This window comes from Delphinus delphis, chromosome 1 (genome assembly GCF_949987515.2).
Source record: "Delphinus delphis chromosome 1, mDelDel1.2, whole genome shotgun sequence".
Lineage (NCBI taxonomy): Eukaryota > Metazoa > Chordata > Mammalia > Artiodactyla > Delphinidae > Delphinus > Delphinus delphis.
The window spans coordinates 101,616,095-101,754,893 of NC_082683.1; the positions used below are offsets into that span (position 1 = coordinate 101,616,095).

The 138,799-nt window shown below is 41.1% G+C and overlaps 1 protein-coding gene, 1 long non-coding RNA gene and 1 pseudogene across 3 annotated transcripts; 1 reads left to right on the forward strand and 2 right to left on the reverse strand.

Moving 5' to 3' along the window:
• Positions 1-24,536: 24,536 nt before the first annotated feature.
• On the reverse strand, positions 24,537-33,265 carry LOC132435635 (uncharacterized). Its single transcript, XR_009521592.1, has 5 exons — positions 32,978-33,265; positions 31,000-31,077; positions 29,986-30,087; positions 29,350-29,413; positions 24,537-24,711 (listed from the first exon to the last, which is right to left on the reverse strand). It is a non-coding gene; the product is annotated as an uncharacterized lncRNA (long non-coding RNA).
• On the forward strand, positions 33,257-113,018 carry SLC22A15 (solute carrier family 22 member 15). 2 transcript variants are annotated; one of them, XR_009521591.1, is made up of 12 exons: positions 33,257-33,593; positions 46,114-46,326; positions 72,920-73,052; positions 73,690-73,854; positions 79,863-79,992; positions 85,196-85,411; positions 90,133-90,273; positions 93,065-93,150; positions 107,106-107,226; positions 109,076-109,152; positions 111,245-111,433; positions 111,748-113,018. XR_009521591.1 is itself a non-coding variant. In XM_060027731.1 (12 exons), the coding sequence occupies exons 1-12, from the start codon at positions 33,507-33,509 to the stop codon at positions 111,835-111,837; spliced, it is 1,644 nt and encodes a 547-aa protein (XP_059883714.1). In that variant the 5' UTR covers positions 33,257-33,506; the 3' UTR covers positions 111,838-113,018. The 2 variants fall into 2 exon arrangements, 1 of the variants encoding a protein (XP_059883714.1); XM_060027731.1 differs by having other exon boundaries at positions 109,076-109,148.
• LOC132425497 (KH domain-containing, RNA-binding, signal transduction-associated protein 3 pseudogene) lies at positions 34,426-37,261 on the reverse strand (annotated as a pseudogene).
• Positions 113,019-138,799: the final 25,781 nt, after the last annotated feature.

Sequence of the window (138,799 nt, forward strand, 5' to 3'; positions counted from 1 at the left end):
AATGAATAAGGAGATTATGGATGACAAATTTGTCTAGCCTGGTAATTTTTAGCTGATAGCTATAGGAAGTTGGAGGACAGGGGGAAGAGGTTCAAATTTTGAGAAGAAACAGATTGTGAGCTAATTGAAAGTGTATCCCTTCAAAGCTTCCTTTGAATTTCCAGAGGTTTATAATGGGAGAGAAGACCTTTTTGAAGGGCAACTGTGTGTTTCAATTGATGGAATTGGTGATTGATTCGGTGATGTGCATCCAGCCTATTCTCTCCTTTACAGAATTTCCCTTCTGACATTCTTCCTGGAAGTAGGGAACCTAAAGTAATGTATGAATTTGTTTTGTATTGTTTTGTGTTGATGGCTGAATGGCAGAATAATGGAGTTAGCTGACAATGAAAATGGTTTACACGACTGAGCCCAAGCCCATACACTTTTTTACAAACGGAATGAAAACAAATCTAAAAATTAAAGCGACCACAGGAATACCTTGAAATCCATCCCCATACTTCCAATCATCCCTGATAAATCAAGGTCCAACCCCATCTTCAATATTTGCAAGAAAAGAGAACCGTAGGTGTATGCTAAAGGCCATAGAAGGGACTTTAAAAAACGCAATAACCTCTTTCGGGTTTTAACAATGCCGGTCACCTACATAAACACGTTCTGTGATGTAGCTTTCTAGGTCATGTATCTTTAAATAACCGTGACTTATATTATTCTCTTGTTCCAACTGTTTTTCTAGTATCTCTCTTGCTGAAATGGTGTCAATTAGAGCCTGGAAAGGGTTGATACAGAACTCTTTCTCAGTGCTTGCCAACATGGGATTTGGTTTTAAACATGGCTGATTTTCATCCAAAAAAAAAACCCCCCCTTTCTGCCCTGGAGTTAGAAGAGATTATTCTCAGACAGGCATTTAGCTGATTTTTAATGTCAAAGAAACTTAATTTGCAAACTCGTTAGAAACTCTTTAGTAAAAGCCGCCTAGTAAAACGAATGATTAATATTGGTAAACTCCTCATTTGCATATTAATTAGTCTCCATACTCAACTAATTAAAACTGCACTGCCTGTTTGAGCACATCTAGACTGCTAGTCTTGTTTCTATGTACAAGCATGTATTTTAATGAAAATAAGGGTTAGTGATTATGTCTGTATTTTCCTAATGTACTAGTTTTTCCATCTGTGACACTTAGGACTCCTTGAGAGGTAATAGAACCATCTCTAAGAAGCCATTTCATTGGCCCAAAGATCACTTTTGTCCTAGGATTTGTGTGCTCCTTCAGGTTTTGATGGGAAGAAAATGGTTGGATTATTCATGACTGGTAGTAGTTGAAAATAAGTAAGAAAGGCATCAAATTGTATCTCAGTATTTGTTTTCCTCAAGTCTTGGTCTTGTATCCTGAAGTCTTGGTAAATGTATTTCTCCAGTACAGTATTTTTTGATATTTACTTAACTACTCTAATAATTTATTCTACTTTTTAACTTTGAATAAAGAATTATTGGGTGTGAAAGTAGGCTAATCTGTTTTAGGAAATTATGCTTTCAGAAAGCCTAGTTATTTGGACACAAGACCCTTGCTCTCATTGGTGAAAATGTATTTCCACTGTAGGCAAAACAAAACCAACTAGACAAACAAAAATACCTATAAAAATAAACAACCTTTGAGTACAGTGCCCTCAAATGAGATTCATGAGAAGTTATATTAGTCCCAATAATCAAGTGACATTGGCCAAATTGCTGAACTTTTCTCTCATCTGCAAGAACTAAAACTAAATATGCAATGAGTGTTTGCTTCAGGCATTTTCTTATGACACCCAGTCCCCAAATTGAGTTAGGTGCCGCTGCTAGGTTCTTCCATAGCACTCAGTGTTTACCCTTCTAAAAGACCACATCTTTTAGTACAGTAATCGTATCTTTATTTATTTATACTCTTTACTGGATGATTCTCCACAGCAAGGCCTCTGTCTTTTTCATTATTATATTCCCCCCTACTTATCACAGTGCCTGTGATAATAGTACAAGCTGATTAAATAACTGCCAAATAAATGGATAAACCAATGATAGATGGATACAACAGTAAATACACTGTGTGTTTCAATTATCTATTACTGAATAACAAATAGCCCCCAAACTTAGAAACAAAAACAATAATCATTTCTCATAATTCTGTGAGTTGGCTGGACAATTCTTCTGCTCTTTCACCTGGGCTTGCTCATGGTCCTGCATTAAGTTGGGGGTCTTCAGGAGTTGGACTCAGCTGGGACAGCTGAGGATCTGGAATTCTCTCTATATATGTCTTTCACCCTCAAGTTGGCTACTTGGACCTCCTATTATGGTAGTAGTAGTGTTTTAATGCATCCAGTGTATTATGCCTCCTTTACAGAATTTCCTTTCTGACATTCTTCCTGGAAGTAGGAAACCTAAAGGTATCATATGAATTTGCATTATATTTGTTGCAACCTCCTTCTAATATGACTTCCTATTCTGCAGAAGCTTAAAAAGATAAAAACTATTTATTAGACTCCCTTGCAGCTAAGGTTCATGATGACTTACCTTCAACAAATCAGATGAACACTGTGAGAACTGACTTTGAAACTAAATCAAATGGGAAAATAGGCAGTAGCTGGAAGGGCATCAAAGGATATCAACTTTTGTTGGTGTGGTTAATAGCAGCTATAGCATAGCTCCAGGGCAATAGTCCTGGTTGGAGTCATGTCCTGGATGCGTGGCTTTGATGGTACGATCTCAGAGTCTGCAGTAGGTGTGTCGTCTTCTGGACTCTTAGCATGTAATCTGTAGCAGAGGGAGCAGTGCCCTTGGCAGTGTCCTTTGAAGGTGATGTTTGGGAGCCATTTTTCCTGAAGATCGTATCTAATGCTTACCTATCTAGCCCTTTCAGTACTTTTGTAGGCACCAAATTCCTTTTCTTTTAAAAATAGCCAGCATAGTTTCTGATTTTTGCACTGAACCCTGATGGGTAGATTTCCTTTCTGGATTATTATGGAGTTTCTGTGAGACATTTTATGTAAAAGTGACTGGCACTTAATGAGTACTTCGAAAGAATTAATTTTCCTTCTCTTATAATTTGTATATACAAAGTCACAGATGAAACATCCAGGTGTTCTGAAAGATTCTGATAACTGACTGTCTCTCCCTCTGTCTCTTTCCCTTAGTTTTCAGTTGACCTGACCTGTAAACACAATCTTTAGTCAAAAACTTACACCAATACACAAACATAGAAATATAGAGATGCAAAGTACATCCTTCTCTTGTTCATTCTTTTAACAAAGGCTTATTGACTGTGCATTAAGATTCAGCGCCTGATCCTGAACTTGGCCAAATCATTTAATCTCCCTGAGCCTCGGTTTTCTCATTTAAACAGTGAAAGAGTTGGACTACATCATTTCTAAGTTTTCTTTCTTACTTGCTTCAAAATTGCGTGTTCTTTATATCACTAAACAATTAACTCCCAATTTTGATCTATGAATATACAGTCTCAGTTTGCCTCAGGGTTCCAGGCTTCTCTAGTGGTTTGGAATTGTGTGAGAAGAGTTGACCATGTGTTTTCATGTACTTGTTATTACTCAAATCAGCTAGGAGAACCACCCTTTTATCAATAATAATATATTTTCTTGACCCAATGAATCATATATCTAACACTCCTAAACATAATTCTTCCCTCCCTTTCACATTTAAGAAAGCACTATCACCACCATTGCTAACATTTATTGAACAATTACTATTTATTGTATACTTTGTATTTTCTTATGCACATGACTTAGTGCCCATTTAACATCTGCAGTGCTCTATGTACTTTTTTTTTTTTTTTTTTTTTTGCGGTACACGGGCCTCTCACTGTTGTGGCCTCTCCCGTTGCGGAGCACAGGCTCCGGACGCACAGGCTCAATGGCCATGGCTCACGGGCCCAGCCACTCCGCGGCCTGTGGGATCTTCCCGGACCAGGGCACGAACCCGTGTCCCCTGCATCGGCAGGCGGACTGTCAACCACTGCGCCACCAGGGAAGCCCTCTATGTACTTTTTTGATATGATGAAACCGAGGCTGAGAGAAGTACAGCAAGTTGCCTAAGATCACAGAACTAGTAAGGGGCAGAGCTAGATCTGGACTAGATTTATTTAAACCGAAATCCTCTTTCTTAACCACTACAGTAGACGGCCTCCCAATAATAATAGTGATGATGATGATAATAATAATAATAATTAGTAGTAGTAGTTTTGAAAATACTGTTATTTTAGCTAACCATTACTGAGTACTTACCCTAAATGCCAAATACTCTGTTCTTTTATTCATATTCTGAATTCATTCTTACAATTTACAACCTAAATCCTATTATAACCTCCATTTTATAGATGAAGAAATGGAAGCTTATTGGTTTTAAGCATCTTGACCAAAGTTGTTCAGTTAATCACTGGTGGAGCTGGGCTGTGAGCTTAGGCACTATGGAACCAGAGTGGTCCTGCATGTCATGTGTTACGGTCTCCTGTTTCCTGTAGAGATGGGGTTGACTCTGCCTTAATTTATGGAAGAAGTAAATTGTTTGCATAATTAAAAGTCATGTAAGTAACAAGTACATATGGTGCTTCCCACAACTGATTCTGCCCATCAGTGTGCCCTGACCAGGACTGGGAACCTCTAACAGAGCAAAGAGGGAATGGATCAAGTGGTCTGTGTGTGCAAGAAGAGCTGTGCTGTGAACTCATGTTCCTTCTTCTCAAATGGGTGTGTGAGGACCTTAACAACCCTTTTTATTATCCTCCCAGAGCTACAGCGTTTCTGACCCTGTTTCTATCAAGGTGATGGTGATTATGGGAAACCACTTTATATTTCTGTTTTAAACATCATTTTTAATGTTATGTAGACATGTGTTTAAAATGTATGTTTTTGGGGGGAGAAAGTATGGCCATTTAAAAATCTGAATCAGTCTTACAAGTGACCTAGATGCTGGCTAGAATTAATAAAGAGAAAAAATTGTAAGTCCAAGCAATTAATTATTAAACACCTAACAGCCAAGTATAGTACCTGTGGGCAGAAGGCCCTTTCCTTTGAGGAGGCAAAAACTAATTGCAAACACAGAGCTGCTGAGAAGTCACGCTGGGAAGCATGGGGTGTGCATAGCAGTTGTCATTTTCTGTTGGCTGAGCCACATTAAAAGAAAGGTGGAGATCTAAGAAAAAAAGTATTTAAAACCCCTTGGGAAATTTATTCAATAACTACTCATGAAAAAGAATAGGTGATAATGAGAGCCAGGGAGAAAGGTAGTCAGGGGATGTTTACTCTGGGTTGCAGGGAGCTCTGTGAGTCCCGAGGCTTCCGATCCCTGAAAGAGCACAGATCTAGCCATAGTAGGTGTTCAAAAATTATTAAAATAACTAGAGGAAACTTTATAAATATTATTGAAAAGAGTACCTATGATGGATTGAATGTTTATGCCCCCTCACCATTCATATGTTGAAGTCCTACCCCTCAACGTGTTGGTATTGAGAGATGTGGCCTTTGGGAAGTAATTAGGGTCAGATGACATCATAGGTGTGGAGCCCTGGTCCGATGGGATTAGTGCCCTTATAAGAAGAGACACTGGAGAGCTGGTCTGTCTCTCTCTCCCCAGCAGCATAAAGAAGACGTCATGTGAGGACACAGATAGAAGGGGGTCATCTGCAAGCCAGGAAAAGAGTCCTTCCCAGGAACCAAAAAGGCTGGCACCTTGATTTGGGACTTCTCAGCCTCCAGATCTGTTAGAAATAAATGTCTGTGGTATTTTGTTATGGCAACCTGAACAGACTAAGACAATACCTATACCCAAGCCCTTACATATCTTTAAATCTTGTCCTACTTGGGAACATGTATAATTATACAATAGTATATATGTTATACCTTACATATACATTTATGTGTATACATTGGTCATTTTAATGTTGTGTTTTTTAATAAGTAGTTAACTTTGAATGTGAAATAACTTCCCAATTGAATGAAAATCATACTATTTTCTATGACTCAGAGGTCCATGTCCAAGGAGAAATTGGTATTCAAATCTTAGGGCTATGACCAGGGCCCTACAGTCAATACAGTGGCACGACACCAACACATAGGCAGATACCAAAGAAGAAATTCTGGTTTCTACACTATGGGTAAGGCAGAAACTCACAATTTGCAGTCACTTTCTCTTCTTTTCCCTCCCTTTCTTTCTTCCTTGTATCGGGCCTTTGGGACACATAATAGATAGAAAAGCAAACACAGGCCATGTGGCCTCTAGATGGGGTGTGCAGGATACACTATGGGACTGCCATAATAAGAGCTTTCAGAGGAGGTTCAAATCCCTCAGGGCCTACTTCCTGAGGTTGAGTTTCTGGGGCAGCAGACTGTCAGCAGACGTATTTCTCTGCCTCACAGTCTTCCTCACAGTGAATACAAACCATTCCTGAACATCAGATAGAGAAAGTACTAGCAAATCCCAGTTCCGAGAGCTCTTGCTTCACCTGTGAGAGCAGTCCCTTCCTTGGGTATACGTAGCCAAGAGCTGATAGCTTTTTATACAATTTGACATAAAGGTGAGTGTCTCCTTGGGAGAAAGGTATATTAAAAGAGTAGCTGAATTCTGGAGACTAGGGTTAGATCTAATCTCTATTTCTTATTAACTGTGATCCTTAGTACCTTGCTTACTCCTTCTGAGACCTTCCCCTTCTGTGTAAAATGGGGCTAATAGCTTCTTCCCTACCTGTTTCAGTGAGTTGATCTCAGAAACAAATGAGGCAAATTTGAACATACAATATCCTTTCGTAAAATATGATATTCTACACCAGTGGTGGGGAAACTTTGGTCCACAGGCCAGATCTACCCCTCTGCTTGTTTTGTACTGCCCGCAAGCTAAGAATGGTTTTAACATTTTTAAATGGTTGAGAAGAAGGTTTCGTGACATGAAAATTATATGAGATTCACATTTCAGTGTCCATATGAATGAGTGTACATGATCATTTGTTTATGCATTATCGATGGCTACTGTAACACTTACCATGTCAAATTTGAGTATGACCCACAAAGCCCAAAATATTTACTATCTAGCCCTTTACAGGAAAAGTTTGGCAACACCTGCTCTACACAATTCAAGGGATTATTCTCTTTTTATTAAAGGGACGCACCTTATTTCCATGGTTTTGGCAAACAGCTGGGCCTGCCATTGAGGTTGAGAAGGCTGAGAGCTGCCCCTCCCCTAGCCATAGTGCTGGGAATGCCCAGCAGCTCTGTATCATCAGGGAGAAGTGGTGTAAGATATAGGGCAGGCTGAACAGGCCCTAAAGATATAAAAGTCATAGAAGCAGACCCTTCTCCACGGCTGATCTTCTTCAATCCATTCCTATGATCTTGGATACAGAGGGGGAAAAAAAGCAAGGCTTGCTTAGAGATGGCTCTGCGTGATTCGGTGATACCAGTGGAAGTGGATGGCACCGCATTACAGCCCTGTTCAGGGTGGCCCTGAAGGACAGTCAGGAAAGAAAATGCCTCCAGAAGGCAGAACTTTAAGAGGAACACCAGTGTACTTTTCTCAGGAGAGATGGCCTGAGGTCAGAATCTATTCTGCTTCATAAACAGTAGCCAGTAATTTGGTTGGATGGGTAGGGACCAGAAAGGCACAGATTGGAGAACTGATGGCAAGGTTTGGAGAAGTAGGTGGTGGATCCCTGAGAATGGTCCAGAAATGTGAGACTATCAGTGTCTTAGGTAAATATTTACCCAGAAGTCCCCTCCAAAGAGAAAGATTTTAATCAGGTAAAGGAGATTACCTGCTCTGTGAGCTGTCACCCTCCTCCCAGGGCTTGCTTAACAGGCTCGTGAACAGCAATCACTGGCTGTAATGGTAGAGTTAGAACTTTTGCTAGGCTTAACATTATGGACTTCCCATCTGTCCTGCTGTTGGCTTTTGCCATTTCTGAGTGCCTGACTTGCTCTCAGTGTTAACCAACACAGGTTTCTAACGTGGTACCACCGTCCCCAGGGACCCAGCCAAACCCTGCTGACGCTGGACTCTTGCCTTCAAGTGGGAAGGCAGAAATTTGTCCTCCCTGGAGTAGATCCCTGCCCACCATGCTTCTACCCTCCTTGTTTTCTGTAGAAGGAATGGTGCCCGATACACTGCCATGGCATCCCACATGGCGTTGGTTCCGACCAAGGAACTCACTGTGCTCTGAAAGAAGGAAAGCAATGGGATTCACAGGACTTACTCCTTATCACACAGAAGCAGCTGGCTTTATAGAATAGTAATGACAACTGACATTTACATGCCAGACACTATTCTAAGAACCTCACATATGCCAGCTCATTTAACCCTTATAACAGCCCTCTGATATAAGTATCATTATTATACCAATTTCTAACAAGAGGACACTGCAGCAAGAATGGTAAATAAACTGCCTCTGGTCACTTGGTTAGGAAGGGGGGACTGAGATTTGAATCCAGACAGTCCAGCTGCAGAGGCTATACTTGTAACCACCGACGTGCACTGCCTACGACAGAGGAGTAGAACAGTCCATCAAAGGCTCAGCATGGAGCCTCACTAGAAACAAAAGCAGGTGAGGTTGCAGCATGGTTCTAGGAAGTGAAGTTTATTTTCTGAACCAGAGGCCAACATATGGTGCCATTTCTGCCATAGCAAGAATCTACCTCAGGGAACTATGTTCAGTAGCTTGTGATAACCTAGAATGGAAAAGAATCTGAAAAAGAAGAGATATATATATATATATATAACTGAATCACTTTGCTGTACACCTGAAACATTGTAAATCAATTATACTTCAATTTTTAAATTTTTTTAAATTAAGAAAAGAAAGAATCTACCTATTTGGGAATCAAGAAGGTAGAAGTGGGTGGTATGCCTCACTCCCACTTGGAAAACTGCTTTTGTCCCCCATAACTCAGGGCGCTGCTGACATAGAGGATTTATAATCTAGAGGAGGAACCGTCCAGGGGGAGAAAGCAGTAGTCCAACTGAATTAAAAGCTGAGACTGTCACCTGGCCATTTTAAACTCCTAATGCCAAGGGAATAGGCAAAAGGGGGTGGGGAGGGGCTCTGATGTAGGTCAGGGCTTTTGAGCCCAACTGTTGAAGGGAATATATCAGTTAGGGTGCACTGCCTTTAAATATCTACTATAGCAATACATTTAAGAGTGACCTAAATCATGGGAAGTCTGGAGGAAGGCTGTCTAAGGGTGGATTCAGTGGCTCAACAACATCATGCAAGAACCGGGCTCTTCCAGCCTCTCATCCCTCCATACTCAGCTGCTTGGTAATGTCTCCCCTCATGGTGCCAAGCTGGCTGCCACAGAGCCTGGAGTGAGGGACTAAGTGAGGCAAAGAACCAGGGCTGAGTGGGCAGAGCACAGAGGATTCTTAGGGCAGTAAAAATACTCTGCATGATACTATAATGGGGTCATTTTACATTTGTCCAAACCCATAGAATGTACAGCACAAGAATGACCCCTAAGGTGTAGGCAGTTCCATTGGTGTGATCTTGGTGTGGCTCTCTCATTCTCACCTCCGTTTGTTCCTGGTCATTTTCTGACCCTGATTTTCCAGTGAGTTGATAAGCTTCAGAATATCTCTTCAGTATATCTTTTTTCCACTTATATCTGCAAGAATTGATTTTTGTGGTTTGTAGCTAAGAAGCCTGGCTGATAACTTGGCTGTTTCGTTGGTTCTTTGAAAATGAGGTTTTCTGTCTTCCTGTTGTTGTTCTTTTTGGTGTTCTCAGAGGGTTTCAAAAGATGGCCAGTGAGTAAATATACCATCACTAGAATGTAGCTCATATTTATCAAGTCTCTATGTTATTTTAATACCCCTCCCCCCCACCTCAGTACAATTCAGGCCATACAAGTCCTGAAAGGTGTCCTGGGAAAGGGGATATAGCTGCTCACAAATACCATTTATCGAGAGCTTAATAGGTGCCAGGTGCTACAAAAGTACTTTAGTATGAGTTCAATTCTCACATCTTCCTATGAGGAAGATATTACTGGGTTGTCTATGTTTTGCAGATAAGGAAGCTGGTTTGAAGATTGGTCACACATGGTACAGGTGACAAATAACCCAAGTCTGCTTGACTGGATCGTCCCAGTGTACCAGGTCATTATTTTCATTTATTTATGCTATCAGAAATTAAAGTGACAGATCTGACCCAACCAAATCTCCATAATACAGCTCAGCCATTGTTGAAGTTAATATCAAAAACATCTATCTTGGGCTTTCCTGGTGGCGCAGTGGTTGAGAGTCCGCCTGCCGATGCAGGGGACACGGGTTCGTGCCCCGGTCCGGGAAGATCCCACATGCCACAGAGCGGCTGGGCCTGTGAGCCATGGCAGCTGGGCCTGCGCGTCTGGAGCCTGTGCTCCGCAACGGGAGAGGCCACAGCAGTGAGAGGCCCGTGTACCACACACACAAAAAAAACCATCTATCTTGGAGTCCATCCCAAGGATTTTGTTCTGAAGGACCATAAAGACGTTGATCGCTTTTTAATGTAGAGTAAGGTCAGTGGCACAAAGGCCGAGATGACCTTTAAATTATGTCTCCAGGCAATGTACTCATTTTAACTGACCTTCACCTGCCTTGCACTGGACTCGTTTATGAAGCTTGTCCACCCACATGCCCTCGAAGAGAAAGTCCCACCTCCATCCAGTCCCTGAAGCAGACACTTATTATACTAATTGCCACTGCTGATGAGCCATGGACAACTTGCCCAAGGCCACCGTTTAGAACTAGCCTGTGGCTTCCACAGCCTGTCTTGAAAAGATGGCTCATTCAGATAGCTCTCATGGGAACCAGGAACTGGAAAACTGAGAGACTGAGCAAGTTAGCAATGGAGCTGAAGGGAGAGGGATGCTCTGATGTCAAACTGATTTTAAAAATCACACTAAAGCTAATGTTATGACGAGGTAAAGCCTATCCTCTGTAAAACAAAGGACAAGGAAGTTGGTTGGTGGGGAGAAGTGGACAGAGTATATGGATGGAGAGACACAGAGGTACTCAGAGAGAGAGGAAAATAAAGGGGAGGGGCTGAGGGGAGAGCCCCACGCCTTCCAGGGTTTTCTGAATTTCCCAGGAAACTTTGCTGGATCTCTGTTCCTTACAGTTACCTGATCCTGTTTGAAACTCTCCTTCTCATCAACCTTTAAAAAGGAAACTTGTGAACCAATTGGTCCTTCACCTTTTTAGTTTTATCCCATTCTTCCTCTTGTGACCTAACTAATCCAAATGCTGGAACTAAGAGAAAAGTGAAATGGGAAGCAAGAAGTCAGGATATTCCACAAACATAAGAACCAGACTCTGAATGGTAGAACTTGACTACATTGTGCTGAGACCTGGGCTTTCATCACTTCTCTGCTCCCCTCTGTGGATAAAGGCAGAATTGAGAGTATATTTCATCCTATAAACTGTAAAACCAGAGGCAAAATGAAATTCTTTCTTTCCTCCTTCCATTTCATGACTATGAACCAAACACATCAATCCACTTCCTTACAAAAGATACATTTTTTTCTGATTCAACAACCTGCTCTACTTAAGTCTAAGGTGTTCTAAACACCTGGATCCTTCCTGTAAAATGCCAGGCAGGTGGTTTGAGTGAGAAAAGCCAGAGGGGGCAGTCATTTTGCTATAGGTTACCTAAAAGACTACCACGTTTCTCCTTCACACTAATTTGCTTCAGGCCAGAGCAGTGTCAGTTAACAAAGACTGAGGGCCCCTTCTCCCTTTCTGCGCCCACAGTCATGAGCCCCTGGAACAGCACAGCTGATGGAGGCACTGAGGATAGTTTCACCTTAGGCTGGCTTTCAAAGCTCCTTCAACCATCCACAGAGACGGGTCCCCAGGGCTCCTCCCTGAGTCCTCTTGCCTTCTACATGCTGTTGTTCTACTCTGCTTGGCAAAGCACGGAACGTGAGTTAGCAAAGAAGGACCGTGGTGCAGTGCTTACGCCCCTGGACTCTAGACACAAACTTCTATGGTTCAAGTCTTGCCTGTGCCACTTACAAATAGATAGAACTCTCTGAACCTCAGTCTCCTCATCTGTAAGATGTGGATGGTATTATTAGTTTCAACTGTAGGACTGAGTGAGTTAATATCTACGAAAGGTCCAGGATAGTGCCTAGTACATAATGCACCATGTGTTTGCTAAATCAATAAACAAACGTGCTCCAAGCAAAGGGGACTCCTCCTCCAGACAGAACAGCCGGGCTGGTGGAAACAGAGCTTTGCTTGCAAAGAACTGAATTGCGTTTCAGGTTATAAAGTGATATTTTTCCTTGCAGGAAATTTCCATTTGCTGATTCATCTCTACTAGACCACTGAATATTTTAAAATAAGGGAGTGTTTCAAATTACAGGCAACTTATTTTTAGGAAAAAAAAGGAAATTGAATACAGAAATGTACCATTTATGTAGAGGTTAATTAACTGGCAATTTAGAGCATGGAAATCAGCAACAACAACAAAAAAATAGAGGTAGTCGTGCCAAAAGACCTGGGCTGAATCCCAGCTCTGCAAGCTTTTAATTGTTTGACCCTTGGCAGGGCCCTTCCTCTCCCTGAACTTCAGTGTCTGCATGATGGGGACGTTTTTCCCCAGCTCACAGGGTGGTCATGAGGATGAAGTAAGAAACATAGCACAATGCGGGATATAGTGTGTGGCACTTAATGACTCAACAAATATTTGAACTTGAACCTGAAAATAATTTCTGCAGAGCTCAGACACACAGCCCTTCAGTGTTTGGCTCAGGACCTAATGACCTCTTCTTTAGGCAAAATTCAAGCCGGGTCACCTGATCACCTACAAAGGGGGAAACTCACTGACAAGGGCTAAAAGAGACAGGGCTAAAAGAGATGCTAAATACATAAAGAAAAATAGAACATTTAATAAAAATAAGACAAAATTCCAAAGTTTGGTAGCCTAGGGTCCTTTTGTGTAGATAAAAACAGCTCTCGGACCTGAGTTGCCTCTGAGGGATTCCCTACCTCACAGCCCAGTGTGATGATTAACACTGACATGTCTAAAGCCTCTTGGCAACACACAAAGATACACAAATAGTATCTCTGAAAGTCCTGTTAGGACTGCATGGGCCTGCACCCCAGGGGAAAAGGACTTGGAGGAGGGAATCACCATATTGTCTCAGGTTATTTGAAAATGAACCACAAGACTAGGAAAGAGGCTGCCTGAGTTCCCAGCTCCTCATGACAGGGCTTCAAAGATTCGAAAGGCCTGGGAGGATACGTTTTCACTAACCGTACAGGGGAAGAAGCATTCGGAGCTTAGTTATATACTGGACAGGAAACAGTCTCCCCTTAAAGAGGGACAGAGGGCCCGTGACAGAAAGGGCTGGTTGGGAAGGTGGGAATGGTCCCGCCACAGGGCAGGTCTCCAGTAGAGACACCCAGGACAGAAGGCAGGCAGCCCTTGGTCACAGGTGGCTCAGTGCTTGGCTGCTAGGGCCAGATGTCTGGGTTCCAACCCAGGTCTTCCTCTTATTGTTTGCATGACCTCCTGCTTAATCTGACTTAATCTCTTCGGTGTGAAATAAATACCTGACAGCATTGTTATGAGGGCAATTATGTTAATACACATGGAGCACTTAAAAGACTGCCTGGCACACTGCAATAATTTGACCAATGTTAGCTACTGTATTGTCAAATGCATCTTTCGTATACATTTTACTTTCCTGTACTTCTAATAATGGATGATCGGGTTACCTCAGCTCCACTTACCGAAGACAATGTTGTGATGAACACTTTCAGACTTTCACTCAATATACATTTATTGAGTGCCGAATACATGCCGGGCAACGTTTTCCTTTAGTCTTGTGCAAGAGCTAGTTTCCCAGAGACATACAACCACGATGGGGTTACTTACCTAAATTCACTGAATGCTGGTCACCTGCTCACACATTTACACGTCTGCTGGCAGCACACAAGGGCTCCTGTTTCCCCACACCTTTGCCAACACCCAGTGTCATCAGATTTTTAAAATTTTTGCCAATCTGATTGGCAAAAATAGTATGTAAATTTTCATTTCTGTGGAGAGTGAGACTGAGCATATACTTGTTAGCTGTTCCTATGTCTTTTCTGAGAATTATCTATATATATTTTTTAACTGTTTTTCTATTGGGCATCCTGTCTTTTTGTTGTTGTTGGTTTGAAGTTGTTTCTTATATATTTTAGATATGTAGCACTTGCTAATTTGGGGTATTGGAAATATCTTCTATCAAGTCATCACTTTTTTATTACCTATGTTTAGATTTTCTTTTTTAAAAAATTTATTTATTTTATTTATTTACTTTTGGCTGTGTTGGGTCTTCGTTGCTGCGCGCGGGCTTTCTCTAGTTGCGGCGAGCGGGGGCCCCTCTTTGTTGTGGAGCAGGGGCTGTAGGCACGTGGGCTTCAGTAGTTGCAGCACGTGTGCTCAGTAGTTGTGGCTCACGGGCTCTAGAGCACAGGCTCAGTAGTTGTGGCGCTCAGGCTTAGTTGCTCCGTGGCATGTGGGATCTTCCCGGACCAGGGCTCGAACCCATGTCCCCTGCATTGGCAGGCGGATTCTGAACCACTGCGCCACCAGGGAAGCCCCTAGATTTTCTTTATTGGACAGAAACCCTGTGGTACACTCAGCTCAACTCCTGACTGGACTGACTTAACCCTCTATATCTATGGCCTGTCACAAAAAGTAGTTTACCTATTTCTGGACATAAACACTATTTATCTCAGTCTCAACTTTCTTCCACACACAATGTCCAGCATTCAGTAAAATATTATAGGACATACATCAAACAGAGAAAGACAAATACTGTATGACATCACTGATATGTAAAATCTAACAAATACAACAAACTAGTGAATATTACATAAAAGAAGCAGACTCACAGATATAGAGAACAAACTAGTGGTTACCAGTAGGGAGGGAGGGGCGATATAGGGGTGGGGGAGTGAGACGTACAAACTGTTGGGTGTAAGATAGGCTCAAGGATGTATTGTACAACATGGAGAATATAGCCAATATTTTGTAATAACTGTAAATGGAAAGTAACTTTAAAAAACTGTCTTAAAATTTCTTTTTAATTTAAAAAAAGTCGTAGAACTAAAAAGAAAAAAACTTATAGGACATACAGAAATCAAGGGTAAGGAAAACAGTGCCAAGACATAAAGCAATCAAAGAATCAGATCCAGATATTCAAATTATCAGACAGGGACTTTAAATAACTATGATGCATATGCTGAAGGATCTAATGGAAAAGGAGGACAAGAAGCATGAGGGAATTTCAGCAGAGATGGAGAACATAATGAGTCCAAAAGTTACACATTCTATTTTTATTCTTCCAGTTATTTACCTAAATTATTAAGACGTTTGCTTATGATGATTTTTTTTCTCTCAGTTATTTTGTTTTGTTTCTCTCTTGATTTTATTGTTTGTTTGTACAGTTTGGCCAGTTCATTAAGCTCTCTTTCACGTCTTTGGCATACCTAGAGCTGAGATTGAGGGACAAAACAAAGTTTGCCATCTTGTCAGGAAAAGGAAACTTCCTCCCATGCCTCACCTGGCATCATCAAGCAGTGACTGCTTTAAAGGAAGTGGCCTTCAGTAAAAATATCAAGAAAGCACCACAGGGCTTAGTTAAATGCAGGATCTATATGGGTTTAAGAAAAGGGTTAATTAAGCAAAAGGGTTAATTTGCTTTTTGTTCAAGTAGAGTACCTCATTCTCTGATAATGCCACAAAATAAAATGTTGCCTACACTTAAACAATAATATTTCTAACAGGCAGTCAGATTAGAAAAACAAAACAAGTTCATTGTCTAATAATTATATTATTTGTTCTAAAATTAGGTATTTTTTTCACTCAGTAATATCAAAGTCAGACATTATTTATTATGTCAGTGGTCACATACCCTGAAATACTCAGGTCAGATCAGATTTTTTTTTTTTTTTTGCGGTACGCGGGCCTCTCACGGTTGTGGCTTCTCCCGTTGTGGAGCACCGTCTCTGGACGCGCAGGCTCAGCGACCATGGCTCAAGGGCCCAGCCGCTCCGCGGCATGTGGGATCTTCCCGGACCAGGGCACAAACCCGTGTCCCCTGCATTGGCAGGCGGACTCTCAACCACTGCGCCACCAGGGAAGCCCCCGAGACTCTGAGTTTTTAAAGGACTTTCAGAAATGTTTGAGATCTGAAAAAAAATTGTCTCTCAAATACCAAAAGAAAATTACATGTTTGATATGCTATGGAGTAGGGTAATGGGGTTCCAAAGGAAAAGTATTTAGAACATATGCAAGCCCTAAGCCAGCCTTGAACCTCCTGGGAATGATCTTCCACCTACTTTGTTCTTGGTCTATAGCTTGTTTATTGAGAGCACTGGCTGATAGAGTACAATGGAGAATAACAGAGAATTAGAACATTTAATGCTGAAAGCTACAGTGGAGACCATCTATTCAGGTTTTCAAACTGTGCCTCAGATACAGAAGGAAGGTTGAGGCACTGGAGCCCTGGTCTACCCTGCTCCTGTTTGTACCCCCATCTCCTACAACTCCCTGCCCTGACTGCTATCAGAACAGCTCCACTTGGATCTGTTTAATGTATTGGGATTTGTAAAGTTTTGTTTGGAAAACGAGTTCACTGCTTAGTATTAGAAAACCGCTGATCTATTCTGACTTCATCATTTTACTAATGAGTGCCCTGAGGCACAGCGAATTTAAATAAGTTATCCAAGGTCTCCCAAGTAGCTAAGAAAGCCAGGTGTTCTGAGTCTCAGTTCAAGACTCCTTCCTTAGGCAGAGACTGAGGAATCCCAGATACAAGAAAACAAGTTTATTCCAAAATCTGTCCCTGACCTTGTGTTGAGAAGGTGTTGTTTCTGTCCTGGGAGGCATGTGGGCTTTGCTAGGGCAGCTGTGCATGGTTCCATCACCACCTCCCCATGTGCGCCTTTCCAGCCATGGACTTGGAGGAGATCTTTTTGAAGGGCTCAGAGAGCATCTGTGAAGCTAACCAGGGGAATAAAAATCATTTAATCTCATTTTTAGTACATGGGTTATCCTCCAATTCTCATCCCTTAAGAGAAAGTTCTTGTTTCCCATTGAAGAAAAACAAAGATTTTTAAAATTCCTATAAAAACAAAGATTTACAGCTTACAAGAAAACTAATAAGCAAAAATACAACAAAACCAGAAAGTATATAAAGAAGTAAAAGCGTGCATCTGTGGTGGCGAAGAACCACCATTGACTAAGTTTTGTTAGTCATCCAAACAGCTACACAGTAGCTGCTAGCCACATTGGCTTCTGAGCACTCGAAATGGGGCTGGTCCAAACTGAGATGCGCCGGAGGTGCAAAATATACACCAGAATCAAGATTTAATACGCAAAAAAATTTGAAGGAATGTAAAATCTCTCAATAATTATTTTTTATTGATTCGTGTTGAAATAATATTTTGGATATATTGGGCTAAGTAAAGTGTATCATTAAAATTAATTTCACTTATTCTTTCTGCTGTTTTTAACGTGCCTACTAGAAAAATGTTAATTATGTATTTAAATATAATGCTTGTGTTATATTTCTATTTGGACAGCACTGGGCTGGAAGTAACTAATTCATGTCCATGGCAACTGAGCTGAGAAAGCTGGGGTTCTTTCCAGGAATAGCTTCCTCCCTCCATGGTCCTGGCCTGAAACTAAGGTCTCCATCAAAGAGCAGCTCCAGGCTCTTCACTCAGGCTCTCAAATTATGTGCCTTCAGGGAGTGGTCATTAAAATCATTTGCATCAGAAACCTGACTTAACCTGACCATATGTCATTTAGCAGGTTTTCAGGGTTATGAGATAACAGTCTAAAGGGCAAATTCCATTTAAGTTGATTTTCAAGTACTGCTTCTGTGGTGTCAAAGCAAAAAACTCCCTACAGTGAATTTCTACTTTCTAAGTAGGTGGTATTAGATCTGTTAAAAGCAGAAACATACTAAAACCTATGTTGCTCAGGACTTTGCCTAACAGAAATCTCTGGAAGTTTTATTTTTTGTCATCTCTAAAACAAACCTTTAATCAGATAAATATTTTAGTCTCACGGGAGATGCCTTTCAAAAGAAATGCCTGACATAAAACAAAACTGAAGTGTTTTGTTGGTTTAGGATATACTTTCTGTTTTTTATAAAAGCGAAGTTTTGGTCTGTGAGAAATGAGAGGCACTACATTTAGAGCTGAAGTTTGGTTAACACTGAAAATTGCTAGAGCTCTGAAGAAAAGAACAATTATGAAGAGCGTGTTAGAGTTCTAAAAATAAACCTAACCCCAAACAAACAAATATAGCACTTGCTTATTTTATTTTATTTTATTTTTTTTGCGGTACGCGGGGCTCTCACTGTTGTGGCCTCTCCCGTTGTGGAACACAGGCTCCGGACGCGCAGGCTCAGCGGCCATGGCTTACGGGCCCAGCCGCTCCACGGCATGTGGGATCTTCCCGGACCAGGGCACGAACCCGTGTCCCTTGCACCGGCAGGTGGACTCTCAACCACTGCACCACCAGGGAAGCCCAGCACTTGCTTTTTTAAAAAGACAATATGATAGACATTCAAATTTGAAATGGACCCATGATAGGCTGAGTAATGGCCCTCAAAGATACAAACATCCTAATCCCTGGAGGCTGGAAATATGACCTTATATTGCCAAAGGGACTTTGCAGGTGTGATTAAGGAAGGATGCTGACAGAGGGAGATTATCCTGGATTATCCAGGGAGGCCCTAAATGTAGTCACAAGTGTCCTTACAAGAGAGAAGTAGAGGGAGACTTGACTACAGAAGAGAAGGCACGAAGACTACAGACCACAAAGCAGAGACCTGAGTGATGTAACACAAGCCAGGGAATGTCAGCAGCCGCCAGAAGTTGGAAGGGGCAGGGAATAGATTCTCCCCTGGAGCCTCAAGAAGGAACAAGCCCTGCTGACACCTTGATTTTAGTACCATTAGACTCATTGCAGACTATGGCCTCCAGAACTGTAAGAGAGTAAACTTCTATTGTATTCAGTCACTACCTTTGTGGCAATGGGTAATGGCAGCAATAGGACCCTAATACAGGACCCCAGTGACTTCACAAAATTAACCTAGAGGCTGAATTTTTTCCCCTTCAATCACATTAGTTTTTATAGGCTTAAAGCATGGAAAATAGAAATCTCTAAGATAAAGGTCTTGGGAGAACACAGATCAAAGGGTAAAGTGCTCTAAATGGCATTTGCCCTCTCATCTATCCTTAGCTTTTATCCCACTCTCTAGCTTTGGATTCTCCATCCCCTTGTCCTTTCTTGCCCTCCCTCTCCCAATATCCTCCAACCCAAGATTAGCAACCCATCCAGATGCAACTTCAGATGTACTTTTGTGTCTGACTTGCCAAACCTCTATGATGTTAACAGAAACATTCCAATTTTCCTTGTGAAATGATCTATGGTATAACAATAAATGTAACTACCAGCTCATGGTTTATAATAAATATTAATTCATTTATTCAGCAAATTCTTATTGAGTACCAACTATGCCCTAGGCACTATGTTAGATCCTGGCAGAACAGCAGGGAACAAGGTAGATGTGGTCCCTGCCTTCATTTACAGATTAGTAAAGGAGATGGATTACAGCAAGTAAACATATAAATACATAAAAGGACCAAGTGTGGTTAAATGCTGTGACAGAGACAAAGAGAGTACAGTGCGAGGGAATAACAGAGCTGGCCTGTCTTAGGAAATGGCATTTGTCTTGTAAAGAGCAGGGTTGGGGGAAGACAGCATCCCACGTGGAGAGACAGCACCCAAGGACCCAGGTGGGGCATGAGCTTAGTGTGTGTCAGAGATGCAAACAAACCCATTTGGGCAGAGCACAGCAGGAAGGGAGGACAAGAGCACAAATGAAGTTAGGTAGGCAGGGGACAGATGACCTAGAGATTCAAGGGTAATGGCAGACATCGCTGGTCCCTTTTCTCCTGGTGAACAGCCTGGAAGTATCAGGAGCTGGAAAGCCTCTAGCTAAGGAATATGCCAGTAATTGAAGCCTTACCAGTAGAGATGCATTCCTTTAAGTTTGGAAATTTTATCTGAATATCTTCCACCCTCCAGGAAGCATTTTAAACCATTATCAGTTAACACTTTGGTGGGAATTAGTTTCCTGGACTCCTTTCTTTGATTCAACATTTACCACATGTCCTCTTGTGCCACACAGCCCCGTTTGGGGTACTACACAGATATGAAGGATAGGAGAGAGCCTGGCCCTGCTCTCACGGAGCACAGTGGTAGTAAAGTGCTATGAGGGAACATCATAGGGAGCAAATGAGAGTGGCTCACAGCAGGCCCCAGACTGATCTGGGCAAAGGAAGAGGGCTTCAGGGAGGAAGTGGCACTTAAACAGGAAACTGAAGGATGAATAGGAGTTGGCCAGGTCAGTGTGTGTGTAGCGAGGAACTGAAGAGGAGTACTCCTGGTCTGTCTGGAGTCCTATGGAATTAGGACACTAGAAGAGCTAAGAGAAGTCCAGTGCGTAGAGATTGAAAGTGAGGATGGAAGAGAGAGGACTGCATGGGTAACCTTGGAGGCCCTGGTAAATGAATTTGGACTCTACTCTAAAAACAAAGAGAAGCTGTTAATGGGTCATAAGCAGAAGAGTTATAGGCTCAAGTTTGCATTTCAAAAAGATCACCCATGTTTTGGTGCAGAGAATGGGATTGGAGGTAAATAAGAGTGAAAGTGAAAGAACATTCAGAAGGCGATTGCTGGCTTTCAGGCAGGAAATGATGGTGACTTGGATGAGGATGAAGATTTCCTAATTGCAGAGCCTACTTAATCTTTGCATTTATATTTATTTACAATTTAGATTAAATATCAAGTCTTTATCAGTTATGTTGGTCAGATATTGAGTATGATTTTTATGCCTTTGCGAAGAAGTAGAGTATTATTTTTTATATAAGTGAAATTAATTTCAGTCTCAAGCCACATTCTTCTGGAATTTGTAAATTTGACTTCGGTCAATTTGAGGGGCGAGGGGCGGGGGGCGGGTGGTTTCTCCACTTCTTCCTTGGTATGTATCTGAATTTGGGGAAGAAGGTATGCTGAGATCTTGTACAAAGTGGGTGTCGGGGGAACCAATCTTGTCTCCTTGATTGTGTTCTACTCTGAAATCCACTGACACATCCTTGGTCACATATCTCTCTTCTGCTCTAGAATCATGCTTGGTATGTAGGACCAATAGTTTCTTGTTGGATCGCGGGGACAGGTTCAAGAGATATTTAGAAGGAAAAAAATGATTGTATTTAATGATTCATATACACTGAGAGCGAAGCTTCAAGAATGACTTGTAGATTTTTTTTGCATTAGAAACTGGATGGTGCCTTTCAACGAGACAGGAAACTTGGGAGAGGAGCAGGTGCAGGGCAGTGGGCTGGAATCAAGTGGTCACTTTAGAACATGATGTGTTTAAAATACTCAAGATGAGATATTGAAGAAGTGATTGGTAATGGAGTCTGAAGCTTGGAAAACATCTGGGGTTGAGAAAATACACACACACACACACACACACACACACACACACACACACACACACACACACACACACACACACACACACACACACAGTGTTTTCAGTGTAAAACAGAAGGTAGTGGAAGCTTTGGGACACCATGAGATCCCCTGGAGAAAGAGAAAGAGTGTGGAGTAAAATAAGAAGAGGGCTTTGGAAAAAGTCTGAGGAATATTCAAAGATTGGGCAGAAGGAGAACTGGCAAAATATCCATGGAGGTAAGAGGAAAACAAGAATGGCATGAAACAAAAGTCTCAAGAAGAAAGTCTTTAAAGGTGGGAGTGGTGAACAATATTAAATGCTACTGTTGTTCAGTCAAGTAAGACGAAAACTGAAAAGTATCCTCTGGACTAAAAAGTCCTTGGTGATCCCAGAAAGAGCGATTCTAGGGTATGGAAAAAGCAAAAGCCAAATTGGTGTGAAGAGTCTACCATGAACATGTGGGGCAGTCACTAGACACTTCAGAAGAGTCATGCCCTTGCAGGAGGCCTAAATTAGCCCTGCAGTAGGGGCTGCTCCAAACCCACTCCAACAAAGCTTAAGAAAAAGCTTCAAAAGGTCAAGCTAATGCACAAATAAATAAACTGCCTGCTAGGACAAAGGCTAACAAGCTTTAACTAAGACAGCAACATCCAGTGGTCAATAACAAAACTTCACAATTTATAGAATCCAATAAAAAATCATTTACACGCACCCCAATGTTCACGGCAGCACTGTTTACAATTGCCAAGACGTGGAAGCAACTTAAGTGTCCATCAACAGATGACTGGATAAAGAACAAGTGGTATATATGTGTATATATATATATAATGGAATGTATATATATATAATAGAATATATATATAGTGGAATACTACTCAGCCATAAAAATGAATGAAATAATGCCATTTGCAGCAACATGCATGGACCTAGACATTATCATACTAAGTGAAGTAAATCAGACAAAGACAAATACCATATTATATCACTTATATGTGAAATCTAAAAAAAATGATACAAATGAACTTATTTACAAAACAGAAATAGACTCACAGACATAGAAAACAAACTCATCATTACCAAAAGGGAAAGGGGTGGGGAGAGATAAACTGGGAATTTGGAATTAACAGATACACACTGCTATATATAAAATAGATAAACAACAAGGACCTACTGTATAGCACAGGGAACTATAGCCAATATCTTATAATAACCTATAGTTGAAAATAATATGAAAAAGAGTATATATATATATATATATATATATATATAAAACATATATACATATAACTGAATCACTTTGCTGTATACCTGAAACATTGTAAATCAACTATACTTTCATTTTTAAAACCTCCTCCCAAATTAAAAATCACTATATATAAGAAGCAAGGAATTGGGACTTATAACCAGGAGAAAAAATCAATCAATAGAAACAAACCCAGAAAGGAAGAGATAAGAGAATGAGCAGATTAGCAGACAAAGACTTCAAAATAGTTATTAGAAATATGGCCATGTATCGGGGAAAATATGACTACAACGAGAAGTGAAGATATAAAAAAGAATATATAAGCAATCATATTTCTTTTTCAGTAAGCACCACCGCCCCACAAAAAAAACTATAACCTGCCCTGCAGCCTCTTTTTTGCAAAAGATTTTATTTTTCTATAACTTTGTACTTTTGTTTCCTTGTATGGAAGTACTTTAAAATTGCCTTGGGGACTATATCATATGTAATTTTAAAAGGAAGTTTAAAGTGACCTTGATAGGTGCTGGGGAACGAGGGAGGGAGGTGTGATTGTGATAGAATTCCAGATGCACTTTTGCCCTGAATTGACATTGTTTGTAGAAAGTACAAGACTTCCTGGTCTCTGAGCACAGAGCAGATGAGCACAGAACAGACTAGAGCTGCAGGGATGACCAGGTTGTGTGTTCTCCTGAACAGGCTGGTTCTCGGGTCCACCTGCCTATTGGTCCCTCTGACCTAAGGTCTAACAGTCCTGAGCCTTATTGTGGCAGAACTCTCATAAATGCTGGCCACATTGTCCTTTAACCATCCTTTGGGAGCTTTAAGAGTACTTTTAAAGGTATACTTAAAGTTAAAAGAAATATTACTTAAAAGGAAAACATTAAAGTTCAGGAGCTCATCTGGTGTATTTGTGAGCATCTTTATCAGAGCTATGTTGAGTCTTGGGCACATCAGCAATTTAAGGTAACAGGAGAAAGACCAGATCTTCTCACCTAGCTCTGCATCCCCATTAAGGAGGTATAGGTTTCCCCTAAGGATATTCATCCCATAAACAGTGATCTCAAAGCTGAATTTTCAAATTTGAAATCTCCCATATTATCAGCTTTTCCAAGATTGTTCATACGGTCAAGAACTCATGGGAGCTCACATTACTTTAGTTCATAGATCACTTTAGTTCTAAAGCACTACTACAAACCTTAAACTTTAAAATTATAAATGATAGGACATATTTTTATTTACACTCATTTAACTGAAAACTTATTTATTTCTGCACAGCCCCATGCCAGTAAGGGAATTAGAAGTCGTGTTTTTAGCTATTCCCTGGATGAAGGGAAAAGGAAATGTGGGTCTCAGTTGACTGCACCAAGCTGTCATGCTTATATTTGGTGCCAGCTGGTCACCTGTTGGCAGGGCCAGAAGAGAGCCCCAGGACTAAATCCATCCTTACCTTCTATATCCAGCTTCAAATAAAACATCTCCATCAGCACATCTTCTCCCTGTGCAAACCACTTCACTGAACAGAAAACTTCTCTGCTTAAGTGATTTCTCATTATCAGCTTGTATTTTGACATCCAACAAACTAAAACTAAATTTTTAGTCTGAAGCAATAACTTTCCATTATATGTTATTTCAAGAAGCACCCATCTCCTTGCAACAGAGCATGTATTTATCTCATAAACACATACACAGCTGAAAAGAGCAATGACAAAAATAAAAACATAAACACAAAATGACTCAGGTATCTTTGATCAAATATCTTTATTATCAGTTATATTTATTTATTTTATGCCATAGACATTTTGCTCCTAAAATCTCATCTTCTTTCACTTACTTTAGTTCTTCATTTTATCCTCAATGGACCTGTTTCATGTCTTGACCATGGGAAGAAGATGCTGAGGAAAAGGCAAGCTGGTCACCAGGATGCTGTAAATGGCAATGACACATCATTAGGAACACCGTCATATAACAGAACAGGCCGAGAATACATCATTAAGAACCCAGACAGAAGATCATCATCTTCCATCATCATCTGAAATTAAGAAGCACCTCCAAAGGAACTGTTTACTGCTTTGTCTGCAAAAAGTGCTCTGAACACTAAACCAAAGAGACAAAACATCCTTTAGTGGATTGTTGGAGCACTTAAGGAGGTGTAAATTGTAATTAGCCATATGTTAGACTTTCACAGCCCAATAAGAAAGAAGCCTGATGGTGCAAGATCTCTGTGGCCCAGTTTTTCAGGTCAAAAGCAGAATGGCTGTTGAGTAAGGAATAACCCACAAAGGAAAGCTACAGTGCTATTCCATTCTCTGGCTTCAAACACAACAGATGAGAAAGCCTTCAGCACGCGTTCGCGATTGCAGTCATGTCGCTGAGTTATTAGGGAGGGAGGGCCCCTATTGAGCTAAAGTCCCAACCTTAAAATCGTGGATCTGGGGACATTTACTCTGTTTACAAAGGAATCAGAATGTAAATGTGTTACAAAGATAATATTGTTCTATATTAATATTTCCAGATAAGAAAAAATGGTTCAGAGATGGGGCCTGTACCAGAGAGTGGAATCTGTTAGTAAAAACAAACAAAACAAAACAAAAACAAAAAACAACTCACAAACTTTTGAGAACTTGGTTTTAGTTACTGCTGTGCTAACTAATTATGTGGCTTGCAGTATGTCCCTGAATCATCTTAAACCTATTATCTAACCTCCCGTAGCCTAAATTTAACATTTTTATAATGTGTGGGGGGGGTGGGCTCAGTGATTTCTAAAAAATGGCATTCAAAATGTGTGTGTGTATGAGTGCACCCTCTCCAGTACCCTCATTGTCCTGAGGAAAAACCATTAACTTCGGGCTTCCTGATGGCGCAGTGGTTAAGAATCGGCCTGCCAATGCAGGGGACACAGGTTCGAGCCCTGGTCGGGGAAGATCCCACACGATGTGGAGCAACTGAGCCTATGCTCTAGAGCCCATGAGCCACAACTACTGAGCCTGCATGCCACAACTACTGAAGCCTGCATGCCTAGAGCCCGTGCTCGGCAACAAGAGAAGCCACTGCAATGAGAAGCTTGTGCACTGCAATGAAGAGTAGCCCCTGCTTGCCGCAACTAGAGAAAGCCCACACGCAGCAATGAAGACCCACTGCAACCAAAAATAAATAAATAAAATAAATTTTTTTTAAAAAAACATTAACTTCATTGGGTTTGCACAAGGTCCTGTGACAAAAAAAGGTGAAGGAAAATGAATGAAATACTGCCATTTGCAGCAACATGGATGGACCTATCATACTAAGAGAAGTCAGGCAGAGAAAGACAAATACCATATGATATTGCTTATACATGGAATCTAAAATACGACACAAATGAACTTATTTACAAAACAGAATAAGACTCACAGACATAGAAAACAAATATATGGTTACCAAAGTAGAAAAGGAGTTGGGGAGGGATACATTAGGAGTTTGGGATTAGCTGATACAAACTACTAAATATAAAATAGATAAACAACAATGACCTACTGTATAGCCCAGGGAACTATATTCAATATCTTGTAATAACCTATAGTAGAAAATAATCTGAAAAAGTATACATATATATATACATATATATGTAAAGCTAAATCATTTTGCTGTATACCTGAAACTAACATAAGATTGTAAATCAACTATAATTAAATTAAAAAATGTCTTTATTAGACAAAGGTGAAAGAAGAATCTCAGGCCTGGTAGGAGGGGCAAATAAAACTGAGACTATTCAAAATCTTGCACTGAAACAGATAATTGACAGGAGGATTTGATTTGCTGTTTGGCTGAGAATAAGATACTCTTCTCATTCATATGAAAACCGATGAAGATGAGTTTATATCATTTAAGATGCAATATGATCTTCAGGCTCAAATAGCTGGATGCCAGTAAATTAAGGATTAACTTGGTTCTGAAAATTCATGTGAATTTGTGCACTCATGTAACTTTCTACTAAGTGACTCTCACTACTATAGGGAGATAACAAGATCTGGCTAATTCTTCTTAAGGCAGATTAACATAGGGACAAGAGCCTTCAGACTGAAGAAGACATAATGGATACCATTCTTCTTTCTAATCTACTTAGCCACATCGTTATGTTTTAATTTGGAGCCTATTTCATGATCAGATAGTAGAGCAAGTGTGCAATTTCCAGAGTCGACAACTCCTCCTCCTCTTCCTCGCTCTCACCCCTACCACCCCATCCAGTACTGCAGCCAAGAAGAAAGTCTTCACTGGAAGGCAAGCGCCACTAGTGAGAGGAGAGGCTTTGCTGGTTTAACCCTGTATTCCTCACACCTAGAATAATATGCCCAGCACGCATTTGTTGAAAGAATTCTCATACATAACGATTTTCAGAATCGTTTCGGGATTGGTGACTTCTCCTTTTTGAGACTGAGTAGATCCAGTGGATCAAACTTGATTCTCTGAAATCTACTTTGGGTTCCTACTTTCTGAAGGCAATGTAAATTGCTGGTTTTAATTTAGAAAGCCCACTTGGGGTTAAGACTCTTGATATGCAGGTTATCATCATGTTTGCGCAATACTTAACCAACTCAAGTGGTTCAGGCAATTCCAATAGCACCCAGATTTTAATCCTGGGGAACTTCGGGGCATTTGGCAAATTTTTATCCATTCTACTGAATTATATAGCCTCAAATGATAGACGTCCATGAGTATGGCAAATTCGTCATTGCAGTCTGTATTCCCTAGTTGTAAAACTTCCCTGCATAAGAAATAGCAGCAGCATAGTGGCAGTAACAGCAACAACCCTGACGTTTTCATTAAAGTTGGGCACTCAGGAATGAATCTGTTGAATTAAATGAATGTCCCATTCTCTAAGCTCAGTGCCTCTTGGGACAGCATGTAAAACTGGACTCTTAGCAAGCAAAACACTCTATGATCTAAATTCAAACATAAGTAATGGCTAATTTCCCTCATATTTCATCTCTTTCTGCTGTAACCTAAAAATAGAACTTTAGACCTAACTCTATTCATACTCTTTTATTGCTAAGGTTTGAGACATGGAAATGGCCAACTCCTCCATATCAGATTTAGATCTAATTTAGTATATGCTTTCACCCACTTACAGACGGTTTTTGAATGACAGTTGTTGGTTTGGAGGGCCAGAACACGGAGACACGTCAATCTCACCGCTAATTCCATTATCGTTTTGCTTTTCCTCCCTTTGTCTTCTTGCTCCTTCCTCCCAGACATCTGTCCTCAAAATCTGGCTTCCTTGTGATCTGGTCACTCCCATCACATTTGCTGTGTTTATATCAACTTAATGTTGACAGAGGTATTTGGACTTTGGCTGTCTTTATTAAGGCATGTTGCTGTAACATACTAACAAAGAGTTATCTCAGCATAAAGGTTTATGCAGAAGGAAAAATGTTCTTTAGATTTTTTAAAAAGACTAACTCTGGGTACATTTAGGCTGGTATACAACACTGATTTCCAAGGATTTGAAACAACACTTAACACACATGAATTCTGTTATCTTGCATACCGAATTTCAGTAGCCTTCCGGGACACCAAATTACCAGTGAAGCAAAAGGCCACACTGTGGTTAGGTGTGGAGGTTTTACAACAAAAGAAAGAAGATGACAATAGTTGAGTATATTTGCTTCAAGGCTTTATGTAATTTACCAGATAAAGTTAACCTTTCTTCCTCTCATATCCCAACAAGTGTATATTTGATAGACACACTATTTTAAACATTATTTTAATTTATTATTTAAAAAAACCCCAGATGTTCATTACTTCTGAGTTATTAAAAGAAATACAGGTACTATAAAATTATAGTAGGAAAGGACTTAAGAAAAAGAAAAATGAGTAAAGAATGGTCAGATGGGGAAAATATGCTCTCAAAATGGAACTCTTTGCTAAGAGCCACAGATGCAATACCTTGAGCCTCAGGAGAGCTTTAATTAGTCCTGCTCTTCCTTCAGCGCATGCTCAGAAGCTCTGGCACGGACTGTAAATGAGGGCAAGGAAATCCAGCAGGGGCCTGGGTGGGTTAAGGGGGGGAAGGGCAGGATCTTAAAGGGGCAACGACCATTTAAAAGAGCAATGCCTCTAGGCCCCACCATTCCTATCTCAGGTCCTTCAACCTACCACCACCAACCTACTCTACCTTCTGTGTTCCCTACCTCAGTTAACAGTACTACCTCTGGGCTTCCCTGGTGGTGCAGTGGTTAGGAATCCGCCTACCAAAGCAGGGGACACGGGTTCGAGCCCTGGGTCCGGGAAGATCCCACAAGCCGCAAAGCAACTCAGCCCATGCGCCACAATTACTGAGCCTGTGTTCTAGAGCCCAAGAGCCACAACTACGAAGCCCGTGTGACACAACTACTGAAGCCCACGTGCCTAGAGCCCATGGTCTGCAACAAGAGAAGCCACCGCAATGAGAAGCCCGCACACCTCAACGAAGAGCAGCCCCCGCTCGCCGCAACTAGAGAAAGCCCATGCACAGGCAACGAAGACCCAATGCAGCCAAAAATAAATAAATGAAATAAATAAATTTATATATATAAAAAATAGTACTACCTCCATTTTCCCAGTTGTTGAAGCCAGAAACAGGAATCATTGCTGATTTCTCTCTCGTATGCTTCTGCAAAATGAATCACTGTCAATTTTTGCAGATTTTACCTTAAATTTGACTTCACTTCTCAATCCCTATTACCACTGTCCTGGTTTAAGCTCTCAGACCCTCACTGGGTCCTGCCTGGGCCCTTACAACAGTGTCTCAACTGGTGTTACGTGCATTTTCCACTGCTGCCAAATCATCTTTTAAAAATCACAACGCTCAACCTGAAAAAACACTTCAGTGGTCCCCATCACCTGCAGGAAAAAGTTGAAGCTCCTTAGCACTGCATACCTGGACTCTATCAATCCACAGACCTCATTTCTGACACTCCCAGGGTTGTATTTTCTGTTCTCACGATAACCAACTGCTTTTAGGATATATGTTCCAACACAATGTGAATTAACACGGAATATGTAAAGTTTCTGACCCACTTAAAATACATAAACTTTTAGCGAGTAAGATGAAATAACCCAACTTCTACTTAACACTTCATTTATTTAGCTATATATCATAAAATATGGATGTATAATTTTTTCACTCTCATGCATCATAATATCAAAGGAAAATTTCAAAAGTTCAAAATATGACTCTCTTACCTATACAGAATGAACCCATGTCAATGATTTTATTTTTAATTGATGAAGGAAGCAGTAGGATGGTAAAGCTGGTTCTAAGAGCATTTGAAGAACTGGTTATTTCTAGGAAAAAAAAAAGATTGCTAGATTATATATAAAATGAATTAATGTTCTGCGGGGCAATGAAATAATAGATTATTATCTTTCCTATTAAACATAATCATTTACATCTCTACCAAAAAGAAAATCCACAAATTTACATGTAACTGCACAGTATCTAGACTCTAATTCATAGCAAATAGCCAGGTCAAACACTGGTAAATTTTCCTACTGAATTAAATAATTAAATAATCCTGGGGGTGGGCTTGTTGAATAATGCTTCATGATTACATTGAAAGGACATACAGTCCTCTTCTTGCTTTCTGATTATTTCCAAGTGCAGGACAATTTTCCTTAACAGTGAAAGTTTTTTGTTAAAACACTTCACATTAGTCTTGTTCATCAGTGTTTTGGCACCACAATAGTCACTTCTTGAGTCACCTAACAAAGCTTTTCAGAACATAACATTTTATGTCCTCCTGTGTTTTCTCCGATAAAGCATTCTGGAATCTCGTGTAGTTTGAAAAGAGAATAAATATATTAAGTAACTATCAACATTGTAGAACAGTGTACAGTTATGTGGATGTTAAAACGTTAACTACTAAAATAATAATAATGACAACAATAATAACAATAATAGTGCAATGTGTAGCTCCCAAAAATAGAAGAAAGAAGGACCATATAAAAATGGTTTTAAGACTTCAATAGATGGCCAGGAAGTAAAAAGAAAGAAGATGGTAAACATAAAACAAAAAATAGTGCAATGTGTAGCTCCCAAAAATAGAAGAAAGAAAGAAGGACCATATAAAAATGGCTTTAAGACTTCAATAGACGGCCAGGAAGTAAAAAGAAAGAAGATGATAAACATAAAACACAAAATAGTAGAAATGATTCTAAATATATCATTCACAATGAGTATAAGTGGGTTTAACTCACCTGTTAAAAGACAGAGACTACAAAATTGGATAGACAAATAAACCCTCCTTCCATAAACATGTCTAGAAGGTAACAAAGCTGAAAGGATGAAAACAAAGGGATTACAAGGAAAATAACAACAACAAAAAATTGACACAGCAATGTTAACATTAGACAAAATGAAAATTAAGACAAAAAGCATTAAGAGAAAAAAAGGTATTTTATCACGATAAAAGGAATGATACAATTGGTACTTTCATAAACTTTCACAAATAAAAAGAGAACTTGATAAAAACTCGAAAATGATAATCATTTTGTAAGATTTTGACACGTTTACTAAAATCTGATACATCCAGCAAAGTAAAATTTAGTAGTAATACAGACTACTTTGATAAAATTAACAAGGTTGATCTAATAGATAAAGAACCTTGCACCCAAACAAATGGAGAGTATTTTCAATACATTCAGTACACTTTTCTAAAATGACCACATACTAGGTCACAAGAAAATTCAATTTCCAAGATTTAATATCATCTATGTTCACAAAGCATTTAAATTAGTAATCAACAATAAAAAGATGGTTAAAAAATAGCAACAACCTTTAATTGAAAACTTAAAAAAAAAGAACAAATAGCTCCTTGGGTAGAGAGGACATTACAATGTCATGGAATATTTAAAACTAAAGACAATGTAAGTACCACATGACAAAACTTGTGGAATAGAGCAAAGTAGTACCTAGAGAAATGCATAGTCTTATGTATAATTATTCTTATAAAAGGAAAATTGAAAGCAAAAAGCTAAACTTTCAAGTCATGTAGGCAGTAAAAGAATTACATACTAGCAAAAATAAGTAAAGAAAGAAAATAGTTCATATATTCCATAAAATAGAAAACAAAGACATAAAGAAAGAAAAATCACAAAATAAAAACTGGTTTCTTCAAAAAATAATAAAGTAGACAAGCTTCTGGCAAGACTGATAAGAATGGGACAATAAAAATGAATAATATTCAGAATAAAAAAATGGGGCCTAAATACAGCTAGAGCATGATTTAAAAAACCCCAAGAGAACAAGATGAACAAGTTTATTCCAAAAACAACAGAAAAACTAGATAAAATAGTAACACTTCTAGAAAAAAAACTAAAAGTAATTCAAGAACAAAAAGCCATAAAGGGCTTCCCTGGTGGTGCAGTGGTTGAGAGTCCGCCTGCCGATGCAGGGGATACGGGTTCGTGCCCCAGTCCGGGAGGATCCCACATGCCGCGGAGCGGCTAGGCCTGTGAGCCATGGACGCTGAGCCTGTGCGTCCGGAGCCTGTTGCTCTGCAGCGGGAGAGGCCACAACAGTGAGAGGCCCGCGTACCAAAAAAAAAAAAAAAAGCCATAAAAATAAGTGACATAAATCTCTCTAGGTCTCTATCTCTGTGACAAAGAGGCTCCCCCTGCAAAACAAACCAAGTCCAGATGGTTTAAAGAAGAGTTTTTACTAAATACTTCCAACTCATTTTACTAAGCTACTATAATCTCACAGCCAAATCCAGACAAGAACAGTAACAAAATTATAGACCTATCTCACTCTCTTAGACGTAAAAGGCTAGATAAAGCAATAACTGGTTACTTCTTCTGTTCAATATTGTACTGGGTGCCGTGGCCTCGACAATGGAATACTATGCAGCTGTTAAAATCAATCTAAGGAGGTGGAGAAATGAGGCTTAAGGCAAGTGACTAGCGTCCCTAGGTCCTGCTGCATATTTCTCCATTTCCAGCCCTTCAAACTGCTGTTTATCCTTCAAACACTTTGGCAGCCATCACGTCCTGTCCCATAAATTAATCTTTCATCTTTTGTATTTCCTTCGTACCTCATGGATATTTCTATAACCAAATGTATCTCACGGTTTTGCAAGAATTTGGTTGCCTGACCACATAGCTAGCACAGAGCAGGATGTAAAGAAATGTTGAACAGCACTCTTCTCCGAAGGATCTAGAACCCATTCCCACTTACCGCATTTAACTGATTTGTACAAAAGTACAGATTATGCTAGCAGTCACCCGGTCTCCCAACAGTCATCGCGTCCCCCGTCCCCGAAGCAGCGGCTGTGGCTTAGACGCCGCTGCCCTTCCCGTATTTCTCCATCAGAGAGGATGCCGACGGCCGAGCCCACTTCCCACTTCCTCTTTCCTCTCGCTTTAAGCGGCGCAGAAACCCATCCCTCTCAGAAAAAAATCTTTAACAGGAAGCCCAGAGGCCCTGGTACCTGGCATCCCGCCCCGGACCCGCAAGCCCGCGCGGGCCCCCGGTCCCCGGCCCCCGACCCCCGACCCCGCCCGCGCAGACGCAACTCCCGCCGCCCCGCCCACGCTCCCACGCCGCGCCCGGCTCCTCGCTGGCTGGGCCGAGCCGGTGCCGGGCGCCGTGGAGCTCGCGCGCCGGGCCGGCCGGGGAGGGCCGCGCCGGAGCGGGGGCGGCGGGAGGGCGGGTCGGGGCCGGGCTCCCGCTGGCGGCTAGGCCGGGGCCGAGCGCGCGGCCGGCCATGGAGGTGGAGGAGGCGTTCCAGGCGGTAGGCGAGATGGGCATTTACCAGATGTACCTGTGCTTCCTGCTGGCGGTGTTGCTGCAGGTGAGTCCCCCGCCGCTCGTATGGCTCCCACGTCCCCGCTTCCTAGCCGCCCGGGGAGAGGCGTACCTTCCTCCCCACCCCCCAGCGCCCGGCCCGGATGCCGAGCCTCTGCAAACCCCGAGGTGTGGCGAGCCTCTCCCGCCTCCACCTTCACCCCGCGCGAGGGCGGCGCTGGGGTAGGCGCCGCGCGTTGGCCTGGGCCCCGGAAAGCCAAGGTCGCCGGCCGGCCTGTCAACCCAAGCCTCGGATCCTCGTCCCTTAGGCGCCATGCTTCTCTCACCTCGAGTGGGGAGGGACTGCGTGGGGGGTACTTAAGCCAGCGAGCTGGTTAGTAAGAGATGAAAAATCCAGTTGTTACCTGGAATACGCTGTGAATAGGAAGGGAATTTTTAACCTGTGGCGCTGTCACTTTGGAATCTGGAACACAGAGAGGGAGGGCCCTGATCACCCGCTGACAGAAGGGCTGATTTAGAGGGCCTCCTTCAGCTGTGGTATCTACTTACCATCTTTTCCTGGATTTGAGGGGACTTCCTATCCAGGAGCTTTCAATGCATAGGGTTTCTTTCTTTCTGGTTTAAGTTCTGCTGGGTCATTCTGCCCAGAGTCCCCTTGGGTTGAGACTTTTTAAAGTCCATAGTGCCATCTACAACGTGTGGTGTAAAATGGAATCACTTCTTCATTGTACAGAATTCTCAGAGACTGCTTTTTTGGTTTTCTCCAGATTTTAACCATTTTGATTTATTTAAAAAGGGATTGTTCGTAGAAAACAATTACTTTGAACAGTATACAGGACTGATGGAGACTGGCTATGTCACAGCATCAGACAGTACAGTCAGTATCTGCTGTATGGCTGGTCTCGGTAGACACCCGTTGCTGTCCTCGCTGAGGGTTCCTTGTGTCTTGAGTTAGTCCACTCCTCTGGCCCTTAGGAATCACACGTCTCTTCACTGAATCGGTGTCCATAAGCATAGTAATCAGCGCCACTTTGGGCTGGGGCGCTATAGTTGTTATCATAGGAATCATAACGCTGTTCCTTATAAGCAGTGCCATGTCCATCGTCATAGTCATAATCTCCACAGGTCTCTCGTGTTGGGGGCGGTGGTGGAGGTCTGTACCCAGTTGGGGGGACTCCTCTTGCTCTGAGGTGAGAAGTCCTCTTCCCCGACTCACTGGCCCTCGGGTGGAAAGGACTCCCCTGGCAGTCGGTGTCCCTCGCAGTACCCCGACTCCCACTGGCTGGGCTGTGACTCCTCCCCTTCCCCTGGTTATTGCTGGGGTTGGTACCCCTCTTGTACGCAAGGTAACAACTGGTACATCTGCATTTTCTGGACCACCATTCAAATAGGTTAATTCCTGGAGCTGTGCTTGCCTGATTTCATCATTATACTCAGGAATGAGGAACTTTTTGATTTCCTCCAGAGCATGTCCCATCCGGGCATAGGCTTCTGCTGGGGGGCGGGGCAAACACTTCATTCAGAACACGGAGATCATCACTGAGGTGGAAGTACCTTGCTTCTCCACTTTTCCTCAACTCTTCTTCTTTTGCCTTGTCTCTCATGGAGCCTTTTCCAAGGATGGACATTTTTGTCAAGGTTTCTTCTTGTAAACGCTTCACAGAATTGCCACGTGGCCCCAAAAGTTTTCCCACAAAGTTGAACTTAGGGAACTGTTTTACAGGAGTTAAAACTTTCTGTCCCAGCCTAAAAATGTAGGTTCCATATGCTCAAGGTCACTACAAATACACTTCGCCACGCAAGTTCCTCCTCCTTTGCCAGCTTAAATGGCCCATTTGATGTCAATTACTTCTTTTATTCTAAAGGCATTTTGTTCACAGATCCTTTATTAGTATGCCAGTCGGCCATTTTACTTATTCTTTCATTCAACGTATATTTAATGAGTGCCTACTGTGTGCTTATCAGGGGCTATAATGTCAGATAAATCAAAGCCCCTTTCCTGTGAAGTTTACATTCTAGTGGGGGTGGGATGAAGCAGGCAGGCAGTTAAATAATTACAATTAACATGTGATGATAGTTATTCTGAGGGAAGGACAGGATGATCATGGGTATAAGCACCAGTCCACCAGTTGCTTAAACCTTGCATAAATCAGCTGCTCAACAGGAAGACTGGGAGGGTTGGAGGTGAGGGTTGACTAAGCGATTCTGTTTTCCATTAAAATGTTTGAAAGTTCAGTTGATTTCATAACCAGCCAGAAGAACCATTTAAATGATGCACTGACAGATGAAGTCAGTTCTTTCTCTAGCAAAACAAGTTCTCAGTTCACAAATATGTGATATTCTGAGGTTCCTTTAAGAGTGTTTTAGCTTTAAATGCACTTTCCTGTGGGGAAAAAGTATTTGTGCTAAATCACAAAAGAGTATTTAATGCAGAGAGAATAGAATTGTGATCATGATGTCTGACATTCATTTATATTTTCTCTTTGAGAAAATTCTTTTCCTATTCTAACCAAGAATTTCAGGAACATAACTCCCTCTCTGAGTAATCTCACCTACACTCTATCTCCTATATCATTATGTTCTCACCTGCCTAGCCAGGTATCCACTGACCTTGAATAAGTTTGTCTTGAGTGGAGTGTGGCACTAAAAAGGCCACCGTTCTGCGTTCGGGACCTGTTAAATTTCCATCATTTACTTTTTGTTATGGTTGACCCAGTTGGTTAGACCCAGTTGGTACCAAAGAGGTCTAAGCCCATGACCATGACTGTTCACTGAACCCTGCCTGATGTGTGGTCAGTATTCACCATAGAAGAACTAGCTCTTAGAGTGTTGGGGATGAGTGACTGACTTTACTTGTAGGTGTGGGCTGAGGAGGTGCCCTGTAGCTGTGCGGATCCCAAAAGAGTATAGATGCCCAGGTCCAAGCAGAAGTGAATTCTTCACAGCTGTTACCCGTTTGTGAGGACTTAACTACCCCATTGAGATACATAATCCACATGGTCCTATGGTCACCCAAAGCTCTCCCCAAAGGCTGCTCTATCAAGTCTGTTGTTGGAGATGATTTAGACTAGGGGAGCTGGCCTGCAGAGTGCGAGTACTAGAGGGTCCCGTCACACAGTTGTAACACGATGCTTTCTTCATTCTTCTGGGGGTTGCTTCCTCTAACAGGAAGAAGTAAGAAGCCTTTTTCAGAGTTGGTTGGCTTGAATGGAAGGAGCTTGATGTTTGCTTTTTAAAACCAAAGCACTTGTCTACCAGTGTCCAGTGAGTGTACAGACCAATGGTATAGCAGCCCTGCCAGAGAGGGGGAGTCCTGCACATTGTAGATGGGACTGCCAGGGAGAGGGACCACCAGGGAGAGGGGACTGCCTCAGCAGGAGCCTTATCTACATCTGTGGTTTGGTGATGACCAACTCCAGCTGAGAAACACAAAACTAGAGGGACAGAGATGGAAACCGTACAGATTCTTTTGTTTTCTTCCTTCTAGGATCATTATTATTTTTAAAATGATGTTAACTCCCTTTACTTCAAACACATCCAAGTTCAAACTAAGAGGACAAGACCACATTACAAACCAACTGTAAAGGTCTTTAGGTTAACTTTTCTTGGATTATAGATATCATCAGGTAGCTCCTCAAACGTCTCAATATCGTTTCCTTTGCCTAGGAGACCTACCTTCACTTGCCTTGCAAACACAATCTTTGGAATCTCCATAGTGGTCAACTTTCAGATATGTACAGAATAAATGCAGATTTTGTAGATTTCTCGTCAGCATGATAAGATGCAAGTGACCTGATAATAGTGATACTTGGTTTTACAGTACCTAAGAAGAAAGCTAGAGGAGAAAAATTGCCTTCTGTAAAACTGGTTGTCCTATGGACAAGCAATAAGATTTATAATTTTGCAGTTAGAAAAAGTCTTACCCACTCAAATATACATGCCCTCCTTTGGGTAAGAGTTATTTGTGGTATTTAAATATGAATAATTCTATTTACTTTATTACCATTTCTATTTTCCAATTGTGATTCAAAGTTGACGCCATTATCACTATTTTGTGTTTGTGTTTGTGTGTGCTTATTTGCCAGACTGTTTGGAGGAAGGTTTGAATACAATTCTTTGTTTCTTGATCCGTTTAGACATAAAGTGGAAATGGATCCTACTTCCTTGCTCTAAGTCAGAGACTCCGGCTCCTTCGTTTTCCTCAGGATCATGAATCATACGCTGTGGTATAATTTGCACAGAATTTAAAGCATCCATTAACCAACAGGAACATGTAACCTGTAATAAACATTCGTTTCACCAGCAGAATTGTGATGCTGCTGTGAATCTCAGCTTGAGATGCAGTACTCTGGTATTTCGGAATGCATTATTATTATGTAAACTCTTAATAAACCCAACCTTACTTTTCAGATCCTTGAACTACCAGTGCATTCATATCATCTACGCAATAAATATCTTTTAACGGTGTTTTAGAAAGTGGAATGACTGAGCAGGTATTTTGCAGAAGAGGGAACTATAATAGTCAACACATGAAAAGATGTTTACCTTCAGTGGTCATCTGGGACAGGCATATAAAAATGACTATGAAATATCATTTCACACTTATTAGAATAGCAAACATTAAATAGTCTAACAGTACAAGTGTGATGAAAATGAGTAGAAAGTACCCCATTTACAGAACAATTTGGCACTGTCTAGTAAAATTACAACCAGCATTGGACTCCTAGGTGTATGTACGACGGTATCCCTTGTGCATAAGCAGATATGTATAGGATGTTTTTTGCAGCACTGTTTGTAATGACAAAATTTAGTAACCACCTAAATGACTCTCAAAAAGGGACTGGGGACTTCCCTGGTGGTTAGGTGGTTAAGACTCTGCCTTCCAATGCAGGGGGTGCGAGTTTGATCCCTGGTCAGGGAGCTAAGATCCCACATGCCTCTCTGCCAAAAAACCAAAACGTAAAACAGAAGCAATATTGTAACAAATTCAATAAAGACTTTAGAAATGGTCCACATCAAAAAAAAAATCTTTAAAAAAAAAGGACTAGATAATTAAAATCTGACATAAATTTTATAGAATATAACAGTTAAAATGAACAAACTAGGTCTACACACAGCCACATGGATGAATCTCTTTTTTTTAAATAAATTTATATATTTATTATTTATTTTTGGCTGTGTTGGGTCTTCGTTGCTGCACATGGGCTTTCTCTAGTTGCGGCGAGCGGGGGCTACTCTTCGTTGCGGTGCGCGGGCTTCTCACTGCGGCGGCTCCTCTTGTTGTGGAGCACGGGCTCTAGGCACACAGGCTTCCTCAGTTGCAGCACACAGGCTCAGTAGTTGTGGCTCGCGGGCTCTAGAGCGCAGGCTCAGTAGTTATGGCACACGGGCTTAGTTGCTCTGTGGCATGTGGAATCTTCCCAGATCAGGGCCCGAATCCGTGTTCCCCGCACTGGCAGGCAGATTCTTGTAGATCAAGAGGAAGATACATCTCTACCCTCTTCCCAGGTATATCCTCTCACTTTGTTCTTGATTCCGTATTTCTCTATATCAGTTATTTCTGATCTTCTATCTTTCTGCATTTTCTGACCTCCCAAGGAGTGGCCCGCATGGTAGATTTAGGTGGTCTATGGAAATGTTATTAAATAACATTAACTCATAAAGTGAGAGGGTTATTCCCTTTTCAGTTCTTCTTTAATCCTTTTGTTTATCTAAGAAGAATGTCTCATTTGGTGCTAGTGTTTCTCAAAACATTTGCAAATATTTCTGTTTTAACAAAGGGAATGAACCAGAATTAAGGAAAGTTCAGACTTTGGTGGAAAACATTACCTAGTTAGACTTGAATAACATTATTATGTTTTTATTGTACTTACTATTCATTTTCTTTTCAAACTTTTTAAAGTTATTAAGCATTTCAGATGAAATACATAGAATAATGTCACAGACACACATGTACCTACTTCTAGGTTTAACAAATGCTGACATTTTGCCATGTTTGTTTAAGGTTGTGTCAGCATAGTTCAACCAGAGAAACAGGAGGCAGAACTTCTAGGCTGGAGATGTATGTGTTTGTATATATATGTGTATCTGTATCTGTATATATGTACGTGATTATATATGTAATCAGCGAATAATTTATTATGAGGATTTGACCATATATAATTGTGGGAGCTAGTTCGGCAGTCCCTGTAAGGCTGTTTTCTCTGTGTCTGTTGTTGGAGCTTGAAGTCTGCAGGGAAGGCAGCCTGGAACACATCAGGATTGACTGGAATCTGTGTCATTCTCACTGCCTGCAACCTTGATGAAGCACATCTGTTTCATCATGGAACTAAACACACACTTGGCCCAGGAGTCAGAGCAGCCAAAGGAGGATCCCGGGGAGTGTAGATCAGTAGCAGGTCCAGCTGCTGTGTTGCAGCGACAAGGTGAGGCAGCAGAAACATGACGGTGGATGTGAGGCACAAAATCACTGGCCCCAAAACCTGCCCGAAAATCTCTCTTGTGCCCCACCTTAAATAAAAATGTGCCAGCTAACACTTAGTACTGTAGAAGAACATTGTATTTGTTTTAATTTTATTTATTTATTTATTTTTGGCTGCATTGGGTCTTCATTGCTGCGTGCGGGCTTTCTCTAGTTGCGGTGAGCCGGGGCTACTCTTCCTTGTGCGCGGGCTTCTCATTGCGGTGGATTTTCTTGTTGCAGAGCATGGGCTCCAGGCGAGCGTGGGCTTCAGTAGTTGTGGCGCATGGGCTCAGTAGTTGTGGCTCTCGGGCTCTAGAGCACAGGCTCAGTAGTTGTGGCTCACAGGCTCTAGAGCGCAGGCTCAGTAGCTGTGGCTCACGGGCTTAGTTGCTCCGCAGCATGTGGGATCTTACCGGACCAGGGCTCGAACCCATGTCCCCTGCATTGACAGGCAGATTCCTAACCAGTGAGCCACCAGGGAAGCCCCAGAACATTGTATTTTTATAGTTCCGTCTGGCTGGTTATATTTGTATTGATATACAATTTTATTTCTCTGTAAATTTACAAGTTAAAAAATTTGAGTCCATTTAAAAGAAGGCCATTAAGTAAATAATAGAAAACAAATGGGCACGTAACACTCTTGCAGGGGGTACTCACATGACTGAAGTTTGGGAAAAGCTGAGCCTGTCCAGTAATACTTCTTCAAAGAACACTAAAAATAGGTTCTTTACTCTCATGACTCTGATCAGACTCTTTCTTTGGCCTAAGAATTCCTTCCTTGATTTTTGTTTTGATTAAACCCCTAGCAGTCTTTCACTGCCTAGCTCAGGTGTCACATTTGCAACCTTTTCCTTATTCCCCGAGTTGGAATTCACATCTGCTTTCTTTGTTGTCTCATTAACTTCATTTCTACTCTGGCTAATAGAGCATTTGTCCAAATCTGCCTTGTATTTATAGCTCTGGACATATTGTCCTCACTTGAATGTATGTGCCTAAGAAGGAAACAACTGTTTCTTACCCATCATTGTTATCACCTGAGGCTCAGAATACACTGTGTTGCAAAGTGTTGGCACTCACTAAAATTTTTTAAAAATTAAACTGAAATAACAGAAGGAAGGTGGTCAGGTGGTGGCATTCCCATTTTATTTGGGAGATTGAGAGGGAAACTGATGTGGGTCAAATAATGTGTCCAAGGTCTTAATTAGTGGTTGGAACCAAGATTAGGTCCCATAATTACTGGTTTTTAATCCATCATCATTTTCTTTGCCACACGCTTATGCAAGGAATTAGTTAACCAAATATATTATAGCCTGTTATGTACACAGTAGTGTGTTGGGTTTCTTGAAAGGACATAGAAGTAGAAATTAGGGTTTTCTTTTCTTCAGGAGATGGCAAATCATTAGAAGAGAAAAAATTATATCTATACTGTTAAATAATGATACAAAGTAATATTTCCCTAGTAAATAATACAGCCACTGAATGCTTTAGACATTAAGAAAGAGACATCAGCATGGTCTAGAGTGGTTTGTTGAAACTTCAGAAAGAGGGTTGAGCTTGAGCTGAACTTTGAAGCTTGGGTTAAGAGAGAAGTGGGTAGGCCGTTTCAGGTGGAGAAACATAACATTGGAGAAAGTATAGAAGAGGGAATAACCTAGACCCTTGTTACACGAAGTGTGGCCCAGACCATCAGCCTTGACCTCACCAGAGCTTGTTAGAAAAGCAGGATCTCAGGTCTCATCCCGGCCTGCAGAGTCACACTCTGAACGTTAAAATTGGGAGGCGCTGATAGATGCTATTTGGATGGTGCTATGCGATTTACTGTGTGATGTTGGCTAAAGAAAAATCCCTTTGACCTTCAGATTAGGTTAGTTAGATATGAATGAACTAGATAAAGATGTACTGCCAGTGTCCAGTCTTACTGGAAGAAAACGTGAAGTTTAGAAAGGTTTTGATTTGCTGGAAGTTTACTAGAGCTGGGATTCAGACTCAGGTGTACAGATCCCATATGCTTTTCACAGCACACAATGAAAAGTCCTGTTTGGGGAACTGAACAGGCTAGTACAGAAAGCCTGGATGCAGATAAGGTAGCCATCGGGTCATGTGGTAGATACCTGGGTGCTAGGACAGCTATCATTTATCCATTAGTATGTTTTGACCAGAAGAGTTTCACAAAGAATGTCTCAGGGAGACTGATCTGGTGGCATCATGTGGATAAATCAGAGTCAGGGAAGAAATGGGACTTAGAGGCATCTGTTATTCAGGGCGTAATTAAATTTTTTAAACACAAGAAATAGTATCAGTAAGTCACTCCACAGATATTTATTGAATACCCACTTTGTGCTGGGCCCTGGACATTGGGTGCTGCCTTCGTGATGTGGTCATACTCATGTAATGCTTTTGATTGAGTCAATTAGATAACTGAGTGATGACAACAATGAAATCATCTTTGATCCCTCCCCCCAACTTTTTCTCTGAAAAAAGCTCTGGCCCCAAAGTTAGGTGGCTCCCAGTCTCATCCTGGCTTTGCCATTAGTGTTTTACGTTCCCTTGAACGTTCATTTAATCGCTCTGTGGCTCATCTTTCCCACTTACAACATAAACATCATATTTACCATGACTTCACCAGTACAAGATATTGTGATGAGATAATTTATGGGAGACATTTTTGGTTTCCTGAGTATTATAAAGGCTTATAATGCTGTTAGTGTAAAATTACTTTTAAAGCATTCACTTTTGAAACTTTAAAAATTTCAATCCCCCAGTGCATCTTAGTCACTTTTCTAATTATAATTACATTGAAGGGGAAAAATCAGTCCTGCCATCTGTGGCACTCGTTCTCCTTCCCTGGAGGTAGCACTAGAGAAGATAATGATTTATTTGAGATGTTGGTGGTCCCACCCCGAAGGAGAATGGATGGTGGTTTCTCATTGTGGCTTTAAGACCCATCTGCTGATGGGTGCAATTCTCTAGACAAGGCTACGTAGTGAATGTGTGCACAGAGTCACAGCAGAGGGAAGAGAGGGAGAGTGTTTGTACTCTGGGGGAAGAAGCAAGATGAGAGCTCCGTGACATTGTCGCAGACGCAAACCGAGGAAAACCGCTCCATGTGCCTTGTATAGGTGGTGCATCCCCTGGACTAGCTAAGGGCTAAACCATCTTCGACTTCATAGGACCATGTGACCCATGTATGTGGCTCTGGTGTAAAGTACCTAACAGTAATCTGTATGCAGAGTTTAAGCATCTCCTCTTTTACCTAATCCTCATGATGTCCCTTTCACCTTTCATAGTTAGCATGTATTATAGATACCTGCCTACTCTCTCTTTTACCTTTAGCAAAACCAGGCATGGCCATTTGTGTCAAAGACAGAAAGGCTGACGCCATGTTATGGAGACTGGCACAGCAAGGAAGAGCTGCATGTTTCCGACCCCTCTGGTGACACAAAGCCATGGCCCTGTGTATTCTGTGAGGTCCCTGTGTGTGTGTGTGTGTGTGTGTGTGTGTGTGTGCGCGCTCACATGGGGTGGGTAATGGAAACATTGTGAGGGGTAGGAAGAGAGCAGAGAAAGTGAGAAAGGAGGAAAGTGCTTCTTCAACCTACTGACTGCTAAGGATAATACTGATTAATACAGATAATACTGATTAGCTAGGTTTCACTGCTCCCTGCGTTATAAATAAGGGTATATATCAGCACCACCTCTTTGTGTTTTAACTTTTTTTCTGTACGTTGTAGTTTCTTCCAAGATTGGTAGCCTCCACAATGAAATACACCTCAGATTAGAGGACCCTTTGGAGCACTTCCTGTTTTACACACAACATTGCTTATTCTAGAATAATACAGATAAAAATAAGATGCATTAACATATTTTCACCAAGCACTTAGAATGGTATCTGGAATATAGTTAGCATTAGAGAAGTGTTTGCTGTTATTATTAGTATTCTGTTATGGTCATTCATTCATCCATGGACTTGTTGAATGTGTGATATCATCTATCTAGGCCCTGAGTTATTTGCTTTGGGAGCCTAAAGGTGAATCAGACACAGATCCTGCCCTCAGAGAGGGTAGATTTCAATAGAAAAAATAAGACAAGCAGATACGTATAGTGCAGTGAAGAAAATGATATGGGTTCTAAGAAAGGTCTAAATGGAACTTTTGGAGGTGAGCAGAAGCAGGAGAGGGCTTCTGGAGGGGTTGGAGGGAAGGCAAGGTGGTAGGAGGTGGCAAGGAGGAGGGGGCATCTGAGTTACATCTTGGAGGATGGGAAAGGTTCAGACATTCACAGCAGAAGAAAGTGCTTTGTAGGTGAAGTGAATGGTACGAACAAAAGCAGAAAAGAGCATGCTTAGAGAAAAAAATATAACTAGTTAGGTTTGCCAGATTGAAGGCTGTGCGTTTACTGGAACATGTGTTTTGCATCATCTCCTGAGTTCCCTTTTCCCCATTTTTTGTTTTTCATTTCTTTACCCATGAATTAAATTTCAGCAGATTGTAATCAGGAAGGGCAGTTACTAAAATGGATGCAAGTGGCTTTGTAATTATAGCTAAATGTGTAATCTACCTCTTCTTGTAATTATTAAGGTTTTCATTTTTGTAAGCTGATTGCCTCCTGTCCTGAAAACTTCCTTAATAGTATGCAAATAGGGGCCAGGAAGCAATATAAACCGAGAAACGTGTTTTCCTTTGCGTTTTACCGTAAATCACACACGCAGACTGACCTGTGGCAGCTTTGTGCATCTCCAGAGGCCCACAGTCATCCGACTCACAATAGATTGGGGCTGCCTTACAGCCTTGCAGCCTTGGCAGAGAGGGGAAAAATCACATCTTGGGTTTTACATTAGCTGTTATGACACACACAACGTCATGACTTCTTTTCTCTTTCCTTGTCAGTAATTCCATCATCTACTTGTGATAAATTACTCTTCTTTTGGTGCTTTAGCTTATCCCCTTAACAGCTGAACATGACCCTCCAGAAGGGTGTGGAAGGGGCTGGGAGTTCCCTGACAGTGGAGATAATGCTGTGGGCAGGTCTCTCCATCCTTTCATGCAGCAGTCAACTCGTCCATCCAGTGGGAGTGTTACCACATGCTGTACCGAAATCACATGCTTTGTGTTTTTTAGACACTTACTCTGTTTAAAGCTATTTTAAGACATTAAGTTCTAAGTTAATAGTGATAATTTTTTTTAATTAAAAAATTTTTTTTGAATAGCGATTGCTTCAAATAAGATTGTCTCACTATGGAACAGACTATTTCTGTGTTTTCCTAATAAATTTTAAGCTTGAAACAATCATCCAAGGAGAGTTATATAAATGGATCTATAGCATTAAAACTCTGTACAGGGCTCAACACCTTGTAAACCCAATTGTGAATTGCCAGAAAGCCCAAAACAGTCAGTGACAAATGTCGTATGTGCTCAATAAATATTCCTTGAATGAATGAATGAAATAATTTTTTCTTTAGGGGGAAACTATGTTTAGACTAAACAATGATTACTACAGCTAAAGGTTATAAAGTGGGTACCTATCCCTGGGATTCTGAATTTTTTACATCTTATAAGTTGTATACTATACTTTAGTACCTACTCAATGCATATAATGCTTCCCTGATTATAATAGAGCATCTGTCCTCCCCGTGTATGTGCGTGCGTGTGTATACAAACACATACTTTTTTGGAAACATTTAACTATGCCACAACATGTTTTCTTGTTTAGATCGTGAATTCAAGACCAAGATACTCCTGGGCCCTGGTGACTGCTTATCTGAACTGAGGTGTAGTGGTCAGGAGAAAAGAGCTGGAATGTTAGTCTTCTAAATCAGAGCTAGTAATATCACCCCCTCCCCAGCTCCCTGCCACTGCGGAACCATTTATGTGCCGTGTCCTCAGCATCAGATGTATCTCAAATGTAGAAGAAAACCCTCGGAGGAAGTAGAAGGTGCTTTACAGATGGGATTGCTGATGGCTCCATTAGTAGTAGATCAGGAAGCTTCCTTCTGTTTTTTTCCTTTGTTTCTGAAGCGTCTCGTTTCTGTAGCTCCTACAGACATAAAAGCGAGACCTGCTCTTTCAAGGTTTGTGAGCTTACTAGTTGTGTTTCCTCTTTTCAGCTCTACGTGGCCACGGAGGCCATCCTCATTGCGCTGGTCGGGGCCACACCGTCGTACCACTGGGACCTGGCGGAGCTCCTGCCGAACCAGAGCCACAGCAACCGGTCGGCTGGTGAGGACCAGGCGCTTGGGGCCTGGCTCCTGACGGCCAACGGCAGCGAGATGCACAAGCACGTGCACTTCAGCAGCAGTTTCACCTCCATCGCCTCCGAGGTAATGGCAGGAGCAGGGGACAGGCCCTTCTGACCACTGAATGAGCCCCCTGGAGCCATTGTTTGGTCTTGTTGTTTTAAATCTCAGCTCACCTTCCAATCACTTTCTAGTAAATTTGAGAGTTAAAGGAGAATATCCTAGGGAAATACATTGTTCTTCCTTCTTACTGCAAATGGGAGAAGCATGAGTCCTACCAAACTAGTTATAGATGAAGTAAGACATAAACTCCAGAAGAGCCCCATTTTGATTAGAGTATCCTTTTAAAAAGTGAATTAGGGCTTCCCTGGTGGCGCAGTGGTTGAGAGTCCGCCTGCCGATGCAGGGGACGCGGGTTCGTGCCCCGGTCCGGGAGGATCCCACATGCCGCGGAGCGGCTGGGCCCGTGAGCCATGGCTGCTGAGTCTGCGCGTCCGGAGCCTGTGCTCTGCAACGGGAGAGGCCACAGCAGTGAGAGGCACGCGTACCGCAAAAAAAAAAAAAAAAAGTGAATTAAAACTTTCATGTCTTTTTCTTTTTTTTTAAAATTAATTAATTATTTATTCATTAATTTTTGGCTGCGTTGGGTTTTCGTTGCTGCATGCGGGCTTTCTCTAGTTGCTGCAAGTGGGGGCTACTCTTCATTGTGGTGGCTTCTCTTGCTGTGGATCACGGGTTCTAGGTGTGCAGGCTTCAGTAGTTGTGGCATGCAGGCTCAGTAGTTGTGGCTCACGGGCTCTAGATTGCAGGCTCAGTAGTTGTGGCGCACGGGCTTATTTGCTCCGTGGTGTGTGGGATCTTCCCAGACCAGGGCTTGAACCTGTGTCCCCCGCATTAGCAGGCGGATTCTTAACCACTGGCCACCAGGGAAGTCCCCATGTCTTTTTCTTATATCCCCCAAAATTAACAAAGTAAAGAGAGGGAAATGTAATGGCTCATCTATAACATCCACAGTTGATGTTTAAGTCCAGTCCTGTGTGTAGACTGCATGGGGCACCTTGACTGTACAACATAAAATACAAATGGTACTGCCCAGTGTGGGCAGAAAGCCTTACCTTCAAGGGGACTTTCCTGGCCAAGAAGGTTCTGGTAAGGAGAGCACCGTCTGGGCCAGCGAGTTATATAAACTGAGGATAGATAGTCTGGTTAAGAGAAACCCTGGGATAAGAGGTGCAGGGCCCAAGCACAGCTGGAAAGCACAGGTCCTGGTTGTTAAAGTGTTGAAATACTGTGTGTCCTTTGCCTGCTCTCCACAAGCTATCCATTTGCACACTGACACCCTAGCCCAGTGGCATTTTCATGACAATGATCCAGTCCTGTCATCCCTCACCCAAAAACCTCCAGTGGTTCTCCCACCACACCCAGAAAACAGTGAAACCCTACATGTTACATTCAAAGCCCTTCACCCTCCCCAGCTTGGTCCTGGGTGTACTTTCCAGACCCATTCTACACTTCTCTCTGCCTCCCCTGCTTCCCACTTGTGCCCTGAGCCCTCAGCCCATACCCGTTACCTGCGTCAGGATGGCCCCAAACACTCACCCTCGCCTCTGCCTGGTGAAATCCTAACCTACCCTCTACTGCTCACTTGACCATTACCTTCCCTGAGAAGTCTTTCCTGACCCACTCCCCAGAAGAAGTAAATACACTTTTGTTTCTGCTCCAGCAACAGTTTGTTTGCACTTATGTGACACACTGTAGTTTGTGGTTCAGCTCTATTTTTTTAAGTCCTTTGAGGTCAGGAATCATATTTTGGTCGTCTTTGTATTTCCATGGCTTTCTGGCCACCACCACAATAACTACCATCACAAGTATCACCACTACTCAGCTATAAAAATAATAAATAGCATTGTGGAATGATGACTATATGCCAGACATTGTAATATTTTACAGCCCTTATTTCATTTAATCCTCAAAATAATTTTATGAGGTAGGCACTATTTTCTGCATTTTATAGATGAAGAAATTGAGACTTCTTGAGGTCAGCTAATAAGGGCAGAGCTAGGATTTGAACCCAAATTTGTCTTAAGTCAGAAGCCTGTGCTCTTATTATTGTACTTTTTAGGGACCTATCCCATCTAAATTGGTATGCACATCTCTTAGTTCTTTTTTTTTTTTTTTTTTTTTTTGCGGTACGCGGGCCTCCCACTGCTGTGACCTCTCCCGTTGCAGAGCACAGGCTCCAGACGCGCAGGCTCAGCGGCCATGGCTCACGGGCCCAGCCGCTTCGCGGCATGTGGGATTCTCCCGGACCGGGGAACGAACCTGTGTCACCTGCATCGGCAGGTGGACTCTCGACCACTGCGCCACCAGGGAAGCCCTCTTAGTTCTTTTTGATAGCTTAACAAAAGCCAAAGAACTTTAAAAGTTATTTTATTTGGAAATAATTTCAAACTGACAGAAATTTCAAGAATAGTTCAAAGAATACCCTTATATCCTTTAGTTTCATCTGTTGGTAGTATTTTTCCTCACTGGTGTTACTGTTCTTCTCAATTTTTTAAAGCCATTTGAAAGTTGCGCATACTGCTGTTCTTTTATACCCAAATACTTCAGTGTGTATTTCCTAAAAATAAGAACATTCTCTTACATAAACACAGTACAATTATCAACTTCAAGAAATTTAACATTGATGCTGCAGTTTTATCAGATCTACTGTCCACACCCAGTTTTGCCACTTGACCCAGTAATGTCCTTGATAGCGGTGGTTTTCCCCTCTTGCATTGAATTCAGTTTAGGATCACACATTGCATATAGTTGTCATGGCTTTTTAGTATCTTTTCACCTTCAGCCTTTCTGTTTCTTTTATGATATTATACTTTTGAAGAATGTATAATCTCTCCCTTTTTAAAAATAACAGTGTTCTCCATTTTGGGTCTGTCTGATGATTCCTCATTCAGGTTATGCATCCACAGTCAGACTAGTACACAAGTAATGTTGTGTCCTTGGAGGATCACACAGGAGACACACAATATTCATCTGCCCTTTTTGGGTGATGTTAATTTGACCATCCAGGTATTGCCTGATTTCTCCCCTGTATAGTTTTTTTTTTCTTTTCATTTCAAGAAATAAGTAATCTGTGTGAAGTCGAGTCACTTTAAGATTATGCTAAATTACTATTCCTTATCAGAAACCCCTCCCTCCAATTTAGCATCCTTTGATGATTTTTTCATAAACCAAGCTAGACTATGATGGTTACAAAATGATGAATTCTTAACTCTAGTGCTTCCTCTACATTTGCCAGTTGGGCTTTTTTATTTTAATTTAGGTATAATTGACATATAACATTATAGTAGTTTCAGTTGTACAACATAATGATTTGCTATTTCTATCACTGAAAAAATCACCATAACAAGTCTAGTTAACATTCCTCACCATACGTGGTTACAAAATTTTTTTTTCCTTCTGATGAGAACTTTTAAGATCTATTCTCTTTGGAACTTTCAGATGTGCAATACAGTATTAACTGTGGTCACCTTGCTGTACATAACATCCCTGTGACTTATTTATTTTATAACTGGAAGTTTGTACCTTTTGACCCCCTTCACTCATTTCAGCTACCCCCTCACCTCTTGCCTCTGGCAACTACAGTCTGTTCTTTATACGTCAGAGCTTGGGTTCATTTTTTGTTTTTTGTCTTTTTAGATTTTGCTGTAAGCAACAGCCCTCTCTTCTTCCTTGTCCATCTGTCTGCCTGTCTGTCTGTATCTCTTCCTCTTCATCTCCCTCTTCTTTTCTCTCTCTCTCTCTCTCTCTCCATCTCTCTATCTCTCTGTCATTAGTATGTACTAGTGGATTCCTAGTCTTTTCAATTATTTATAATTTATTACAGCTTTTAATTATTTTGGTGCTCAAATTATCCCCAATTTACCAGTGGGAACCTCTTCAAGCTGGCTCTTGTCTCCTTTTTTTTTAATTAAAGTTTTTATTTTGAGATAATTGTAGATTTACATGCAGTTGCAAGAAATAATACAGATAAATTCTGTGAATGCTTTGCCCAGTTTTTCCCAATGGTAGCAGCTTGTAAAATCATAATATACTATCACAGCCAGGATAACGACATTGATACGGCTAAGACACAGAACATTTCCATCACCACAAGGATCTGTTACCATATATATTTATATATAGCCACACCCACTTTCCTCCCTCCCCAGCACTGTCTAATTTCCCTGGTAACCACTAATCTTTTCTCCTATACTTTAATTTCATCATTTCAAGAATATTATAAAAATGGAATCATACATGTAGCCTTTTGGGATCAGCACTTTTTTTTTCACTCAGCATAATTCTCTACAGACTCATCTAGGTTTAATTATATTACTTTAGTTATACAATAAGTCTTATGTACAGGTAGATTGGTTCCTCTCACTTTATTCCTTTTCAAGATTGTTTTAGTTCCTTTGGCTTTTCATATAGAATTGGTGTTAGTCCTTTAAACATTTGGGAGAATTCTCCAATAAAATCATCTGGGTCTTTAGTTTTCTTTTTTGGGGGTTTTAAAATTATGAATTCAATTTCCTCAAAAGTTATAAGACTATTTAAATGAGCTCTATTGTGTTGTGAGTTGGGGCAGTTTGTGATTTTCAGAGAATTGGTCCATTTCATCTAAGTTTTCAAAAATATGTGTGTAGCGTTGTTCATTGTATTACTTTATTATCCTTTTGATGTCTGCAGAGTCTGAAATGATATCCCCTTTTATTACCTGATATTGGTGATTTGTGTCCTTTCATATTTAGTTACCCATCTGTCCTGATAGAGTTTTGTCAATTTTACGGTTCTTTTTAAAGAACCAACATTCTGTTTCATTGAACGATCAAGCATAATTTAGAAAACTCAAGAGGAGAAGGAAAGTCTGTTGTATTTACATTGTTCTTTCTTCCTTCCTGATATTCCAAAGTCCCTTCTTTTATGTTTTCTTTCTTTTTAGAGCACTTTCATTAGCCGTTGTTTTAGGGTAGTTCTGATGGCGACAAATTCTTTTAGTTTACCTTTATCTGAGAATATCCTGGTTTCCCCTTCATCTCTTGTTTTCACTAGTTATAAAATTCTTGGTTGACGGTTCTTTTCTTTCAGCATTTAAAAACTCCTGTGCTACTTCCTTCTGGCCTTTATGATTTGTGATGAAAAATATGGTATTTGAATTTTTTTTTCCCCTATAGGGAAGGTGTCATTTCTCTCTTGCTACTTTTAAGGTTTTTTCAGTCTTTAGTTTTTAAAAGTTAGATTGTGATGTTACTTGGTATGGATTTCTTCAGGTTTATCTTATTTGGAGTTTTCTGAGCTTCTTGGATCTTCAGGGTTATATCTCTTAAATTGGGAGATACTCAGCTGTTATTTGTTCGTGTACTTTTTTTTTTTTTTAGTACTTCCCTCTTTCTCCTTTCCCTCTAGAACTCCAGTGACAAAAATGTTAATTCTTTTGTTCCAGCCCCACAGATCCCTAAAGGTTTGTTCTTTTTTTTTTTTTTTCAGTCTATTTTATCTTTGTTTTCAGATTGGGTATTTCCTGTTGTTGTATTTTCAAGTTTACTGATTCTTTCCTCTATTCTGCTGTTGAATCCATTCATTGTATCTTTTAGCTTAAAATTTTCTATTTTGTTTTTTTTTATATTTCCTCTTTCTTTGCTGAGACTTTATCTTCGTTGAATCTTTTTATTTTGTCATCTATTTCAAGCATGTTTACAAGTGCTTATGATGGCAGCTCTAAGATCTTTGTCAGTTATTTCTATAATCTCTATCATCTCAGTGGTTGTCTTTTTTCATTCTACTTTGAGATTCTTCTAATTCTTGGTATGACAGATTATTTTTGTTTGAAACCTGAAGTTTGGGGGATTAGGCTAAGAGATACTGTGTCTTATTTAAGCCTTCTATTTTAGCTGGCTTTCTATGACACTGCTCTGGCACAGGAAGAAGGGAAGGGTGTTTCATTACTACTGGCAGTGAAATCCAGTCTCCCCACGTGGTCTCCACTGACACTGGTGGTGGTGGCGGTGGTGGTACTGGGGCAGGAGGGAGGGGAGCTTTGGCAGGAATGAATGTGCTGGCTCCTACTTGTCTTTCGTGACACCACCTGGGTGGGGTGGGGTGGAGCGACTCATCACTGCCTGACCAGGCGGAAGCCTCGGTTCCCCACTTAGACTTTGCTGGTGTAGATGGGGTTGGAGCCCCAGTTGGTAGGTTTATTCGTTTATTTTTTTGGGGGTGGTAATTGGCCAGAATAAAGCAGTGATTCCCCAAAAGTCTTTTGTCTTGCTGGGCTGCCCCTCTCCTGGGCCTTTTGCTAGAGAGCAGACCTCACTGGGACTTCTTTTGTGTCTCCTCTTAGCATTTCTGAGTCTCTGGCTTCTCCAGTACCCAGTCTGGGTGTGTGAGGTAAAGGGAAACCCAGGGAACTCACCACTGCACCATTCCTTGAGTCCCAAGGTCCTTAGCTGGTTTTCTCTCCACCTTTCAGAGTTGTCTTAATGTTTATTTTATGTATAATGTCCAGGATTTTTAGTAGTACACAGTAGGGGAAACAAGGAAAAGTACATGCGAAAGAGTTCCTGGACCCAATTCCAACAAGCAGTTCTCGGATGCCAGCAGTATGTGCGAGAATTCAGCTCAATTCTGATACTATCTACCCAGAGACAGAATGGAATTCCACAGGTAAAGGGCTCAGCTCCACGAGACTGCCCTCTACTTCAGATGCCAGTCGCAAACACAGGTTACCGGTGCTTCTGACCATCTGACTATAAATCAGAAGTTCCCGTGACCTGCTCTTCAGGCTCAATTAATTTGCTAGAATGGATCACAGAACTCAGGAAAAAACCGCTTACTTACTAGATTACTGGTTTATTATGAAAGGATATTAAAGGATACGGAACGACAGCCAGATGAAGAGCTGCATAGGACAGAGCATGGGGAAACAGTGCAGAGCTTCCATGCTCTCTGAGCGCCACGCTTCCCAATCTCCACGTGTTCACCAGCCCAGAAGCTCTCCGAACACCCTCCATTTGGGTTTTTATGGAGGCTTCATTACATAGGCATGATTGATTAAATCATTGGCAGTTGGTGCTTGGTTTAAATTCCAGCCCCTCTCCTCTCCCTAGAGTTTGGGGGGAGGGATGGGGGTTGAGAGTAAAAGATCTAACCCTCTAATCACATGGTTGGTTCCCCTCCGCAACCAGCCTCCACCCTTGGGTGGGACCCAAAGTCACATTCCCTGAAGCAGTTTTCAGGAACTAAGGACAAGAGACAATTAACCCATTGCTCTTAACCTAAGCTCAGGAATTCCAAGGGTTTTGGGAGCTGTGAGCCAGGAACTATGAATGGAGACCAAATATACATGACAAATATATCTGCATTTGGTCATCTGAATGACCAAATATATATTTCTGCTATAAATCACAGTATCACAGTATGTTTGCTCCTATGTTTAGCCTAATTTTTATATTCATGTTTACTCCGTCTTCCTGGAGCTGAAAGTCCTGTGTCCTTTTGATGTGTCCATCTTTTCTTTTATTTTTTTAACTTTTTTGAGCACTTCGAAAATTTTTGACGTAACAAAATAGTCCAGGTTTATCTTGCATCTCCCTGCTCCAACTGTGGGATTAGGTATTTCTCCAAAAAGCCCTGGTTCTATTTATTGCCCCCATAGGATTTTGAAATGGGTGAGAGCCATCGGTCTGCTTTCCAACAAATCCATTAAACACATTATAATGAAAGTGGATCTCAAACCAAATTCTGCCACATGTATAAATGAACTTATTAACTTATTAACTCAATTCTTATTCTCAAGGAAGCTCAAAATAAACTATCTTGCAGGCTTTAGAAGTCTCAGCTCTGCTTTTATAGGTGTTCTGTACACTGCTTGTATGGCAGGTCGCTACAGGAAAACCCCAGTTTTCCATAGTCAGGGTACTATGGAAAATAGTACTTCCCATCAGCTTCAAGCACACGGAAACTTCCAGAGTTCATATTGGCTCAGGACCAAGGAGGGGTTTTAACCTAGGGCATCACCCCTATAGATAGAGTACAGAACACATTGGATTATCTCTAAAATTCATGGAAAGGTAGTGAGTGTCTCTAAAATATGTTGAGCTAATCTGTGTATCTTGAATGTCTTTAATTTCACTAGGGATAGCCTATGTTTTATATTCATCGTTGCTAGTCAACAGGCCACTATTTTAATCAAGAATAAGCAAAGCACCCATTGTTGATGGAGACAATGATTACAGAAGCCCTTGTAGTAGCTCCCTCTGAAGAATGGGCTTTCTGAAGGGAAGGCCAGCTGACCACCAGTGGACAATGCAACCTTAATGAGAATGCTCGTAGTACCAGGGTGAAAGCTTGACCTAACATTGATACAGAATATCCCACTGAACGTGCTTAATACTTTAAAGTAAATTAGATAACATAGCAGCACTATGCTTCAGCATCACAGACACTCAACAAATTTCAGTAGAATTGAATTAAATGAATACTTAGGAAATCTGTGATTAGGAGCCCTTTTATGTTTATGTTGGTTTTTTTTTTTTTTGCAGTACGCGGGCCTCTCACCGTTGTGGCCTCTCCCGTTGCGGAGCACAGGCTCCGGACGCGCAGGCTCAGCGGCCATGGCTCACGGGCCCAGCCGCTCCGCGGCATGTGGGATCTTCCCAGACCGGGGCACGAACCCGTGTCCCCTGCATCGGCAGGCGGACTCTCAATCACTGCGCCACCGGGGAAGCCCAGGAGCCCTTTTAGATATCACTGGAGGGACACAATTCTTAGCAAATGTCATTGAGCAATGACTACTTGCCCAATGCCAGAGAAACCCTTGATACAGAGAAGGAGAGTGCTATCAGACCCTATGCTCTGGGACGGCAGGAATGGGCACCCTGGTCACCAGCTCCTCTGCTGTGCTGGTACCTGGGAGGCTCACCCTTAACACTGCTTGACTGGAGGCTGAATATGGAGGGAAGGGAGCCCTGAGGGCTACTACTTCCAGGACAAAGAGTTGGTAGATGCAGGAGAAATGGAATTAGATAGCTTCCCCAGCAAGTGCTGAAGGTCTGTAAGGCAGCTCAGAGAAAGAGGAGATAAAGGGCTAAGATGGCCCTTACCTGACCTACCTGTGATAGTAGCCTCAGGTCCCTCTTCTTATTACCACTGCGTGTGTCTGTGAGTGACTGTCTCTCCTGCAATCTGTCTTTGTCAGACTGTAACTCTGTGTCTGCCTGCCTGCTTTCCTTCCTTCCCTCCTCCTTTTCTCCCTCCTTGTTTCCTGTATCCCTCTGTCTCTGTCATTTCGTCTTTCTGAATCTGTTTCTCTCTATCCCTAGCTCTCTCCATCTCAGTTTCTGTCTCTCTGTATTTATCCCATTTCTTCATCTCTGCCTTTCTCTGTCTCACTGGCTGTCTCTGAATTGCCTTTCCGTCTCTTTCTCTGATGTTTCTGTCTCTGTCTCTCTGTGTATATCTCCATGTGTCTTTCTCTTTTACATTTTCTTCCCTGCCTTCTCTCCGTCTTCCTGGTTACTCGCCTGTCCTCTTTCTCATTCCCACCTATGTCGCTCCACTGAGATACATATACTTGCAAATACAGTTATCCATATTGATTATACATATACCACTATAGATTTATAAATACACGATACTTCCCCCCCACGGTATAGAAGCACACATTATGTTCCCATGCCATCAGAAGGTCAGACAGTTCTCCACCTCCGAGGTGTGTCTCAAGGCGCAAACATCCCCTGCGCAGAAAGTGACCTTCAGTCTCCAGCAGGTGCTCCAGAGCTATACGTGGGGGGTAGGGGGCCTGCCCAGCTGCCCAGCTGGTTGATATCAATGTGCCGCTCCGTGGGATCTCCAGGGGATGTTCCATGGAGAGTCTGGGGGTCACGGTTTAGGGTGAATTCTCTTGGAGCATCCCAGATTCTCAACCGGCTGCTCCCAGCCTGTGTGGGTTCATGCTTGCAAGGGTGGCTGTGGCCTGTCTGCCCTGGTGATGGAGGAGCACGGGTGGCATCGCTGGCTGCACAGTGGGACAGAAGTCCACAGTCCCCACAGGCTCCTCAGCTGCAACGAGACTGTTGCATACTTGGCAGAGAGTTTGTGGGTGAGATGATGAGTCTTGTAAGCGTTATTAGGTAGAGGCACGTGAAGGGGCAGATAACCGTGACTACTTCCCAACGCCCTCTCGTGTGAGAGGCCCCCTCCCAGGGGCCTTCCATGTGTGCTGCTTATTTACTCCTGCCAGCAGCCCTACCCTGTAGATTAAACAACTGACATGTAGAGAATTTTTTAAATTGCCCTAAATCACATATTTAATAAGCCACTGACCTGGGACTCAATGGGCCAGCCCATATTCTTCCCATTACACCAGTGATTTTCAAACTCTTTTTATTTTCCTCTTAACAAACAGAAGCCTTTAGTTTTGAACGGCGCCTCAGTTGGCATTTCAGTATGAGAAGAGCTGGGCGCTGTGCTGCTATCACTGAAGAGGAACAGAGGCCAGGGCCCAGCACTCTGCCGCCAACAGCCAGCCCTGCCAGCTGTGCGAGCCCTTCCATGGGGAACAGGGCAAGAGCTGAGCTCTGCCTGGGAGGAGCGGATGGGAGCGTGGGTGCATGGATCGGTGAGAGTGAAGGTTAGCAGGGTGACTGTGGGTGATAGCACATGGTGCACACACGTTGGGTTGAAAGCTAAGCAAAGTAGATGCTCACCTCCCCCGGCTGCCAGTTGCCTGCTTGAAATTGCCTCTGACAGAGCGAATTCTAAGGGAGGAGGGCAAACAATCGTAATGTTTGTATCGCGGCTTGCAAATGAAAAATATATGACTGTCCGGGTTCAGAGTAGCTGGGTGAGTTAGTGTCACGGTTGGTAAATGGAGGAGCGTGGCCACTGATTTCTGTGGCCTTTCTACAGTGGCATGTGACAGAGTCAGGGAGGGGGGCAGGGAGTCAGGCTATTTGTATCCAGCTCACAAGGATCCTGGCTAGCGGACCCACACAAACAAATCACACAAGTACTACAGAAGTAGTAACGATTCAGTTCAGCTTTCATAATTGTCAAGCCCAAATAAACTTACGCGTGTCCTGATCTACCCAAAAATAACAGAGAATCAAATAAAACAAGCAACAACTCCCATGCCCCTCAGTGGTTCGCCTGCATGTTCAGAACTCAGCAGCCTGCCGCCCTGGTGTTCATAGCATCACCACATCTCTTTGCATATGTCCACACAGACCCAGCGCGAGGCTTGTCTGCTTTGCATTTTCAGTGCAGAATCTCATGTCTTCCCTGAAGTCATTTTATTTCAAGGTACAAATAAAGTGTCCCCCCTGTGTGCCCTCACCTCCAGCGCTCAGAGTGTGTGAGTTCCACGCAGGTTCACACACTCCACTTCTACCTGGGACATCAGAGCCCTAGTTGGGTGGTGGTCCAAGTCCGGGAGTGGTTTGGCGCCGGTGGTATGGGTGGCGTCCAGGTTTCCTGCTGCCGCTACCAGAATGACAAGAAGTTAGCAGGGAAACAGCAGCAGAGGGCAGCATAATGAGGTGATGATCGAGGGGCAGCGGTGCCAGGAGGGATGGCAGCGTCAGCCACTCTTCCGCCAGTGTCCTTGAGGAGCTGCTGCTCTCTCTACGCTCGCTCCCAGTCGTATTCCCCTTTACTATGGTGGAGTGCAGCCCCAGCCAAACCCTCCACTTTGTTGCTTAGCATTATTTTACTTTTGCTTACTGCTCTAGTTTTTCAGTTGTTCCTTCAAATTTCCAAAGTGGTGATATTAAAAGCAGCACTCAAACTTTGCCGGTAAGTTGGTAAATATCCTTAGTATACAGTCTGTGTATGTAGATAACACATGTTTCATATTGAAATTATTCGGTATAAAATGAGAGTTAAAAAAAATTACAAAGTCTTGTTGACTTCTCATATTAAATTCCTGAAAATAAATATCAAGATAGAGTCTACAGAACTCTATAGTGTAAGGAGATTGTCTTAAAAATACACAGTTGAAAACTCCTACCCTCTACCTTATTACATTCAGGTCAGGCCTCGCAGAAGTTATTCATGGAGGGTTTTGGGGAAGGGTGAATAAAAGGTTATGTAGATGTGATTAACTTGGTATTAATGCAAAAAAAAACCCCTCTAATCTATGAGTCTTGACTACTTTAAAATGAGCTAATAGCCATCGGGGTGAATTTATGTAGCAAATTGCTGTCTGCTGTATTCAGATTGTTCCCTGAGCTCTGACTCATTCAGAAAGCACCAAATATCATGGAGACACAATTATCATGCTCAATTCATGTTTGCAACCAAAAAGAGTAAGGTTGGAATCTTTAATATCATTGTGGATATTGAAGAACTGAAATTGACTGATGATTATCTTGAGATTAATATATTTTCCCCAAGCCATACCCTGGGGTCAAAAGACAGAGTATTAAAACTATTTGAAAAATTCACTGCAATAATTGCTTTAGGGGCTAATTTTTTTTAATGTCTTGCTTCCTTACGCCTGTACTACTGATTGTTATAGGCTGCACACTTCACCCATTAAGTGGTAATTCAGAGTGACAACTACATTGAAATGAAGCAAGTTAGTTAATCACCGTGAAACTGTTCCTGAACTACCCTGTCCAAGTACTCCCTAATCACAGGAGGCTTCTGACGTAGAAGGGAGATTTTCCTGTACGAAGCCGTAAATATTTTTATGGGACATAGGGAACAGCGGAGGGCTGAAGTTTGGCTGGAATTGTTACCAGAACCATTCAGAATTTTTCTCAGAACAGTTGTGCACCGGTTGTGCAGAGCCCTGGGGGATGCACTGCAGGGGTGTGGGGAAAGCTTACTGTCTGATCCAGTCCTGCAGCCTTGAAATACTGACACGCGGGCAGTCAGTCTGGTTCGGGCTCTGGTGCTGGTGATCTGACTTAGGGTTCATCAAAGCAGGACTTGGGGCGAAAAGGAGCTTGATCAATAACACGTGCCCAGTCTTTGCCCATTTTCATTGGCCCACCGGTCAGCCCGCGGAAGCTGCTTTAGTCTTTTTTCTTTATGGTCAGGCAGGCTACACCCCTGAGTAGCCATGGGTTCTGTCCCCCCTTCCAGGGGAGGCTGAGTTGGGACTAGTGACTTCCTCTGGGCTCGTGAGTGAGTGTGTCTTTGGAAGAGACACAGCAGCCAGATGCGGGGCTTGGGTGCTCCTCTCCGACCTGCTAGAGCCACTGCCTGGCTTGCGGGCTCACTGATACTCTGTGTATCGTCTGTGGCAAAGTTCTTACCCCTGCGAGATCCCCGTGCTTCTAGTGGGGTATCTGTGGACCAGTGAAATTGCTTTCAGGGCCACACCGCTTCGATCACTCGGGCATTGGGAAGTAGATGTTTCAATGGCACAGAGTTTGCCTTTACAACTTTTTCAGCCACGTTTGCAGAAAACTGCCATAGTTATGTTTCTCCTTATCTTTCTTTCTCATTAATGTAGGGCTAAAGATGAAACTGAAGTGTTCCGTTTGTCAGATTGGCTCTAGGAGGACGGAAAACCCCTCAAATTCCAAATCTCCCTCACATTCCCTTTTACGAGAAAGCCATTCAGTGGCTCCCAGGAAAAGATGACGAGCTAGATAGTTTCCCAGGTGTATGTAAACTTACAACTTGATGCTTGAAGTCGTGACATTGAGATAGTGTATATGAAGATGCCTGTAAGACTCTAGCATTCACTCTTATTGCATAGATAGTTCAGCAAATATTTAATTAGTGCTGGCACTGCCAGGTAAGCACTTGGGATGTAAATATGCCCTTAGGAAACTCAGCATCATAGGGGAAGAGACAAGTAAACATATAATTCACCATACATCACAGCAGAAGCAAAAATAGGAGAGAAGGCAGAAAAGACAGAGTGGTCAGCCCTGCTCCCTGAGTCAGGCAGGACTTCACAGGAGGAGGAAGGGTGAATAGGAGCTCATTAGGGGTTGAGGCGGGGTTGGGGACAGGCGTGGGGGGCAGGGGCACAGCCCACAGGAAGAGTAGTCAGTTTCTGTAAGGTAGCAGGCTTCTCGGAAAAAGTGGAGTGAGTAATGTTTGTTTTCCTTTGGGGAGTGGTGCCCTCCCTGGGCGGCTGCAAGGCATGGTCCTACATTATTCATGTGTGGCTAATGCAGAATCATTCACCTACTGATGGCCAAAGCAAGGAAGACGGGAAGGGCACAACCTCCTTGGGGGAGGAAAATGACCCACGCTTGAGAAACCTCAGGGGAAAGGGCTTTTATTTACCATGCACCTCCCCTTCCATTAGAGAGGTCTCTGGTTATAGCATGTTTCTCAACCCCTGTTCCATGAAATGTCACCATACATTAGTGGGGGGGGGGGCACGGCGGGGGGGGGGCAGAAATGGGCAGCTCAGGTCACAAGGGAAAACTGAAGCAGAGACAGACAAATTCATGACATTGACTGCCAATGAGAAGTTGCTCAGAGCAGAGGCTGGATGTGTGTCTAAGGGTCCTTCTTGCTCCAAAGAAGTCTTCCTAATATTCATGACCAACTTAAGAAACATCTCTTATAATCTGCGTTCTAGGCCAGTGGGGAAGGATAAGGCAGCGCAGGACTATTCAGCAGAGGAAAGAAAAGAAAGCAACCTGGGGATGGTTTGTTTGTGTCCATGTGCTACACCAGGGTGTCAGATAGACAGTAAGTAAAGGATAAAAGTTCAATTAACACACCATTGTAAAGCAATTATACTCCAATAAAGATGTTAAAAAAAAAGTTCAATTAAAAGTTAGAAATTTTATTAAGTGTTTGTATTTAAAGCATACACTGTAGAACGAACTAAATCTACTCCAAAAAATGAGTAAATAAATAAACAAAACCAACTTGGAAGTTGATTTTAAAATTATTCACATCTCCTCATGCCCAGCCTTTTCCTTGTCATTTCCCAAGCACCCAGGCAATGGAACCTTCACTTCATATTCGACATGCCATCTTCCTTTTCTCTTTTCCCTCTCCTTTCTGCCTACCCCTGGTTCTGTTACCCTAAGCCATAAGGATCTTCTTATTTCCAGTATTTCTTCTAATATTCATTTGATTTTTTCCATAGCTTCCTGAATGGAACACATGCTAAAAAATAGAAAGTTGTTTTTTTTGTTGTTTTTTTTGCGGTATGCGGGCCTCTCACTGTTGCGGCCTCTCCCGTTGCGGAGCATAGGCTCCGGACGCGCAGGCTCAGCGGCCATGGCTCACGGGCCCAGCCGCTCCGCGGCATGTGGGATCTTCCCGGAGCGGGGCATGAACCCGTGTCCCCTGCATTGGCAGGTGGACTCTCAACCACTGCGCCACCAGGGAAGCCCAAAAATAGAAAGTTTTTACCCAGCATATTGTAATTTCTGTGCTTGTGGTTTAACATGCTCAAATATACTGTTATATCACTAGTTAGCTCCAGAATTCTAAGACTTAACTAATTCAAACATATGGTGCTCAAAGAAGATTTTGAGGCAGATGTCTTGGCGTTAGGGCCAGAATCCACGGCTTGTGTGATTGTGTCTGAGCTGCAGTTTGTATCATCTATAAAATGGGAATAATAAATATCTATTTTAAAAGGTGGTTGTTTTGGATTAGAGGAGAATATTATATGAAAGTTGGATGGTTATTATTTGGTTCGAAGTGGCATACTCCCATTTGACATACCTTTTTTGAATTGAAATATAATTGACGTTCAACATTATACTCGTTTCAGGTGTACAACATAACGATTCAATATTTTTAATATTGTGAAAAGACCGCAATAAGTCTAGCTTGCATCCCTCACCATACATAGTTACAAATTTTTTTTTCTTGTGATGAGCCCTTTTAAGATCTACTTTCCTACCAACTTTCAAATGTGCAATATGGTATTAACTATAGGCACCATGCTTTACATGGTCTCCCCATGGCTTACCTATTTTATAACTGGAAGTTTGAACTTTTTGACTACCTTCACCCATTTTGTGCCCCTTCCCCTGCCCCTCCCTGCAACCACCAGTTTGTTCTCTGTATCTGTGAGCTTTTTTTTCTTTTTTAGAGTCCACATATAAATGAGATCATACAGTATTTGTTTATCTTTCTCTGACTTATTTCGCTTAGCGTAATGCTCTCAAGTCCATTCATATTGTTGCACATATCAGAATTTCCTTCTTTCTCATAGCTGAATAATATTCACATGTATATATCACATTTTCTTTATCTACTTATCTATTGATGAATATGAGGTTGTTTCCATATCTTGGCTATTGTAAATAATGCTGCAATGAATATGGGGGTGCGTATGTCTTTCCTAGTTAGTGTTTTTCTTTTCTTTGGATAAATACTCAGAACTGCTGGATCATATGGTAGTTCTATTTTTTAATTTTTTGAGGAACCACCATACTGTTCTCCACGGTGGTTGAACCAATTTATATTCCCACCGGCAGTGCGCATGGGTTCCCTTTTCTCCACATCCTCACCAACCTTGTTTCTTATCTTTTTGATAATAGCCATTCTAGCAGGTATATCTCATTGTGGCTTTGATATTCATTTCCCTGATGATTAGTGATATTGAGCACCTTTTCATGTACCTATTGGCCATCTGTATATCTTCTTTGGAAAAATGTCTAATCAGATCCTCTGCCCAATTTTTAATCGGATTGCTTGGGGGTTTTGCTATTGGATTATATGAGTTCTTCATATATTTTGGGTATTAACCCTTTACTGGATATATGATTTGCAAATATTTTCTCCTGTTCACTAGGTTGCTTTTTCATTTTATTGATGGTTTCCTTTGCTGTGCAGAAGCTTTTCAGTTTGATATAGTCCCACTTGTTTATTTTTACTTTGGTTGCCTTTACTTTTGGTGTCAAAATCCAAAAACTTAACTCCAAAACTAATGTCCAGGAACTTACTACCACCTATGTTTTCTTCTAGGAGTTTTATGGTTTCAGGTCTTACCCTCAAGTCTTTAATCCACTTGGATTTTTTTTTTTAATCTTTGTGTATGGTGTAAGATAGGGGTCCAGTTTCATTCTTTTGCATCTGGTTTTCTCAATACCATTTATTGAAGAGACCGTCCTTTCCCCATTGTATATTCTTGGTTCCTTTTTTGTAAATTAATTGACCATATATGCATGGGTTTATTTCTGGGCTCTCTATTCTGTTCCATTGATCTACATGTCTGTGACACATCTTGGATATATATTTTTATTACTCAGATGTTAATTTTATTTTTAGGATTATATAAGCATGCAATCCATTTTAAAGCAATAATTAATTTTTTCAAATTATATTTCTGCCATGTCAGAAAAATGATTTGTGACAGTTCCTTAAAGCTTAAGGTTTGATGATTTCAAGGGAGATGCTTAAAACATATTTTGTTACCACCTTATCTCAAGCTTCACTCAGTCTGTGGTTGATCTAGTCCCTACTAGTGGTGTCAGATAATACCTGCTCATGGATGAGTCAGCCTTAGTATATCCGGCTTGAATCTGTTCTGTTCTCTGAGGTCTCCACCTTGTCCAGCTGGCCTGGATCACTGTAATGACCTTGACAGGTCTTCCCACACCCATGCTTACAGTTACTCTTCCATTCTCTGAATTGCACCTAGAGCAACTTTTCTTTTTTTTTTTAAATTTATTTTCTTGAAGTATAGTTGATTTACAGTGTTGTGTTAATTTCTGCTGTACAGCAAAGTGAGTCAATTATATATATATATATGCCTTCTTTTTCATATCCTTTTCCATTATGGTTTATCACAGGATATTGAATATAGTTCCCTCTGCTATACAGTAGGAGCTTGCTGTTTATCCCTTCTGTATATTCTAGTTAGAGCAACTTTTCTTGACATACACCAATACTTTATCCCTTTTTGAGAGATGCCATTTATTCTTAGCCTCTAAGCAGTAAGAATCCTAATATTAAACAAAAACCTCCCAGATGCTTCCTTAATGTCCGGTCAATAGTTACTGTCTCAGCTCTCTGCTTCTGCTTGCCTGCCTTTTTTCCCTCTTTAAGAGCTGGAAGGCCTGGCATGGCACCTGGCTCTGTACTCAAACCCATATTTGCCATATTTATGTTCCTTTCGTCTTTTCTTTTCAAGGCACCTGCTCTTGGTGTCTATCCCCAGTTGTGCCCGATTTTCTCTCAGGTCTGCTTTCTTTAGATGAGTGAATGATTGTACCAGTGCTTTTAATGCTAGGCTCCTTATATCCTTTTTGAAAATACAGTATGATAAATGAACTTAAGAACTCAATATAGTGATTGTGGTAAGCATATGAACAAAAATACAGATGTTGGTTATGGAACACAGATTAACTATAGCTAGGTCAAACTGAGGCACTGAAAATATTTTGTCTTTATATTCTTCCTTTTCTGTTAATGTATGGGAAAAGAAAAGTAGATTTCCTGCTTTTTCTATTTGCAAGTGATTTTTCAATTTGAAGTGAAATAATATAAAAAGGAACATTCTGCAGCTTTAGAATTTGGCTTATCATTAAAAATAATAGGAGAGGGCTTCCCTGGTGGTGCAGTGGTTGAGAGTCCGCCTGCCGATGTAGGGGACGCGGGTTCGTGCCCCGGTCCGGGAAGATCCCACATGCTGTGGAGCGGGTAGGCCCGTGAGCCATGGCCGCTGAGCCTGCGCGTCCGGAGCCTGTGCTCCACAACGGGAGAGGCCACAACAGTGAGAGGCCCACGTACCGCAAAAAAAAAAAAAAAAAAAAAAAAAAAAATTAAAAGAATAGGAGAGTCATCACTTTAATCTCTAGCCAATTAAGGGTTTGAGTGACTTATAAATTTATGATTTTTAAAATGTAAAGCCTCATAAAGAACACATGTTTCGGGGCTTCTCTGGTGGCGCAGTGGTTGAGAGTCCACCTGCTGATGCGAGGGACATGGGTTCATGCCCCGGTCCAGGAGGATCCCACATGCCACATAGCGGCTGGGCCCGTGAGCCATGGCCACTGAGGCTGCGCGTCCGGAGCCTGTGTCCCGCAACGGGAGAGGCCATAGCAGTGAGAGGCCCGCGTACCACAAAAAAAAACAAACAAAAAAACCACATGTTTCAGGAATGTCACAGTCATCATATTTAGGTTTCTTATAGTTTAATTTCTGGTGTCCTGGTGGTATCCTGGTTTGGGTTTTACCTTGTTACTAAATATTGACCAAAGGGACAAGAAAATAACCAAGTAATTGAGTCTAGCCTGGTGGGTGACCTCTTTCTAAAACTGTAAAAATAGGTCATCCCCCAATACGTTTTCTCGAATACTGTAGGGATCACTCTCCTAGTGTATTATTGGTATATTTTGTCTGAGCTTTGACGAAATGAAACTCTTTAGATCATATAGTAGCTATGTGATAAGTATGTAAACTATATTTGGAAAGTTCTTAATATTGAAAACAAGACAAAACATTTAAACCAAAATTGCACAATATTAGGGCACGGGGAATGTGGAAAGTGGATTGTAAACACATTGTCGTAAGTGCTTGACTTGGCATTCCTGAGTCAACCATCCCCAGTTCACCTACATCTGTCAGTGAGATCTCCTGGGTTCCATTTTTCACATTCTCTAATTTGCTTTTTTAAAACCTGGCAGTGCTTTTCAATTTTTCTATCAGTTCCTGCATGTATTCCAGAAGAAGTAGGAAGATGCATTAGCCCAGCCAGCATTGACCTGAAGAAAAACTACTAGAAATTACTTTGACACTTAGAACTGGCAGCCTAAGAATTAGAATTTGAAATTTGCTGGTCAAACATTCCTTGGGCCATGTCTTCCTAAATTTGCCATCCAAGTTGATAGTTATCCAATTGCTAGGAGGATAGTATTACAGCCTTTTTGATGAGTTTGAGAAGTTCTCCAAATGGTTCGCGGGGTAGTTGATGATGGAGCAGCCACGTTGACCTCTCCTTATTGATTAAACACAAAACCAATCAGTGTGAGCCTGAACCTCTTGGCCATGTAAACAGACCAGCAGAATTGAGGTGCAGGATAGTCAAAGCTAAACGTGCAGGCCAGATTTTAAAGGCATGAAAGCACCAAAGCAAACACTAAGAATATGAAAGACATAAAAGCAAGTATTTGGATTCCAGGGTGTTAACAAGGCCTAATTGTACTTGTTTTTTATTGGCCATTGTAAGAGAAGGGATATAGCCCTGGGACGAATGCAGCCCTGTCTTCTCTAGGCCAACCTAATATTTAATTCATTTTTCAACCTGGAAAACAATCCTCATATGCATTCCTTGTAAATTGAAAATTCTGTCACAGAACTATCCATACATCCAAAATAAGTTAATTTTTCACAAAACAGAATTTCTCCTTCAAATTCCAAACCTCTTTTAATCATTTTGTGTGAAACTTTAAAACGTATTTTACCATTTCCTTTACAGATCCTCAAATCAGGGCTTCTTAACATGACTTAAGCTTTTTTCGATGACTCAGGCCATACTTCCTATAGTGTTTGGTAACTGGAGGCCTTGAAGAGGTTGAAGAATGTTTGGAGTAGGGGTACTGGAGGAAGTGGGTGGAAGTCTAGGGAATGGTGAGTGGGCTGTTCAAAATCAAGATTTTAGAGGTGATGCTGTTGTTGAGGGTGACAAGGTCCAGGGCAGGAATTCTTAACCTGATTGCCTATGAGCATCATCTGGAGAACTTAAAAACATATGCAGTGCCTGGGCTCTACTGCAGTGTTGTCAGGGACCCAGCCTTTGACTTCATTATCACTAACAAGTGACCCTCTTCATCATGGCCTCAGGTAGAGCTCCAGCTTTTTTTCTTTTCTTTTCCATACACACATTATCTTTTTATTTTTTAATTTTTAAAAATTATAGTTGATTTACAATGTCGTGTTATTTTCAGGTGTACAGCAGAGTGATTCAGCTTTACATATACATATATATATTCTTTTTCAGATTCTTTTCCCTTAGAGTTATAACAAAATATTGAGTAGAGTTCCCTGTGCTATACAGTAGGTCCTTTAATGTTGAAAATAAGACAAAACATTTAAATCTTATCCTTCTAATTTATCCTCTGCCTTCCCCCTTTGGTAACCAGAAGTTTGTTTTCTATGTCTGTGGGTCTATTTCTGTTTTGTAAGTAAGTTCATTTGTATCTTTTCTTTTTCAGATTATGCATATAAGTGATATCATGTGGTATTTGTCTGTTTGACTTACTTCACTTAGTATTATAATCTCTAGATCCATCCATGTTGCTACAAGTGGCATTATTTCATCTTTTTTATGGTTGAGTAGTATTCCATTGTGTTTATATACCACATCTTCTTTATCCATTCATCTATTGATGGATATTTAGGTTGCTTCCATGTCTTGGCTATTGTAAATAGTGCTGCTGTGAACATAGGGGTGCATGTATCTTTTCAAATTATGGTTTTCTCCGGATATATGCCCAGGAGTGGGATTGCAGGATCATATGGTAACTCTGCTTTTATTTTTTTAGAGCTCCAGCATTCAAATGGGCATTCTAAGCAGTAGGGTAGTAGAAATAAAGAAGGGGAAAAGGGCTGATCAGCCATCTCTTAAGACCTGTTCCTGGAAGTTGCCACATGATGCTTCTGCTTACATTCATTGTGCAGAACTTGGTAACGTGGCCATCCTAATTGTCAGGGATATTGGGAAATTTATGCCCAGCTAAACATTCTCTTCCTATGGAACAAAGGAAGAGTGGCCATTTCCAAACGGGCTAGATTCTCTGCCCCAGAAAGGTAGTAGGTTACACAGTCTAATGATGTGATCTTCACACGAGCTGACAATTTTGAAGTTTGGCTATCTGCTCCCATCTCAGGTTCTCAGGTCCATGGGTGTAAAAGGAAAAACAGCCTCCAGTTGAGAGGGATCTTGTTCAGTGAGTGATTTCCTCTGCGGACAACCAAATTTCAATAAGGGCAAGAATGGAAAGTACAGAGGAGTTAAAGAAATAGGGGGATTTCCTGATGGTGACATTATTTCACTACCTACCATCCTCCTATGTCTTCCTTTTCTCCTTAACCAGCATGTATTTTGTTATTATAATAAACACTCCTTTGCAAATCCCTGCAACTCCCTGGTACCTCTCTCCCTGTGGAATACTCCTGGGAACCCCCCAACTCCCCGCCTTCTCCTCACAAAATGGATAAGTACAAAACTCAGGTGTGCATTCGGTATGGCAGTCCTGTGGCATTTCCTGTGAATGGGCCACGTCCCGTTCTGAGAAGGGCCTGTCTTCTTCCTCCTTAGACTTCTGGCTCCCCCTCCACTTACACTCCCTTCAACAGTCGACCTCTCTTGATATTTCAGTGAAAAAGCAATGATGCAGTCCAGCAAAGGTTCCTTTACTACCTGCTTCTGAACCCACATTCTGCCTTCCTCCCACTTACAGTGGAACTTCCCTGCTTCTACGAAAGGCTACCTGCTCTACTTGGTACACTCAAGCCCCTTCCTTCTTGCTTTTCCAAGTACTTTTCTCCTGCAAGGATAGCTTCTCTGCCTGCAGTTCCTCAAGCTCGTCCAATTCTTCAACCTTCTCCAATCTGGCTGCCATTCGCACTCTACTGAAATTGCTTTTTTTGTGTGTGTGTGTGCGGTACGCGGGCCTCTCACTGTTGCGGACTCTTCCGTTGCGGAGCACAGGCTCCGACGCGCAGCCTCAGCGGCCATGGCTCACAGGCCCAGCCGCTCCGCGGCATGTGGGATCTTCCCGGACTGGGGCACGAACCCGTGTCCCCTGCATCGGCAGGCGGACTCTCAACCACTGCGCCACCAGGGAAGCCCGAAATTGCTATTTTTTAAGTGTCCATTTTGTTTCCAAATATAACTGCACATCTCTGTCCTCAGGTTAACTTGACCTCTAAAGCAACATTCGACATAACTTGACCACCCCTTTCTCCCTGAATCACATCTCCTCTTGTAGTATTTGTGACACCACCCTCCCTCCAGTTTTCTTGCTCTCTCTCTGACTCCTGCTTGTGAGTTTTCTGTGGCAGTTCTCTTCTACTCAGCCTCTGAATGTGGAAGTGTCCTGGGCCTCTGTCCCGAGCCTTCTTCCTTATCTCTAAGTTCATAACCCCTCACATCCTCTCCCTCGAGCTCAAGACCCACATCCAAATGCTAGCTTGGCATTTCCACTTGGGTGTTTTTTAGGCATCTCAACCTCCACATGTCTAAAGAGAACTCTTAAATTTACCACCACATACCTGAAATCCCTTTGCAGCCTCCTCCATCTCAGTAAATGTCATCACCATTCACTGAATGGCTAAAGTTAAAAACTTAGGTTAAATCCTGACTCTCCCTTTCTCTCTTCCCCGCTGCACATCTCATTCATCAGCAAGTCCTGCTAGTTCTACCTTCAAGATCCATCCCACGTTCATGTAATTCATGTAATCCCATCATTGCTTTCATCCTAGTCCAAGCCCCCGTTATCTCCTGAACTATTGCAGTAGCCTCCCTTCTCCCACTTTTCCCTGTTGTAATGCATTCTCTAAGTGTGGCCCAGGCTGATCTTCAGAGACACAAATACAGTAATTCAATGTTTTCCCTTTGCACTGGAATAAAATCCTAGCTCCTTACCGTGGCTCAGGGCCCTGCATGACGTGATGCCTGCCCACCTCTCTGACCTCATTTAATGCCACCCCCATGAGAGGCGCCCTGATGTGTCTTCGCCTTAGGGCCGTTGCAGTTATCCTCATGTTCCCCAAACAGCTTTTCAGGGTTGGTCACTTTCTCATCATTCAGGTCACAAGTGTCACCTCCCCAGAGAAGGCTTCCCTGAGTACCTTATTTAAAGAGGTTTCCTCCCAGTCTCTCCCTCTGTGTTTGCTTGTTTAATGTCTAGCTTACGCTACTGGAACTTATACTCCATGAGGGCAGGAACCAAATCTAGATCGTTCGCATCTGTATTCCCAGTGTTTAGAATAGTTACTAACCTCTAGTAGAAACTAATCAACTATTTATTGAATACCGGAATGAAAAAAGCCTGGAATGTAGTTCAGTTTTTTTAGTCATATTGCTTCCATCACTCTTTTCTTTAAATTACGACTGCCACCAAGAGCGGTAACTGCCTGATTACTATTTCTAAGGGCAGTGTCACACTAGACTACTATTTCTAATCCGTGAAGAGCTAGGAAAACCAATTAGTTAATCTTGTTAAAAACCGCATGTGAAGGACAGAAGAACTTAGAAGTAAAGCACAGCATTAGTGAGGGGCATTATTCTTATTTCCAGTGCCTAAATTTTTGTGTGGTGTTGTTGCATAAAGATGTACAGAAGCTGTCTTGTCAGGATCTTTATCGATCTTGTCTTACAGGAAATACAAGAGAAGGAGAGAAGTTAGATGTGCTTTGGGCCATAATGACTGGTTGTCAAAGTGTGAGACAGGAGTGGTCTGAAAGACAGAGAAGGGACAACTAAGGGGTGTCTCCATGTGAGTTTTCGAGAAGGGGTTTTCTTAAACCTGTCTTTGCTGAGCCTATGAAGGGGGCTGTGGAGGGGAGAGATGAGCATTCTCTTGGTTCTCTGAGGTCACCTCTGAGACACAGGTTGCTTTATAATCAAAGATCACAGTAGCACATCACTAGGCAGGGCTTTAGATAATGACATTTTAAGCAGAGGATGACTACTTCCTCTTTGAGTTTATAAGTTTTCCTAAAATAGAAGGTAATAGTGCTCAAGGGATTATTTTTTATTGTGGTAAAATATACATAAAATGTATCATTTTAAAGTGTACAGTACAGGGGCATGAAGTACATTTGCATCTTTGTGCAACCATCACCCCTGTCCATCTCTACAACTTTGTCGCTATCCCAAACTGAAACTCTATCTTCATTAACCAGTAACTCCTCACTCTAACAGCCCCTGGTAACCACTATGCTACTTTCTGTGTCTGTGGATGTGACTACTCCAGGTAAAGGAAAAACACTCCTCTGGTTTCTCCTCTACCGGCAACTACTTCCCTTCAGACACTTCTGCTGCCAAATGTGGGTGGGTGGGAGTGTGTGTGTGTGTGGAGGGGGAGGTTCCCACCTCAAGCCGTTCTGCCACACCGGCTGGGTGTCCCTGCAGTTCAGTTCAGTTCTGACACCATCTACCTGGAGTTAGCGTCAGATCCCACAGGTTAGGGTTCAGTCCCACAGGACTGCCCCTGCCACCCCCTTCAGACACCAGTCACAAGTTCAGGCTGCTTCCTGTGCTTCTGATCAACTGACTATAAATCAGAGGGTCCTAGGACCTCCTCCTTCAGTTAGATTAATTTGCTAGGGCAGCTCACAGAACTCAAGAAAACATTTTACTTACTAGATCACTGGTTTATTATAAAAAGATATAACTCAGGATGACCAGGTGGAAGAGATGCACAGGGCAAGGTATGGAAGGATGGAAGGGACACAGAACTTCCATGCCCTCTCTGAGCTGACCACCCTCCCAGCACCTGCACATGTTCACTAACCCAGAAGCTCTCCAAACCCCTTCCCTTTGAATTTTTATGGCGGCCTCATTACGAAGGCATGATTTATTAACCCACTGGCCGTAGGCAGTTGATTCAACCTCTAGTCTCTCTCCTCTACCCAGAGGCCTAGAGGGTAGGACTGAAATCCCAGCCCTCTATTCACATGGTTGGTTCCCCTGACAACCAGCCCCCATCTAAGGGCTTTCCAAAAGTCACCTCATTAACATAAGCAAGGGGCTTGTTACAAATAACAAAAGACACCCATTTTACCTTTATTGCTCTGAAGCTTTTCCAGGACCTGGGAAAAAATCTAAATATTATTAAAAAAAGATATCCCTGTGGTTCTTACATAGGAAATTACGAGGATTTCAGGAGCTGTGTTCCAGGAACAATGGATAAAACCCAAATATATGTTGCTTACTGTAAATTACAATATCACACTCATAATTGGAATCATAAATTATTTTCCCTTTTTGTCTGCTATTTCACTTAGTGTAAGGTCAAGGTTCATTCATGTTGTAGCTTTCCAGAATTTCATTCCTTTTTAAGGCTGTATAATATTCCATTTGATGTATATACCACATTTTGTTTATCCATTCATCAATGAATGGACATTTGGGTTCCTTACACCTTTTGGGTATTGTGACTAATGCTGCTATGAACCTTAGTGTACAAAATCTGTGAATCCCTGCTTTCAGTTCTTTTGTGTATATACTCTGAAGTGGAATCACTGGATCATAAGGTAATTGTATGTTCAATTTTTCAAGGAAAGCACTCAAGAGGTTTTAAACCCATTAATTTATTGGAGAAAAGGACCGTTCATTTTTTGCCTCATATATGTCGTGTAAAACGTTAGGTGTCAGAGAAATGGAAATTAATGGGATACGGCTCCTCCTGTCTAGAAACACAGGAACTTAGGTTCAAAGACGTGACCAACAGATGAGTAAGTAATTAGCTGTTACATACTGTGCTCAGTGCTGGCACAAGATGTGTATAGACTATTGTGGGAGCACTTTATAATAATGATTTCTGGGGTTCCTGAAGACAGAATCTCCTTGGGTGTTGTCCTGGATGGATGTTCTGCTGAATTCCGGTTAATAGTGGTAATACAGTGGCGAAGTTCCAATATTCAAGTTTTTGTTGTACATTTGTTTTTTTTAATAGCTAACTCCATCCATCCATCTTTTCTGTGACCTAAGTGTCTGCCTTTTGTTTTTTTCTTTCTCTAGTGGTTTTTAATTGCCAACAGATCTTACAAAGTGAGTGCAGCAAGCTCTTTTTTCTTCAGTGGTGTGTTTGTGGGAGTTATCTCATTTGGTCAGCTCTCAGATCGGTTCGGAAGGAAAAAAGTCTATCTCACAGGTAATCTCTTAGTGTTCATGGACTGAATAAGAGGAGTTATTTCCCTAAGGTTCCCAGGGAAATAATAAGGGGACCATTTCCTTAAGGTTCTCAGGGAATTGCCATGTGGACCCAGAACTGATTTTTATTTCACTGGCAAGAGGCTGAGTTGATTCTGGCCAAGCATTTTAAAGTGACCAGCATACCCGAGGAAGGCCAGATATTTGCACTGTGAGCTTTTCGTGGTGGTGAATTCTGCAATCCCTGGATTCTAATTCATGCCATGTTTCTAAGGAGAACAAAGATTGAGGCAGTCTACTGGATCCATTTCCTTGTATCTTGTGTGCTGATTCATTTCAGATGAGCTCTGTAGGTCTCAGCATAGTCCTCTTGACACGCTGAGTACGAGCTAAGATTTATCAGTTTCCAGCATTATTGTTAATAATTGAAAACTGCGCATGACAGAAATCAACTTGTAACAAAGAAAACCTCAGTTTTTCTTGATAGTCTTTAAGAGAAACTGTTTTAAAAAAATAACATAGCTCAGAAAATTTAAATTCACAAAGATTTTTCTTTACAAACTAATGAATATAATACATTACGTTCATCAAATGCTGTTTTGCCTATGCATTATTGAATAGTGTTCTTCTCTTTCTAGGTTGTGCTCTTGACATCTTATTTGCTATCGCAAATGGGTTTTCCCCCTCATATGAGTTCTTTGCAGTAACTCGCTTCCTGGTGGGCGTGATGAATGGCGGGATGTCGCTGGTGGCCTTTGTCCTGCTGAACGAATGTGTGGGCACCGCCTACTGGGCACTCGCAGGTACTGCTTCAATCCATGCAGACATGGAGATGGGGAGCTGCTCCAGACAACTTGATAGGAACCAGTTCAACCATCGAGTCTAAAAATGCACTCGGACTTGAGGTGCTCTATCCAGCTGTTAGATTTTTTCCTGAGTTTGTTCTATATGACCTTGAACGAGTCATTAGTCATTTTATGTGTATTCCTCTCTAGATAGTCTCCCATGGGGCCTGCCTCACAGATGGTGACCTTGCCCCTATCCTCACAGATTGCCTAAGGGCATTCGTTAACTGCTTTTTACCGGTAAAGTGAAAAATAGTGCAGAGGAAATACTAGAAACTCCTTTCTCAGTGCCTTCGTATTGTATTGTATTAAATCCTTGTCGCATAGGCCTTTCTGATTTTTACTGGTCTCTTCAAGTTAGTAGTACTCTTGTATTTCTTTAATGATGTTTAAGTTCCAAAATAGAGGCCATATTCTGTATTATTTTTAACTATCCCATCATCTTCTTAAGAACTACACTATAGTAAAATAAATGATTTTAAAAGCTCCTTGACTTAAAATAATGTCTTAGGAGAACAACTGCACTAAGACTCGACTTTGTGGACTGTAGGTTTGCAGTGAGAACTTTGTTTCGCTTTCCGTTCATTTGACAATTACTGAGTGCTATTGATGTTCTTGTACTAATACGGGAACAAGTTGACTGTGGGACTGTAGGAACTTGCCTGCATGACGATGTGGATGAGAGCGTGCCAGCTACCATTTGCTGAGCATCTGTTATGTGCCAGGTACCATGCTAGGCATCTGACTCATCTGTCATATTCCCAGGGCCTACAAGCTAAGAATTTCTACCTTCATTTTACAGGTGAGGACACTTCGCCTCTGAAAGGAGGGGTGATATGCCCATTTTCACACAGCTCGTGACTGACAGGGCTAGGATGACGCCAGGCTCATGTTGTCCCACTGTTCCCTGAGTACTCCCCTCTTAGATCTTCAGTGGGTCACCTCATACGAATACTGGTCTGCTTAGCCTATTTTTTTCTCGCTTGGTGGTGTTTTCAAAGTTGGTGAGGGCTAATGTATTGAGCTGGAAGACAAAGCTAAATAAAATAAATTTTGCTCTGTTTGTATGTCGACCAAACTGCTGTCCAAGCTGAAGGACACAGAGGGTTGGACAAATTAGAATTAAGGTGGGGAGCAAGAGACACCTGCTCCGTCCTAGCAGGACAGGCTTCCTGCCTGTCTCTTACACGTGGTGCTTTTTTATGACTCACTTTATCTATAGCAGCTTTCAAAGCCTTTAGAGATGGGCTTCTTTTTTCCCTAGCCCAGCTCCTAAGTCAGGATCAGTGAGAAAATGTCCTCTGAGTCTTCAGTTTGCATTGAGACTTTTAAGGTCACTTTTTCAAGTAGTGGGTTCAGACTTGCTGGGACTTCCCAAGAAATGAGTAATGATGGTGATCACGACCACTCACATTGTCCGGGGAGGACACAAAAGCACCCTCTCCTGGGGTTTTGGTTTTCCTGAGTCTAAAATCTGGCTCAGGAACTTCCCTGGTGGTGCAGTAGTTAAGAATCTGCCTGCCAATGCAGGGGACATGGGTTCAATCCCTGGTCCGGGAAGATCCCACATGCCACAGAGCAACTAAGCCTGTGCACCACAACTACTGAGCCTGGGCTCTAGGACCTGTGAGCCACAACTACTGAAGCCCGTGTACCTAGAGCTCCTGCTTTGCAACAAGAGAAACCACCGCAATGAGACGCCCGCGCAACCCAACAAAGAGCAGCCCCGCTCGCTGCAAGTAGAGAAAGCCCGCAGGCAGCAGCAAAGGCGCAGTGCAGCCAAAAATAAATAAATAAATTTATTTAAAAAAATAATTAAAAAAATAGAAAACTGAAATCTTGCTCGTGTAGAGCATCATGAGTACATATTTTTCATGTACCCAGCACATTTCTCTATTAAAATGTTCACATTTGACTCTAGTTGTTCCATGAAGAAGGTGCTCTCTTACAAAACACATATACTGCCCCCACCCTACCCAATTCTCTAGGACTATTCCTGTCCTGTTGCATATTTTGGGCAAAAAGAAAGACCTCCTGGTCTCTTGCTTCCTTGCCATTCGGCCTAAAGCCAGTGAAAAGATGGCTCTTAAAGTGCATTTACTTTCCATTCTTGTCCTTGAAGCTGAGTTAAGATGGGGCTATTAAAATTTCTATAGCGAAGGGAAAAGGGAGAAAGGAAAAAAAACCTGCAACAGTGGTATCAGATGGTTGCCAAGTTCAATGTGAAATTCAGAAGGAGCTTGAGAGAGTTCCCTGAAGGCCAGTGCACTTGACCTGCACCAGGACAGAAGATTCTGATGCCCCTGGAACTCTTGTGAGGAGCTTCCTTCGTCCCTCTCCCATGAGCCGAGTCTTCCCCAGAATTTTGTCCTTGGCCTTTCTTTCTAAGCTGTTTTCTCTCCAGCACAATTTTATACACTCCAGTGGCTTCAGATACGCTCATGAACTGCAAGAAACTGAGAAAAAAACCTAAAAGGTTAGCAATAGGGGATTAGTTGGAAGTAGCCTAATTGTTTAGCAGTTAAAAAAGATTTTGAAAAATTGTGCTTGATTACCAAGTATTTGCAGTATGTATAAAATACTATGTAAAGTACATATAAAAAGTATAAATACAAACTGAAAACATCCATTTTTGACCAATTTGCAGTGTATTGCTTAACAAGAATGAGGATAATTGATTGAAAATTATTGAGTAGAAAAAATAAAATACTAAAACTATGAAAAATGTCATATTAATATATTTATTATTTATTTTTCTTATATAAATATCTTATAACAAAAGGAATTGATGTTCATTGTAAAAAAATCAAGAGCATATACAAGTGAAATATAAATAATACATATAGTCCTACCCACGTGAACATCACCACTATAAACATATTGCTGTGTGTCCTAGAGCTTCTTCTTTGCATATCTGTTCTACAACATTCATTTATTAAATAGACCCTGCCATGTACCAGACACTGCCTTTATAGACACTTGTGATAAAAGGGTGAACATGGCAGGCCAGGGTGGGGGAAGGTCCTTGTTCTTATGGAGCTTATGTTTTAATCAGGAGAGACATAACCAATATGAGGTAATTTCAGAAAATTTTAAGTGCAGTGAAGAAAATTAAACAGGGTAATAGACTAGGCAGTAAGTGCAGTGGACAGATGGTTAGAGAAAACCGAGATGTAGATGTTTGATCAAAGATGTGAATGATGAGGGAGACCTAGGCATGTGAGATTCTGAGAGAACATTCCAGTCAGATGGAATGGCAAGGACCAAGGCCCTGAGGTAGGAATGAGCTTCTCTGAGGACCTGAAAAGATGCAGTGTGGAGAGGCATGGGGAGGTTGGGATGAGATCAGATTGGAGGGGCAGAATGATATAGGGCCCATGATAGGCCAAATGAGAAATTTTGGGTTTTTTTTTTCACTCACAGTGCAGTGAGTAGCCAGTGAATGAATTAAAGAGAGAAACAATGGGATCTTGTATACAGAAAGATTACTCTGGTAGGCATGTGAAGAATGGATTATAGAGGAGCAAGAGTAGAAATTGAGGGGTCATTCAGGAGGCTGGTGTGGTTGGCCCCATGCAACCCAGAGGCAGCTTAGACCAGGTGGGAGTAGTGGAGGAGGAAAGAGGGTGCATTTGAGCTGGATTTGGTGGGAACGTGACCTGTTAAAGAACCAGCATAAAAGGCAAGACCAAGAGGAATCAAGGGGACTTCATGGCTTGTGCTTGAAAACTGGAGGGATCACTGGAGACATTTACAAAAACGAAGTCATCACTATACACTATTTTCTAACCTGCTGAAATTTGGCTTTTACTAGTGCGAACTGAGTGGGAATAGCAGACATGAAATTAATTTAAAATAAACAGAAAAGAAATCTGAAAAATAGACATAAATACCCAAACGCCCATAAACAGTTACACAACCACCTATGGTTCTCCAGAATTACAATGTGCAAAAGTGGTGATTTGAAGTGTTCTTTTTTTTCTAATTAAATTTTTTAACCAAATGACCTAGAGCCTTACCAAACCTGTATCCTCACCTTATCCCTGTTGTCATTTCGGGGCATACATGTGCAGCTTCTTGCTGGATATTAGATATGAATGTCTCTTGGCACCTCAAATTAAACATGTTGCTTTCTTTTACCTAAAATCTCCATCCTCTTCTGGGACCTCTCTCTATAGTAATGTAATCTTTTTATTTAAAGCCATTAAACTAGAACCTTTGAATCATTTCCTCCCATCCATTATATCCAGTTGATCCCAGGTCTTTCTGAGACAGAGTTTCAACTGTGATGAGCTTAGGTATAAAGGGAAATCATTTGGTTAACACAACCAAACCACAGAAGAGCCAGGCCCTTGTGATACCTGGAACCCGGAAGTCAGATGCATCTCATTTCTGTTTCCCATCATCTCTGAGAAGCTTCCTCTGCTCAGTCAGGGATGGGGCCCAGCAGCTCTCAGGTTTCACCACCACGTCCAGTATTTAAAATCCTTGGTAGGAGCTCTGATGGTCCCAGCAAGAGGCCCATGACTGGCAGCCCTGACTTGAACCACAGGGGCAAAGTATGGGGAGGTCATCTCTCTGAAAAAGAGAAAGCGTTCTTGGAATTAGAAAGGAGTGCTAGGTAGACAGTATTTTAAAATTATCGATAGAGGAGGCTAGGTAGAGGAGGCTTCCAGATGGCTTTTGGGGGGAGGTTAGTAGATATAAGGGGCTATACCCATTTTAACAGTAGGACGATAATAACGTCCTCACATTTGTACCACATGCATTGTTTCATTTGAAACCAATAACTACCCTTTGGAGTAGATATTATTATTTCTCTTGATAAGGAAACTGAGGCTCAGAGACATTTAGTGAGTTGCCTAAAGTCACACAGCAGCATGTGGCAGAACTGGGGTCTGAACTTGGTCCCTCTGAAGTGGTCCCATCCTGTGGTCTCTGGACTTTTTGCCTACATTGTTGTCAGTGGGCACTGAGTACTCAGGACTGTTCTGAGCGATGACAGAAAGCCTTGTTCTTGGAAACCAGGTGCTATTCGGTGCACTGTAATGAACCTGTAATAGCTATTGATTATCTTAAGTTTCCAGGGAAATCACAGGGAATGGAAGTCCGCATTCCCTTACTTAGTGGACCACATGCTCTGACTGGTTTTCTGAGCACACTGAACTCGCTGTCACAGCAGCTTTCCCTTCTGCGTCCCCCTTTTCCTCACCAGGGCAGACAGCATACAAGGCATTGTTTTTGTTATAGGTTAATAATCTACGGACAAGAATAAGAGAAACATTTGTCTTACAGGATTGTTGGGTATAGAATTTGCCAGTATATTGGGCAAGGCAGTGGGTTTGTACCCATTCAGCATTTATTTCAAAAACCATAGGATCCTTAACAACCCCATAGATGATGTTTTTTCTGTCAGTGTGCTGACAAACATTCATGCTTCATAGAACTTATATTCTACTTGGGATAGACAGACAAGAAACAAATATAACTGATGGTGATATATATGATGGTGATAAATTAAGTGGAGAAGGACAATAGGGAGAACTGGGGAGAGTAGGTTGTGATTTAAGATAGGGATTTCAGGGACAGCCCCTGTGATAAAGATGCAGTCCCAGCATTTTCATAGTCTCATGCCCTAAAAACCTTCCCACCACGTAGCAAACAATATTTCCAAGCCTCAGCCACAAGTTCAGGTGGATGTCAGTACAACATCAATGCAGAAAGCACTTGGGCAGGCCCTTAAAATTCATCTTGACCACGTGTGGTTTGTATTTTTCATCTGTCCTTCCTTCTTTTCCACTAATTTCCTGGCCTCTCTTCTAGTTTTATCATCTGATCCTGCATATTTGCGTAGGTTTTTCTTTCTGGTGACATCTCACAAGGAAGGGATTGACTCCGTGACCTGGGTTGGAAATGGGGCTGCAGATGGTCCTTTCCCCAGTAACAGGTCTCTTTTCCTGAATTAGGGTCGATCGGTGGCCTCTTCTTCGCAGTCGGCATCGCCCAGTATGCCCTGTTGGGATACTTCATCCGCTCCTGGAGAACCCTAGCCATTCTGGTTAACCTGCAGGGAACAGTGGTCTTTCTCTTATCTTTGTAAGTAGTTTTTCCTCTTAGACTTTTAATTTAATAAGCAGAAGGAATGTCTTAAGAGGATGTGGGTCAATGAGCGGCGTTATTCCCTTTCAGGAGTTTGCCTGAACTGACTTTGGTGAAGAACTAAATTCCGCAAGCGCTCCAATGCTTGGCAGCTCCTGGGAAGAGAGATGCTTAATTAATTCAGAATGCAGGTATCCCTTGTTTAAAGTAACCTCTCAGTAGAGTGCATTTTAACCTTCATATTGCCAATGGAGGGTACCAATTTCTTTTTTAACCTAATGCTTCAAGCTGAAAGATCTTCAGGCTTGGTCAGATCACGTGCTAGGGGTGCGACTGAGTTATGATATTATAGAACAATCTGTGCATATTGAATATATAGTGACACCTCTTCATCCCACGGATGAGTATAATTTCAGGGCCTCTTCATGTGGACATGGGAAGATACTCAGATATGGGAGAAATCCTTAGAGTGCATGGACTCAAAGCAGTAAAAGGTTGATGCCCTGGTCAGGGCAGGGTTCTACAAAAAACTCATCCAGAGTATCACACCATGGTCCTCTAAAGGCTGTAAGATGAGCCACCAACTTAGGCCTATTTCACCAGAAGTTTTATTGTGCTTCTGAAAGGTTTTCTCCCCTCAGGTATCAGACCTCTAATTTTAATCATTAAAATCTTGAGATAAATACAGTTTTCAGCCAATGGTACCACCTTTCTTCTGTGAAGTGAGAGATACCCGTAGAATTTTCACTCAGATAGCGATTTGATATAGTAATCCTTTATTCAAGTTCTACTAACTGAGATTTGGTGGGAATTGGCCTGAAATCTGTTTTCATTCTCTCTTTGAAAGTAAGAGGATTGTTAAGTACAAAAATGAATATAGTAGAAATAGTTAATGTATATTTAGAAAGGCAAAATTTATGAAATGAATTTAGTTATGTGAAATAGAGTGACATAATTTTATTAGAAAGGAAAATTAACCATATTTTATTAGCTTGTGTATTGTAAATTTTTGGAATAAATGGGTTCCTAGTATAGTTCCTTGAATTAATAAGCATTCATATAAATATCAGTAGATCAACGAATTTTCTTTTTTTTTTAACATCTTTATTGGAGTATAATTGCTTTACAATGGTGTGTTAGTTTCTGCTTTATAACAAAGTGAATCAGTCATACATATACATATGTTCCCATATCTCTTCCCTCTTGCGTCTCCCTCCCTCCCACCCTCCCTATCCCACCCCTCGAGGTGGTCACAGAGCACTGAGCTGATCTCCCTGTGCTATGCGGCTGCTTCCCACTAGCTATCTATTTTACATATGGTAGTGTATATATGTCCATGCCACTCTCTCACTTTGTCACAGCTTACCCTTCCCCCTCCCCATATCCTCAAGGCCATTCTCTAGGTCTGTGTCTTTATTCCCGTCTTACCCCTAGGTTCTTCATGACCTTTTTTTTTTTTCTTAAATTCCATATATATGTGTTAGCATACGGTATTTGTCTTTCTCTTTCTGACTTACTTCACTCTGTATGACAGACTCTAGGTCCATCCACCTCATTACAAATAGCTCAATTTCATTTCTTTTTATGGCTGAGTAATAGTCCATTGTATGTATGTGCCACATCTTCTTTATCCATTCATCCGATGATGGACACTTAGGTTGTTTCCATCTCCGGGCTATTGTAAATAGAGCTGCAATAAACATTTTGGTACATGACTCTTTCTGAATTATAGTTTTCTCAGGGTATATGCCCAGTAGTGGGATTACTGGGTCATATGGTAGTTCTATTTGTAGTTTTTTAAGGAACCTCCATACTGTTCTCTATAGTGGCTATACCAATTCACATTCCCACCAGCAGTGCAAGAGTGTTCCCACAGGGCTTCCCTGGTGGCGCAGTGGTTGAGAGTCTGCCTGCCGATGCAGGGGATGCGGGTTCGTGCCCCGGTCCAGGAAGATCCCACATGCCGCGGAGCGGCTGGGTCCGTGAGCCATGGCCGCTGAGCCTGCGCGTCTGGGGCCTGTGCTCCACAATGGGAGAGGCCACAACAGTGAGAGGCCCGCATACCGCAAAAAAAAAAAAAAAAAAAGAGTGTTCCCACGAATTTTCTTTTTAAATATTTAGTAAGTCGCATACTGCTTAATCAGGCTGGCTTTCATCTCTCCTTCAGTAGCAGAGTGACTTCACTGGATGATCCGAGCCATTCCACTTTTCATTTTCAGAATGTGTCGTCTGTCTGTTACTGCTTGGTGCTAGGTGGGGACATTGACTCGCTGGGAAATTAATTCAGGTCATGAAAAACAGAAAGCAGAGAAAAGAGCATGTGAAATCACAATGTATGTGTGTTCCATTAGGCCTAGAAAGTAAGGCTTGCTGCGGCCGGCCTCCAGTTTCCCTCCCACCCCACCTCACACACGCTGCTCCAGGTGCACTAAGCTGCTCTCTGTTCCAGTTTACAGCTTAGGCTTGTCGGCCTCCGTGTGTCCTACTCAGTGCTTTTGCCGGCTGCTTCAACGCCCTCCTCCCCATCTCTCTTCTTTATTAGTTAATAGCGTTCCCAGTTTGCTCAAATGCCACCCCCTCCGCACTTTTCCAGGTCAGACCTCCAGTCATTCGCTTTCTTTTCTTAATTCTGCAGCACTAAACTGGCACCCTTCAAGTGGCCCCTTATCTCTGCCTCACCCAGAGCCTGTCCTCTTTATAAAGCAGGAGCTCTCTGATAGCACAGGCTCTTTGCTCAGCTGCATTTCCCCCAGCTCCAGAGCTCTGGGCCTTCCTCCACACAGGAGACGCCTCGTATCCATTGGGCAGATGTTGGCACGAAAAGCCTTTGGAATTAGCCTGCGTTAGCCATCAGCAACATCAGAAAAAGTCATGTTATTTTAGAGACGTACCTTGTTTGTTTTACTAGAGACATTATGACTTAGCTTAAAAATTCCTTATTTTCTCAGTACTTGAATTTGGATAGTTTTACTTTAGAAACCAGTGCCCCCTTAATTTACAAAGGTTTTCCACCTTTAAAGAAATTCACAGGACATTTTCAAGCAGAGACCTCATTGTTAAATTAGCACTGTAGCTTCTGAAGGTGAGTACAGCACCATGTAGCCGACAGCATGTTCAAGGGCCTGCTTCTTCTTTTAAAAACATGTCTTACTGTTTTGCACGTGCAGTCAGCGTGTGTTAGAACTCATATTCCCAAATCTGTCCAACTAGGTGAGGCTTCGTTACTGAGAAGCTTGTAGGCTTCTCAAAATGTGGAGAAATATCAGGTCCTAAATTTACCTAATCCAGATAAACCCTTTCCCAAGTAGAAATCGTTTTATTAACTCAGAGTCAGATTTCCAAAACCTGAATATCTCTCAAATATCATCGTTAAACATGATTTATATAGTTTTAAAAGTAATTTTTATTGCTATAAACAATTCTGAAAACACAGAGAAGCTTAATAGGAAGGGGAAAAATGACTTAAATTATTCAGAGATAATAATGACTTCCTATATTTTGACTCTTTCCTTGTTGGTCCTTTTTCACTCCTCTTAGGGCTCCTCAGCTTTCACTTTTACTATCATAGACTTTCTAGCATTTCACTTATATTTCTATCCCAAGTATACTCTCTCTATTCACCCCACTAGTCTTATATTCTTTTTTTTTGTATTTAGACTTGATCAGGTAGTCTTACATAGGTACCTCACATATGGGCTGGTGGACAGGGCCAGTGGATCCAGTGATGATCGGCAGACATCCAACAAAACAATATTTTACTTGATTATTCACTTGTGTATTAGTAACAATCATCAGATAGCAATGAAAAAGTAAATAAAAGAATTTTTCAGGATGTTGTAGAGGCCTTTGTTCCTGCTTTTGTTGACAACCAAATGTTGTACATGAATAATCTCTCCCCAGTAGCAGGACTCCTGGGAAAATGCCTGCTTTTTTGTTTCCGTGTCTTTCCTCTCAGCACCTATTACATTGCTCCATACAAAATGAAAGTGTTCAGTAAATGGTTATTGATGAACTGGCTGTCCGTGAAGTTCCAAATCCTGTTGTGTTTGTTGCCAACACTATCCTTACTGAAAGGCATGGGGAGTTCTGAAAGGCACCTTAAATAGACTTTTTTAGTATTATTCATGCAAGTTTCATTTTAGGAAAATAATATCAGATTAGATCAAAAGGTACTTGATGTTGTGTTTTGTAAACAAGGCTTCCATGTTCCTGCCACCCTTTGGTTTTTGAAAAGTCCTCTAAAAGTATGCAGAACTGTGAAGAGGAGAAAAGATACGTAATATCTAAGTCTTGAAACTGTTGAAAGGTATCAGTGGCAATAGAAATGTTCAGTACTTTGTAGCTATAGTAAGAAGTAACTGTTGTTTTGGAACTGGAGTAGTTAACCAGAAAATAAACTTTTATTCTTTTTTTTTTTGCGGTATGCGGGCCTCTCACTGCTGTGGCCTCTCCCATTGCGGAATACAGGCTCCGGACGCGCAGGCTCAGTGGCCATGGCTCACGGGCCCAGCCACTCCGTGGCACGTGGGATTTTCCCGGACCAGGGCACGAACCCGTGTCCCCTGCATCGGCAGGCGGACTCTCAATCACTGCGCCACCAGGGAAGCCCCTGATTGGAGTATTTTAAAGCTTTAAAGCTCAAAAGTAGTTAAGATGTGATAAACCCTTTTTCATTTTTATGTGTAGCCTTAAAATAATCTCTACCTTTTTAATAACATATCACTGTGTTGAAAACACTTAAAAATTCTTTTCTGATGGATAAGAGAGATTTTAATCTTCTTTGTGAGGCTTTTTCAGAACTTTAAAAACCCACTCCACAGTATTATTCTGACAACACTTGGCTGTGATTTAGAGCCATATCTCTGACACATGCTTTCTGAAGAATTACTCAGTACTGTAAACTTAACTTGCCATTCATCTATTAACATTTACCTAAAAGTAAATGCATGCTGTTTACTTTTTTACTGCAATTTTGGGAGTGTGTTTTTGGTTTCCATTCGTAAAGGAGGCCATCATTTAATGATGGCAGCTGTTGACAGCAGCCCTCTCTCTCTTCCACGTGTCATTGGGAGAGTCAAGCTTTAGACCTAACGTGGAATCTGGTTGTGGTTTGGGGACCACGTACGGCGTGGGTGATTTGTCTCCTTCTGGTGCACCTGTACCTATACGAATATACAGCCTTTGATGACATCTCTTTCAGATTCATTCCTGAATCACCTCGTTGGTTATACTCCCAGGGTCGACTGCGTGAGGCTGAAGCCGCGCTGCACCTCATCGCCAAGAGGAACCGCCAGCTCAAGTGTACCTTCTCACTAACACACCCGGACAACAGGAGCTGCAGGGAGACGGGAAGTGTCCTGGACCTGTTCCGCTACCGGGTCCTCTTGGGGCATACTCTGACCCTGATGTTCATCTGGTAATTCTCTCTAAGGGCTCTTCTGTTGACCTGCAGCTCAGGTTATTGATAGTCAGTTATTTCTTCAGGGTTACAGAAAATTTCACTCTTTTGTTCAGCCTGAAGTTGTTTTCAGAGAAATAAGCCTCCCCCCATCCCCCAGCTTAGGTGTTGTGCTCACCTGTGCTTTCTCAGCATCCTCCCCTTCAAGGAGGAAATGATGGTGCCTGGCAGCAGGTTTACTGAACTTGTAGAAGTAGGTGTCAGAGCACATCTTTGCTTATGAGGTATTTAATGTAAATTTTTAGGTCCCCCTTCCTCACTCCAAAAAAAAGAAAGCAAGGAAGCACACCAGAGACAGAAGACTTTCTAAGGGGGACTTGGAGGCACCTCCCCTTGGTTTTGGCCTCAGGCACTTAGATAGCACGTTCTAATGGCAACCCCACTCACTCAGTCAACAGGTGGGCTGAACGTTTGCCTCGAGGGACTGAGATCCTTGGAGTGTGAGGTGACAGCCTCAAAGCCACATGTGCAAGTCAGTGAATGAACGGATTGGTCCTCTCTGAACCTGAGTTTCTAGTTTGGCTAATTCTGACCTGCCCTCAAAATGTTCTCTGCATTAATGTAAATCGCACTGAATGGTTCAAGATTGTGCCGTTTAAAGAATTAAATTGTGGAAAGGGGAGCAATGGATGGTTCATACATAGAATTTGTGGAGTACCATAGGTTTTAATATTATTCATTCTGTTAAAGTGCCGTAAATGTAACTTGGTCCAGGATTGGACACGAACATCATATTTACTGGCCTAGAGGACTGTTGTGCTATGGTTTGCCTGTATTTGGCAAGAAGCCTGCATAGAATCCTATATTTTTCACTTGGGAAAAGAGGAGAGTCATTTTATATCAAATTAATTGTATATATAAAGCTAAAAGGAACAGTATATTGAGAATAAGAAGCTGCCAAGATAGTTTTCTATATCTTGATTCTCTTTTCCCACCCGACCAAACCCTGGCTACCACCTGTATGATTAGGGGCCAGGTCACATCAGCTGCCACTGTCCCCACTGAGCCAGCCTAGTGCTGGAATATCACAGATGCATAAGAAATGTTGAATGAAGGACACAAGTTCGGAGGCATGGAGATTAAGGGAGCCTTTATTTATTTATTTAAAAGTTTTATTGGAGTATAGTTGATCTACAATGTTGTGTTAATTTCAGGTGTACAGCAAAGTGAACCAGTCATACGTATACATATATCCACTCTTTTTTAGATTTTTTTCCCATATAGGCCATTACAGAGTATTGAGTAGAGTTCCCTGTGCTATACAGTTAGGTCCTTATTAGTTATCTGTTTTATATATAGTAATGTGTATGTGTCAATAACAATCTCCAATTTATCCCTCTCCCCGCCTTGCCCCCAGTAACCGTAAGTTTATTTTCCATATTTGTAACTGTTTTTCTGTTTTGTAGATAAGTTCATTTGTACCCTTTTTTTTTTAGATTCCACATATAAACGACATCATATATTTATCTTTCTCTGTCTGACTCACTTCACTCAGTATGACAATCTCTAGGTCCATCCATGTTGCTGCAAATGGCATTATTTCATGTTTTTTTAAAGCCAAACCTGACAATACAGCGTAGGAGCTACTAAGGAAATCCTTACAAAGTATGTTCAGGTACTTAAGGCTCCATAAAACTGCATTTGCATGTCAAGTAGACAGTCAAACCCTCTGCCTTGAAGGAAGTATCTACTTTCTTAGGGATTATTTACTTCTTGTTTTTAAGTTTTTGTTTTTTCCAGGAATATTAACTTTGGGGTTCTGGCCTTCAGGGGATAAAAAACAGACAGACAGAAAAACAAACTAGACTTAGAGCTAGGGAGAATGTTTATGTTTATTTTATGTCTTACACGGCCAAAGGAGCTGTTCTCAAATAAACTTCTTCCCCCGGCTCAGAATGTTAAAATACATGATAACTGAGACAGTGTCATTCCACATACTGCCGTTCTTTTTGAAGATGCTATAAAATTCTAAAATCTTTTCTGTGGATCTGTCATTGAAGAAAACCTTAACTGGGGAGTAAAATTATACCTCTGTGCTTAACATCTGTTCCTTTGGTTATTTCCCACAGTAGTGCCTTTTTAAATAGTTCTTTGATGCCCTAAATATACTGCTAAATATTACACAAGCATTTTAAATTTTGTTTGGGGCCCATAAACAGGATTGAAATGATTTGAATAGCTGTAATTATGCATCCCAACGACCAACTCTACCAGCAAAGAAATCTGCAAATGGAGTCTGAGACCATAGGCCTTCCTTGCCCATGTTCTCCCCATTTTCTCTCACCACCAGCTGGTAACTCAATTCCTCTAGTGTCTTGAACTGGCTCTGTTTATTTGTGCCCTACTTGCTACCTTCACAACTTAGTTTAAATATGTGTGTGTGTTTCCATTGCTGGACTACTTCACTGGGATTTCTATTTTAAATGCAGAATAGATACACACTAACACATACAGCACATTAGGAATAGCGTTATGTAAGGCGGGGGGGTGGTCTCTACTGCAGATGGAAAGGATTTTTTAAGTATTTCAGGAAAATATTTTAAGTTGTCTAGCCTGCTGCTTACAGGCAAAGTGCTCGGGGACAGGGAAAACAGAAAATTCAGTGTCACCTTGCATCGTTACCCGTGACGTCCCAGCTATGACTCTGCTCATCATCCTCAGTGTATGAATGACAGCTCCACCCAGGAAGAAGTAATGGGAAGTAACTGCTGCCTGGGCTAATTTGCCAGAGAGGGATGAGTCACTAAGCAGGCCAGCTCCAGGAGTCCGTCGTCCCTCCCCATCCCTCTCCTTGGTTCCTGTGGTCCATTCTTACTAGCCCAGAGCATTTGGCCCATTTTGCTGTTTTGTCAGAGACGGAAAGAAAGCTTTCCCTTTCCTGTTGGTCTCATCATAGCTGCAGCTCGTTGGACTTTTTCTAAGGAAAAGAGAAGCAAATGGGAATTTCCTCATAATAAACACTTGTCAAAATGAATTGTAAAAACATAAAAACTAATGAACTTCCGAAGCCCAGGTCTTTTACTATTTGTATAGAAATTTATGGTTTACAAAGGGGGAAAAGGAGGGGGTGTGGGATGAATTGGGAGATTGGGATTGACATATATACACTACTGATCTATGTATAAAATAGATAATTGATGAGAACCTACTGTATAGCATGGGGAACTCTACTCAATGCTCTGTGGCGACCTAAATGGGAAGGAAATCCAAATAAGAGGGGATATATGTATATGTATAGTTGATTCCCTTTGCTGTACAGCAGAAACTAATACAACATTGTAAAGCAACTATACTGCAATAAAAATTAATTTAAAAAATTTATGGTTTACGAAATGTATTTGTATATTAACAAAGCCTAGTCAGGGTTTATTTTCGTTCTATTCTAGTTTGTTTTATTTTTCATACTGCAATTTCCTAGGCACAAAAGGTTTTGCTTTCTTTCTGTGGTTTCAGTTACCCAAGGTCAATTGCAGTCTGAAAATATTACACGGAAAATTCCAGAAAGAAACAACTCATAAGTTTTAAATTGCAGGCCATTCTGAGTAGCGTGATGAAATCTCGCACTCTCCCGCTCCATCCCACGTGGGACCTGAATCATCCCTTTGTCCAGCATATCCTGCCCATTAGCCACTTAGTCACAGTCTTTCTTATCAGATCGACTATCCGGTATCGCAGTGCTTGTGTTCAGGTCACTCTTATTTTACTTAATAATGGCCCCAAAGCACGAGAGTAGTCATGCCAGCAATTCGGATGTTCTCTTACTGGGCCTAATTTATAAATTAAACCTTATCATAGGTGTATGGCTAGGAAAAAACATAGTATATATCGGGTTCGGTACTATCTGAGGTTTCAGGCATCCACTGGGAGTCTTGGAACGTATCCCCAGCGGATAAGCAGGGGCTACTGTAGTCCCTTCACTCTGGAAGAAGTTCCTATTATTCCGGATGGCCCTTGCTCCAGCGTAGCTCCTGGGCTGCGGGACGTGGGCTCTGTGCCTGGCACAATGCCTGCCTCCTAGGAGGCGCCCCCTCAGTGTTTCGGCGGTGGCGTACAGAAATAGATGCAGGGCTTTGATCATCCTAGAGGAGCCTGCCTCTACCATGGCCCTCGTCCTCTCTTTCCTGTTCTGGGCGTCTATGGCATATGCACTTGCTGAGTGCCAGGAGGGGTTGAGAACCTGGTCAGGGGTTAGAGTCCCTGTCACCCTGGCCTGCAGGCCACCCGCTGGTAACCCAGGCACTAATCAGCATCTGTTCTCAGCACCATCCTCTGTTGGCTTTCTCTCTGGGAGTTCTTTATTCTAGAGTCATTTCGATAATATCACAATTGCCTAGGGCAAGTGTTCTATAAGTTGTTGAATTAAATACAGTAAGAATAGAGTCACTGTCTTCATTTAAATGCAGAAAAGTGTGACGAAAGCACAAGCGGTGTCTCCTCTGTCAGGAGCTGACCACACGTTTGCTTTATAGAGCATCTGGATGTAGCTCAAGTCATTTCCAAGGCCCCTTTACTTTTTATTTTGTCCTAGTATAGAAATTATATTAGGATAGAAAGCTTAGTGGGAGAGTCAGGCTTACTGCTTGAGCCGGATGGCATTATTGAACCAGGATTTGACTCTTCTCTGGTAGATTCTTATCGGCTTTTTCATTGTCTTTCTTGTTTTTCACCCCCAATTGCAGGTTTGTGTGCAGCTTGGTGTATTATGGCCTAACTCTCAGTGCAGGTGATCTAGGTGGAAATATTTATGCCAACTTGGCCCTGTCTGGCCTCATAGAGATTCCATCTTACCCTATCTGCATCTACTTGATTAACCAAAAATGGTGAGTATGGGTGGATATGAAGTGCACCATGTAGAGGACGCACACACACTAACATACATAAATATCTTTGTCCATATACAGAATCCGCTAAGTACTCCATGGTGATTAGAATTCTTTTCAGACCAAACACAGTGAGAATTCATTTTTTAGTGTTATTTCTTGGGCTTCAAGTTTATGAGTTATTATGTAGGGTTTTTTTAATTGAAGCATAGTTGATTCACCATGTGTTAGTTTCTGGTATACAGCAAAATGATTCAGTTATACATATACATATTCTTTTTCATAATGTCTTCCATTATAGTTTATTGCAAGATACTGAATGTAGTTCCCTGTGCTGTACAGTAGGACCTTGTTGTTTATCTATTTTATCTACAGTAGTTTATATCTGCTGATCCCAAACTCCTAATTTATCCCTCCCTGCCCTTCCCCTTTGGTAACCATAAGTTTGTTTTCTATGTCTGTGAGTCTGTTTCTGTTTTGTAGATAAGTTCATTTGTGTCATATTTTAGATTCCATATATAAGTGATATGATATTTGTATTTCTCTGTCTGACTTACTCAGTGCGATAGTCCATTCATGTTGCTGCAAATGGCATCATTTCATTCTTTTTTATGACTGAGTAATACTCCATCATATATATATATATATACCACATCTTCTTTATCCATTCATCTGTTGATGGGCATCTAGGTTGCTTCCATGTCTTGGCTATTGTAAATAGTGTTGCTATGAACATTGAGGTGTGTGTGTCTTTTCGAATTAGAGTTTTCTCCAGATATATGTTGAGGAGTCAGATTACTGGGTCATATTGTAGCTCTATTTTTAGTTTTTTTAAGGAACCTCCATACTGTTTTCCATAGTGGTTGCACCAATATACATTCCCACCAACAGCGTAGGAGGGTTCCCTTTTCCTCACACCCTCTCCAGCATATATTGTTTGTAGACTTTTTGATGATGGCCATTCTGACCAGTATGAGGTGATGCCTCATTGTTGTTTTGATTTGCATTTCTCTAATAATTAGTGATGTTGAACATCTTTTCACGTGCTTATTGGCCATCTGTACGTCGTCTTTGGAGAAATGTCTATTTAGGTCTTCATAGGTTTTTAACCCAATATTAAGACATTACCACCCAACTGTTTTTGAGCAGCCTGTGTGTGATTTGTTCGTCCCAACATGTGGGAATATTGACTCGATGTAGGTAGAGCTCCATGACCCAATCACTATCATTTAGAAGCTCTCACACAAGACAAAGAGCTGGAGGAACGAAAAAGACTTTTCTTTCCTCTTAAGATCCCCTGGACTTTGTTGAGAGGAAGAAGAGATCCTGCTTTTGCTGTTCATTGTCAGTGGGCCCAGTTTTGAAATATTTTTTTTAAGATCTTTTATAGAGCACCCTTTGCTCAGCTTTCTCAGATTCCTTCTGTTATTGAACCCCTGACCAGGGCAACTGAAAATTGTGAGCTAGGAATCAATTGGATTTTGCCATTTCTCATTCTCCAGAAATCATCATTTTTACCAAAAACAGCATTCCTTTAGCGTTGCACTGGCTGCTGTCGTCATGGATATTGCGGTCAGCGCATTTTAAAGGGCAGTTTTGGATTCTGTTCAGTTGAAGGGCTTTTCTCTGGGGGGTGGCCCCAGTTGCCTCTGCTGACCCCTCTGTTAGTGACTGAGTGTGCTCTCATCATGGTCCAAGGGCTGAGCCAGGCAGAGTATTCAGAAATCTGTTCCCACCATCCCCAGTGTGCTTCCTGTTACAGCTTCCTGTGCTCCCCTCTGATGACCATGGACAGTGTTACAAGGACACAGTCGATGGGGGGGTGTGTCCTAGGTGTCTTTGCATCCCTAGTGCCTGCCTAGAATGATGCCTGTCACTTGAAAGGCATTCAATACTGACTGTTAAATTAAGCACAATAACCTGGAGACGTGAGTCCTTCCCTGTCTCCCAGCCATCCGCACCAGAGTCAGGATTAAAATCTGAAGCAGAGGGAAGGAACACCACCTTGGGGATCAGGCAGCCTCGTGTTAGTTTTATAACTTTGAGAAGTTACCTTGCTAAACCTCCATGTAGTTATCCTTAAACCAGGGATTATAAAATTGCCCTGGAAAAATTGTTATAAAAATTACAATAACATTGAAGCTCCTAACAGAGGACCTAGCACATTGCCAGCTCCTAGTAAAGGAAGGCTTATTAATGTTCATATCTTTCTTCTAAGTCTCGAGCTCTTATTTGAAAATTATTTCTCCCAAGAAAGTGTGCAATAAATTTCACTTAATTCTGACATACTAACTAGAGTTTCTTTCTGTTTGTCTTTTTAAGAGAGAGAGAGGTGTGTTTAAAATTTTAACTGCTTAAGATACAAGTAACCAGAAAATGAAATGAGCTGGAAGTCTCCATTCTCCAGGTCTCAGTGTTATTCTCTAGAAGATGGAGAATATAACAGCATATGCCTTACAGGTTTATTATTAGCATTAAGTAAGATAACATAGACAGAAAGCATTTCGGCACAGAAAGTGCCTGAAACATAGTAAGCACTCACAGAAATAGATGGAATGATTCCCTATTCTTTTCCTGCACACATGATTTAAACCCGCCGTCCAGCAAGTTTTCCTTGGCTTTGTGATGGTTACTTATTTTATGTCCTGGTCAGTCATATGTGCCACCCACTCCTTAAGAAAAGATGAACATATAATGAAAGTGAGGACATGTAAAAAGGAAGGTTAGGGGGATGAAGCAGATGAATGTATAAGATTCTCAAGGGAAATGTGAATTTCTTTGTATTGTTTAGGTTTGGTCGGAAGCGGACATTAGCAACATTTCTGTGCCTAGGAGGACTGGCTTGTCTTATTGTCATGTTTCTTCCAGAAAAGAAAGGTATGCCTTTCCAATTTCTACATGAGGGTTTTGAATAGCACTTGTATTACAATGAATCTCAATATAGTGGAGCGATCACCATATGCCGTGCTTCATTTCTGTGGTTGCATATTATTTAGCAATGGTGTGGGGTATAATGGGCCAGATTCTTTCCATTGCCTAAACTATTCTCCGGGTGAATAATGTGCTTAGAGGTGCACTATTAATTCTTTCAGGCGATTAAGCTACCATCTGGGGTGTCTGGACTGCAGTACTGGTGATGTTGGAGTTGTTTATTTGATGATGATGTGGGCCATTTAGTTCTGCACAGAAGGAGCCTCTGTCCAAGGCTGCAGATTGCCCTCCTCATTCCAGCCAGTTACGAGACTGGAGATGAGAGGCACTGGTTCTCCACGGTGGCTTCGGCACCCCTCATTGTCTCCATCAATACTCCCAAGGCACCCTGATAATAACAACAGCACAATAAGAATAATAGTCACTGTTGGTGACAATTGACCTTCTCTCATTCTTATAGAAAGTGTGAATGAAACATCCTTAGGAAGCTTGCTATTTTTATATTTGGAGCTTTGCTATGTAAACACAGCTTTAAAAACAGGTCCCTTTGGCATCCATATCTAACACGACTTCTGCCCCTCTCTAGGGATTCTATACATAGTGCTGGTCCTCAACCTCTTTTCCGCACTAGCACACCTGAGACATGCCCTCTATTACATCAAAAACTGTGGTTTTAGCAGTGATTTTCGACCATAAGAAGTGGGTCATAACAAACTCTCTGCTGCTAGGGAATAGGGTACAATGAAAGCCCTGTTTTGGGGACTTTGGGATTTTGACAGGGTTCCACCATGGAGCTTGTTCTTCAGGTGGGAATCATTGTGAAATGGTTTAACATAAGTTTTTCTTTTTTGGCCGCACCGTGCGGCCTGTGGGATCTTAGTTCCCCGACCTGGGATTGAACCCGGGCCCCGGCAGTGAGAGCTCCGAGTCCTAACCACTGGACCACCAGGGAACTCCCTAACAAAGTTTCGATAACGACTAGAAATGCAGCTGATGAATTCATTTCCCGTCGGAGCATACATGTATTAAGTGCTCCTTTGGTGATCCCTTCTCCTTAAGGGTCAGGTGTACCAGCGTCTCACTGAAAACTCCAAGGCCACGTGTCCTAGTTATGCAGCCCTCCAGTATATCTGCTGTGCTGCTAGCTGCCACCTGGAGTTCTGTGCCTTAAATCCAGAGCACTGTTGGTTCACTAGTTAGGATTTTACTCAATATTTAGAACAGCCTTGGGGACTCCCCTGGTGGTGCAGTGGTTAAGAATCCGCCTGCCAATTCAGGGGATATGGGTTCGAGCCCTGGTCCGGGAAGATCCCACATGCCGTGGGGCAACTAAGCCTGTGAGCCACAACTGCTGAGCCCACGTGCCACAACTACTGAAGCCTGTGCACCTAGAGCCTGTGCTGCACAACAAGAGAAGCCACCACAATGAGAAGGCCGTGCACCACAACGAAGAGTAGCCCCCGCTCACCGCAACTAGAGAAAGCCCGCGCGCAGCAACGAAGACCCTATGCAGCCAAAAATAAATTAATTAATTAATTTAAAAAAAAGAACAGCCTTACACTGATTTTCACGGAATCCTGGAAACTAAAGAATTCAGTAAGTTTGCCATCGAGGCTTCCCTGGTGCTGCAGTGCTTGTAAACCACATACACAGCCCCTCTCCTTGGACACGCGTGGGCACAGTAGCATTCAGTATTGGTAGCCTAGCATGGTGGGTACTGCCCAATGAAGAGTGTACTATATGTTTTCTTTACTATAGGCCATACTTGTACAGACATGTATATATATTTATATAAGATCTACCTATCCTAGAATGGAACGTTTGAGGGAAAATAAAATGGAAGGCCAAAAAAAAAAAAGGTAACACTTCCAGTTGAGAGCCAAGATTGTAACCTGAGAGTAGCCAGGAGCTTCCTATCAGTAACCATGTTTTCAATAAATACTCTTTCATGTACAAAAAAAAAAAAGTCTTAGTTTTAAGAAAGTTCCTACCTGTGCTAGTGCCAACAAAAGGAGAAACTCCTCAGCTGTTGCCCTGCCATGGGCTTGTAGAACTAAGTGCCCAGTTCTGTCTTGTCTGGGACAAGACATTAATGGGCTTCAAATCACTGCAACTTTCAGTTCAGCAGATTCTGTTTCTCGTAGACAACCTAGAAATTCAGTTGTTTTCTACCTGTAATATCCAGTGGTCTATTTATTACTCTATAGAGAGAAACTTTTCCTTGTTCCTCTAAATGCCCCTGTAAGCTGTCACACCTCGGCAAGCCAGGCCGATTCATGCCTTTCCTCACTCCCACATGTCTGTACTCCAGGTAACCCACACCCTGGGCCTCTGCACACAGCCCTTTCTACACAAACCCAAAGGGAAAGCAGATTCGTGGTCTCCCGTCTAGACCGGTCACGACACTGTGCTCACTTCCAGTCTGTCCTAAGCGAGCAGCTGAGCCCCTCGTGGATCACGCCCTTGGTGCACACCGAGTCACAAACACAGCACATCTGTCTTACACACCCACAGATGCACCCCGGGAACAGGATTCCTGTCATACTTAGAAAAGTGGATGTAGTCTATTTTTGAAGATTTCCAGAGAAAGAAGTTCCATAATGTTCCTTAGCAAGTAGTTTCTATTTTTAATAGCCACGCAAAGGTTAGAATGAGCCTCTTCCACTACAGCTGAGCCCATTTCCTTTCATTTTATTCATCACTAGAGATAGAGAACAGATGGTCACCCCTCTTTTGCATAATCCTTTCTCTCTTTGCAGGGACTCATCTAGCTATTCCTGAATCTTCGCTACTTTGAGCTAAAAGTATTTATTCTTTAAACTTTCTTTGAACCTTTCATATTTACTCTTCAAAATATTTTGATAGCTTTCTTTTAAATCTCAATTTTTTCAAAGTGCCGAGGTTTAGGCTACCTGTTGTGAAAGTTCTGATAAATATATATTAAGAAAGAGGCCTAGCAGTTTGAAAACATCTGTTACCATCTTATGTGAGCTTGGTGACCACTCATTTTCTCACTGCTTTTTATGCTCATTTGCCCTCACTTTTTCCCACCAAACATTCATTTGCTCTCTCTGTCAACTTAGGTTGCCCTCTACATACCAACTCTTTTTTTCACATCTACGTATGACTGTGATGCTCAGTGTCTGAAACACAGACATAGGTATACCTCTATAAGAGACAGCCAGTAAGCTAGAAAATAGATTGTTTGGCATTCCTTAGCCTATGGTTGATAATTATTGGACAAAAGTGTCCTATTCAATACATATTTGCACCCTGGTTGGCCTCCAAGTAAATGTTCTCCCCTGGGGGCAATGTTACCAAGTGGCCACTAATTTCTTCCACAGATTGGTCCTCATACATTTTACCTGATCTCTATCCTTGCTTCAAGGGTTCTAATTAAGCTGTAATACTGGCGACCATTTATTTTTTTAATATTTATTTTATTTATTATTTATTTGGTTGTGCCGGGTCTTAGTTGTGGCAGGCAGGCTCTTTAGTTGTGGCATGAGAACTCTTAGTTGTGGCATGCATGTGGGATCTAGTTCCCTGACCAGGGATCGAACCCGGGCCCCCTGCATTGGGAGTGAGGAGTCTTAGCCACAGTGCCACCAGGGAAGTCCCCTGGCGACCACTTATTAAGTGTTAACTATGTGCTGGTTTCTCTTCATACATAGAGGTATTACCTCTTATCCCCATTTCCTAAGGAAACTAAAGCTCAGGTAGGTCAAGCAACTTGTCCAAGGTTGCACAGCAAGTAAGCAGCACACCTGGGATTCAGATCCCACGTCTCTCTGACTCTAAAATCAGTGCTCTTTTGGGAATGCTTATTTGTTCTCTTAGAGTTTTAAGACCAAAGTATTCATTGCACATGATAAAGCCATAGCCTTAGAGAATTAATGCTGCCTGACTAGGACCCATTCTTAACTCTTCAATGGGCAGGCCTGATGGGAATTGGCCAGAGTTTAAGAACCTGGCTTGTCAGGGTCGCACTGGGTAAGGAGGTTGGCAAGGAGGTTTCTGGCAGTTGTGATCCTGCCAGAGAATCTGAATACTGGGAAGTCACAGCACGTGACTAGATAAACAGTTTCACAGTTGAAGGGAGTGTCCTCAGACTCAGCTCTAGCAGAACCTTTATCTCTCATTGCTTTGTTCAGCCTCAGCCCGCCCATTCTTTATTCATTTGACTTCTCTAGGGCCTGCTATGTACAGGGTACTATTTATAAATATGACCTGGTTCCTGGCCTCAAAGAGCTTATAATCTAGTGAGGAAAAGGAATGATTCATAAAAACAGAAGGTACCATATGAGAATTGACAACAGAATGCTATAGGAACTTTAACAGGCTATGATAGTAATGCAGACCAGCTAACCCCCTGTTTCACCAGACAAAATATAAGAAACAATGATTTTCAGACATTGGACAATAGGCTGCGGAAGACAGAAGTGATCCCTGAGAGAAATGAAACAAGATGTGCCCTAAGAGTGCCCTAGCTCAGGTCTTCAGGCCTCAGTGCACAAAGGGACACCCAGCAAATCCTGGTGCTCTTACCAAATTGATAAGACAGATAGTAAAGCCTGGAAAGGCCAATATGGCTAGAATTTCCTGGGCAAAATACTGGAGAGGAGTAAGATATATAGAGGAATATGTGGAGGAAAAATTCTAGAGATCTGCAGAAGATCTCTGAGCCCTTGGCTGCTGACTGATCTGGGCATGCATTTGAGGAAGCTACAGAGGCTGGGGAGGTAGCCACCAGAAAGGAACAAGTGGAACAATTCTTGGAACCTAGGGCCACGTCTAGTTCGTGTTGCCTTTAGCCAGACGTGGAGCACTGGGTAAAGACCTCCTGGGTCAAAGTAGCCCAACACTATAGGCTATTCTGCTATAGCAGAGCTTGCTCTAAAAGTGCTTAAAAAATTCAGAGGATCAAGTGATTCCCAGTAACTTAACTGCATTCCAGGAAAAAGAGCAACAATATGTAAAGGAATACAATAAAATCCAGCACCTAACAGTGTAACATTCACAACCTCTGGCATCCAGTCAGTATTACCAGGCATGCAGATGAGCGGGAAAATACCTCCCACAACCAGGAGAAATGTCAATAGAAACAGAACCAAAAATGACACAGATAATAGAATGAGGAGGCAGGGACATTAAAACAGCTATTATAAATGTACTGCATATGTTTACGAAGGTAGAAGAAAGCAAGATAATAATGAGCAGAGAAAGAGAAGATAGAAAAAGAGGCACATGTTACATCTAGGGATGAAACATACATTATATGAAAAAAAAACAGGCAGTAGATGAGATGAACCACAGAAGAGATCAGTGACGAAGATATAACAAAAGAAGCTGCAGAATGAAACAAACAAAAGTTGTAGGACAACACCAAGCCCAACAGTTATGCAACTGGAACCTGAGAAGGAGGAAGTAAAAAACAAAGATACTTGCAGAAATGATGGTCTACTACTTTCCAGATTTGATGAAAACTATAAACACATTATGAGAAAGTGGTCAGTTCATCAAGAAGATGTTACAATCCCGATTATGTGTGTGTCTGATAACATTTGAAGCACAGGAAGCAAAGTGGACAGAACTGAAAGGAGAAATAGACAGACTCAACATTACAGTTGGATATTTCAGTACTCTCTCTAATGACTGATAGAAAAACTGACAGAAAAGAATTAGCATATGGAGACTTAAGCAGCCTACATGACCTAATTGTCATTTGTCAGACACTACCTAAAACGGCAGAATACGCATTCTGTGTGAAGTGCACACCCAGAACATGTGCCAAGAGAGACCATGTTCTGGGCCATAAGACAAGTTTCAATAAATATAAAAGGATTGAAATCTTACAAAAATAAGTTCTTTTACCATAATGGAATTAAAGTAGAAATCAATAACAGAAAGCTATCGGGAAATCCTCAAATATTTGGATTTCAAAAAAAACATTCTTCTAAAAACACATGGGTCAAAGAAGAAAGCACAAAGGAAATTAGAAAAATTTTAATTAAACAATAATTAAAGTACAACATATTGAGTTTGTGAGATGCAGTAAAGCAGCGCTTAGAGGGAAATTTGTATAATTAAAAAATGTTGTATCAGGCTTCCCTGGTGGCACACTGGTTAAGAATCTGCCTGCCAGTGCAGGTGACACAGGTTCGATCCCTGGTCCGGGAAGATCCCACATGCTGCAGAGTAGCTAAGCCTCTGTGCCACAGCTACTGAGCCTGTGGTCTAGAGCCTGTGAGCCACAACTACTGAGCCCACGCTCCACAACTACTGAGCTGCACCACAACTACTGAAGATCGCGCGCTCTAGGGCTAGTGTGCCGCAACTGCTGAGCCCATGTGCTGCAACTACTGAAGCCCGCGTGCCTAGAGCCCGTGCTCCGCAACAAGAGAAGCCACCACAATGAGAAGCCCACACACTGCAATGAAGAGTAGCCCCTGCTCGCCACAACTAGAGAAAGCCCACGCACAGCAACGAAGACCCAACACAGCCAAAAATAAATTAAAAAAAAAAAGTATCAGGGGCTTCCCTGGTGGCGCAGTGGTTGGGAGTCCGCCTGCCGATGCAGGGGACAGGGGTTCGTGCCCCGGTCCGGGAAGATCCCACATGCCATGGAGCGGCTGGGCCCGTGAGCCATGGCCACTGAACCTGCACGTCTGGAGCCTGTGCTCCACAACGGGAGAGGCCACAACAGTGAGAGGCCTGCGTACTGCAAAACAAACAAACAAACAAACAAACAAAAACAAAAAAAAGTATCAGAAAAAAGGAAATTTTCAAATCAGTGATCTAAGCATCTCCCCTAAGAATATAGAAGGCAAATTAAAAAAAAAAAAAAGACTGACAAACACAAAGTAAGCAAAAGGAAGGAAATAATAAATATAAGTAAAAATCAATAAAATAAAAACATGAAAATAATAGAGAAAAGTCAATGAAACCAAAAGCTGGTTGTTTGAGATCAATAAAATCAATAAGCCACTAGCCACACTAATAAAGGAAAAAGAAAGAAGAAACTGATTACCAGTATCAGGAATGAAAGAGGGACATCACTATAGAAACTGTAGACATTTATAAGGGAATATTATAAACATTTTTATGCCAATAAATTCAACTTAGGTAAAATGGATAAATTCCTTGAAAGGTACAAACTACCAAAGTGTACAAAACCATAGATAACCTGAATAACCCTTTATCCAGTAAAGATATCTAATTTGTAGTTTAAAACATTCCCACAAAGAGAATTCCGGACCCAGATGGCTTCACTGGTAAATTATGAAACACATAAGGAAGAAATAATATAATTCTACACATTCTTCCAGAAAATAAAAAAAAGAGCGAATACTCTTCCAACCCAGTGTTTGAGGTCAGCAATTACCCTGATATTAAAACCAAACAAAGACATTATGAGAAAACTAAAGACCAATATCTCTCATTAATATAGATGCAAAAATCTATTAACTAAACATTAGCAAATTCAACAATGAATAAAAAAGGTATAAAACATCATGACCAAGCAGGATTTATCCCACAAACACCCAGCTGGTTTAACATTCAAAAGCTAATCAGTGTTATTCACCATATTAAAAGACCAAAAAGAAAAAAAGAAAATCATATGGTCATTTCAATACAAGTAGCAAAAGCACTTGTCTGGTTTCAACACCCATTCTTTACAAAAACTAGCAGCAAGCAGAAGTTTCCTTAGCCTGATAATGGAAAACCTACAGCTAACATCACGTTTAATGGTGAAAAACTAAATGCTTGTTCCCTAAGATTGGGAAAAAGGCAAGGATATCCATTCTTGCCACTTCTTTGGAGCATTGTACTGAAATTATTAGTGAATACAACAAGGCAATAAAAAGAAATTAGGGGGATCCAAAATGAAAAGGAAGAACTAAAACTGTCTTTATTCACAAGACTTCATGATTGTCTCCATAGAAAATCCTAAAAAAAAAATTATTAGAATTAAGAAATGAGTTTAGCAGAGTCTTTTGACACATAATTTTAGTTCTATATGTTAACAACAAACAATTTAAAATTGAAGTAAAACAATGCCATTTACAAAAAATTAAAAATATGAAATATTTAGGAATGAAAACTTAAAAATATGTATGAGACCTGTAGAAAACTGTAAAATATAAAACATTGATGAGAGAAGTTAAAGAAGACTAAATAAATGAATTGGTGGTAATGGTAATAATAAAATAAATGAAGAGCTTACCATGCTCAAGGATCAGAAAATACTAAGACATCAGTTCTCCCCAAATCAATATCTTCAGCACAATCCCAATAAAATTTCCACCAGGCTTCTTTTTGCTGATAGATACTGACAAGTTAATACTAAAATTTCTATGGAACTGCAAATTATATCCAAAATAATTTTTATCAAGAAAAATTAAGTTGGAGGACTTTATCCCAACTGATTTTAAAACTTACTACAAAATTACGTTAAGACAGTAGGGGAATTCCCTGGACTCAGCACTTTCACTGCTGTGGCCTGGGTTCGATACCTGATTGAGGAACTAAGATCCCACAAGCCATGAGACATGGCCTGAAAATTAAAAAAAAAAAAAAGTGTGATATTGGCATAATGGTGGATGCATAGATAATAGAATTGAATATGAAATAGACCTATATATATATGGTCATTTGATTTTTATTTTATTTTTGAGGGGGCTGAGATTTTATTCACCTTTTAAAAATGTTTCATTCAATCATAACACACATAGAGAAAAATACACATGGTCAATTGATTTTTGATGACAAGTCAATTCAAGGAGAAAAAGAATCTTTTCAGTAAACCATGCTGGAATAATTGGATATCCATATGTAAAAAATTTACCTACAACCTGCACATCCCATCATATGCAGTAATTAACTTGAAATGAATGGTATGTCTAAATGTTGTGGACAAAGAATCACCAGCCATATCATAAACAAAGGATGTTGCAGCCATCAAACCATCAGCCACCATATCAGTTCCCCCTATGATGCACCCTGAGGTGATTCAGAATGGAGAAAACAGGATATTGGCCCTAGATAGTTAAGGTGCATATCAAAAGAATGATTTCAGTGAGCCCAGATTCTTGCATTTTCCCATGCATAGAAAAGTGCTAAATTCGTTAACCTGAGATATCTGTTTTTTCTTTAACTGGCAGTAATCTTCTGATGTTCTGACTACCTGATTTTTTTTGCAAAAACTCCTATATATCCTGGGTCCTTTCTTACTCTCCAGAACAGTCCCTCAGAGCTATCTGAGAGGCTGTCTCCCAGGTGTAAGTTCTCAGCGTGTCCCTGGAATAAAACATAATTGTCAACTTTTAGGTTGTGGTTTTTTTTTTTTCAGTCGACAGTATAAAGGGTAAAACTACACAACTTCTAAAAGAGAACATGGAAGAAAATCTCAGTGCCTTTGGGCAAAGATTTCTTAAATATGACACAAAAAGCACACAAAAAAATTCATAACTTAGACTCCATCAAAATTAAAACTTTTGCTTTTTAAAAGACATTATTAAGGAAATGAAAAGCAAGGCACAGACTGGGAAAAATATTTGTAAAACGTATACCTGATAAAGAACTTGTACCCAGAAGATAGAATGGACTCTTACAGTTCAGTAATGAAAAAACAATGGGAAAAATGTTTAAACAGACACTTCTGCAAAAGGATATAAATATGGAAAATAAGCATGGGAAAAGATGTTCAACATCATTAGACATTAGGGAAACGGAAATTAAAACCACAATGAGATACCACTACACACCTATTAGAATGGCTAAAATTAAAAAGACTGACCATACCAAATGTCAGCAGTGATAGGAAAGAACTGGAACTCTCATACACTGCTGATAGAAATGTAAAATAGTACAGAGACTTTGGATAACATTAGCAGCTTATTTTAAAGAGAAACATAAATTTACTGTCTGATTAAACTTTACCCAAAAGAAGCAGAAACATAGATCCTCAAAAGGACTTTGATGTTCATGGTAGCTTTATTAATAATAGCCCCAAACTGGAAGGAACGCAAATGCCCCTCAGCTGAGGAATGGATAAACAAATTGTGTTATATCCATACAGTGAATTACTCACCAACAACAAAGCAATGAGCTATGACCTACTGATGCAGGGAGCAATGTGGATGAATTTCAGAAGCATTATGCTTACTAAAAGAAGCCAGACACAAAAGCCTACAAACTGAATTATTTCATTCATGTGAAATTCTAGAAATGGCAAAACTATAGTGACAGAATTTTCGGCATATGTGGTATTTTTCTTTAGAAAAAAAAGCCAAAGGAAAGCAAAATGAATTGTGGTTCTTGGCTCAACTTCTGTATCATAGTACAGGACCTACAGCTGTCTTAAAGATTTTTAACATATTCATAAACAATAAAAATTTACCCAGTGAATGAAGTGGATGATTAAGTTTAACTTCTCTTATTTGGGTCAGTGAAACGTGACTGTAACATACTGAGGTATTTTGTTCTGGTGACCCTAGTGGACTCTGAGAAAACTTCAGATAACTAGTTCTGAAAATGATGTCTGTAGTATCTTCATCATTGGAATCAACTTAAAACCTCTGAAGTTCAGTACTTTGAAGAATACAAGTGTTTTGAAAATTCCCTTTTTTTTCTCCCAAAGATAATTGAGCTTAATTTTTCCTTTTAAATCACTCTTTTTCCCTTAACAGTCACTTTGAACATTCATTGATAATAGCCAATAATATCTAATTTCATTTTCAGATAAAAACCAAGGTCAGAAATCCAGGGAACCAACCCAGTGGCCGCAAAGCCTTCCTAAATATTAACTCATGATGACTGATAGACCGGCAGCTCCACAGGCAGGCTAAGAAGTCATTTTCTAATAAACAGAGCTGTCTGAAATTGACATGGGCTATCTTGGGAGAGAGTTGAGTTCCCCCAGGTTCAAATGGCCGCTGCAGACTCCACTGGCAGGAACAAGGAGAGAAGTTTCAAGCATCAGATGAGGTGTCGGGCTGATGGGAGCACTTGTGGGTATGCGGCTGGAGCCAGGCTCCCCAGATGGGCCACTGCTAGAAGTGTCCTGAGCCTCACAGGGGAGAAATCTTCCAGCCTTGGATCTTGTGGGTGTTTAGATGGTAAGCCTTCTGCGACATGTTATTTGAATTTAATTTTCAGGATGGCAATCCCCTCACCTGTTCTAAAGACGTAGAGTATCTCCAACACAGTTCTGGAAGGTGCCATCCTGTATGGGTTGAAAACAGTCCCAAAGATCATTTGCAGTCACGCAAATGTGCACATTTCTGTTTGCTTCAGTGCCACCCAAGACCTCTTCCTGACTCACTCAGTTTTCTGGAAAATCATTGATGAATTTAATTTGCCCTCATTATTGGTTTACTTGAAGTTGTTAGATATCAAAAGTCCAGACCTATACCTTGAGCATGCTTCTTTTTCCAGAAGCACCTCATGGCTTAAAATAATATATTCAGTACTTAAAATTGCTGACATATTCTTCCAAATAGCCTGGCAGAAGAGAAGAAGGCCCCAGATGGTCGAGTTTGGCAGTGCCTGGGCCACTGCGTTCAGAACACCATCTTTAAAGGAGTTGAAGTTTTATTTCATAGTCAAGCTGGGAATGTGAAACTTTTATTTTGGAATGGGATATATTATGTGCCTCCTTCCTCAGACATTGAAAGTACATGAGCACAGATTCTTTTCGCTTAAATTAATCCCTGTTATAGTCCTTACACTTACTCTTGCAATAAATATTTAGTGAGCACCACTGTGATCAGACTGTGGGAGGTGCCGTGAGGGAAACAGATACAAACAAGGCCTTAGCCTGAGACAACTCAAAATATATTTGGGGGGCTTCCCTGGTGGCGCAGTGGTTGAGAGTCCACCTGACGATGCAGGGGACATGGGTTCGTGCCCCGGTCCGGGAAGATCCTACATGCCGCAGAGCGGCAAGGTCTGTGAGCCACGGCCGCTGAGCCTGTGTGTCCGGAGCCTGTGCTCCGCAACGGGAGAGGCCACAACAGTGAGAGGCCCGCGTACCGCAAAAAAAAAAAAAAAAAAAAAAAAAAAAAAAATATATATATATATATATATATATATATATATTTGGGGGCAGACAAGATGGAAAAGCAAGCAACTACAGGGGAGTGTCTAAAGCATGCCATTTGCATGGATTGGGAAATGGGCGCCGTGGAGGTCAAGGGCAGGAAAGAATATTGCAGTTGAGTTATTTAAGTGGTTTGGATGAGCCAGGTATGCAGTCCCAAGGAAGGGACAGGCATGTTCTATTAGTCAGAAATGTCAGAGAGAATGAGAGGCAATTACTTTGGTGATCAGGACATTGCTGCTGACCTTCAAGAATAGGAGTTTCAGGAGAGGATGGTATTGGAGGCCACATTGTAGTGATGTACAGGGCAGATGCGTTTGAGGAAATGGAGGGTCAGTCACTCACTGGAGATGTTTGATTGTGAAGGGGAGAAAGTGCAATGGAGCCAATGAGAATTTTTGCTTTTTCCTAAGGAGAAGAAAACTTATTTTGAAGGTTACGGCCTAGTGGGTTGCTGAAGGGGAGAGGTTAAATATGTTTGAAAGGGAATAATTAAATTGTAAGATCCCAGAGAAGGTAGTATTAATAAAGGAAAGAACCACTGGACAATTGATAGCATTTTTGATAGGGACGTGAACTAGCATAAACTGTATTTTTGCATTTTATGTAAAAAACGTTACATTAAGAAACTGAAATATCATTATTGATTAGTAATCTTCAAGTAAGAAATTGGGGAGGAGGAAGGATGAAAAGTAGTTCCACATTTAGAGTCTTGTTCTTTAAAGAACGTGTAGTAGTTTAGTGGGATTATTCCTTGTCTTTACAATGGAATACTAAGGAATGAATGCAAACTGAAGATAGGAGTTTTTTGAGACTCACTCCTCTCATGTGTCAGGGCTTGTCGTGCTGATCAACCTTTTACATCATTGATTGTTGAACGAGGTTGGGAAGAAAGGAGAGGCAAGTAATACGCTTAGATAGGTGGAACTTAAGACTTCTGTGAAGCTTACTTGACCCCAGTACAGAAGTTTTCAGGGAGCTCTGTCATTCAGGAGTGAGTGCAGGTTTTTTGTTTGTTTGTTTGTTTTTAATTTTATTGAAGTATAGTTGATTTACAATGTGTTAATTTCTGCTGTACAGCAAAGTGATTTAGTTATACATATATTCTTTTTCATCTTCTTTTCCATTATGGCTTTTACAGGATATTGAATATAGTTCCCTGTGCTAAACAGTAGAACCTCGTTGTTTATCCATTCTCTATATAATAGTTTGCATCTGCTAATCCCAAACTCCCAATCTTTCCCTCCCCCACCCCTCCTCCTTGGCGACCACAAGTCTCTTCTCTATATCTGTTGAGTCTGTTTTTGTTTCACAGACATGTTCATTCGTGTCATATTTTAGATTCCACATATAAGTGATATCATATGGTATTTGTCTTTCTCTGTGTGACTTACTTCGCTTAGTATGATCATCTCTAGGTCCATCCATGTTGCTGCAAATGGCATTATTTCATTCTTTTTTCTGGCTGAGTAGTATTCCATTGTGTGTGTGTATGTATATATATATATCACATCTCCTTTATCCATTCATCTGTTGATGGACATTTAGGTTGTGCAGGTTTAATCACACATCACGACAGCCACTGTGTAAGATTTCCTGGGGATGGCCAGAATGCTGAGAAATATTTGCTGTGTGCTGTGTGTGGTAACTAAACCTTCTGAATGTATGTCTGGTTATATGATCTCTTCGCTCTTTGAGATCACCACAGATGTCTCTCACTCCTTCAGAATTAAGTATGTCACTTAGACGAATTTTTCTCCACCGAGGACCTCACAGATGTGGCACTTGTCCCCCTCAGACACAGGTGTGTTCGCAGTGGTGAACAGCCATTCCTTGTCCCTGCTGGGGAAGCTGACCATCAGCGCTGCCTTCAATGTCGTGTATATCTACACCTCGGAGCTGTACCCCACGGTCATCAGGTATGCCTCACACACAGGCTTGTCCTTCCCATGTCCTGAATTCTGTTGTAGATGTTTGCATTGACAGAGGTGTGGTCCTCACTTCACCTGGAGCACAGCGAGTGTGGGCTAGCAGCAACTCAGCAAGCAGCTGTGAGCCCAGAACCTGTGGACACTGCTCTTGCCTGCTTGGCTGAGGAAAACGTAACTTGATCTTGGGCTGAATTCCCTGTCAGTCGTGAGAAGTACTCTACACTAAACGTATCCCAGCACCCAAATAGTGCTCGGATGTCATTTTTATTTCAGTGCATGTGAGTTATTCAGTCAACCCTTCTGTGTCAGGTACACGATGGACCAGGAGACAAGGTCCCTGTTATCACAGAGCCTATATTTTAGCACAAAATATACACATTTAAAAAAAGATGAGACTTCCCTGGTGGCGCACTGGTTAAGAATCCGCCTGCCAATGCAGGGGGCACAGGTACAATCCCTGGTCCACAAAGTTCCCACATGCCGCGAAGCAACTAAGCCTGTGCGCCACAACTCCTGAGCCCACATGGCACAACTACTGAAGCCCCCGTGCCTAGAGCCTGTGCTCCACAACAAGAGAAGCCACTGCAGTGAGAAGCCCACGCATCGCAACGAAGAGTAGCCCTCACTCGCCACAACTGTAGAAAGCCCGCGGGCAGTAACAAAGACCCAGTGCAGCCAAAAATAAATAAATAAATAAAGATAATTCCCTATAGTTATAAGTGAATATTGTATTTACATATTAGTTGTTAAAGGTGATTTTCAATGAGTAGGACTTGCTTATATCAAAAATAACATATTCAGAAACAAAACCAAAAAACCCAACATATTCCATCCTAAGTTTGCCCTCATAAAATAAGTCGGAAAACAAAAAAACAAACCTAAGTTTGAAGGGCAGGGATGCAGCTCAGTCTTTACAGAACGGCCTCTGTGTACTGGACCGTAGTCCCCCGTCGGCATTTTCCTGGTCTTTTTTTGAGAATCATTCCAAACAGATCCTTCTTTTTCCCTTATCCATGCAAGAAGCGTAATGGTTCTGTCTGCCTTTTTCCCAGTAAGAGATCAGGTTGTCTGTGATTGGCTTGTCATTCCCTGATTATTCCCAGAACCTGCTTTCTCTGGCTGTTGCCTATAAAACTAGGGTGACCGTTTAGTTCCAAACTGGGACACTTTTGAGAGCGAATGTGGGCATTATTAACAATTCGGCTGGGATAACAGGGTGCTGTACGGTCACCCTACCTATAATCATTATCATTCTCATTTCCTCCCCCTCCTTGCTACCCACATTCCCCAAGAAGGTAATGTTCTTGGTTTCCTGAGAATATATGTCCAATCAATTCCTATTTATATGCCTGATCCTTTCATAGTTAATTAGTTGAGTTTAAAGAAATGGGCAGACTTTTCAGATCATTAAACCCTGGCTCTTCTATGGATGTTTTAACTGATAGGAGACCTAAGACACGAGAACCCAGGAGAACATTTAACAAGAAATATTCACGTGCTCATTTCTGCACCAGCTTCTATACTGCACTGTCCAATATCACATGTGGCTATTTAAGTTTAAATTAATTAAAAGGAAATGAATTAAAAATTATGTTCCTCATTCTTAGTTGCATTGAGCTCTCGGTAGCTGCCTGTGTCTGGGGGCTTCCGTATTGGACAGGGCGAGTACAGAACATTTGCAGCATCACAGAAAGTTCTAGTGGGCAGTACTGCTCTGTAGCATCCTGCACTTCCACTTTGGGATTTGTTATTCTGAGCCCACTATCCCTTAGAGCCTTTAAATTGTCCCCCTAAAACTTACTGACTTTTTTTTTTTCCTTTTCCTTTTGCCTTTCAGGAATGTTGGGCTTGGAACTTGTTCCATGTTCTCCCGAGTTGGTGGGATTATTGCTCCCTTCATCCCCTCACTGGTTGGTTTGTACCTCCTAGTTTGTTTTTCTTGATTCTCTGCTTTGGAAATGTTTGTGCTTTTGAGTAGAAAGAGGTAACAAACAGCTGCGGTTTTAAGATCAGCCTGACACAAATGTGCACCTTGTGCCTTTTAGATTAAGGATCCATGAGGGCAGATGGACCCTTCCCAGGGATTGGCTGTATTCATTGGAGAGTTAGCTAATGCCTGCCTGCCCCTTCCTGTCCCCATTTGTACGTTAGTTGATTAGTGAACATTTCCTAAGTTTCTGCTGTGTGCTGAGCTCTGTGCTAAGCCCTTTACATACATCATATCATGCAGTCTTCACCACAGCCGTATGCTGTAGGCATTGGTACCCTGTATTAAATAACAGAGAACACAGCACACCACTCGGAAAAGAAAATTAGAAGAGAAGAAGGTGAAAGGGAGATAAAGTAAACTCCATCCAATCTCAAAATGTTCATGTTCTGAGAAAGATCCCATGGAGCCCCTGTGCACGTCTCTGCTTGGTCTCCTCTAGGACTTTCCCAGCCAAGACTTGTTGAAGCGTGATTAGGTTTGATCAAGTGGGGCTTTGAGCCTGTTCTGGAGACAATTGCTCATCACTCAGGCAACTACTCGCCTCATCCTAGTATAGGACGTCTCTGAAATGCCACTGTAGCCTTTTCTTTTCTTGAGGAAGTGGGATATACTTCCTTTTTCTGAGTATTTCTCTGTGTTTCGTGCTCAATTTTATTTTTTTTCCTTTTTTTTCCACATCTTTATTGGAGTATAATTGCTTTACAATGGAGTGTTAGTTTCTGCTTTATAACAAAGTGAATCAGTTACACATATACTTATGTTCCCATATCTCTTCCCTCTTGCGTCTCCCTCCCTCCCACCCTCCCTATCCCACCCCTCTAGGTGGTCACAAAGCACGGAGCTGATCTCCCTGTGCTACGCGGCTGCTTCCCACTATCATGCTCAATTTTAGATCACAAGACCCTTCTTATGAAGGAGTCATATTAGTTCCATTTTGCAAAATGTGTCCAACGCTAGGTGTTTATCATTAATGATGCCCGACTTTGGACCGCTGTCCTAGAACATTATAACACCCAGCGTTGTGTCTTCCCTGAGTCCCACTAAGTTGAGAAGAGGTGAACGTTCCCCTTGATTCAACAACAGGCCCACAGTTCCGCGCATGTGTTTGCACGCAGGGGGCCAGAGGTCAGAGTTTTTCGTCCCCCTCCTGTCCCCTCCCCATGCCTCCCTCTCCTCCTCCATCATCTCTTCATCTTTGAAAAATCAGGAAAAGATGATCAGAAGGGACATCCTAACTAGCCACCGAATTTGGAAGCCCAAACCAGAAGGTGATAAAGCTGGGTGTCTCCTTTGCAGGAACTCAGGAATGGTAATCAGCGCAGAAATCCCCCAGAGCCCCGTCCTGCAAGAACCTTGGTGTTATCTTTGAAATTGTATGTTTGTATTTAAATTTTCCTGAGAACGTCTTTTGGACCGGCCCGCTACCATGTCCAAACCATGTGTATAGGTTTCTCTAGGCCTTTCTCTTCCTTTTCAGGGTGTTTACACCTTTAAGCCCCATGCCTCTCAGTTCTGGTGCTTAGTGAATCAGAACACATATGTGGGACTGTTTGGCCCATTCCAGGGTTGAGAACGTTAAAGTTCGTCGTTGTCAGCAAATATGCAGGGTGTCTCCTGCGTGTGGAGATCACTGTGCTGCAGGCCACTCAACCTGGAGCGGAAGCTGAGTGTCCGACTCACCATGCACTCTGGCAGTGTGTCTGCCCTGCTCAGACAGCCAAGCCCCTTCCCCACAGTCCCCAGCCTGTGCATGAACAGTCTGCTGCGTCTGCTCCACAGGCCAGCTCTGTCCTTTTGATTTACTCACTCCTGTCTCTGTGCCCGAGGACTGGCTCTGGTTTCCTGGGGTAATTCTCTTAAGGGGAAAGAAGACGGGCTTTCTGGTGTATTCTAGTGAGGAGGCAGGACCTGGACAGTAAACATGGCAGGGCCTGGGTCATAAGACTGCTGATGTCATCTGCTAGGAAACTAACACTGAATTTTTGTTTGTTTTCATTCCACTCCCTGCCCCCATAGAAGTACGTGCAGTGGTCTTTACCCTTCATTGTCTTTGGAGCCACGGGGCTGACCTCAGGCCTCCTGAGTTTATTATTGCCAGAAACCCTTAACAGTCCATTGCTAGAGACGTTTTCTGACCTTCAGGTGTACTCATATCGGAGGCTGGGGGAGGAGGCGTTATCTTTACAGACCTTGGATCCCCCTCAGGTATGATGGAATTTTTCTTAATCATTCAGATTTACCATTTGGATAATGATAGTTTTGGGGGAAAAGAAAAAAAAGAATATCTGATTATATTAAATAGAACTGAGCAAAACTGCTGGAAAAAAGTGGGATCTGATAGCAGCTGATTGTCAGAGAAATAAAGATGATTCATTAGCTTTCTTAGAACACTTTAGGGGCTAATTCTTAGGGGAATAAATGTCATCAGAGTACATTTGTCAGTTGAATGCTAGACAGTAATTTAACTTTAGAAATGTCATGACATCATTTCCCTGCCCTTTTCTCCTTTCCTGCTTTAGTCTGTGGACAAGGAGAGCCCTTTAGGGAGTGAGAGTGAGGAAGAGGAAGAGTTTTACGATGCGGATGAAGAGACACAGATGATCAAGTGACGTGCCCCAGATTCCTCCTCAGACGCAGAGGGTCATCTTCTCTGCCTCCAACGAGGGCAGGTTCTCCCAGGAAACTGAAGGGAGCTGTGGAAAGATAGGCCTGAACAAACATCGAAGGTACTCAGTGTGGCCTGATGTTTTTTAGGCACGAAGGAAGTTGGAGAAGAGATTTCAAGAAACAGGGCATCACTGCATCAAGGGAATAGTTGTTAACTGCCCACAATTCGGGTTTAGCTCAAAATCATGACCTCTGGCCAGATTGCTGAAGTCCACATGCCAGAGTGGTAAGCTCATTTGTTTCTAGAAGTTTGATTACGTTGCCTTTCAGCTTCATTGTGGCCTAAAGGCAAATATGTAAAATTTCTTCTCACCATTAACACGTAATCTGTCCACCAAATTTGACATCCGCCCCCCTCAGTTGCTCCTCACCAGGAATCTTTTGAGGCAGGTTGGTGTTAGCATTTCATTCACTTTTTTGCCAGAAGAAAAGCACTGAGAGGTCATTTGTGTGGCCTGAGGCCCTCCACCTTCATCCCAACGGATGAAATTTGGGCCCCCAACTTGGTTCCTGGCCCAGTGATTGGCTTGAGCTCCCTGTGCTTTCAGTCAGTCCCACAGATGACCCGCTAGGAAAAGCCAGCTGCACCAGAGTAATGTTCAGAGTCTGAGGTGTGGCTGCCTCTCCCTGGCAGCTCCCTTTGATACTCGAATTGTGTAATTTCTTCAGTTCCCACTTGTGTGCGCCTGGAGAAAAATTTCCATCTCAGATTCTAGTACCAGCAATAACTTCCAAACCATGCCCAGTAAACGACGAAGTTTTATAAAGGGGAGGGCAGCTAAAAAGTGACATGTCAAGACTTTGGATGTTAAAAAGGAAAAAAAATGCTGTTTTTAATAAGGAAGAAAAGAAAATTATCTTTCACAATTTTCTGTTTGTTTTGTTTTCAGTGTTGTACAAGGAGGGACTTGGGCAACATTTAAGAACTTGAACTCTTCTAGTCCTAGATCAGCTCCAGCCTGTTTGGTTAGCTAGAATGGAAGGCTCAGTAATTTCCTAGTAAATGTTGGTTTTCATTAAGTACTGCCAGCTTTCAAATAAATCAAAGTCGTACTGTTTCCTAAAATCATGTGCTGAAAGTGTTTCCCATGAAACCTGGGTATTATCTCAAATAGGAGTGTTAACCTGGAGTCAACAAGCTTGGACAGTGTTACTTTAGGTCACTTTCCCAACTGGGAAAATTTCTGAGTTTTCAGAATTTCCATTTCTGTTAATCCCTTGGAGAAAAAGAAATTTCACTGGAGATAAAGAGAAGTCATCACTGAGTCTGTTTCTGGAAATCTTGGAGGACTCACCTCACATTGGCTCCAACCCTGTCCTGTCCTCTTCCATTGACATCTTGGTTTGCACTATACCAGCTTGTACCTTTGTTAAAGTATTTTTATGTCCTTCATGCCCTTGATTATGTATTGGGCTCTTTATAAATAGGGGCCATCTCTAATGCTGTTTATTTCTCGCTGCTGTGCCCAGAACACAGTAAGTATTACTGTTTCTAGCCATCAGGGAAATTGTAGAACTCCTCCCAGTATCATTTTTGTAAATCACAGGCAAATCTGACCCAAACCCCCAAATTGTGGAATCTCGCTGTCTTTCTCTGGGAAATGGAGACCCTGCCCACCATCAAGAGAGGAAGAAAGGAAGAACTTACAAGGACACTTAGAAGCTCTTCATTGTGAAGTTAAACGTAAAACAAGAAACCAACACATAGGTGATTCTTGGTTGGTTGGAGCCCTCTTTGCATTATAAGAGTAATAATCCCATTATAAAAACATGTGGAAACTAGAAGTTTAAAAATGTATTAGTCATAGGCCCAACACCCAGAGACAACCAGTGTCATGGCTTTGGTCTCTTTGAAGACCAACTGGGAATCCATCTTTCTATTGGCACTGGGGTTCCCTCTGCCTCTGGCTAGATAATTGAGGATTCCATTAGTTCTGCCCCTGGGTATCCTCTTTTCCCAGCTCCAGGGTAGAAGAAGGGAGGGAAGGGTACACAGTTTGAACACATGTTGCTAAGGCTGGGCTATCAGCTGCTCACGTCAGATGTGTCACTAAATTTTGTTTCTTCCTAGATGGTCTTTTGGCAAAGTTTAATAATTACTGTTTTGGGGACTTCCCTGGTGGCACAGTGGTTAAGTATCCACCTGCCAATGCAGGGGATATGGGTTTGAGCCCTGGTCCAGGAAGATCCCACATGCCGTGGAGCAACTAAGCTCATACGCCACAACTACTGAGCCTGTGCTCTAGAGTCCGTGAGCCACAACTGCTGAGCCCGTGTGCCACAACTCCTGAAGCCTGTGTGCCTAGAGCCCGTGCTCCACAACAAGAGAAGCCACCGCAATGAGAAGCCCGCGCACTGCAACGAGGAGTAGCCCCCGCTCGCCGCAACTAGAGAAAGCCTGTGCGCAACAACAAAGACCCAACGCAGCCAAAAATAAATAAATTAATTAAAAAAAATAATAATTACTGTCTTTTCATCCCTTTGCCTTTTATAAAAACAGATTCTGTCCTTTTGCTATTAACTGTTGAAAAATAGTGGTTGTGGAGATGGTGCACATGAGCATATTTGTACTGATTAAATTATTGGAAAACTCTTAATTTATAGGTAATGTATTTTGTTTGTTCAGATGAGTTGTAAAAGGTATCCTTTTAAATTTTTTATTGTATTCAAAATTAAATTTCTTTTCTCCTAAAAAGCAGCAAGAAAACCATAAGACACATAAGAAATCCCAGGGCTTCCAGGGTCAAAGGTCTTACTTATCAACAGCTTGTCCAGAACCCTGGCACCACACAGATATGTTGAGAGAAACTGTTTTGTAGTTTCCTGATTGTTGAGTTAAAACCACTGCCCATTGAAAATGCAGTATTTGTCATTTGGCTGATTTCAAGCAATGTAGACCTTCTTTAGTACTTAGAAATGAACAAATAAAATACAACAAATAACAAGCAAATGAAAGTTTCTGGGACACTACTTAAGTAAATGTAATCTGGGCAAGTACTTTTATGGAGGTCAAATTGATAAAGGTACTTTTAATAGATTCATATTCCTAATGAAAACATATTGAAATAATGATCTCTACTAATTAAACTGAATTAAACTGCAGCTTTCTAATAGGACTTACTCTTCCATTACTAATTCTTATTAGATTATTCTTAAATTGGATACATATAAAGGATTTTTTTAACAAAATAAAATGCAGGTATTTTGGTTTCTTGTGAATATGATAAAGAATTGTAAAATGTAGACCTTTTGTTCTTACAGAACGTATCAGGATGTACACAGTAGCATCTTTGACAAATTGAGCAAATATAGAATCTGCTAGAAATTATGGGTGGTATGTGGGTCAGGGGCTGTAGCAAAATTAGGGAGTCAGTGGGTACAAAAGATAACTATAAAAGTATTTCTGGAAAGAGAAAAATGCAAAGATACTGCATTGTTAGAAAATGCATCTGTGTAGTATGTTAAAGGGAAAGATCTTATGATTATCTCAATAGATGCATGAAGGTTATTTGACAAAATTCAACACCTATTTAAAATAAAAGCTACTAGCAGACAAGGAGTAAAAGGAAACTTCCTTAGCAGTATAAGGCGTATTGTAGCACGTAAGGTGAATTGACCTAAGGCATCTCTTCACCTTCCCGGGACCTTCAGACTTTCTTGATAATGACCACAATAAGAAATGTATTTTACATATTCTTTCTCTTCCCTGTTCCTCCACTGTCTCTGTCTCTGTCTCTGTCTCTATCTCTGTCTCTTTCTCCCCACCTGACAATACTTACTATATATATATTTAAAATAAAATATATACATAAAACTTTCATGAAACATGCTTATTCTTGCTTGGTACCCTGATAGCTTATATTCTGTCCCATTTTGTTTTTTAAAATGCCACTTGTGACCCACTAAACTGATTTCATGACCTACTGTAGTTTAAAAACCCTTGGTTCTTCTCTGTCTTCTTGTACTGCAGAGGCTTTAAAGCTAAGATGTACATTTCCCAAACACCCTTTGCAGCTAGGCTTCTAGGTGCAATTAAGTTTCCACCAGTCAGATTCAGATGGAATTTGGAAGGTGGGAGTGAGGTGGAGGCCATATTTGTGATGCATCGTTTTTTCCTACTCTGTTCTCCAGGGATGGAGGCATTTGGTCTTGCTGAGGCAGTTTCAGCAGAGATGTTGACAGGGGCAATATTGATTAAAATCTTAACAAGATTTTTTGCATAGAACCTGGCAAAATAATTCTATTAAAGAAAAGTAATGATTTGGGGCTTCGCTAGTGGCACAGTGGTTAAGAATCTGCCTGCCAATGCAGGGGACACGGGTTCAAGCTCTGGTCCGGGAAGATCCCACATGCCGCAGAGCAACTAAGCCTGTGCGCCACAACTGCTGAGCCCGCGCTCTAGAATCTGCGAGCCACAACTGCTGAGCCTGTGTGCCACAACTACTGAAGCCCACGCACCTAGAGCCTGTGCTCCACAACAAGGGAAGCCCCTGCAGTGAGAAGTCGGCGCACTGCAGCAAAGAGTAGCCCCTGCTCGCCGCAACAAGAGAAAGCCCACGCACAGCAACAAAGACCCAACGCAGCCAAAAATAAATTAATTAAATTAAAAAAAAAGTAATTATTTGAAACTATTTAACAATCCCAAAAAAATAAGAGCAAGCAGAAGGGACTCAACTTCCTAGATATTGAAACTTTTGAAGGTGTGGTGTCAGTGTAGCAATAGATAAGCAGATCAATAGAACATAATAGATCCCAGAACAAGACCAAACATATATAACAATTTGGCATTTTTTGAAGATGGCATAACAAATCAGTGGGAAAAGAATGAACTATTCAATTATTGATGTGGGAACTAATGGGTTTCCATATCAAAGAAAACTAAATTAGGACCTTTCTTCTCACCATAACAAAAATTCCAAATAAGTTGAAGACCTAAATGGAAAAAGTCAAAACTTTAAAACAGCTATAAAGTAGTATAGGAGAATGTTCTTATGACCTTGGGGGATTGAGGGATTTTTCAGACAAGAAGTAAAAATCACAAATCATTTTTAAAGAGATTGATATGTTTCACTGCGTCTAAATTTAAAACTTCTTTCTGTATGACTAGACACACCACAAAGTTAAAAGAAAAGCAATAGATAGGAAGAAAATATTTGCAACTGCTGTAAAAAAGCAAGGATCAATATCCAGAATATAGGAAGAATTAGTGCAGGTAAGAAAGAGAAACAATAAGAAAGTTTACAAAAAATATTTTTAGGCAGTTCACAGATAATAGATGCTCAGCCTCAGTAGAGGATCAGAGAAATGCAAATTGAAAAAATTAAGTTATATAAAATCCATTAGATTGGAGGAAAAAAGAGGCTAATACCAAATTTTGAAGATATGAAGAAAAAGGAATTTACTTACATCCTGATATTATAAATTTATTCATCAACTAGATTGTCAGTAGCAAGTGAGGTTGAAAAATGTAAATGTTCTATGACAGGAATTTTACTTCTATATCTATGTCGTGGAAGAGTTTTCAGATATTTTGACTGTAAAATTTTAAGAAAACTTTCACACTGCAACACACAGTACACACACCTACATATACATATCCACACATATGTATCACCAAAAAAAGTTTTATAAAATAATACTTACTAGATACATTGCGTTGTATTTTCTCTGGTATTATATTTTACTTTAAAATGAAAAGAATGTTGGTGAAGACACACAAAAGTGATTTCGCAATTCATAAGCAAATCAAACCAAGCAGTTGGAAAAAGTGAAACATAAAATTTTTGCTAGATCTAAGTTATTTCATGGTTAAATTCTTAAGTGAGTGACAGGAGTATTTGCCAGTTAAAGAGATTCAAATGCTTTTTAGGCCATACTTTACAGTCAAGACTGTTGATACTCTGTTGCAGAATTCTCACTGTTATTCCCACCCAAATGAAGAGTTATCCCTCTTCCTATAGGTCTAAATTTCTCTTGGGAAAGAGCTTTGCATCTGTGGAAACATTTGGACTTCTCAGCTGAGACCCTAGAGCTCTGTAATACAAAGCTTAGAAGAGATTACTTATTTATTTAAAAATGTCAAGGGCAGATGTAGTCAAAGTAGTATTAAAATAACTTCAGTCTAGACCTTGCAGAACAATTGATTTTGAATAGAAGAGATGTTGATGGAATTTCTTTGCTTCAAAATATAACTTCAAGAAATTGAGTGAAATGATTGTGTAAGATGGGCAAAAATGCACACTCAATTTGGAAGTGAGTTTAATCAATGAATGATTTACCAATATGTAGGCAGAGCTTCCAGAAACCACAGAGCAGAAGGCAGTATGCAGAAGGAAGCCCACTGATGCAGTCCACACAGCGTAGGTCAAGGAGTGGATCCGGAGAGGTAAACTGTCCAGCACTGGGAAGCACTTGAAAGATGGTAAATATGTGTCATGTCAGATTAGGGTTTTAAAATTGTAGAAGCTACAATATGCTTGCCGGTGATAATATAATAGATTCATTTGTTTCCTAGAGCCACTTTAATTGTTAGAGATGCATTTCACCCTATATAGGATGTTTGCTTTCCTACTGGCTATTGCAGATGGCATGCATCCATTTAATTGTGTAGCAGGATCAAGTTACATGTATATGGATATAAGAGGGACTATAACATGTTTTACATTGCCTGCAACTGGAGTGTGATCTGCCAAACGACCTCCCTCAACCGCTCTGATTCTTTCAGTGGGATCTGAGGAAATACTAGTAACATCAAGAGCAGCGTTTCACCATATTGATGATCTTTCTTAAGGAAACAGGTTGACGATGATCCCCAAATATTTTAAAGTCTCACATCTCCCCCCACTAATTTCCTGGAAAATACAGAATAGAAGAATGGTGAACTGAAGTGAATTGTTAGGTCTATGATCTGCTTGCCTCTAATGCAGCAGTTAGATTGGAAAACTTAATTCTGAAGTTAACAGGGAAGAAAATTGGTAGAGAGCAGCAGTTCACTTTCAAATAATACCCTTCCCGTACTATTTATTGTCATTAAGTTTTCCATTATAGTTTCCTCTGAATAGATACTATAACCAAGAGAGAGGAGGAAGAAGAGGATTTTGCTTTTACTGGCAGAATGGCAGCAGAATAGATGGGTGGTTAAGAAATGCCAATCAAACTAACTTTTCCATAAAGACTCCCAAGACCCTTTTTAGTTTACAGAAGTAATCGGGCGTTATAATAGTTTCCTATTGCTGCTATGACAAAATACCACAAACTTTAGACAGCACAGATTTATCCTATTACAGTTGTGGAGGTTAGACAACGAAGTGAATCGTAAGGGGTTAGAATGAAGATGTCAGCAGGGCTGTATTATCCTGAGTTCTTGTGGGGGGGGGCGGTGTTGGGCAATATCCATTCCTTTGTCTCTTGCAGCTTCTCTCGCAGCTTCTAGAGGCTGCAGCATTCCTCGCTCCTGGCCACATCACTCCAGTCTTGTTGTCTAACACGGCCTTCTACTGGCTCTGACCTTCTGCCTCCCTCTTATAAGGACCTTTGTGACTACATCAGGCCTACCCAGATGATTCAGGCTCATCTCCCCACTTCAAGATCCTTAATCACATCTGCGAAGTCCCTTTTGCCGTAAAAGGTAACGTTCACAGGTTCTGGTGATTAGCATGTGGATATCTTTGGGGGCCAGTATTCAGCTTATCACAGGTGTCTTAAGTGTGTGTCATTCAAGTTTTCTGAGTAGATGAGACCTGCTGGAGTCATCAGTGTATAATTGTAAGTTTTATGGGAAAACCTAGTCATTATCAAGAGAAGCTGGACCCAGACCACAGGTAACAGCCTCAAATCTACTTTTATCATTGAGTTTATAGACCCAGTTGGCTAAGCCTAAAGTCTTCCAGTTACTGTTTGAAAGAATGAACTGCTTACAAAAGAATTTGAACCTACTAAGACTTTATTTCTGAGTTTTATTTGTTGCTTTATCTTAACAATTTCCAGTAGTTTTCTTATCAAAATCAATTGTTATTATCTCTACCTTTGTTACATACTCTTAAGCATCCTATACTTTTCCATAATTATAGTACTTACTGTGTAATTTAATAAACGATGATGTCTTCCCTACTAAGCCATAAGGTCTATATGAAAATTGGGTACATGTCTGTCTTTTTTCCTACTACATTCCTGCCCATAACACTGGACCCAGTGTTTATTAGGCATTCAGATATTTTTAAAGAAAGGCATGAATCCCTCACCTCTCTTTCCTATGAGCTCAGTCAGTACATTGAACTCAGAAGCAACCAAGGGGGCTGTATCTTACTCATCTTAGTAATTCTAAACTAGCACAGTATTGGGGACATGGTAGGCATTTATTAAATTTTTAAATGAGTGAATACCTGGACACAAGGTAGTCAAGATTGGCTTAACTGACCTATCAAGTAATATTCTCAGACGGGATACTCTTCCCCAAGATCAATTTGAAAAGAAGGTCTATGGATTATTTAGCTCTGAGAAAACTACTCATAGGAAACTAGAAAAACCTTCATTCCACATTAACCTTCCTATTATGTAAATCACCATTTTGAGCAAAGTTAAGAGTTAGAATTAGAATATGTTCAAGAGAGAAAGGATCCCTTTTAAATGTCTACCTTGGTCTAAAATATCTACCTTGAAAATAGAAGTAAGCAAAAGAAGGGTTGATAATTAAATAACAATCTTGTCCATGTATTTACAGACTTATTACTAAAATACGATTCTTCCCACTGAGTTGTAGAATAATATTAATTTGGTGATTCTTTTCTTTTCACTGAGGCATCTCCCTCTCCCCATAGAGAGACATTCTACCCTATGAGGGTATTCTTTGGAGGAATTCTTGGTATAACCTTCAATGTTGTAATATTCAGGTCTCCTAAAATAATTCATCTAGTGGAAACAACATGTAAAAAGTTCAGAAACGCTGTCAATTTGATTCCAGGCGCTTGAGGGATCAGCCCAGTAAGAAAAAAAGTTTTTAGGAATTGGATCAATGTCTAGATTTTCCTGTTTGCTAGGTGATTCAGAAGCTGGCTCTAATGTTGACTAAAATATAAGTTTTCCTTGATTTATCAGAGGAATGCTTTGTCAGAGGAATGGATAAATACGTGAAAACAACTCAGAGTAAAGCCTAAGGGGAATGCTGGACAGTTATGCTAGTTGTACTGACTTCTCCGTCCTGCCATATCCAGAAACTATTTATTATTGATAAGTAGGTTCCAAAGCATCTTCAAGGCCAGAAAATGCATTCAGATGCTGTTGAGCTATAGAATTCTATAATGATTGATTTGCCAATATCAAAGCAGAGTCAGAGCATAGCAGATGCATTTCTCACAGGGAAGGAATTTATTATCTTCCCAATCCAGTCCATCAGGAGAGAGATGAGGCTTGATAAGGATTTAACTGATAAAGGAAAGAATGACTTGGTAAAAAGTTGAAGACCTGGACAGCAGCAGAGAATTTGGGGAAAAAATCAGAGAGCAAAGGTAGTGTTGTTTTGTCTTGTGGAACAAAGTATTTGAGTTAAGCAGAGGTATAGAATCATTAACAAGTTTTGTTGACAAAAGTGTCATAAAATGACATCCAATGAGAAGTGGAGTGACCACCTAGGCTTTGTATGTCTTTAAATTTTTTCAAACCACCCAGATAGCTTCAAGTTTATCCTAGGAAGATGTGCACAAAAGATCAAAAGATTTCCTTAGTTTCTTTGTATTCAAAAGATTATTTCAGGGAAAAAAATCATTTACTTATTCATAAAATATTTAGAGTACCTACTAAGTGCTGTGTCCTATTCTTGGTGCTGGGTTAAAAGAAAGAACATGTATTGAGCATCACTCTAAACAGCTTCTATTTCTTGGTACATCCAATCCTCAGAAGAAAACTATGAAACGTATACGATGGATTCCATTTTTTGGTTGAGAAAACTGAGGCCCTAGTTAAGTCACCTCCTCAAATCAGGCAACTAATAGTTGGCAAAGCCTGGATTATCTGACTTCAGAGGTCATTTCTTTCTTTTTCTGTTTTTTTTTTTTTAACATCTTTATTGGAGTATAATTGCTTTACAATGGTGTGTTAGTTTCTGCTTTATAACAAAGTGAATCAGTTATACATATACATATATCCCCATATCTCTTCCCTCTTGCGTCTCCCTCCCTCCCACCCTCCCTATCCCACCCCCTAAGTGGTCACAAAGCACCGAGCTGATCTCCCTGTGCTATGCGGCTGCTTCCCACTAGCTATCTATTTTACATTTGGTAGTATATATATATCCATGCCACTCTCTCACTTCATCCCAGCTTACCCTTCCCCCTCCCCGTGTCCTCAAGTCCATTCTGTACGTCTGCATCTTTATTCCTGTCCTGCCCCTAGGTTCTTCATAACCATTTTTTTTTTTTTTTAGATTCCATATATATGTGTTAGCATAAGGTATTTGTTTTTCTCTTTCTGACTCACTTCACTCAGTATGACAGACTCTAGGTCCATCCACCTCACTACAGATAACTCAATTTCGTTTCTTTTTATGGCTGAGTAATATTCCATTGTATATATGTGCCACATCTTCTTTATCCATTCATCTGTCGATGGACACTTAGGTTGCTTCCATGTCCTGGCTATTGTAAATAGAGCTTCAATGAACATTGTGGTACATGACTCTTTTTGAATTATGGTTTTCTCAGGGTATATGCCCAGTAGTGGGATTGCTGGGTCGTATGGTAGTTCTATTTGTAGTTTTTTAAGGAACCTCCGTACTGTTCTCCATAGTGGCTGTATCAATTTACATTCCCACCAACCAGAGGTCATTTCTTAAGTGACTGAGCTATACCGCTACAATTCTAGAGGGGCTCTTAAATTTTAGCCAGGCCTTATATTTTCCATAGGCTGTTTGATGATACTGATGATGGTAATTATAACTACTATGCATTGAGTACCATGTCCCATGTCACCATGTCAATACATTCTGTGGTTATGTCTTAAAATTCTCACAACAATTCTATCAGGTAGTGTATAATTCTTGCTCTGCTGATGAAAACAACGAAGCTTAGGGGCATTACATAAGTTTTTCAAGGTCACAGCTAATAAGAGGCAGCGTTAGGTCTAGATCCCATTATGTCTTATGCCAAGGCCCAGACATTTTGATTAGGCTCTTTCTGGAGGCAGAGCATTTTAAGGATTCTAATTAGTTAATGATTCTCCCTGTATTTTAGAACCATTGAGGGTTTTTTTTTTTTTCTCTCCACAATTAAATCAGTAAAGGAATATAGGCATTGTCGTTGGCTTGGAGTCGTCAAAGATCAGTGAGGTGGGTTTCTCAAGCTGTGAGCCTTCCCAGAGGGATTTAAGTACTACAAAGATGCAAAGGCCTTGGTAAAATTGAGACAGCCTCTGGGAGCCAAGTTTGGGAAACTTGCTAGTGTCAGAAATGGATTTCTTTTTCAATGAAAAATTTCTTGAGCAGTGAGGTCACAGGCTGAGACTTTTGATAGTGATTTCAAGGAAGTCTAAGTTACGGAACTTTTGAGCTGTCCCTCACCCTATGCTTTTAATTATGCCAACAATTAAAATTAATTAACAGGCTAAAAGCCTGTTATCTGGGGAGAGTAAGCGTGCTGCTATCAGCAAAGGGACACCTAAACATTTCCTCTTGTAAATACTCTTTCCCTTTATCACTTAAAAGTCCAGTGTAAAGACCAGGCCTTCCCGTCTGCCACCATTTTTTCCCCCACATTCCTCATTAAACTTTATTTGATTCTTACTAACTTTTAGCTTTGGAGTAGTTCAGAATATTCCCCAAAGATATTTTCAGTACCCTCTGAAATCGTCACAGTATTGCAGGAATACGGTTTTAGAATCAAGAGAGATTTTTTTCCTCATTCTCCTTTTCTTTAACATGAAATATTAATAATATCATTTTTATTATAAGTCCTTATGCTGATTACTAAGTAATGTGTATGTAAAACTCCAGCTGCCAAGTAGGAGGGCTTCAATAAATTCTACTACCTAGAAACTGCCGAAGATGTTAAAACAAGGATTTAATACACACATTTTTTAAAATGTTTAAAAATAAAGTGAACTCTCATGGTGCCATATATTTTTCCAAAAATGAAATTGATGAGGAACGTTTCAAGGAAACATTTTCAGTCTGGTCCAGTTCATCTGCCACCTAATCATGTAACTGAGGAAAGAAGACTTTTGTAAGACCACTTCCTTCTTATCTTCCTTGAAGATCTGTAAGCTCCCTTCCCCCTTTCCCCTCCCACTTTCCTGAGGAATCCTGGTTTGGGGAGGAGACTGGTAGCCTCCTGGTGGGAGGAGAGGAAGGACTATAAAATCAATTTCCTGTAGCCCTGGACGGCAGATCTTCTCTCTTTCCCTTTTGGAACCAGCTTGGAAAGGTAAGTGTGGGAGAGAGGCAATTAGGGTGTGTGTGTGTGTGTGTTTCCCATCTAGATCTCTATAAGGGAACTGGGGAGAGGAAGCCACGAACACCGGTTGCACCATTCCCTGGGCTATAGGGAGAGGGGATGACTCTTGAGGATTCTTTCTGGCTGTAGGTGTGCTCAGGAAGACTGTGCTCTGGCCAGAGTGTCATCTGTGTTTAAATCATTGAAACTCAAGGGAGCCTTAGGTGAAGGAACAGGAAGCAAATTCAATTACAATATGTGGACCACCCTTAAGGTTGATGGACAGGTCTTACTGTTTTGAGAACAAACCAACCACTCATTTGTATCTAGTTGTTCACATGGGTTCTATCCCTTGCCCTTTTCCCTTTCCACTTTATATACTCACCCTGAGCAATCTCAATGCCATCCACTCTGAATATTGAATTTTATTATTTGTATATCTTTTCTCTGATTATAAAAATATCAGTACGTTAACTTTAAAAAAAAAATCAATGGAAAGAAAGGTAACGTGGAAAGTAAAAATTGGATGCACTCCCACCACCCAGTGAAGACCATTTTAACTTTTTCTACATGTATGGGTAATGTTTTATGACCTATTTTTTTCTATCTATCTGTAATATCACAAACATTTTTCTGTTATTAAATATTCTTTTACTGTATAACTGTTAAAGGCTACAAAGTATTCCATCATATAGATGAATTGTAACTTATTTGCCAGCATCCAATTGTTGTTTAGTTTATGTCCATTGTTTCCTATTATAAATGAGGCATACAGAGAGTTGGCATACCCCTTATGTTTCCTTCATATACATTTTAAGATGCAGACTCATTGGGTCAATGGGCAGGATTCTTTAAAGTTTTGATGAAAATTGTCCTGTCAGTTTACATTGCCCTTGTTAATACATGAGGGCCACATTTCCAACAGGCTTCTAAGCAGTATTACCTTTTTCTAATTTTTGCCAGATTATCAAATTGGGGGATGGGCCAGATGAAGGAGTGTCTCATCGTTAGAATTTAATTTGCATGTTTTTTTTTTTTTTTTTTTTTGTGGTACACGGGCCTCTCACTGCCGTGGCCTCTCCCGTTGCGGAGCACAGGCTGCGGACGCACAGGCTCAGCGGCCATGGCTCATGGGCTCACGGGCTCACGGGCTCAGCCGCTCCGCGGCATGTGGGATGCCCCCAGACCAGGGCACGAACCCGTGTCCCCTGCATCGGCAGGCGGACTCCCAACCACTGCGCCACCAGGGAAGCCCCAATTTGCATGTTTTTGTAATTAGACATGTAATCGGTTTTTTTTTTTTAATTAATTAATCTATCTTTGGCTGCATTCGGTCTTCGTTGCTGAGCGCGGGCTTTCTCTGGTTGCTGTGAGCAGGGCTACTCTTCATTGTGGTGTGCAGGCTTCTCATTGCGGTGGCTTCTCTTGCTGCGGAGCACTGGCTCTAGGTGCGCGGGCTTCAGTAGTTGTGGCTCGCGGGCTTTAGAGCACAGGCTCAGTAGTTGTGGTGCACAGGCTTAGTTGCTCCGCGGCATGTGGGATCTCCCCGGACCAGGGCTCGAACCCATGTCCCCTGCATTGGCAGGCGGGTTCTTAACCACTGCGCCACCAGGGAAGTCCCGGGTTTTTTTTTAATGTTTAATAACCATTTGTATGTATTCTTCTATGGATTGCCTACTCGGATACTCTGCTTATTCTATATTGTGGAATTATGTTTTCTAATTTTGAAGTTTTTAATTTTTATTTAAAGTTTTCAGGACCTTCAGCATATGTTCTTCATATACACAAGTTTAGATAAATGTTAATCTCCTTTTTCTTCTGGTTTCTTTTGTGATTTGTTTTTATATGTAACTCCTTCATTTACTTGGAATTTATTTTGGTGTATGAAAGGATATAGGAGCCTGGCTTTTTTTTTTTTTTATTCCTGAATAGCTGAGCATTTTTCTTTCATCTCAGTGGTTCATATTATCCCCACAGATTAAAAATGCCACCTTTATCTCAGAGCCCGTAAGGATCCAGAGCTCGTGCATGGTCAGGGTTGTTCAGGCAGAAGAAGGGAGGTGGGTGGGAGGGAATGGGGCTTGGGAAAGGCAGAAAGTAAGGAGACTTCAACTTTATGAGTAGTATTACATCAATTATACTTTTTAAAAAAAATCAGTAGCAAAAAATGACAAATGTTTTCACTTGTAAAGTCTAGATGTGTGGGTCTAGAATTATTTTCTATATTTTTCTGGTGCTCTGTAAAAAAATTTATGAGAACTGTATATTCCCTGGAAGTTTAAAAGAGTCACCAGTAAGTTGAGCCTGGCACCTTCTTAACAGTTTTATCATTTCTTCTATAGCAGTTGTCCTTAAAATGTTCTTACTTCTTTTGAGTTGATTTTCCTCATTAATTTTTTTCTAGGACATTATCCACTTTATTCAGGTATTGAATTAATTGGTATGTGGTTTAACAGAGTAATCTCTTTATGTCTGTGACTATATCTTTCTGATTCCTATTTTGTATATTGTAATTGTCTTCTTTTTACTTGATGAGATTAACTAAAGTGTCTTTGTGTTTCTGTTGTTTTTAATTATTTTTTAAAAATTTCCAGGTAGTTGGAATTATTTTGTATATAATCATTATTACTTTCTGTTGTTGTTTTGCACTGGTCAAAATATGTAGTCAGTACAGTTTCTTTTTAGAATATTTAAGATTCTCTTTGCCATGATTTTTCCGTATTTTTTACAAGCACGTGATAAGACTGTTCATGTTTCTGTTTTAACTTTTGCCTACTTGATCTGCCAGGGACTGAAAGAGGAGTGTTAAAACTTCCTACCACAACTGTGTTTATGCCAAATTCTTTTTGGACTTTTAGTATTTTATGCTTTATATGATTATTCTTAATGTTAGTAATGGTACATGAAGATTCTTACTTGATTACTACATAGTCACAATGCCTATTAAAAATAGCAGAAAATTGAAATGATTGTGTTCCATATGCGAGTGTATAAGGGAGTTTAACCCACTGATATTTATTGTCATAATTGATATTTCGGGCTTCTGTCATCTTATGTTTTCTGGCTTGTGTGTTTTCTTGCTATATTATATATTTTCTATTTTTTTCTATATGAATTGTGTTTTTTTATTGTGATAAAATATACATAACATAAAATCTACCATTTTAATCATTTTTAAGTGTACAGTTCTGTGGCATTAAGCACATTCACACTGTTGTACAACAATCACCAGCATCCATCTCGAGAATTTTTTCATCTTCCCAAACTGAAACTCTATTCAATAAGCACAAAATCCCCCTTCTTTCTCTCCCCAGCCCCTGGGAACCACTTTTCTACCTCCTGACTCTATGAATTTGACTACTTTAGGTACCTCACGCAAGTGGGATGGTACAATATTTGTCCTTTTGTGATTGGCTTATTTCATTCAGTAAAATATCTTCAAGATTCACCCATGTTGTTGCGTGTTGTCAGAATTTCCCTCCTTTCTAACGTCATGTACCATTCCATTGTTTGTATGTACCGTATTTTGTTTATCCATTCATCTATTGATGGGCACTTGGATTGCTTCTACCTTTTGGCTGTTGTGAATAATACTGCCGTGAACATGGGCGTGCAGTATCTGTCCAAGTCCCTGCTTTGATTTCTTTTGAGTACAATACCCGGAAGTGAAATTTCTGGATCAGGTAGTAACTGTATGTTTAATTCTTTGAGGAATTGCCATGCTATTTTTCACAGCAGCTACACGATTTTACATTCCCAGCAGCAATGTACAAGAGTTCCAATTTCTCCACATCCTCGCCAACATTTATTATTTTCTGATTTTTTAAATTACAGTTTTCCTAAAGCGTGTGAAGTGGTAATTCATTGTGCTTTTGTTTTGCATTTCCCTAATGATTAGTGATGTTGAGTGTCTTTTCATGTGCTTATTGGCTATTTGTAGATCTTTTTTAGAGAAATGATATTCACGTCCTTTGCCCATTTTTTAATTGTTTTGTTGTTGCTGAGTTGTAGAAGTTCTTTATATATCCTGTATATCATTCCCCTATCAGATATATGATTTGCAAATATTTTCTCTCATTATGTGGATTGTGTTTTCACTTTCTTGACAATGATTTTTGATGCACAAGTTTTTTTGTTTTTTACGTCTTTATTGGAATATAATTGCTTTGCAATCTTGTGTTAGTTTCTGCTGTACAACAAAGTGAATCAGCTATATATATACATATATCCCCATATCCCTCCCTCTTGAGCCTTCTTCCCACCCTCCCTATCCCACCCCTCTAGGTTTTCACAAAGCATGGAGCTGATCTCCCCGTGATGCACAAGTTTTAAATTTTGATATAGTCCAATTTCTTCTTACTTTTGTCACCTATGCTTTTGGTGTCATATCCAAGAAACTGTTGCCAAATCCAGTGTCATAAAGCTTTTCCCTTATGTTTTCTGCTAAGAGTTTTATGGTTACTCTGCTTATGTTTAGGTCGTTGATCCATTTTGAGTTAAATTTTGTGTGTTGTTTAAGGTAGGGATCCAACTTCATTCTTTTGCATGTGGAAATCCAGTTGTCCTCATGAATTTGAGTAAATTTTTCACGATAGCTACATAGTGGTATACTTTCTCAATTCGTATATGTCTGAGGATATTTTTGCTGTCTTCATGACGAATAAAAATATTTTCCCCAAGGGCTTCCCTGGTGGCACAGTGATTAAGAGTCCGCCTGCTGATGCAGGGGACACGGGTTCGTGCCCCGGTCCGGGAAGATCCCACATGCCGTGGAGCAGCTGGACCCGTGAGCCATGACCGCTGAGCCTGCGCGTCCGGAGCCTGTGCTCCGCAACGGGAGAGGCCACAACAGTGAGAGGCCCGCGTACCGCAAAAAAAAAAAAAAAAAAATTTTCCCCCAAAACTTTGTCAGTTTGCTTGATTGCAGTCCGTCACTCATTGTTGTAGAGAAGTCTGAGGCTATCTCATTTTTTGCTCCTTTTAAGGTTATTTTTCTCCATCCTGCATACAGTAGAATTCTTTACTTATCATTTATTTATTTATTTATTGTAAATTTTATTTATTTACTTGTTTGTTTATTTATTTATTTTTGGCTGTGTTGGATCTTTGTTGCTGCGTGTGGGCTTTTCTCTAGTTGTGGCGAGCAGGGGCTACTCTTCGTTGCAGTGTGTAGGCTTCTCATTGTGGTGGCTTCTCTTGTTGTGGAGCACGGGCTCTAGGCACATGGGCTTCAGTAGTTGTGGCACGCAGGCTCAGTAGTTTTGCCTTTTGGTGTCTAGAGCTCAGGCTCAGTAGTTGTGGCACACAGGCTTAGTTGCTCCACGGCATGTGGGATCTTCCCAGACCAGGGCTTGAACCCATGTCTCCTGCATTGGCAGGCGGATTCTTAACCACTGTGCCACCAGGGAAGCCCCCTACTTATCATTTAAATTGTAAAGATTTGCCTGGACACATCTAACTAATCTTGTCTCTTCATTTATGTTGTATAGAACATGTGAGTCCTTTATCCTCTGGATTCAGGTCTTTTTTCATTGGAAGAAGCTGCCTTCTATTTTTTAATTTAATTATTGCTTCTGTTTTATTTCTTCTCTCTTCTTAAGGTGCACCATCTGTAGGATTTCCATTTTCTTTTCTTTATATCCATCATCTTCCCATTATGTTAATATTTTTGTCCTTTTTCTTTGCATTCGAGGAGGTTTCTCAACTTTGTTCACATGGTTAATTTGACTTAGAGTAATGCAGATTCTTCTCTTTCTGTTTTTAATTGTTTTAAATTCATTTTGATTGTTGTTATATTTCGCACAATCTTTATTTAACTCAGTCTAGCCAGCTCCCTCTTGCCTTAGAGTTTTATCTTTTGCCTTTGATTTAATCAATTCCATGTGTTTTTTTTTTAATTTTATATACAACATGAAAACAGAAACCCCCTAAATCTTCTTTCTTACAGTACTTTCACAAATATCCTCATGCTCCGTGTCTTGAATGACGCTCTTCCTCCATGTTTTTAGGTTATATAATATTTTCACAATCCCACGTTAATTATTAAGTGTTTATGAACCAAAAGGACAAATCCAGTCCTGATGCTTGCCAGCAAATTTGTTGGATTCTTACTGGAGAATCCCCTCACCTGAATACTATTAGAATTTTACTCCCTGGATTTTATCTTTGGGTAATGGTTGATCAAAGTTTACCTAAGTAATTCAATGTCCCAGGACCCGAATGGAGGGGAGACAGAGCTGGGGCTGCAGGCTGTTTCAGCAGAGGAAATTTGTCTCCTTCAGGCTGGGCAAAACCTGTGAACGAGGGTCTGGTTTACTGAATTTAATTTTCTCTTTGGCTTAGCTGCCACCCCAGGGGGTCAACGTGCATGCATCCCGGTTTTTACTAGTTTATCCCTCAGGTCTAGCAGGCTTATAATCTGGTTGGGCTTCTTCTCACCTAGAGACTTCCAATACAATAGCCTCTGAGACTGGTGCCTCACAACTGGGAAGTGGGAGAGGTGAAGCACATCTCCTCTAGCTAGTATCCTACCCTCGCTTTCCAAGTTAGGGCGATTAATGGGTTTCGGCAGAACCCATACCTACCTACTATAACATATATCCCATCCTCACTATCTTTACAGGGAATTGGCTCTCGGTGTCTTCCAATTTGTATCCCTCTGCAGGTTGTGACAGACCGATAATATCACATCTTAGTTCCAAGGTGAATTAAAAAACAAACATATTTTTATTTTTCATTAGTCAATTCAGTTGGCTTGGGGGTGAGAGTAGAGGAGGGTTTGTGATGCCTGGGTATATTTTGTCATTTGATTGGAAGTCTATGGTCACTCAGTGCCTCCTAACTTAATATCTCTATTTGGTTGCCATCTTTCTGCCATCAGAGGGATTTATTTCTAGATGCAAATGTTATCATTTTACTCCCCAGCTTAAAAACTCTCAAGCGTTCCCCAGCACCTACAGGACAAAGTTCAGATGCCGCTTCATGTTAGGCCCAGCCATTATCTGGACGGTGCTGACCTCTAGGGTCTCAAATCCGACCACTTTTTCACCTCATTCCAGCAACGACTAACTCATTCCAGTTGCTTAAATACCTTAAGCCTACGTTCTGCTAAGCATTATGCTGGACTCTAGGAAAACAGAATCTTTCTAATAAATTCTAATTTTAAGGATCTTTTAAGACTGATTGAGGAGACACAGAAATGTATCAGTTTTATTATCAATCCAGTTTTGATAACTCCTGTAGCAGGAAACATATAGAGAATATGCTTTAGGGAAGTTGTTATGACTCCATGTTTTCTTTATTTTTTTATTGAGATGTAATTCACATACCATAATATCCACTCTTTTAAAATGTATGATTCACTGTTTTTTTTAGCATTAACTATCACCACTCTCTAATTCCAGATTATTTTCATCACCCCAAAAAGAAACCTTGTACCCACTGGCAGTGGTTCCCCGTTCCCACTTGTTCCCAGCCACTGGCAATTACTAATCTATTTTCTGTCTCTATGGACTTACTATAGATGCTTCATATAACTTGTGGCCCTTTGTGTCTGGCTTCTTTTACTTAGCATGTTTTCAAGCTTCATCCATATTGTGGCATGTATGTATCAGTATTTTATTCTTTTTTATTGCCAAATAATATTCCACTGTATGGATACCCTACATTTTATTTATTCATTCATCAGTCAGTGGACAATTAGGTTGTTTCTACGTTTGGGCTATTATTAGTAATGCTGCTGTGAACATTCAGGTACAGATTTATGTGTGGACATATGTTTTCATTTATCTTGGGTATATACCTAGGAGTGCTGGGTCATCAGATAACTCTCTGTTTAACTTTTGAGGTCCTGCAAAATTGTCTCCCAATGTGGCTGCACCATGTTACATTCCCACCAGCAATTTATGAGGATTCTAACTTCCCCTTATCCTCCCAACATTTGTTATTGTCTGTCTTTTTGAGTATAGCCATCCTACTGGATGTGAAGTCACATCTCACTGTGGTTTTAATTTGCATTTTCCTAATGCCTAATGGTGTTGAATATCATTTCATGTGTTTATTGGCTTATTTGTATGTCTACTTTGTTGAAATGTGTATTCAGATCCTTTGGCCATTTCTTAATTAACTGTCTTTTTATTGTTGACTTTTAAGACTTCTTTATAGACTCTGGATACCAGACTCTTTCAGAAATATAAATTGCAAATACATTCTCCCATCCTGTGGGTTATCTTTTCACATTTTAATAGTGATCTTTGAAGCACAATAGTTTTTAATTTATCTATTTTTCTTTAATTGTTTGTGCTTTAGATATCATGTCTAAGAAATAATCGCTATTCCAAGGTCATGAAGATTTACACCTATATTTTCTTCAAAGAGTTTTATAGTCCTTACACTTAGATCTTTGTTCCATTTTTATTTAATTTTGTATATGGTATGAAGTAGGGATCCACATTCATTCTTTTGCCTATGAATATCCATTGTCTCAACACGAATTTTTGAAGGATTGTTCTTTCCCATCAAATTGTCTTGACACTGTTATTGAAAATCATTTGGTCATAGACATATGGGTCTTTTCCCCTGAACTCTGAATTCTATTCCATTGTTCTAGATGTCTGTACTTAATGCCAGTGTCACACAGTCATGATTATAGTTGCTTTGTAGTAAGTTTAGATCAGGAAGCATGATTCCTTCAACTTTGTTCTTTTTCAAGATTTCTTTGGCTATTCTTTGTCCCTTGTATTTGCCTATAAATTTTAAAATCAGCTTGTCAATTTCTGCCCCAAAAGGTAGCGGGAATTTTTGTAGAAATTGTGCTGAATTTGTAGATCAATTTGGGGGGTATTTCCATCTTAACCATAGTAGGTCTTCCATTCAATGAACATGAAATATCTTTCTACCTACCTAAGTATTATTTAATTTCTGTCAGTGTTTTTTAATTTTCAGCATACAAGTCTTATACTTCTTTTGTTGAATTTATTCCTAAATATTTTATTCTTTTTTATGCTATTATAAATTGAATTATTTTCTTAATTTCATTTTCAGATTGTTCATTTCTAAGTGTATATTAATAAAACTGACTTAACTGATTTAGTATATTGGTTTTGAGTTTATATCCATCAACTTTGCTGAACTTGTTTATTAGCACTAATAGATTTGTGTGTGTGTGGATTCCTTATGATTTTTTATATACAAGATTATGTCATCTTCATATAGAGATCATTTTACTAAACTCCCTCATGGAATTTTTTTAACTTTTCAAGACTCAGTCTAAGTGTTCCTTCTTCAGTGAGGTTTTCCTCAACCTGCCAGGCAGTACTGATCTTATTTACTTTAGCACCGTTAATGGTCTTGCTCGTACTTATCACTGTTGTACTTATTATCACCTTGTATGACAATTAAGTGTCTGTGTTTCTCTCACCATGAAAACAGTCCTTCTGTTTCCCTTCCATGGGTTTGGAACTCTTCAGTGTGGCACCGTGTTTAATGTGAAGAAAATTGTTCTCGGTGTTCTACAGCTTAACTTAAATGCACACAGCTACCCTGAAAGATTTTACTTAAGGCTTTAAAGTAGAAAATTCAAAATTCACTTATCAAAAGATTGAAACCTACTTATTGATAGACCTCCAAATGGCAGACAGATTTGTCAGTTATGTGTTCTTCTATCCGCCCTACATAGCAGTCTTGCTGTGAGTGATTGGGTTAAAACTATATGAAGAATAATTACTTTGCCCCCAGCTTGTGGACAAAAGCTGTTATAATCCCCTCATAATTACAGCCATGGATTGTTCTGTCTTTACCTGGGTCGTCTCAATTAACCTGAAATATTTTTAACAGATATTTTGGTTTAGGAAGCTTCTAGAAGTAGTTAATCAAAAGGAGTTATGTTGAGCTATCCTGGGTCCCCAAGCTGAGGTACAAAAACTGCAGACCTGGTTAGCCTTTGTGCTATTTCTTTCATTTCCTTTTTAGTAAGGCCTGTGTATGATTAATTTGTTGCCCAGTGTCATTCAGCATTGCCTTTTATTTTAGATCATTTTAGTCTCATTTAATGATTGTGGTATAGTTAGACTTAACTGGGAAGCTGAGGATTTATGTAATCTTACCCTTAATTGGATATTAAAGAGGAAATCGGAATCTAAGGAGTTTTTGGTGCCAAGAGCCCAGAAGCCCTTGGATCTCTCCAGTGCTAATGACTGGCTACTCGATGTAATAAGGCAAGAATTTACTGAGAAACAAGATCATTATTTGAAATAAACCCACACAAGCTGAGGATAAAGGCTTACTCTTTACTTCTTGGTTGATAGTATTCAGGCTGCTTATGACTGATGGGGGTTGTTATGGTGATGGGAGAGAATGATCTGTGATAGACATTGCAGTGTGGAAGAATAGGACTTAACCTACATATCTTTTGTTAATAGGACTTTGTTATAGCCTTCCTCTGAATAGGGCTTGTAATATCATGTTGCCTCTCTTGATGCTAGAGTATAAAATGAAGACAGTAAAATATCCTATGGTTCTGCAAATCAGACTTGTCTCTGTGTTCACTCCATTATCCCATGACCCTAAGGAGGCTTACATACTGAGACAGAGACTTGGGAGTAAGAAAAATTTTAGTGTTTTATGATAAGTTTAGGAACTAAAGCAACATGTGAAAGAGTTACTTCAATTGGTACCAGTCATTTGGCACTTCGTTCCATCATGTTTTTTTTTTTAATGTTTAATAATAAAGACTCCTTGATGTTTAGGAATCAAACTTCATTCATTCTTTTCTTATTGTTGTTATTGTTTTCTCTGGATGGGTTGACCTTGATCACTTTTATTGAAGGAACATCTGCCCAAAAGGCCAAATTTTTTTTTTCTCAACATTGACTGTAGATTATAAACTTCCATAAACCCATGGTAAAAAGCTATGTTTTCCTTGGCATTTGGTTTCCTTAATCATGTTTCAAGAACAAATATTGTGGTTTCTGAGTAGTGAAGCAGAGAAGGGGGTCTGAGTGTTCCTTTTGGTGATGAAGCCTCCAGCATGCACTCTGAGAGGAAAGAAAGGGCATTGTTCCTCATGTAGCCTTTGTGGGCTTTCTAGGTTTCCTAAAGTCCTGAGAGAAAGCTCAAAAGAAAGATTTTACTTTAGTAGGTTCCAAGTTGGGGGTCTAAATCAAGAATGCTATGTTATTGGACTTCCCAGTGGTGTAGTGGTTGAGAATCCGCCTGCCGATGCAGGGGCCACAGGTTCGAGCCCTGGTCCGGGAAGATCCCACATGCCGTGGAGCAAATAAGCCCGTCTGCCACAACTACTGAGCCTGCGCAGTAGAGCCCGTGAGCTGCGGCTGCTGAAGCCCGTGCACCACAACTACTGAAACCCGCGCACCTAGAGCTCATGCTCCACAAGACCACACAGTACAACGAAGAGTAGCCCCTGCTCACCACAACTAGGGAAAGCCTGCGTACAGCAACGAAGACCCAATGCAGCCAAAAATTAATTAATTAATTAAAAAAAAAGAATGTTATCAAGACTTTTTGGGAGACTCATTTGAAGAAAAATAACAAAGAAGGAATTGAGCTTTCTGTGGTCGTAGAATTGAAAGTCCTGAGTAAAGAAAAAGCTGTCCCCAGCTTCTGGTAGAGGTGGAAAGAGTAGCAGAAACATGTCCCAGAAAAGTAAGAAACTCACCCTTCAGAAGACACCAGCTGAAATGTTGTTGCCCTTCCTGGGGCAATTGGTTGACTGGTGTCAGGGAGTGAACAAAGGGCGGTACCTTTGTTTAGGCCTGTTTAGCCCTGGGGAACCCACATGAGGTCTTCAACAGAGGAGTACTGGTGTGCAGTGGCTGCTGGACAGTGGAAGTTCTTTTCTCACGGTTCTGGAGATTACAAGTCCAAGATCAAGGAGTCAACAGGTTTGGTTTCTCTTGAGGGCTCTCCTTGGCTTGCAGATGGCCACCTTCTCGCTGTGTCTACACATGGCCTTTCCTCTGTTCACATGCATCCCTGATGTTTCTCCCTCTTTTTATAAGGACACTAGTCAGATTGGATTTGTACCCTACTCAAATGGCCTCATTTTAACTTCATGGCCTCTTTAAAGGCCCTGATTCCAAATACACTCACATTCTGAGATACTAGGGGTTAGGAATTCAACACATGAATTGAGCAGGGGGGGGCAACATAAGTTCATAATAAGAGGGGATAGGAGGGAAAGCCCTCCCTCACTTCCCACCCCCCAAAAAAAGACCTGTAATTTACAATACTTGGCAACTAATGACCATCTAAGTATAGTCAAAAGAGCTGAAGTGTATTCCAAAGAACTGAAACCTCTGGGGTAGTTGGGAACTCCATCCCCATTTATCTTTCTCCCAGAGCAGCAGGAGAAGGAGACAGCAGCAGTGGAATGGTAGGAAATATGCTTATGCTCCTGGGGACATCAAGGTTTATCAGCATGTGCAATCAGCCAGAGATCTGCTGAGCACTGAGGAGAGTGCTGAGAGGTGGAAGACACAGTCCCAGACATCAGAGAGCACAAAATCTCATTAAAGCACAAGGTAGGAACATGGGGAAAGTTATTAAGTTCAGAGAAATGATCCAAACATTTACCAAGGTTTTTCTGAGACCTCTGTGTGTCCAGCCCTAGGCAAGGCACTGGGAGTTTACTGAGAGCCAAGCAGACCTGGTCCCTGACCTCCTGTGGCTTCCACTCTAGAGCAGAAAACAGATGTGGTCTAAATGGCACACATTTAATCTCAAACTGTGATAAGTGCTCTAAAATCAAAGGGCAGTAGGACAGGATTGAGAGTGACAGAGAGAACGCATTCTGATCCAACTCAAAGGAATTCTGAGGAACTGACATGTAAGTTGAGGCCTTAAGGATAAGGAACAGTTAGCCAGGCAGAGAATCAGAGGAGCATTGTTCCAGCAGAGAGCACTGTGTGCGCTAAAGCCATAAGCAAAAGACAGCTTTAAAAAAAAGAAGATAATGTGGAAGTCTTTTCTGATTATATAAATGATGCACGCTTATAGAGCAGCCTTAAGCTTCTTTTGCTTTTTTAGTTTCTTCCCATCTTCCCTCCGCCTCCTCCCTCTCTGTCTCCCACTTACAAGCCATTTGTACCCCATTTCTTTCTTGTTTTTCTTTTTTTTTTTGCAGTACGCGGGCCTCTCATTGTTGTGGCCTCTCCCGTTGCGGAGCACAGGCTCCGGACGCGCAGGCTCAGTGGCCATGGCTCACGGGCCCAGCCGCTCCGCGGCATGCGGGATCTTCCCGGACCGGGGCATGAACCCGCGTCCCCTGCATCGGCAGGCGGACTCTCAACCACTGCGCCACCGGGGAAGCCCTGTACCCCATTTCTTAACTAATAACAACAATGTGTGTATATATCTGTACTTTTTTCATGTTCACATATATATACTTTTCCCATGTATTATTATATATGATATATATATATACTATATATAATATATGACATTTTATATAAGTATATATATTGTATCTATATCTACATAGTGTGTCTATATACACCAAATATAAATGTAGTAGAAAGATATACACTCAGATTGGGGGTGTGTGTTTGTCGTTGTTTTAATAAATGGCATTATGGGGACTTCCCTGGTGGCTCAGTGGTTAAGAATTTGCCTGCCAGTGCAGGGGACACGGGTTCGAATGCTGGTCCGGGAAGATCCCACATGCCGCAGAGCAACTAAGCCTGCGAGCCACAACTACTGAGCCCATGTGCCACAACTACTGAAGCCCACAAGCTCTAGGGTCCATGTGCTGCAGCTACTGAAGTCTGTGTGCCTAGAGCCCATGCTCTGCAGCAAGAGAAGCCACCGCAATGAGAAGCCCGTGCACCGCAACAAAGAGTAACCCCCACTCACCGCAACTAGAGAAAGCCCATGCACAGCAGTGAAAACCCAATGCAGCCAAAAAAAAAAATTAATAAAATAAATAAATAAAATTTTAAAAATGGCATTATGTAATGCAACCTTCTTGGCATCTTTAGTAATTTGTTATGGACATCCTTCCAAGTTAACTGCCAAATATAACTCAATGACTGTCACCCTAACTGACCCCCAGAGACTGATTTAATTGCTTTGGGGTGGGACACAAGCATGTTTTGCAAAAGCTACTCAGATGATTCTGTGTGTAACCAGGGTTGAGAACTAATCCAAATCATTCTTTTAAATAGTTACATGCTGTTGTATGGTATGGATGGTCTGATTTTTTTTTAACTTTTTAAAATATTTATTTATTTATTTTTTGGCTGCATTGGGTCTTAGTTGCAGCATGCAGGATCTTTACTTGAGGTGTGTGGGCTTCTCTCTAGTTGTGGTACATGGGCTCCAGAGCACGCTGTAGTTGTGGTGCACGGGCCTTCTAGTTGTGGCACTCAGGCTTAGTTCCCGACCAGGGATCGAACCCACATCTGATGCATTGGAAGAGACCTCTGGACCACTGGGGAAGTCCCTAAACAATTTTTTTAAAGATTATACT

Excerpts from the sequence above, each read along its gene's own strand:
- SLC22A15 (XM_060027731.1), top strand. The coding sequence starts at position 33,507 with ATGGAGGTGGAGGAGGCGTTCCAGGCGGTAGGCGAGATGGGCATTTAC. Across the intron at positions 93,151-107,105 it reads GTTTCTTCCAGAAAAGAAAG|ACACAGGTGTGTTCGCAGTG; the intron begins GTATGCCTTTCC and ends TGTCCCCCTCAG. Across the intron at positions 111,434-111,747 it reads AGACCTTGGATCCCCCTCAG|TCTGTGGACAAGGAGAGCCC; the intron begins GTATGATGGAAT and ends TTCCTGCTTTAG.